This window comes from Pholis gunnellus (assembly GCF_910591455.1).
Source record: "Pholis gunnellus genome assembly, chromosome: 9".
In the NCBI taxonomy this organism is placed as follows: Eukaryota; Metazoa; Chordata; class Actinopteri; order Perciformes; family Pholidae; genus Pholis; species Pholis gunnellus.
In genome coordinates, this window is record NC_136535.1 from 11510541 (window position 1) to 11654285 (window position 143745).

At 42.0% G+C, this 143745-nt stretch overlaps 7 protein-coding genes and 1 long non-coding RNA gene across 12 annotated transcripts; 5 read left to right on the forward strand and 3 right to left on the reverse strand.

Annotated features, from left to right (window-relative positions):
- Positions 1 to 18165: 18165 nt before the first annotated feature.
- Positions 18166 to 25602, reverse strand: hic1 (hypermethylated in cancer 1). Its single transcript, XM_079166800.1, has 2 exons — positions 25536 to 25602; positions 18166 to 20967 (listed from the first exon to the last, which is right to left on the reverse strand). Exons 1-2 carry the CDS (start codon positions 25585 to 25587, stop codon positions 18755 to 18757), a joined length of 2265 nt encoding a protein of 754 aa, XP_079022926.1. The 5' UTR covers positions 25588 to 25602; the 3' UTR covers positions 18166 to 18754.
- A 10954-nt stretch (positions 25603 to 36556) lies between these two features.
- On the reverse strand, positions 36557 to 45267 carry tsr1 (TSR1 ribosome maturation factor). Its single transcript, XM_079166004.1, has 15 exons — positions 45134 to 45267; positions 43901 to 44004; positions 43587 to 43815; positions 43166 to 43300; positions 42568 to 43022; positions 42012 to 42156; positions 41261 to 41448; positions 38910 to 39136; positions 38623 to 38782; positions 38418 to 38528; positions 38147 to 38279; positions 37578 to 37694; positions 37283 to 37423; positions 37097 to 37171; positions 36557 to 37001 (listed from the first exon to the last, which is right to left on the reverse strand). Exons 1-15 carry the CDS (start codon positions 45258 to 45260, stop codon positions 36823 to 36825), a joined length of 2526 nt encoding a protein of 841 aa, XP_079022130.1. The 5' UTR covers positions 45261 to 45267; the 3' UTR covers positions 36557 to 36822.
- Positions 45268 to 47382: 2115 nt separating this feature from the next.
- taok1a (TAO kinase 1a) lies at positions 47383 to 60494 on the forward strand. Of its 2 annotated transcripts, none has more exons than XM_079166856.1 (20): positions 47383 to 47494; positions 50196 to 50457; positions 51159 to 51230; positions 51328 to 51429; positions 51532 to 51577; positions 51698 to 51794; positions 51890 to 52003; positions 52097 to 52188; positions 52417 to 52510; positions 52612 to 52693; positions 52784 to 52951; positions 53081 to 53281; positions 53438 to 53566; positions 53892 to 54128; positions 54223 to 54351; positions 54472 to 54675; positions 54801 to 55040; positions 55376 to 55588; positions 55726 to 55908; positions 56572 to 60494. In XM_079166856.1, exons 2-20 carry the CDS (start codon positions 50326 to 50328, stop codon positions 57085 to 57087), a joined length of 3051 nt encoding a protein of 1016 aa, XP_079022982.1. In that variant the 5' UTR covers positions 47383 to 47494; positions 50196 to 50325; the 3' UTR covers positions 57088 to 60494. The 2 variants fall into 2 exon arrangements, with proteins under 2 accessions (XP_079022982.1, XP_079022983.1); XM_079166857.1 differs by having other exon boundaries at positions 47477 to 47668.
- Positions 60495 to 60844: 350 nt separating this feature from the next.
- LOC306700787 lies at positions 60845 to 63943 on the forward strand. The gene is made up of 4 exons (XR_013767214.1): positions 60845 to 60972; positions 62040 to 62176; positions 62593 to 62637; positions 62719 to 63943. It is a non-coding gene; the product is annotated as an uncharacterized lncRNA (long non-coding RNA).
- A 153-nt stretch (positions 63944 to 64096) lies between these two features.
- On the forward strand, positions 64097 to 68942 carry paf1 (PAF1 homolog, Paf1/RNA polymerase II complex component). The gene is made up of 14 exons (XM_079166126.1): positions 64097 to 64311; positions 65010 to 65042; positions 65165 to 65257; positions 65353 to 65474; positions 65563 to 65629; positions 65714 to 65815; positions 65902 to 66007; positions 66152 to 66220; positions 66452 to 66555; positions 66645 to 66761; positions 66867 to 66995; positions 67213 to 67318; positions 67832 to 67910; positions 68061 to 68942. Exons 1-14 carry the CDS (start codon positions 64265 to 64267, stop codon positions 68531 to 68533), a joined length of 1647 nt encoding a protein of 548 aa, XP_079022252.1. The 5' UTR covers positions 64097 to 64264; the 3' UTR covers positions 68534 to 68942.
- Positions 68943 to 69074: 132 nt separating this feature from the next.
- gmfg (glia maturation factor, gamma) lies at positions 69075 to 71180 on the reverse strand. Of its 2 annotated transcripts, XM_079166127.1 has the most exons (8): positions 71080 to 71180; positions 70852 to 70986; positions 70339 to 70435; positions 70166 to 70215; positions 70037 to 70086; positions 69844 to 69926; positions 69574 to 69647; positions 69075 to 69287 (listed from the first exon to the last, which is right to left on the reverse strand). In XM_079166127.1, exons 2-8 carry the CDS (start codon positions 70852 to 70854, stop codon positions 69216 to 69218), a joined length of 429 nt encoding a protein of 142 aa, XP_079022253.1. In that variant the 5' UTR covers positions 70855 to 70986; positions 71080 to 71180; the 3' UTR covers positions 69075 to 69215. The 2 variants fall into 2 exon arrangements, with proteins under 2 accessions (XP_079022253.1, XP_079022254.1); XM_079166128.1 differs by lacking the exon at positions 71080 to 71180 and having other exon boundaries at positions 70852 to 70988.
- A 1175-nt stretch (positions 71181 to 72355) lies between these two features.
- On the forward strand, positions 72356 to 85432 carry samd4b (sterile alpha motif domain containing 4B). Of its 3 annotated transcripts, none has more exons than XM_079166156.1 (13): positions 72356 to 72645; positions 74088 to 74622; positions 74782 to 75243; positions 75372 to 75611; positions 75717 to 75847; positions 76164 to 76250; positions 76533 to 76806; positions 77068 to 77153; positions 77409 to 77524; positions 77748 to 77946; positions 78452 to 78578; positions 81444 to 81527; positions 82516 to 85432. In XM_079166156.1, exons 2-13 carry the CDS (start codon positions 74427 to 74429, stop codon positions 82542 to 82544), a joined length of 2031 nt encoding a protein of 676 aa, XP_079022282.1. In that variant the 5' UTR covers positions 72356 to 72645; positions 74088 to 74426; the 3' UTR covers positions 82545 to 85432. The 3 variants fall into 3 exon arrangements, with proteins under 3 accessions (XP_079022282.1, XP_079022283.1, XP_079022284.1); XM_079166157.1 differs by having other exon boundaries at positions 75717 to 75826; XM_079166158.1 differs by lacking the exon at positions 72356 to 72645 and having other exon boundaries at positions 74581 to 74622; positions 74792 to 75243.
- A 178-nt stretch (positions 85433 to 85610) lies between these two features.
- socs9 (suppressor of cytokine signaling 9) lies at positions 85611 to 89014 on the forward strand. Its single transcript, XM_079165798.1, has 2 exons — positions 85611 to 85736; positions 86984 to 89014. The coding sequence occupies exon 2, from the start codon at positions 87148 to 87150 to the stop codon at positions 88804 to 88806; it is 1659 nt and encodes a 552-aa protein (XP_079021924.1). The 5' UTR covers positions 85611 to 85736; positions 86984 to 87147; the 3' UTR covers positions 88807 to 89014.
- Positions 89015 to 143745: the final 54731 nt, after the last annotated feature.

The following is a 143745-nucleotide window of genomic DNA, read 5'->3' on the forward strand; positions in this document are numbered from 1 at the left end:
GAAACATCCAGCCTATCCAAAGGTCACAAAATCGACTTACCAGCACGTCATAATACATCATGTTTGTTTAGTCCGTACAAAAAACAAAGTGCAACTAGGGATCATCTTGCGATGGGATCACACTAGTCGCGATGCTCTTTGGACTCAACGTTCAACTTTTAATATCAACTACACACCTGCAAAGTTTCTTGTCCTACAACCCGATTACTTGGCCCCTGGAAGTGCTGCTGATTGCTCATTGACTCCAGGGAAATTAAAAAGAGTTTGGTTGTGGTGCTAGAATATCCAGCATTAAGCAGCAACGGTGAACTGCAGGCAATGAGCCGCTGCCTGTAGAGGTCCGCTGCGGGCAACATGCTAAACTTCAAAGTTTCTCAATACTGAACGTGTGACGTGTGCCGTGTTAAAATTGCACCGACTTCGACATTGCACGGTCTTGGCTCCCCAGCAATACACGCTTCAAGTACGAAGTAGATCGGGTGAACGGTTCTCAAGATATGCGAAGGACACACACACATACAGAGATTCCTTGCTCTATATGGCCAGATTCTTTCAAAATCTCGCCTGATATATTTTGGGAACTTTAGGCTCTCTAAATGTTTACACAGCATGAGTTTGTAATGACAAAACCACCACAGCAAGCTACTGCTTGTTACGGTTGTTGTTTTGAGAAAAAAAAAAAAGGATGCCCTCCTCTGTAACCATAACCATCCTTGTTACTCTCTCATTCCCTCTCACTTCCTCTTCCTCCATGTTCTGCACTGTACAAATGTGTGCATGTGTGTATGTGTGTCTCAAGCATGTGTGTCTGTGTCCATCTCTCCGTGGCAGCATTCCAGTAAAACTGAGCCAGTGAGGGGTCTCTGTCTCACATCCCTCTTCAATCAAACACAAACACACACGTCCGGCCAGCCTGGCCCACGCTATCTTTCCCTGCCTCCTAGTGCCAGATGCACACACCCTGTGCTCTCCCTCTTCTCCTCCTCTTCCAACATTCCTCCTCTGCCTCCTCTCTCTCTCTCCTCTGCTTGCTTTTCCTCCCCCCGTCCTCCCCTCCGGTTCAGAACCCCTGTGCATCACATTGTCTCCCGGCTCTTCATCTTTCTCCACTTCCTGTGTCCTGCTCCGTGTGCCCCCTACACCCCCTCCTCCTTCCTACACTATTTATCTGGGCTTCTCTCTCTCTCTTCGCGACGTGACTTCTAGCACAGACAGTGGGGCCGCTGCCAGCAAACTGGGGCAGAACTGGCTGAAGATGTGCACTCGCTCGCCGTGGTGTCCATGTACAAGGCCGACTGTGACATACGCAAGCAGCCACAGAGACAGATGTAGTTCACAAAGATTCAGAGTTGGTGTCTTTGCTTCCACCATCCCATGTACAGATGGCACGGGCGACAAATTAAAGGAATAGGTCAACATTATTCACTTTCTCACTGCAGATTCTTGTGTCTTTTCAATGTAAAGCTGGATAGTTACTTAAGCTTAGCATAAAGACTGTAAACAAGGGTGCACAGCGAGCCTGGCTCTGTCTGAAGGTGATAAAATCTGCATACCAGCACCTCTAAAGCTCACTAATTAACAAGCTATTTCTTGTTTGTTGAGGTAGTATACAAGTGGAAATTTTCCACACAAACAATAGTCAATTAACCTCTTATAAAAGGTGAGCTGTTTCCCTGTGTTTTCCAGTCCTACCCAATCTTATGTTAAAGTAAACAGCTGCTGGCTGTAGTTTCATATTCAACTTAAACTTTATTTCATTGTCACATACATACGGGTGTATACATGAAATTTGACCTCTGCATTCAACCCGTCCTAAGAACAGTGGACTACTGTAGATCCAGACAGAAACTTGGGGTTCAGTGTCTCGCTCAACAACACTTCGACATGCAGATTGTAGGAACTGGGGATCAAACTACTAACTTTATGGTTTACGGGACGACCTGCGTGAGCCACAGCCCCTCCAGTGCATACATGGGGCACTGATCTTCTTATACTCTCAGAAAGGAAAACAAAAGTAGTGCATTTCCCAAATTGTCAAATTATGTCTTTGAAAGGAAAAACCTGAATAAATGAGTGGAGAGACAGAATGAATGCAGATGACTCCAGGCAGGCAGGCAGGAGGGAGTTACTGTCGGTGTCACCAGGTCAGTTTGTCGAGGCTTAATCCTGAACGTTTTGAGTGTTGCCCCGAATATAATTTAAAATGTAAGCCACTGTGAAGCTCAACAAAAAACATAAAACGTTTGAACGTGAGTCTGGTGTGTGGGTCTGGAAGGCCAGCAATGAGTGACACAGTTTACAAGGAGAAATGGAAGAACGTACATCACAATTCATAATTAATCTGCAACGTTTTTTTTGCAACTGCCAGAGTGCACACAAAAAAGCATCAAATAGAGCTTGGTGATAAAAAAAAATTCCCAAGCACTTTCATAATGCTAGATATGTCAGCCATCCATCATCTTCTGCTTATCAGGGGCCGGGTCCCGGGGGCAGCGGGCTCAGGAGGGTATTCCCGATTTTTCTCTCTGCAGCAATGCTTTCCAGCTCTTCCTGGGGAACCCTGAGGTTAGTAAAATAAAATATGAATAAATTATATAACCCAAGCTTTCATCTTTTATAACACTTCCAAACATGTAATGACCACGCCCACTTGGGAGACAGGTAGTGTGTACCATTTCAAACCTTTGTCCGAGCTTGCAATGCGTCATCTTTGTTACAGAGCATCCTTTCCCAAACCATACTTAATCACTTAATGTTGTTTTTTTTCTTTCATTTGTCACTCATCCTGATTTGCTGTTATGTCCATTAGGCCACCGAGCTTCACTGGACAACAACATGCTTTTTGTTAATTCATTATATACCTGTATCCACTTTGTCTGACACAGCGTGCAGTTGCTTTTAGCTTTACTTACTGAATTAATTTTCTCCACGTAATACCACTAACAATATTCATAGCTGATAGCATTCTGCTCGTAAAACACTTTTTTGTAATCTGATCGTGGGAATGAGAGAATAATATGATTTGCCTGAAGAGAGCAATAGAGAGACAGAAAGACATACAGAGGAGGGGAGACAAGCTGCAGCTGGTACAGGAAGTGAGGATGATGCCAGTGGAGGGCATGAGAGCAATCCACAGAGCGTTCTCAGTACACACACACACACACACGGCATGGTGAAGCCTCCCTGTCCTGACATGTTTTTGTGTCTGCATGTGTGTAAGTGTGTGTTTTTGCAAGTGTTATCAGGAGGTTGAAGATGGAGACAGAAGACGTCGGACCATCCCATCGCTCTGTGTTTACACTCAGTCTAAACAGCAGACCAGCCACTGAGGCTAATGGGGCTCTAATCTAGAGCTGGATGACACACACATGTCGTCTTCTGAGCTTCCCAAAACAGACCACGTAACCTCTCCGTGCCACATGTGCATTTATAACATACTCTCACTGTACTTTCTACACAGTTTGCTGTATGCGATGCAGTTGGCGTAGGTGGGAAATATATATAATTTTTTCCCAAGCTTACTTTTTTACACCCACATGGGGAGCAATTTAGGCCTTGGTGCCTTGCTCAAGGATACTTGTGGGCAGGAAGAGCCAGGGATTGAACCACCAACTTGACAATTAATAGACAACCTTCTCTACCACCTGAGCAACCGCTTCCGGCTATTTGTTGCTTGTTTTGTAAGTATTTATATTTGTGTATCAAAAAAATAAAACATTTGGAAGATTAAATGTTTACACATAAATGAACAGATTCTCACAGGTAGACGCTCATTGACAGGGACAAAGATGCACAAACATACAGAAACCGTACTCTTGTTTTTTTTCTCACCTTCAAAGTGGTGGTATCCACACCCATCCCCCTGTGCTCAAACACACACATATACACACACAAAGTGAAAGTGATGAAGCACTTGGTAATTTATTACCCCTGTCAAACTGAACAGAATGCTAATGGTCTGCTTTTAAGTGTGTAACTCCACGCTAAGAAGGTAATGGACACCCTGATTTTAACAGTTCAGTGACTTTCTCTGTTCTGTGACACACACACACACACACACACACACACACACACACACACACACACACACAAACACACACTGTGCCCAGGCTCAGTCTTTGCCTGAGAGTGCGTCACCAAACACAAAAGAGTCGAAGTTCCAGCAACAGATCCGGCAGTCTCACCTTCACACTTTGTGTCATACACAGAGCACATTCACTGCCAACGCTTTCACATGAAGTCACTCTCAATAAATGAAAGGTCACACAACTTCCATAGACCTAACACACAGAGCCTATATGTGTATCTGACAAGCAACACACATTCTCACCTTCTGAACTGCAATTGTTAGCATGCCAGCTCATTAGTTTGTTCAACTTTTTTCCCTCCAGGCCTGCAGTATAAAGGCTCTCACTACCTTCCCCCTGAATGATAAAGATCTCATTATTACTTCTAATGTTTGGGCTGCCTGTATTTATATATGTGTGTGTGTGTCACCCAGCCAGGCTGGCCGTCAGCCTCTCTCCCCCAAGGCCACGCAACTTTGTCCAGGCTTGCCTGGCCGCTGCACTCCTCTGTGCTGGATGTGCAAACTTTATGGTGTGGAGTCCCTGTTTGGTTTACTGTGTGTGCTTCTCCTTGTTGCTTCCAGCAGCTGTGAATGGCAAATTCATGAACCTCTTGAACCACCAGTTTCTATTATCACCATATGGGCTGGTATGAAACACCAATTTCTGGAAAGTTTAGCTCATACTGATGGTCAGTTTATTGGTGTTTTGGTGTCCTGGTGAGCAAAAGGCTGGGCTGTTTTTACACTCTTATGTTTGTTTCCTCGATATTTTATTTGCATGTGTCTTGCCTGATAAAGTCTGCAGTGGTAGAGAGAGTATATGCATTGTGTGAGCCGAGAGAAACAGGATGGGTGGATTTGTCAGGGCAGGTGCCCGCATGTTAGTCAATCTGAAGGCAGGAAATTGCACTGGCATACAAACACACGCATTGCCCGCAATATACACCCAATTTGTCACTCGAGGCCCCTTCAGAAACTGAAGCAATACTTCCTTCTCGTATACTTCTCTTGACCCGGCTCTGCGTCTTACACTGTCAGTTCTCATGAAATCGTGAAATCTTTGTGACGCAGCCAAACCCAGCACCGTCCTAATCCTCCTAATGACTCACAACAATAACAACAAGGCGCTTTGCAGTTGACTCCACTTCGACTACATTACAAACTGTACAATCCAATAACATATGTGATGTAACTATTCCTCTAAAGTTTTACCTGCCAGTAAAGGTGAAACGACACTCCCTCCAGTTAAAAGCCCTCACATATTATATTCACGTGACCTTTGCTCTTTGATCAAGCATGATAAAGTGAGACTATGTACACTTTGAAGTGTGGCCACGATGACCACAATAGCAATGATCAGATGATGATACATTGAATTCCCTCTAATTTCCCAAAAGAGATGCGTGTCATAAAGTCAGTAATCAGACAGTTACACAGCAGCATCTTTCTTATGTTAGCTAACATTAGCATCCATTAGCCAACATTAGCTACCGGTCATACTAGATCAAGGAAAGCTGTAGCAGCGAAACTAAACAGAATAGTGAATAGAGCAAGGGTGCACTGCATTGATCATTACTTTAAACTGGTTTAATTAACTTCACCACAGTGCGACATACCGTTTTAGCATCTATCAGCTAATTATTTTTAACAAAAAAACAAAACTCTCACTTCAAAACACAGATTAACCCCCTGGCATATATTTTTCCAGCACCAAACAGACAGGTTGGTGGCCAAAGACACAGCTCCAAATGAATGCTAACTCTCCAAATCTGCGGGATGTGTAAATGCTTGCCAACATATTCCCTATATAACTGCATAAAGAGAAAATATGTCACTGTTTCCGTCTTGTTACTGTTCCTTATTGGGCAAAACATTCTTTCTTTTAAATATACGGAAGATGTTGTTTTTGCTCATTTTAAAAGCTGCACTTTAACATGTTGTGGGTGGATACAAGCAGTATGGATGTATTGCACCTAAACATATCTCCAGAAAAAAAACCCTGTAAAAACACTTAAATCTACAGTTCTACAGTTTAACTTGAAGAAATCCAAGCATATTCTTTATGGCTGCTTTTGTCTTCACATCTAGCCCAGCAGGTGAACCAGGTTGGATATGAGGGCAAAGTAATAACTCTGACACATTACTTAACTATATGCATACTTGGCCGTACAGCTCAGCTGCATTATATCTCCACGTTTTTCAACTTGTCAAAAGCAGAACTAGCCATAACACCAGAGTATCACCAGGGAGTAAGGTTGGGAAACAAATTCACAGAAAGTGGGAGAGGGAGAGAGTACCATATGTGGGTGAGAAACATGTTCTCATACAGGCTGTTTTTCTTTTGTTTCAGCTGCGCGGCCCCACCTTAAATGAGGACAGGGAGCAAGGGAGCACACTGGACAAGGGAGGAGAGGGGAGAGATAGATGGGAATTCATTGAAGAATTGGGCATAATGTGCTCTGGCAGTCCCTGGCCCAGCTGTTTTCCATTCAGTGGGAATCCAAGCGGTGAAATGTAGCTGGGGTGGGATAGACAGGCAGAGGACGAAGAGGAGGAGGGAGACTGCAAAACATGGCGTGAGACACAACGTGTAAAGGTCGCGAAGATGGCCATTTAAGTTTGACTGGTGTGTCCTATTCTTTCTGTCTATGTTTACCTCTTTCTCTCACAAACTGAAATGAACTTTGTGCTCGTTCATTGCACCAAAACACACTCCCATTAAAGGAATGAGTTGTTTCTAGATGCTTGTATTTAGTGAATGCTTTTATTAATAACCTTCATGTTTTTACACCTATTTCATTATTAACATTGTGTAAGATACTCACCACTTCGTCTGTGCCGTTTCACTTGATCCTCTGTGGCACCCTCTCATCCCAGCCTAGATAAAAGTATACAAAGAACACGTTGCCTATCAAAATATGCAGTAATTTGTAGTAGCTACATGGCAACATTCATCCAAGAACTCAAAATAAAAAACTTTGGACACATTGAATAGGTCAAGTAATGGTCAATAGTAACTATTAGTACCCACAAATTACATCTGCCAAAATAACCAGCAGCAGATCAAGCTGTGCTCGGGAAAGCATCCATCAAAAAGCCTTTAACACCAATTCAATTCACACCATACAACACATAGGGTAAGTTCTAATAAATGTTCATAAATGTACATTTTTTGTTTAACTCATATTGATTTCCCCTGTTTTCCGAAAAAACATGGATCATTCAGCCAGGAGACTGTTCGTTCCTCGTGTGAAACTAAAAGTAAACGTTGATTTATTTGTCACGTAACTTGTGTAATTCAACGGTACTTCAGTGGTTGTTACAACCCAAACAACGATCTATTCCTCAGTGTAACCAAGTAGTTGTTTCGCCTAAACCTGACTGAGTTGTTTCCTGTGAAGTTTATTTTGAAAAGACCGTACGCATGTAACAAAATTAACAAATGCTGGCTTTCGTAGGGAAACCCAAGAAAATAAGGAGTAACTTTTTCTTAAGATATCATAAAAACTGTTGTATGATGATACGTTGCTGTAATGCTTTATTTTCAAAGGCAGAATCATTTCCTGGAGCAATGCAGTAAAGTTTAAAAAAAATCAGAGGATGCCAATTTAAAGCTATAATTTTGCAAAATCCAGTTGTTAAAGTCACAAAATAGATGCAAAGCTAAATTATGCAGGAATTGTTTCTTTAATATAATGATCCACTTGTTTTTTTTGAGTCACACAAACATATAAATGTACAAAAAAAATCCTGAATCTCTTTCCTGCTGACAGCAGTCACTGCAGGGTGTCTGTGTGTGCAGACATCAGAGTCCCTCAGAGTTTTAATGACTATGCAGTCAACACCTTTGCCCTTCTCATGTCCCATGTACTGTGCAAATTCACTGATTGTCTATGCATGTTTTATTTATACCATTCAGGGTGTAAAAGCTCTCACCCAGCATACATGGCATCCTGAAAAGTGAATTGCTCCATCCCTGAGCAAACACAGAGAGATACTTCACCGGTGGACAGTTTTATTAGACTTTTTACTAGCAGAACATGTGTACTCCACACAGAAAAGTCTAAATGTATTGCTTGCACCCGCCCTGCCCCCCCCCCCCCCTTGTCATTACCAGTCTGAATCATTGCACCCAATGCCCGACACCAGACACCTCAGACCTTTACCATTTAATATGTGAGGACTCCGTGTGGCAGAGAGGCGAGAGAGAGCACGGTGTAGACAGGCCTGCTGCCAGAAGGTCTACTGCTCTCTCAGTATGAGCAGTGGGCACTAACATTTCTGACAACTGCCCCTGAATTGAAAATATTAACAGAAAATGTACGTTTATGACACCTTGGGTCTTTTAGCCATCAATTTTGTCTGTTATGATAAAATTGTACTTGGAGAACAGCAGCATCGCTACAAGGTCGTAAAGCAGCTCTAATATTCATTATAGGGTGAGCAAAGTTACAGTTTTGCCACTCCACTGTCCTTTAGGAAATGAAGCTCAAGTGCAAGTTCAGTCAGGAAGACACTCACTTGTAATCTCTGTCTCTCCTCTCCTTGGAATTACTCTATCAGCTGATTGGGGGCGTGCACTATTAAGTAACCAACCAAATTCGCACTCGGGTTCCTTAAGCCAATCATATCGGTGCTGTCAAACTTTAAAAGTGTTCTCCTCTCTGCTGCTGTCAGTTGTCATTTCAGCGTTAAGCAGACGCGACCCTCCTCCACCCCAGTCACCTCCAGTCAGTGTCACAGTCATGCTCCTGATTCATCATCAGATTGCAGAAACTCCTTTCACCACCACCACCAGTGTCTGGACTCCAGGGGGGATTAGGCCTATTGGACCTCAGTATCCCTACACTCGGTGATAGCACTTCAGGATGGAGTCCAATCGCCAAAGACTTTGCACTTTTCATATTTGATGCATGTGTAATAAATCATTGTTAAACTATAAAACAAGTCTCTCCTGATTGAAATACATTTATCACCATACCATCCCCACAATCAGGGTATTATATTTAAGCACTTTATCAATTTACTATTTTCAACAACTGACAAAAAACTAAAATCACACATTTTTTGACCACCCTTTGAGTTTGTCCAGTTGATTGCCACATGCTGTGGCAAACGATCAATCTGTCAATCACAGTCTGTCTGCAAAAGAAAGAAACATGCCACTTAGCTTGACTGTGATCATGGACTGAGAATAGAACAGAGGAACAGATGGGCTAACGTAAGTTGAATGAAACTGTTTGGCTCTCTGACTCCAACTAAACTTTGAATCAGCTAAAAGTAGGATTGTACTGTTGCTAAAATGCAGAACTGATTTGCGAGTCAACGTTAGCTAACTTTGCCAGCCATCCGTGAAGTTTATATTTGTAAAATTTTCCTTGAACCGAGAAAGGCTCATTTAAAATCTGTGACATCATCGATATAGCCATGTTTCCATTCACATAGTTGCGAGCAAATGTTGAAGTATCACATCAGAAAAGATGTATGGAGGACACAATTTGATAAAAGTTCCTCACTTGCAAGAAAAGGATTTTATACCCGCTCAAGGTTTTTTTGTCGACAAAGAGTTGACACACAAAATGGGATATGTAAATGCCTTTTCCAAGTAAATTCTGATGCAGTGAACATTTAACTCACATGACTGATCAGCTGTTTCGGATGTTGGCATCTTTTCAAATATTCCCTTAACATGTGAGAGCTTGTCTTTGAATCCGGACAGCATGGAACATGGCCAATACTAGCTTACATGAAAGAACAATTAAAACTTGCCCAATTGCAGAACATTCCTGAAGACCTCTCTCCGTTTTTCTCTCGTAGAGATGCCCAAGCTGACTTGTTTGCGGTTCACAACTTCTTCTACTTTGTTTACTGGCGGATTTCAGCCATTCATTACATTGTAGCTGAATTCATTCACTCCAAATCAGTTGATGGAAATGTGTCTATTTAGGACCTGAGCACCCAACAATGTCGGGCCAGCTTTTTCTGACAAAAGCCAAAATGTGGCCTGTAAAACACTATGTGTGGATTGTTTTTTAGCCAAACTGATTGCCAGAAATAGCTTTTGCTACTGAAGCTTTTGTTGATATCAGAAAATAGTTAAAAACGCTGTTACTCCCTGAAGCCGAAGCTCACATTTCATTATATTAATAAAACTCTATTTCATTTTGGTTTAAACTTAAATTTACTGAAAAGAGTTTAGTTTGTATTCGTGCGACAGATCTCTGCTAAATTCTAAATCTGGAATTTACTCATTTTAAACTGTGATTAAAACTAATCTCAGATTAAATGAATCCTTGCTGGTGCAACCCAGCCTAACAGGAGTGAGGAGTCCCCATAACCACGAGAGGTCTTTGAGCATAAAGTCATAAAATGAGCACACAAGATGTCAGACTGGTGGGTCCAGCAGAATTCAAGAGTAGCTGTGGAGAGACAGATCTCATGAACTGAGACAGTTTTGTGTTTATGTTTGAAATTATAAAAACAAATATGATAAATTACAGGACTAGAATTAAGAGAACAATTCACTGCAGCAGGCGCCAACAAAAAAAATAATGTCTATGAATTGTACTCTGGTTCTGGTTCGGGTGAATACAGAGCACACAGGAAACACAACAGACTTATTAAATGAACAACCATAGTGAGAGAAGTCTGGTGACTAATTGTCTCAAAGCGTGCAGGAAATGGTTAGATACAGAACGATGGCCACAATTATTTAAAGAAAGCACACTTTGTAATTAATTGGAATTTTTCCTTTAAATCAGAGACAACTGTGCCGGCGTTCCAGGTTTTGGAAACAGAAAGAACTGAGCCGTGTGATGAATGTCATGCTGTTCCTTTTGTTTTCACCCACTGTTCAAACAGCATAAAGCGGATGATGTCTTTCATTACACCTGGTGAATTTGATCTCTCAGGAAGCACCTCTCGTTCGTGAATGTTGATGATTTACAGCACCCGAGAGAAAAAAATGCAAATTTGTTTAATGTCAAGGCGTAATTTGGGGCAAGTTTCTTGATTCATATCAAACATCTGGAAGGAACTATGATTTCTTATGTGCTGGTGATAATAAGGTTATTTTCACACAATGGAAAATAATGTGTGTGTATGCGTGTGTGTGTGTGTGTGCATGTGCCTGCCTGGCTGGTTTTGCTCCTGCTGACAGAGTAATGGATCTGTTCATTGTTGCATGTGGACTGTGTGTGATGTATGAGATTCATTTGAAATTCTCTGTCTTAAATGAGGCACTCACATGTCTCCATATTGGAGAATATGGACTTGAATGTGAATGCATTATAGGAAAAAGTAAAGAAGTTGCTCGTTTTTGCGGTCGTCATTGCTGTGAAATGGTCTTGATCGTGTTTTTTTGTCTTTTTTAATGTGAAACCCATATCATGCACAATAAATGTGTCAAAAACACAAATGGTTGCTGTACTGGTCTTATACTTATGGTTTGATGGAATTTTTAATTGGGGTAAATCTAGTGGAATGAAGATTATCAATGTAATCATATCTGAAAAAGTTTAATGGAATGTTTGTCTAACAGAAATGTATATCTATGTATTATTATATACAGTTATTTGATTTTGAATTGGATGTGCAAAGAAACACTAAATGAATGTAATAATGACACATGTCCTTGTAAATCCGTTATGCAATTCACTTTATTGCCAAGTTGATTTTGAGTATACTAACAAACAAAACAAAGATGACATTTTTCACATTGGCTTTTAAAAAAACAAAAGCCTTATCAACATGATTTTATCAAGACACCATAATTAAATGAAATTATAAAAACCCACAATTGAAATTTACACAAAAATTAATTATAAAACATTTTGACATGCAATAAATACATTCATTTCTCTAAGCAAAGTAAGATCAATATTGACAATGAAATGCAGAAAATGCAAAAATACTGTTTGGTTAAATGTATTGCTTTGAATTGTTTTCATGGTATAAACTCTTGTAAAACCACAAAATGAAACACTGAACATTATTGATGTTTCATGGACGTTCGCTTCATGCCTGCTGAAATAAGATCCTGTCTTCCATTGAACAATCTAATTTCCATTTTAAATGAGTCATGTGTGCTCTGTCATGTTTTTTTTCCATTTATCCGCAGCTACTACTTGTCTGCGTGGCAGTCTGTGTTCCTGCTGAACTTTCTTATCCGTGAACCACAACCAGTCGGGTATACAACCACCTCCAAACGTCACACTGATCTCCATTAGATCATAATCCATCATTTCTACACATAGCCATTTCCCAAAACCAGAATAGATGTTTTTTGTGTGTATGTGTGTGCGTGTCTTTGAGCATGTGTGTGTGTGTGTGTGAGGCCCCTGAGGCTCTGGAACATTTTGGCGCAGGTTTTAGTGTGTGTTGGGAGGAAGCTGTCAGTGGAATCACCTTTTCTTTAATAATGACTTTTTCTACAAGAAGCGACAGTCCAAACAGAGTAAGGAAACCTAATTAAATCTGATCTAATCTGGGCTGGAGCAGCAGTCTGCCATCCAGCTGTGTGTGTCCGCGTGTGCGTGTGCGTTTGCGTGCGCGCGTGTGTGTGTGTGTGTGTGAAATATATACAATCAAATCTTCTCCTTGACCAACTTTTGCTCTTTCAAATTCCTACTTGTTTTGTCCTTGCTCTTTGTTTGTCTTTAAACTGAAACTTCTGGAGCAGAAGTTGTACACTGTAAACGAAAAGATTCCAGCCTAAGTCCACTTAGTTTGTCTTGTATGTGTTCAAGGTAGAGACAGAAACAGAGGTCCAAGCTAAACAGATGGAAGACGACACGGGCAGCCAGAACCCCCTTTCCTATTCCAACTACAAAGAGCCTACTGTGGGTCGTGTGCTGATTGGGTGATAATTGTTAGGTCTGGAAAAAGGATGACATCTCTGAGGGCACGCTGACATGAACATTAATATCTAGAAGAAGAAAAAAACCCTTCACAATGACCTGCAGCAGTCAACAAATGAAAAGGCAAAAAAAACTACATTTCCTCACAAGATAACGTCCTAAAAGAGGGAAATGAAAAAGAGTCAGCTCACAGAATGGGGTGGGGGGAAAGAAAGAGGTGAAGAGACTCACAAAGCAGCCAGCTTTTCCTTGTGATTTACTGAAGGTTGTGACTATTAAGCACGGGCTATTTTTCTCTCCGTTTCTGCTTCTTTTTCCTCTCAACTCCTCTCCCTTACTTGTTCTCTCCATCTCAGTGCATGACTTGGCTGGTGCAGCGGAGGCCCGGCTCAATTGTGCAATTTCATACATGTTTACTTTACTGGCATCTTTCTGAGCATATTTTCCCCCGAACATTTCCCCTCACATTATTCTGCATTTCCTCTACAACGATACGCTGCCTTTAATCTCCCTCTTTGAGCCCTTTCTTGGCTTGAGGATCCGAATACAATAACGATGTCAGACCTTTTTTTATTATTTGGCCCGTCATCTCCTGTATTTTAACACATGCCACAAAGTTCGTTTTGGAAATTGATCAGGGCTTAAAGAAAAAGAAAGTAGCTCCTCACATAAACATTTAGACAACTGTCTTCTTCAGCATGAAAAACAGCTGGAAGTAAGTGGATCATGGGAGAGGAGGGAAACAGCGGGCGCTGTGGGTCAACGGCTTGTGTTGAGTGTAAAAAGAGAGAAGGGACAGAGAGAGAGAGAGAGAGAGAGAGAGAGAGAGAGAGAGAGAGAGAGAGGTGAGGAGGGAAGCTGTGCTTCGAGGTAACAAGGGCGGTGAACGAGCGTGGCCAAGCTCTGCACAGGGAGGAAGAGGAGGAAAGCAAAAGAGAGCAAAGAGCCAGAGGAAAGGCAATTGTGGGACTTCTAGGGGATCATAAGAGTAATAAAAAAATCACAGTACAATGATTTTTCCAGAAAAGTGCAGTTTGGGGAAATAAATCTAAAGCAGCTGCTTGTAATAAAGACTCTTGAAAGTGTCAAATCTCTCTCTTGTACTTCACCCTGCTACACTGTGGGAAAGGCGTTCAGACATGTAGATGGGCAGGTGCACTATGTGGACACATCAGAACACCTACACACACACACACAGGCATACATACGAGTTATTGCAGAATCATCAAAGCTTGTTATATTGAAGGCACGTTTGCATCGGTTGACTTAAGAGTCAGTATTTGGTTTCAACACCAAAACAAGGCTTGATTATTGATATCATTTGGCTCCGGCTTACATTTAAAATGAGTCCTCATAAAAAAGAAATATGTACACTGGACAATAGTGGCATGTCTGCGCTGTGCTCTCAAGCCAGATTAGCCACAAAGAGAATGGCTTTCATAATAAGGCAAAGTCAAAGTTGGTGAGAAGCTTAGCTCGACAATGCAACCCGTGGAAACTACAAATATTGTCGCTGAGTTTTGCTTTGAGCATCTGCGATGTCTGCTAAATGCGTCAGTCCTTTTGGCACACATCGTGAAATACAATAAATGTCAAACGGCGCTATGATTGCAGATCAGAATCACACAGGTGACCCCGGCCCGCTGCCGCTGGTAGAAAGCTTAAAGGCATACTTTGAATTGTTCAACATTTAACCTAAACCCTTTTTTGGTCTACGCAGGACCATTGGAACTCATCCAGGTTTTTACTTCTATATTGTTAGTGTTATAAAAGCTACGGCCCTGGGATGCTTGCCATAACAATATTAGAGAGGAATGAAGTGGCCTAAATAATAAAATGTTGGTGGTTTGAATTACTGTTTTCAATTATATTTATTATATAAATTAATGTAGCTAATAAATAGTTTTAAATGCCTGATTTTATTACTTTTCAAAACATCTTCATCTAAACCACTTTGGTGGCAATGAGAGGTTTTCTGGGTTGTTATGTCAAATAAATAACATTAATAAAGGCTTATGGCATAAAGCCCCAGGGGGCGAGTGGCTACACCAGTAAATTGAAACAAGACTTTTGTCATTTCAATAATTGAATCAACCACAGAGCAATAAAAATACTGCCAGTTTTTTTAATTGTGATTTACACTATAGTTTCTAGGCCCTCCATAATGATCAACCCTGCCCCAATAAAAAATAGATATTTATCGACAAAAATATGTAAAAATATTGGAATGAATTGCTGTGACCAAAAGGATGTCAAACCATTTTATCCTCAACGTCCTAAAATTGTAAAAAAAAATATGTGGAAATCGCCGTGCGGCCCTTGAAAGCCCACGATGTCGTATCACCGTGACACTGAGCAGAGGTCTATTCCCAAAGAGCAAAGAGGGGAAGGAAAAGAGAAGATACAGTCTACTTGTTTTCTGAATGGAGGGTTTCAGAAGTACGAACAGGCTTTCATACTGAGACAATGGCTCGCATCCACCCTGCTGCGCCGTCCCTGCTCCTCTCCCTCCCCATTCTCCGTCTCTCTATCTGCCTCTGAGCAGAAACACACGGCACATCCTGCTCAACACAACACACCAGCCAAAAGTTCACTTCCTGCTCCTTAGCTCTTCTCCTTCACACCGACCCTATTCCCAGGACATGCATTAACAGCCCTCCGTGCGCTCAAATGGCATTGGGACATGCAAACAGACAAGCAAACGCTTCCCCTCGCTATAGATACACAACCCTCGCCCTCCGTCTGTCATACACATTAATGCAATTAAGCAAATTTCAAACAGTGCACATCCTACAGAAATGTTCAGCCATTATCTTGCTCTTCCCTACTGCACAGATTTGGAGTGACAGTGGAAACGCTTTGTGTTATTTTAATGGTGTAAGGCATGGAAAAGGAGGAGACCGACTTTCATTTTAAACTAGTGAATGAGAAGGAGTGAGAAGACTGAAATTCCCACGACTGTTACTTCCTTCTCCCCCAACATTTTTAGCACGTATGCACAAGCTTGTGGACCAAGCACTTACTGTTTAATTTATGCTATCCTTTCTTTTTATTTGTTAAAGAGCTAAAGAAAAAAGTCCCAAAACTTGAAGCGTCATCCAAATCAAGCTGACTTCCTGTGTGTTTGTGTGCATGAGCAGCCTCAGTCTGACTCCCGTCATTGAAAGTTCACTAACCTCTGGAGAAAAGGGGTCACACACTATGAGGCTAGTTTTCATACTCGCCCTGCAAAGCCACTGCTTGTCTGTTTAGGGAAGTACTGGGAATACATTATGTCTTGTGGAGACATTTCAAAGCACAACACCTGTCACCTAGACCTTGTATGTGTGGTTGATACCAAAGATTGATGCTCACTAAAGTGAGGTTTAGAAATTCACAAACAGCCAGTTAAGATACTACCAAAATTACTTTGCCTTATGTTGTAACAATGGAATTGGTCAGACCGGCACAAGCCTCTTTGAGGACAACACAATAGAAAATGTATACCGCATAGTAAAAATAAAAACAAAAAATATGTTAATATCACATGTTATCTCTCCATCATAAAACTGTAACAAGAAATGTATAAACACAGAAATAACCACAGGTTTAACACAGGACAACTGCCCTGTTAATATGAAAATTAAAAAAAAACTGTGTGTGAGTGTGTGCATGTGTGTGTGTTGATAATTCAAAGGTTTAGTAAAGCTTAGCGTCCCCATGCTGGGTTCAGTCCTGAGGTAAGCACCAGTTTCACGTGCGCTGCTTTCAGTTCAAATCAAAATAAAGAAAAGTAAGTGACAGAAAACAACATGTTTGATATGATCATATGCTACAGAAAAGAGAAGCCCTTAAATTATTGTTACATTTAAAAAAAAAGAAAAAGAAATCTCAAAAGTCAGGCACATTGTCTCTGTTTTTTTTTTTTTTAGCCTTTAAGATTTACCACGTCTATCACAGTGTATTTATGGCTTTAGTCTTCACATTCACCCACTGAGGTTGGCATTGGCACTATAGTGGTCAGACATTTTTGATCTGAATCAAGGACCAGTACAAGTGGAAAAAAAGGAAAAGAAAAGGCCTGCATGTTCTTTGGAATAAACATTTTAAAGACAAAAATGTGCCGTCAACCCGCAACCTTTAAGTGCTCTTTTGTTTTCAAGCTGGAGAAACTGCTGGTCAGCCAACACAGAAATGTGTCATTCTTTGTTTCCGCGTCTGATACCAGCGGGGAAGGGAGGCCAGGCCCGGCAGACATTTGCTAGGCTCGGATATGTTGTTAATAAGTGGATCAGAGGGGTAAGATGGCAGGCATGAAATGGGACATCATGCCGGCGAGCAGTGGGAATTGTCCTGGAGAAAGTGAAATTTCACAGGGATTACTGAGGCCCAGCAGCTGGGATGTGCTGTTCACCCGCTGGCTTCCAGGGAAGACCCACAAACCCCTTCTTATGTTCATATCACAGACAGATTAGCAGCTCGCTAATGTGTGTGTGTGTGTGTGTGTGTGTGGAGGGAGGTGGGGTGTATATATGTGTGCGGTGAGTGGAGTGGAGCGCGTTTAAAGCAAAGGCTCTCACTTTGGCCTGTCAACAGTAGCAGGGGTCCCAGACAACAGACTACAGGGGAGGGAGGTCAAATGAGAGGTCGGACAGCGGAGCTGCAACGCGGCATCCGACTACTGCCGCCACACGATGAATCATTGTGCTGCTGTAAATAGAGTAATTGCTCCTGATAGTAACTGACACATTTCTGTGCAATTAATTCTGTCCCGAGCCTTTTCTGATCGGCTGCATCGGTAATTGCAAATACTACACAATGTCAGAGGCAACACCCGAGCTTCGTCTGCACCATGAGATGAAGCTGCACTCATCATGAACAGGGATTAGTGTGTCATCAGTTGGGTATGTGTAATCATGTCCCAGTTATGAGATCACAGGGCTGTGCTTACTGCCTCTCAATAACAACTGAAAGCGAAATGCAAAGGAAGTTTTAGCTCAAGAAGGGTTACACGCTAACACGAGTGTAAGGCTGATTAAGCTTCTATAACTGCCACATAGTAGGAGCCTTTATCCGCACAAAATATGTGGGGGAGTGGGTTACTTTTCAAAATGTGGAGGAAACAAAACAGAGGACACTTTACCGAAATGCCGAAGCAATTGCTCTTATCGTTTAGTCATTTCCTTGCGACTTGGGATGCATGAACATGATTTGGAGAAGCTGGAGAGTGAGATACATAAATTGTCCAGTACCCCCACAACAGAAAAAAAAAGAAAAAATATACATCCACCCATTACTTTAAAGTCCAGAACAGTTGGCGTATTCATTTGGTAAAAGTTCCGCTCAGGTCTGGACCGAAACCCTGAATCTTGTCCTTATGTGCTTTTTCATTTTTTGTAAAAAGATGATACTTAATAGTACACAGGTTTAGGGTCAGATTGCAACGTTTCCTTGCAACAGTTTTTCTTTGGAATTCACCATAGTACAAAAATAAATAAAACAATTTCATTTGGGTTTTCAATTTGTCACTTTGGCTCAATGGCTGTAATTTTCAAATGTTTTTTTTGCATACACTGTACATAAATACTGTACTTGTTTGAGTGAGTGTCTCTTGGTCACGAAATAGCACAGAGCTCCTCTATGAAGGAGTACTTTAAGATACATTAGATGCATAGAAAGGCACTTACAGTCTACACATTTTGGTGTGCATGAACAGACCAATTCCTCTTGGCCTGAGTCTGAGGTGCAGTGGAGATATTGAGTTGAGGTGAATGGCTTTAGAATACTGCAAGTTATGTGTGCACACACAGACCTATCGGTGAATGCCATTTATACAGGTCTTGTGGTCTTAGCTGGGTGAGTAGCGGTCAATGGTGCGGGCTTCGGAGAGCGCGTGTTGGGCAGGGTGGAGGGGTTGGCCCAGGACGTCCATCTTGTCGTGGGAGAGGCCCAGGTGCTCTGAGGCCAGTTTGGACAGCGGGTAAAGGCTTTCTATGACCTTTGCATCAGCGACAAGTTGCTGCTGGGCTTGGATGAGAAGCTCATTGGCCTTCTCCTGCTTCAGCCCCAGATGCTCTGCTGCATATTTACTCAGAGGATAGATGCCTTCAGCAAAGTCCAGCTTCAGCTTCCCATCTGTGGTCAGGCTCCCCGCAGTCCCTCCACTGCTGTGCATCTTCATGTGGCTGATGAGGTTGCGCTGCTGAGCGAACTTTCCCCCGCACACCTGACATTCATAGGGCTTCTCCCCGGAGTGGATGCGCATGTGCTCGGTGAGGCGATACTGGCGGGTGAAGCGCATGCCACAGGAGTCGCAGGCAAAAGGTTTAAGGCCCAGGTGGCTGCGCATGTGGCGGGTCATGGTGCCCCGCTGCGTGAACTTCTTGCCACAGATGCTGCAGGGGTAAGGCCGAGTCAGCCAGTGGGTCTTCTCATGCTGCCGCAAAGTGGCTGGGTCTTTGTAGGACTTCTCGCAGGAGGAACAGCGGTAGGGTCGGATCATCTCTCCGATGCCCCCTGAGCTCAGCCCATGGCTGGACTTGGTGTCCAGGTGGGACAGACTATTCAAACTGCTCCCATAACCGTTTGTATTACTGCTTATGTTTTTGGTGCTGCTGTTATTGCTGTTTCCCATCTCGCCACCAGAGTTGCCATACAGCTCTTCTTCCGTGTGTGTCTCCACGTGTGCATTGAGCTGCTCTGAGCTCGGGAAGCCTTTGTCACAGGGGATGCAGACATACAGATTGTCCCCGAAGCTCTCTGGCTCATACGGCATGTGGAACCTCCCCATCGGTCCAGAAGGGGACGGGCGGCCTTCACTACTGCCTGTCTCCTCTGTGCCTGACCCGCTCTTGTCGTCGGCTCCTTCACTCTCCTCCCCAGCCTTGTTGTGGTTATGATGCTGGTTTCCATTTTCACCCCCTTCCTCCTCATCCTCATCCTCATCTTCATCTTCCGCTGTGTATGATAGTGGCTCATGTTTCACCCAGCGGTAGATGTTGCCCATATCTCTGCCCGTCTCTCCAGCTTCCGTTGGGGTGTCAGGGCTGGGGGGACACGGGTAGCGATCTCTGGCCTGGGAGCCTGAGCGGTGCAGGTGGGGGAGGTGTGGGCCAAGAGGCTGGTTGAGATGGGAGAAATGTGGAGGAGTGAGGGAGCTTCCCTGGTCGGTGGACTCCATTTTTTCTGAGGGGAAGGCCCTTCCATTCGTCCCCTGCATGGGACTGCCGCGGCCGCTCAGGGTCCCGTCTCGCTCGTCATCATTGTGAGCGTTTGCCAGATGGGATCGAGAGGGTGTGTGCTGTGACTGGGAGTTGGGGCTTTTCTTGGAGAGATCCAGGCCGTAGTTGGGGGAGCAGTTCCTCTCAGAGTGGGCTGAGCGCCCAAGCTGGGCGGGCAGAGCAGACTGCAGGGACGGGAACACCTGACAGCCCTGGATGGAGGTTGGAGCATACAGCTCCCCAGCATGAATGGCTAGTCGATGGGGAACCAGCTCCTCTAGTGGTGATGCCCGGGTTGCATGGCTGTTCAAAATTCCTCCTGGAGGGCAGGATTGAATGACAGGAGTAGAAATCCTATACCTGCCACCACTCCCTAAACCCATGCTATTGGGCCCCATCTTTGGGTAGGGCAGAAATGCAGGACCTGGGCGGGGAGGGTACTTGCCATTTCTTTTCAGCTTCTTTTTGCACAAAGCCACTAAGTCAAGCAGCTGAAGGTAGCTGGCTGCTGCCAAGACAGCCCCTAGATTGGGTTCAGTGGGAGAAGTGGGGTCTCCCTCACTAAGGCGGCCTGTGTAGATGTAGTCCAGAATGACCCTGAAGACCCCTGGACTCACCATCTCGTGGTCGAGGTTGATGAGATTGTCATGGACCACCAAAGATTTCAAGTAGAGGCTGCTGGCAGCCAGAATGTTCTTGTGAGCTCTGAAGAGGGCGTTCTGCACCACAATGATAACATCACACAGGAAGCCTTTGGTTCGTTGGCTGTTGAGCTGCAGGAGGAGATCCCTAGCATGACTTGGAACTTCCATGGCACCCAGCATCGTCTTCAGTCCGCCACCTGCAACAACAGATATCTGTAAAACATCATGCGGCAGTCAGCTTTTCAATACACAAAAGCACAATAAATGTCATTTTCTTTGCACCACGAAAATGATTATTAATGCATTGTATAAAAATAATCTATGATTTATACATCAGACTATATTAAAATATATCTGAGAGGTTTGTGTGCCAAAACGTTTGATTGCCTTAAAAAGAGTTTTTTAAAAATTGCAAAAATATGCATTCGCATACATCTATGAGGATTAATATAGATTAATGAATTAATGAATTAATAACAGATTTCCTTTAGAAACATGACACATCACTTAATTGAATTGCATTTTTATGCAAATTCATTGTGACAGCTCCAGTTTACATAATCATGATTAATTCATTGATTCCACTCAATGGAACTTGCACCAAAGCAGAACTTGTGTGTGAAAGTGCACATGGATGCTACTCTGTAGAAGTGAACTTTTGCTAAAGGTTAGCAGTTGCAATGGTTTTCTCATTATCAGAAATTCAAGTCAACGCATTCACTTCCTCTGCAGCGAGCGAGAAGAAAGAAAAAACAAAATTCAGAGAACGGCAGATCTATATTTTGTAACCGCTGGCTTCCTGATAAAGTATTCCAGAAGCAGTGTGCAGGGTTTTAAACAAAACAAGGGATGAATGTTTCACAAGTATGATGAACAGCAGGTATAAACCTGTGAGAGAAGCACACACCCAAAAAAAAAGATAGATCTTTTGGCTCCCCTTTCTGCCCAGTCTTATAAGGAACACCGAACGCACCCGATGCAAATCACCATTACATGGTTCAATATTTTATGTCTAATGCTCACACACACACAGATTCACACACACACACTCAAACAGCAACACTAATTGTTCCATCAAGCCTAAAATAAACTATATCAGCTGCATGCATGAAACACCGAGTATTGTTCAACCAGTGGCATCTGAGGATAGTTTACATGTGAGATAAAACGTCTCGAACTGTCCCTAAGGGCTTAGTCTCACTGATGGGAAACAAGCTACTAAATAAATATCATGTCATCCGTCTGATTATAGTCTTCCTGACACCAGCTCATTCACTTCTTGTTTATTTCATTCAGTGTACACGCTCAGCACAAGAACAGGGAAGTATGAATGTGGGTAACATAGACCCAGACGAATGAGTTACTAAGGAATTCTGGAGAATCCTGAACAAAAAGTAATATGACTATTATCTTCAGGTTCAGTCCGAAACCTCAAGGTCACTCGTAAATACAATTGTAGCTGTGTATTTTGTTAAATGCATGTTCAGCATCAGGCGTATAACATCAGAAGGAAACACTGATTTCATTGCTGATGAAACGGAAAGAGAAAAGTCAGAACAATCATGACGTCCAGCTAGTGATCATGCGGAGAACAGTCATCACTTTTGAAGAAAAAATGTCTTTCTATGGAAAGTATTATTAGGTTCTGTCCTAATACCTACACGTATGACTGGTATGCTATTTATTATTTAAAATATATAATATAAAATATAAAATAAAAAAAATGCTATGAATTAGAAGGTGGTTAAGACAGGTTTAGATATTTACTCTCCATCGTGTCCCCAGTTGTCATCTAAAGTGTTTCCACTTCTGGTTTCTGTCTGGCTTTGATTACTCAACGGTCATATTTTACGATAAATTTCATCGTCGGTCAGATCAAACGTGTTTAGAAATGAGAGTGATATGAGGAATAGATCAAGTACTTTCCACAGCATGCTGCACTTTTGCAGTGTTGCATTAAGGGGTGTTTAGCTTACTGTTACTGTGACTGGTTACTGCGCGGAGCATGGTGACACGTTGTGTACTCACACACACACACACACACACACAATCAGTGTACATTCTGGTCTGTATGCAGTCTACAGCGCTGTATTATGCGACACAGTTCAATTGCATCACAGAGCATAAAGGAAAGTTATGTCTTCTTTACATCCTGATTCATGACATCAGTTGTTGTTTTTTTAACAGAGCTTTTAAATCCACATTTGATATTATCCTTGCAAATTTTGTAAAATCTTTTGTGATGCAAGAAAAAAAAATATCTCACGCCCCAAGCAACATTTCTGTGCACCTGCACTGTGCTGTGCGTACAACTAAATATTTTTGGTAAGGCTGTGGGTTTCCCATCAAGACAAGAAGAGTCTCTCTTTTCTCGTTGTGATCAGTATGAGTCTTTGAGAGAAGCTATAACTTGCCTTTTAAAATATCTGAGCTCACTGTTTGATGTAGCCTACTGACAAAAAAAGAAAGATCACAGTAAAACATGTTTTATAAAACTCTTGATCTGGAGGGCATGTGTCAGCTCACAGCATCCTGTTCGGAAGCCATTTATGATCGCGATGATTTTTAATGAGAGAACACATCTTAGAGCAAGCTATACTGTTCTCGTAAGCATACAAAGCTTGCAGTATAGCTTGTTTTGTCAGTCTGTTGTGTTAAACAGGCTGAATTAAATCATTGATCTAGGTTGCTCATAGAGTCCTGGGAGACGGTTACTTATGTCATTCTGATGCATGTCTGTTTCCATCTGATAGCATTCTTTTTAATGACCCATCAGCATGCTGGAAACTTAGATGATGGTGATATAGTTTGCATCGATGACATTCAGTTAGTTCCATTAGGTTATTATTCATTGCCCCTTGGTTTTCTCTGTTTTGTCACTTTTGTGGTTTGGGGTGAAGCGGGAGACTAAACTTCCTACCTCTAAATGCAGCCTCAGTCACATAAACACTCCAGACATCTGCTTAAAACATTGTGTTGACATTTTGTTTTCTTTCATTTCAATTTGCTGCCCATGCTCATGCCTCCTTGTTTATTTTAGAACCCATTTGACCATGTTCATATACAGCCCTTTTTCAATTTATGAGGCAACACTGCAGTACAAAGTCAGAATAAAATAGCAAGCATATATTGTACTGTCGTTTTATACTTTTTTCATCCAACTCGTTAATTTTTTTTGTGACTCATAAGAGGCAAATATGCATTAAATATAAGACTGAGTTTCACATTTTGGTTAGAAAAATAGCATCCCGAAGCGCAGATCGAGCAGCAGCACCCATGATAGGTGAATACGTTGAGTTTCAGTCTGGTCATCAAACATCATGGCGCATAAGAGTCGGTTTCCTGTGTAATCGCGCATCTGAAAAACATCACACATTTATAGAATATTGTCGGAAGTCTGACAGCGTCTTAATCTTGATGGGAACCGAGTTAACCGTTTATTTAGAGAGCAGAAAACGTATTAATGAAATTAATATGATAATGTTATAGTCAACACTAATTTATTATCGTGCAGATTCTACTGCAGACTATTGAATTGTATGAACGTTACTTGCATTGTTTATTTTTCAATAACTTCTTCTAATCCATAGCCTATACATTTATTTGAAAATTACATTAAATTTAAGCTATGAAAGTTTTATCTGCCAGTGTCACGGTTTATCAATCAGCAAGTTTTGAAGTGCATCGCCTAATAACATTTGAGTGCTTCACGTCCCGTTTTGCAAGCAAAGCATCAAGTTCTCTGCTGACTTTGTGCGTCGCGCGCCTCCTCTCTGTGTCTCTAATCTGTTTTACTCTTTACTCCTCACATATTGTGCAGTAAACCGTATCACGAGTGACCGCATCTCTCTGAGCTGCAGCGCCTCGTCCTCCAAAAGTTCACTTTATCTCCGCCAAAATAGCCTTAAATCACCTCCAGAAACGGACCTATTTTCAGCTCATCGTAGGCTTCTTCAGGGACAATCAGACAGCTGTTTCTTCTTCAGTGCTGGAGCTTCTTTTATAGGCTACATGTAGCCTATGTACTGGATTTTATACAGGAAACCAGAAATTCATAAACTTAAATACCCCCCCCCCAAAATATGCCTATAATATTCGTTGGTGTGTCTCTGTTCGTCTAAGCTCAGTAGTGACATTATTACACACAATGCTGGGACAGTTTTACATTGTCTAACAGAGACACGATCATGATTTCACTGTTGCTTCCTTCTTAAAATTATTGCTGAAGAAGTTGAAGTTCCCTTTTAACAGAGGTCGATGTTCTCTTTAACTTTTGCGTTAAATTTTAGTTTAAAAAAAACATTTAAATATAATTAAACTTGAAGGTGATATCTTAAAAAAAAACTGATGTGTTTAAAGTGAAACAGAGTTGTTGTTTTTTTACATTTGCAGATTTTTGAAGCATATTGTAATCTGAATTCGTCATTACATTTGACTGATCCGGAATGATTTTGCTAATTAATTGAGTGTCCTATGTCTAATTATTTATTCGAAAAAGAAAAAAATACATATTTTCCACCGACTCCAATTAAATGCGGAAAGAAGAATAAGCGGAGCCTCCCTTGTCGATATTAAAATCATACTGGAATAAAAACGAGGCAAAACGCGACATGATATAAAATACAAACATTGCAACGATTCATTAAAAAAACGTATTTACGCTCTGGCACCATGCACCGCACAGTGTAACGGATAAACCCCTAAATGTCAAGCTTCCCCTGTTCTGGTTCGGGGGTCTGTGCGTGTAAAGCATATCAGCTCTTACCTGCATGCCCGATGTCTTCTGCCATCCGATCTAAGTCTCCCTTAATGATCATCTCAGCAGTCTAGGAGTCATATCTGACGTTTCAGCTTTGAACTGCCAGCCTCCAAAAAACCATGCCAGTTTTCCGAGCGCGTCTGCCAGCTCTTTTTTTATGATTATTAATTGATATGAATTTCTTGTCGCTCCTTAGGTCCGTCCTCCCACCCACTTTCCTCCCTCTCCCTCTTTCTGTGTGTCTCTCTGCCCCTCCTCCCCCCTCTTTCTCATCCCTTTCTATAAAAAAATACGTGCTTAGACCGGCATCAGTTTCCTCCTATTTTTTTTTTCTAGTAATTTCCTTAGCTATTTTTGAGTCGGAGCAATAACGCGCACCGGGATGATAATGAAGCCTCTATGCGCCTTAAGTGTTTTAGCGCCCCGTGTGATGTCAGTCTATAATAAAACTAAAAGGTAAGATAGAGGGCAGGAACTTCAAGTGACCCCAACTTGAACTTCTCAACACATCGTCTTAAAGAGACAGGCAACCATTGTATACGCACGTATGTTGCATATTTATGATCAGGCAGCCCACTTAAACTTTTGAAAGAACTATAATGATGGATAGAACTGGTAACATCAAGAGTTGTTCGAGCTTTTCATGTCAAGGACCTTCAAGGAATTAGACTCCCCCCCGAGCACCACCATATTTAATATCATTCTGTCCCTGAGGCCAAAATAAAATCCAAATTGATCACAATTCCTTTTACTTTATTGTGTAAAATCCATTCACAATTATTTATTCATTGTACGCTTTTTAATTAAGTTAAATTAATAGAACTGTTAAAAGAAGGTGTGTCTCACCTGCAGACCTCCCCTGGGAAGATTTAACAGCCCCCCCCCCCCCCCCTTCACTTAAAGAGCTCTTTGGTAACGTATCACCCCCACAAGGGTTTGCACTCAAAATATTCTTATAATAAGTAAGAAAAACGCAGCTCCATGGCATAACATAGAGCCCACTGTAGACACTGTTTTATACTATTATTAAAACATTTGTATCTATATTTATTTGTTTTACTTTAAGCCTACATCGTATCCTGAAAATCTTCTCCACAAAAACATACACAATTTAAATATGTCAATTAAAAACTGAGAAATAAAAAAATAAAATAAAGCCGAAGTGACTGTAAATCCGATCAGCGTGAGGCCGGGGCGCGCTCATATGATCCAGATGCTCGAGCTTTGTATGTAACGTCACTGAAGGCTTCATCAGGACCATCGGCTCAAAACGAAAAGACATACAGTACAACAAAACTTGGATAAACTCATCATAGTCTACTAAAAAAAATGCTCAGCGTGTCACTCACACGTCTGCGTGAATGTCATCCCTGCCCCTCTGCCGTATCACAGTCTTACCTCGGACTCATGTCTGGTGCTCTGGCCGTATGTCTGCTCTCCTTTTCGGCATTCCCTCATTTAGGACCTCCGCAGTTTCCGCCGAGTCCGACTCTCTCTCAAAAACTCTCTTCCGCCTAATTTCGCAGCCCTCTGTCTCCCGGTTTCCCCCGTGTTTTCACCCTCTTCCGTGCACTGGCTATCTCACGTGTTAACAAGACAATCTGACACTTCAGACGATCCGGGGTCCGGTCGGACCAAACCTACCGGAGGAGACCTTACGCGCACAGCGACACCCAATGGGGGAACTTGGCGGTAGCGAGTCCTATTGGTGTTATCAAGGAGGACATGCTGTGGAGAGGGGATTCAAATGTAGGTACGCTTTGACCACTATTTTGGCAGCACCATATAAAAAACATACAGTAAACTATAAGGCGTCAACCCCTACCAATGTTATATAGTTGTATCTTTATTATTAATGCATTTACATGCCAGCTATGTGTTTAAGGTTGCACTTAGGGGCTGATTTTATACACTGCATGGTAGTTGCATCAAATCATTTTGGTTGATTATATGTAAGTGTGTAACATTTTAATTTGAACTAAACTAAACAGTTGAACTAAAGCTGTTGGATAGATATAGTGGAGTACAATATTTCCCTCAGACTTGTTGCAGAGTAGAGCACCATCAAATGTTTTAGTAAATTACAAGTACCTCAAAAAAGTAAACTTCAAAGTTGTAGTCTAATAAAAAGGACTGTCTCTGAATCAATTGCACTCCAACCTTTCATGCAAAAGAAAAGATGTCCTTATATATACCATTTCTGCCAGTTTTTTTTGTGGTTATAGCCATCACTTGAAAAACTGGATTATTTCAATTTATATAATGCTGATTCTGTATATTGCTACTCAGACTTTAGTGTCTCCAAAAAAGTACATTTCCTAGATTTTTTTGTACACTGTGACAGGAGTCCTTAGCTTTCCACTAACATTAATTATAACACGTATTTAATCTGCTGTATTTGGACGGATTATGTCAGACAGGTCTGTCTGTTATTATCCCTTCATGACTTTTCAGAGCCATCCTGAGGTGTTTGAAAGAGCGCAGATTGAAATTGATGAAACTACTTATTTCACCATCGCTTAGGTCATCAACAGACAGCCGATGTGCTCCAGTGAAAACACTGAGGCCTATTTATGTTTGTTTTGATCACAACAGCAGCTGACAATCTCATACAGTTTGAAATTATCCGAGTTCATGGAGCTGGTGTTTCATTGAAGCGATCCGAGCCACCCCAAGATCCCATTAGAGTGGAGGAAGGTATTGTCTCTCACTTCCATGTTCCCATGATGAACTGTTGATAACCTCCCAGACAGAGGTAAGCAGAGCTGTGCGGGAGAATGGAGACGTTCTATCAAGGATGTGACAGCGTGTTTCGATTCATGGTCCGAAATAGTTTTTTCCACTTAAGGGAACACATGCTATCATTATGCTGCGTGTCAGGTCATGTCTTAACAAAGGTTGATTTCTTTTTTGTTGTAATGTACATTTTTATGCCCCTTGTATTTATCAGATTATTATATTTTCATGTGAATAATTGCCATCAAGATATATGATGGATTACACCTATTCAGATTTAAGGTTTGTCTTGAAAGTTTGCATTTTAATCTGGGAAATCTGTGAGGATTTTGGTGTAATTGGCACTCCATGTGCCCGCAATAGCCTCATAATAACAGGGGGGGAATTGATTAAGTGTGACAACATGCATTTACTCAGGTTTTACTCAATTCAAACAATGTCACATGGCATTCTGACTTCATAGGGTTCAAGGGTCAAAGCCTAGACTGTGAGTAGTTTGCAAAAGCATCATGACCAATAAATAACAAACTTTCAGGCCACACGTTGCTTGGACCTCCATAACAACACGAAAGGAGGAGTTACAGCCAAGAATGATAGCTCCCAAGGACCAGACACATAGACGTGGTGTTTGATAGCAAAACCAGCACACAGCTAGGATACATATGTATGGGTTGAAAGCAGATAAAATGTTTTTGATATGTTAAAATTGGCATGTAAAGTATATTTTATATAGTTTACGTTTATGAGGGTTTTTTTTAAGTATGATACCATAAAAACTTAATATCAGTTTCTTTGTGTTTCTCTGGGTACAGCTGTTGTCTTCCCAGAGAAACTTTATCTCACTAATCAATCAGCCTCCAGAGGCCTGCGCTGGACATTAAACTCCAGCCTGTCAAAACACAATTTCACATACCGTAATCTGGAGCGCAGCAAACCTGAAATGCTGAACTTTTAATGAACTGAAAAAAAGCCTTCAAATTTCTAGTTGTAAGCAATGATTCAATTAAAGCTGCGAGAGCCGAGCTCCAAACACAGCCCAAGGAGCCCATCCCAGAGACGGGTCTACTTCCCCAAAGACCAACACTCAGTGAGGAACCAGAGCTGGAGATAAGGCAGGCTGGACCGCTAAATCCCCTAACAGTCTGCTGTCACCCTCTAAATCACACACCTTTCCCACCATCTCTCCGAGTGTGAGTATTGCAGGTTGTACATGTGATATATGTCTTGCCGAGGCTTTGTGGGTCGGATATGGAAACACAATGAGGCGCTGAATATTTTTGAATGACCGCAGCCAACTTTATCAAACATCTGTGAACAGATATGCTGCAGGGTCACCATGTCTCCAAGGCCACAACCACCTCGTTTCAATTTAGGTTTCGAGTGACGAGTATTGCAATCACCTTCGTATATTGCTCCGTTTCTGTCTGCCATCAGAGAGACAGAGCGAGACTGGACGATAGACAGGACAGTCGAAAAGTAATCTTAGCACCTCGCAACAGACCCTCTGGGTGTAATGTCCTACTACTCACACAAGGCCTTTTGGCTCTCCCCTCTTTCTTTCATCCTCATCAATCATCCCTCTCTCCTTTTTTTTGTGTCTTCCCTTCCAGTGGACATGGCCACACAAATCTCCAGATGCTTGCCGTGACCGCCCCACCATACCAGACACACACCCTTCCAGCTTCGGATTCCCTTCACCACCAAAAATTGAACCGTAGGCTCAACATTTACACACAGGCCTCTCTTAATTCATCGTAATGAGCAGTTTTGCGACAGCTTTAGAGCACAGGCGTGCAAGGCATGTCATTTGAATGTGCAGAGCTGTTGTGCGTGTTCTGACGCTATTCTTGTTCGCCCATCTGCTGGTGAAGGACAATTATCGTGCCATGATTAGAGCCAGATCAGAAATACTTGACGGCCAATTTGTATAAATGCAAAATAGTTTCTGGTTTTTGAGAACACTCACATCATGCTGAAGTTGTGCAACTTAACTTTTCACAGCAGAGGGATACGGAATACAGAAAATACTGTTATCAGCTGACAAAACAATCTTACAAGGTCCAACGAGTAGCTCTTCTGGAGCTTTTGATCGTATCACAGAATCTTCCTCAGCTGATGAAGTTTGCCCAGGTGTGTTGAGATTGTTGTGTCAACTGTTGTGTTTCCAAGGTCACGAATGAACTTTGACTATAACAAACTCCTGACTCTAAGAAGCTGTAAACACAACACCGAGTGATATCATCACCTTGTGAGTTCATATGGCGAACTGGAGTCGTGTTTCTGGCCACCTGGTGAATGTAAGTCCAATGTTCACTCTCCTTCTAACTGTGGTTTGATCTCCATCACCTCCTGAGGGAAATATCTGGCTCATCAGCAGCTAAATGCTCCACTATGTTCACAAGCTAGTTGTCAGCTTTGTCTGTGTACTGTTTGGAGCAGAGCAGGTATAGCCTATAGTTGGTTTGTAGAGCTTTTTTTTGCTGAAAACAGCTTCTTGCTGTGTCCAAAAACGATGCTGGTGAGAGCAGCAAGACTGAACCAAAAGCTGCGGCCAGAGAAGCAAAACAATGAGTTGAAAGATGCGAAAACGCTTCGTAAAGCTGCAGTGAGTCAGGCGATAGCTCTCTAGCGATCCCTTTCATGTATATGGGATCCATTGTTGATATGGAAATATTGCTTATGGCCGCTTTAAGTTTTTGGCAACTGATCGCAGCTCAAATATCTGCAATAACATGAAATGAGACAACAACATGACCCTTTAGCAAGTACAACATCGTATAGATGTTTAATGAGATAAAGGTCAAGCAATGCACACGTCAACCGTGTTTACCAGCATGGCCTTGTGAGCTTAGTCCTCCCTTCTCTTGCTCCACAGTGTGGTTATGTGACTCTGTATAAATGTGTATAGGCCAGTCCAGCGGGCGTCTGTGCAGCACATGGCTGTCCGATGCACGGTCTCTGCTCCCTGGTCTCTCCTCATTAGCCTCACACAGTGCAGCCATTCCCCTCTCGCCCCCCCTCGCCTCCTCCCCCCCCCCGCCTCCCTCTCTACCTTCCACTCACAGTATACACAAGGGGAAGAGCGAAAGCTTTTGTTTTCTGTGTCCGACCTGCGCCCCGTTCCAGCCCTCCTCCTTTTCTCTCCTTCTCCTCTCCGCTGACTAAATCTCTTTTCCGGCTTGATACTGCTGAAAACCATATGGTGTGTGACATCATCAGGGCAGGAAGCAGGGAGAGGGGAATGGTAGAGCAGGGGAGAGATTGGCTTGCCAGGTCTCTGTGCAGTGATGTCAGCAGAAAAGCACTCTGTGAGGCCCGTTGGGGGGTGAGAGCAAAGCAGGTTGAAAATTTCTATCTTATTTTTTATTCCCATTTTCTAATTCCCACCTGGATAATGAGGGGCTAAAGGTGGGCGAGTGGAGAGGCAGCATACACCTCGAAGCAAACCTTGATGTAATTTGTTAACATGTGAAGTCATGAACTTTCCCTATTGTGCTTCGTTGATACTTTGTGTGCATGCAGGTGCCGTTGCAACACTTTTCTCCAAAAATGTCAGATTAGATGGATTTCAGTAAGTTGCAAATAAGGTTTGGATGTCTTGGTCTCATCCCGGGATGCTTTAAAATGTCTTCAGCTCATCTGTCTACTTCTTCCTTTTTAGTCACTGGCAGTCCCAATCTGCTCACCAGGCTTTATGTCTGTCAACCTCCCTCCCTCCCTCCCTCCCTCCCTCCCTCCTGCTTTTGTTCTCTGGGTGAACTCAACAGCTTTGTGTGAGATCCTGGTCTCCATACCATCACTACGGACCCATCCAGCTCTCTATCAGCACAAGCAGAGATACACATACACACAGTCAGCAACTCTCTCCTTCACACACAAACGCACATGCACCAGAATACCCATCTCCCCTGATTAATGGCAGAGCTGGGGAGGGTGCCAGGCAAAAGAGGGAAGGCATTAGAGGAGAGGAAAGTAGGAGAGAGGAGAGAGGAGAGGCTGCTGCAGCTGTGGTTTTGGAGCCGGTCTCTGCACCCCCTTGCTGCCCCCTCTCTCTCCATCTCCTCTCTGGCTCCTCCAGGGACACACGCCTTGGCCAGGCCCCAGGAACCAGGGAGTCAGGACCAGGCTAAGGGGGAGAGAAGGGGGAACAAGAGAGGGAAGGAAGGATATCACAAAAGAAAGAGAAAAACAGAGCTGACCTAATACGAAAGTACTGTCAGGCAGCACCTACATAAACAGGAGAGTGCATGGGATGTTCCTCAAAGGTTTTTACGGGCAAAACAGTACAAAGCATCATATTTCCAGAAACACTTGAGCCTGTTAAAGTTTGTTTTACAATATGATACTGATGCTGTCATTCGGTTTTATGTTGTAACAAAACCAATAGTTTTCTGAAAAAGGGTTGAAAAGAAACTACATAGACTCAAGTACCATACTTAACTGCATTTGGTACTTTTTATATGCAAAGCCCTGCATGGAACTAATTTGAAACAAGCACTATCTCTATGAGTGCATGCAAATATGTGCCACGTATATAAGAGGAACGTCAGTAGAAGTTGAGATCTGCAGATGTAGACATGTCAATGTTGCCCCCCTACAGACTCGTAAAGTAGAAGCTGATACAGTTTAAACAGTCACACCTGCCACCTGCAAGCATTGGGTTTTACAACTGCATTGTTTGTGCAGGGAATTCTATTATTTTTCAAGTTCTACTTTTTAACAAACAAACAAAGAGATTATCATTTCCATTGCGTGCTTGATGCCAGATTGTGGATCTTAATGTACAGTAAGCCATCAAACGATGCTGGGGAGAGACATCGGTACTTTAAATGTAAGAAATCTGATTCGAAGCAGAAGTTTGGCTCTTCAAATCCCTTTGTGTGCAGACATTGTGAACAACGCTCTTAACTCTGTCAACAATCAAACACTCTCTGGCCTCTGAGCAGTTGACTGCAAATTGCTGCAGTGAATTGTTCATCCTCCGGCATCAGAACACTGTCGTTGTACTGGCTATTAAATGGGAAAGAAAGAGATTTCCTCAGAGGATGTAGAGAATCTGTGCGTTTGACCAAGAGCATTTCTGGTAACTTTATTCCACAATTCACTGTTACTTCCCAAGGAAGACGTGGAATGATGACAATGGAAAGAGTAGAGACACTAGATTACATTTTTTGCTTTACGCGTGGCCGGCTTTCTTCTCTTTTGTAATCTTGTCAAAGGCACTGGTAGTAAATTGAGGATTTATGCAAACAGAGGTGGAAAAAGTCCTTTGAACAGTGAAGATGGTGTGATTTTTCAAGGTTGGGGGAGGTGTCCAAAGAGGGTTCCTCCTTATTAAATATGAGATAATGCATTAGCCTATGGCTGTATCGGTAGCCTGACTCAACCTATATAGGGTGTTTGGGTATGCCTGTGCATGCTCACCCTTGCTGCCCTGCAGTCCTGGGTTAGTGTGTGTTTGAGGCCTACTCTCTCTCTCCTCTCCCCCACTACTCTCAGTATTTTATGGGCTGTGTGCTGCGGTGCAGTGACCTCCCTCTCACCCCGGTGCCACCCAGCCGGTGCAGGATTCAGGCGCGCATGGCCCCTGCCAAAACCCCATAGCGCCACATCTGCAATCCATAAACGCCAGCCACTCTCGCTCTCCTATTCCCTCGCCCACACCGCCTTCGACTCTCACACTCCTCCATTTCACTCTGTCTCTCTCTCTCTCTCTCTCTCTCTCACCCACTAACTTTTTCTTTTAATTTCCAAATTCTATGCATCCCCCTTTTTGCATTCCTTTGACTGACTTCCTCCCACCACTTCTGGGATTATTCATGCTGAACATCAACTGGCTCTTCCCTTATCTCTCTCTCCCTCACTGCCCCCTTTTCGCTCCTTCCGTTTCTTCATCCACATCCAACGGAAAAATCTCTCACCCATTATATCTTCAGTGGGAGCCAACTCAGTGTGGTGGCAGTGAACTGGGAACCACAAGACATTCCTGATCCAAACGGCGCTAAGTCACCAGCATTCATGTCTTCTGACGGTGGCCTGTGCCAAACACACACTTCACTTATGGGCTGGATTCAGCCTTACCACGTCGCAGTTGGTCCCCAAACAGCTAACTGTTTATCTGTTTCAAATTGATAGTGTCAGGGAAAAAATTTTGTGTGCGCATCGAAACTCTTTTGTACATGTTTTACTTTAAGAGCATTCTCTATCAAGGGGGTATTGAATTCCCCCTCCCCTTGCCATGAACTGCCGGCCAGCAGAACAACCCCTCCCCTCGGCCTTAACAAGATGTGTTCAACACATCACTATCACTGTTACTGTGCCCTTGCCATAATACATGTACAAAAAAAAATAGGAAAATAGGAAATAAATTGAGTGTTACCACAAAACTGTCCAGAGCTCTCAGCTTGCCCCCCCCCCCCCATGGGCAATAGAGACATTAGTCTTTCTCGATTGTATTATCTTTTCTCTTCGACTTTTGCACACGGTGAACTTTTGCTCCCCTCCGTTTCTTGGATCACGTTCTCCTCTCCATCCCAAAGTCTTCACCTTCAGGTTTCCCAGACATATTGGCATGCCTCTGTGGTGCAGTCCCAACACAGCCCAAGGATGAATCATGTTGCTGCAAGCATGCAAGAGCTCAGTTTTATGATAAATACTGCAATTCATAAATCAGTGTTTTCCTACGCAAGGAAGCATGGGGCAGGGAGGGACACAAAGCATTTCAGCTTCAGTTTGAAAGCAACAGAGAGGTTATGGTCTGTGTGTGTGTGTGCGTGTGTTTTGACGAGAGCTGAAAAGGAGGCTTCAGGTCAGGGCCAGTGAGAGAGAGCAGGGTGTGTGTGTGTGTGTGTGTGTGTGTGTGGAAAGGGGTGTTTACTGCTGTTAGTAAGCAAAGTACAATACATTTAAAATGTTCCTACGAATTTGGCACACCATTTGTAAATTCTATCAATGAATCACAGTATACAGGAAAGTGTATCATGAGTGTGTTTGTACAATAATTGTTGTTAAAGAACCTGTCTTGCCGTCAAACCGATGTAGTTCTGGTATGGCTCTATCAGCACTTTTCCACAAATGCTAGCGGTTATCGTCATCGCCATTTGTGTGTGTGTTGAGTCGTCACACATAGGACGCGGTTTCCAGCTCAGGATGTATATAAATGTGCTTATGTGTGCATTTGGATGTGTGTAATAGCTGTTTTTCATTCATGGGTCCTGGCGATTTGTATGGTTTGCTCCAATGCGAGATAAAAAATGTCTGTCATTCAAAGCGTCATAAATGCTAAATTATAGCTATTTTCTTCATTTCCATTAGAGAACAGGTTTTTCACCTTACATCAATTATAAGGATATGACATTCTCATTCTTCTTGTGTTTCATATTGTGCAGGACGGCCAGAATCCATCCGCCTAAAAAGGGGTTAAGATGTCAAGTATTTTGTGCTGAATATTTGTTTCATACTGTATTACATTCATGCACACTGGTGATTAATTAGTTTTTTTTTCTTTCATTAAGTCCACTGAGGCATGTTTGTGATAAAATATTATATAAATAAATGAACGAGCCAGCTGCTATTTGTCAAAATCTTAAAAGGCCATAAGTCATGCATTGAAGTATTATGAAGGATTTTTCGCTTGAAAGTCCAACTTGGGAGTTCTTTTTCCACGATGAAAGGGGAAAACCACCTAAATTAATAATTCCAATGTTATTTCCATGGCATAGGAGAGTTCAATCAATATCAGTGAACATGAACTACTCTCTCTGAAAGCCAGAGAAGTGTCTCAAGCGTGGGATGTCATTGACTATAAAGTCTTTAAGTTGTGAAGAAAACTCCCCATGGTGCTCGGTGTCATTTTTTTAACATCTTTCACAATTCATTGTCTTTGGAGCAGTTCCACACTTCACACCTGATGATGTCACAAATTAGAGTTTTAGCACTGAGATTTAGAGTCGTTTGTTTTTTACAAATATTTTTGGACGGTCTTAGAACACAGAAATAACATGTATTAATAATTTGTATTAAAAAGTAGTACCCCTCAGATAACATTGTCTTTATGTTTTTCGTCACCGTAAGTGCATTTTAGTGCGACTGTAAGCTTAAGCCACATCTGCACGACTTCAAAGAGTTTCCATTACAATGAGCGTGGTACATGACTAATGTCAAAACTATTATTGACCCAGTTGCTCAAGCAATTTATTTAATCATAAAGTACTCAACACATACACAGCTATCTGTTCAGTGTCTGTCAATCATATTTGACCCGTTTTAAACAAAGATGAGAGTTGCTCAACCAAGTAGTGAAGTAGCTCTATGGATACTTATTCATCACTGCCATCTAGTGGCTGAAACACACTCAGCAGCAAGCTAGAGGCTTCACAGCAAAGTGCAACAAGATGGCTCAAGATAAACAACAATTATCAAGGAGATATTTTGGATCAAAATAGTTACGTTTAATACACATTACACTTTTTGAAAAGGTCATGTGATCACAATGATGTTCAGTATTTATGTTAATACATGTCCTGTGTCTTTCTCGCGTCGTCATGCAGTCCCTCCACTACTCCATGTCCAAGTCGTCCATCTCCACAGTGACCTCTCTCTTGACCCAGGGTAAAGATAAGGGCACATAGGGGTCATATGTCCAGCGAGGATACACTCTCTTGTACAAATTCATGAGGATGGAGTCCTGTGAGCGCATCTGATTGTCAAATACACACTTCATGTGGCCATGTGTTCCTGAGGAGATAGAACACGGCAGTCAGAATTATACAGATAACAGACATTGCTTAAAGACGCTGCTGACACAGAGTTTTGTATTTAAATTTCCTCACCCAACGCCTCCTTGATGTGGCCTCTTCGACCCCACTTTGTGCGCAGCTCCACAGGCTTGAACCACATGATATCATCTGTCACAGAAAGAAACAAAAGGACAGTAAACCATAGAGAAGTCAAACCGTACGTAATATTCTGTTGTCATAGTTTAAAAAAAAAAAAAAAGTATGTGAACATTCTCTTACCCCGGTTGAAGAACATGTAACGGACAACCGCAGAGCGGCGGTTAATTTTGAACGGGTGTCCGCTCACCACTATCCTCTTCAGCGTAACACGCTGAGGGTCACAACTGAGCAGGCTGCCTGTAGCCACCAAGTCCTGGATGCCTAGAGAGACACAGTAACAAGAACACAATACCGGTACAGAGTTAGCTCAAGTCAATCAAATAAAAACAAGACAACAGAACGGATGGGCAAAAGTTTAAAATGAAGGCGGATGACATCTACTTATTTTCATTACACACAGAGCGTTTCATCTCACCGTCGTTCTTTTGTTTGAAGAGCAGGACTCCTGAAGGGGGGAAGGTAATGGGAGCGTACACCGACACCACGGTGGGGGCATCTGGCCTGAGGAAGCGCTCCATCTTATGCTTGTCAGCTAGAGAAGAGCAATAATTCATTTACTACTCTATAAATCTGTTTCAGACCACCTGCCTCGACAATCATTTTGCTGATATATATATTTTACTAGAAGTGACGGCAAATCTAGAATGCTACCAAACATCAAATAATTGGCTTTACATTGGGACAATGTCCTACAACCAGAAGATCAAGTAAGCCACTGCCTTTTATGTGACTGTACGCTGGGCGTCACTACATTTCTATTACACCAAAATCATGTTCACCATCCCATAGCTTCTTGGGGGTTTGGTGTCCTATCAAAATGAAAATCATTACAATCAAATGTTGAAACCCAGTCAGTTTACTTTGTGTAAATAGAGTCATTTATTGCTCTCAGTTTTTCTAATGCATGTCTTGCGGCGATTTAAAAAAAGCTATTGTTCCATGAAGAAGAGAATACGGTTGAAATAGGATTAACAGGTGTTCTACCTGAAGTGTGCTGAGAGAAGATAGGCGATGCCCTGAACCTCCGAAATCCACAGTGGAACACCAGCTCCTCTTTAGATTTGATCGGCTCTGTATTGCTGGGGTGTCTCCTCACCAAGAGGTGCATCACTGACATCTGTGCACATAAGGGGAAAATGATGAGGTCAGAAAAATCAATAACAATAATACTGTACTGCTAGTGTGACTTTGTTTTAAATGGACAATTATAAATTCAGACAGAGAGGCTTTCGGATGTCAAAACTGGGGATCAGACCTTCTGTTCATGGGGCATGAGAGACACCATCATCAGAGGCCTGCCGGACTGGACACTCTCCATCACAGAAAAAGGCACATCGTTGATGTGCAGCGTAACATACCAGCCAACCTGAAACAGAAGGGACAGCAGAGTGAGTGAAGCCACGAATCCAAGATCAACTAAAAAGCATTTACAAATGAAGACAGCCCCAGTATTTTTTTACCATGGCTCCCTCTTCCTCAGCTGCGGCCTCGGCCAGTATGCGGCGGCGAGTGCGGTCAAAGCTCTGGAACTGGAAGATGCGCGAGTAGTTGAGCGGCAAGTTCTCCATGGGGTCCCAGGGCGAGGAGCGGAAACTTTTTAGGCCTCTATAGCGCTGGAACCTAGACAGAGGACGGAATGAAGAGCGGCAATGATCAAACTGCAGAAAGAAAACTCTCGCAGAATTAGTTTCCCTTCGAACCTGAACTCACAATCACAACACTTAAATATCTATCGGTCAGAACGGACCTGATTCTAGCCGCCACGTCGAGGGGTGTGTCCACCTCGTCTGGAAACAAGTCATTGGCCCGAGCCTCGCGGTAGCGTTTCAGGCCTTCTTCTTCTGCAGCCACATCAATGTGTTCATCGTAGCGTTGGTCTGCTCCAGTTCGCTCTGTGGCGCACAACTCTTCCTCTTCTTCTTCTTCCTCCTCGTCTTCTTCTTCTTCTTCTGAGGCACAGCCTGAACCTGGCTCCTGAGCAGAGAGCATACAGTACAAATTGCTTTAATATATGAAATAGCTTCCCTGTTCCCCGATATGTGGCGACTACTAAAATTGAAAAAGCTGCTGGTTTGAAAGGGATGACACTAGACTGAAACAATACATTTCCTGTCTGCCTCTTGACTAAATGTTGTTGTTTTTTAGAAAAGAGAGCATGGTCATAACCTCATGTTTTGGGGTGGAGGCAGACATCTCAGAGATGACCTAGAGACTTCCCCTGTTAAAACTATGAGCCATTACCTCAAAGATTTTAATGTTCAATCCTTTTGAACATCCATGGATGAACAGGTTTCTCTACTATTCTCTTTATGTTCTGTGTCAGTAACATTATTGTTGTTGCACTCCTCTATTACAAACCTATTTTCACACACAACTTCGTTCTAACTCAGCTTTTTGCCTCCCCATTTCCTAAACTGCAGCCGTAATACTTTACAAACAATGACCAGACGAACATGTTGGGAACAAGTGCAGTCAAAGAGATTCTAAGTATAGAAATTGTATTGCAGCCAAACATAAACACGGCTCACCCAGCTACAATAAGAACAGTGTTTTTAGTCGGTATGTGTGAATGTGATAAGGAGTTGCCAGAATTCAAACTATGGGAACCCCTGGTTTGCATATATTTAAATTGTGTGCCTTCCCAGTGTGTCTACAGTGTTTCCAGACATTGACTCTTAAAATATCTAGAAATTCAACTTCCGTTGGCAATATATGTGTATGAGGAAATGAATCATCAAAGAGGACATGCTTTAAAGTGCTCCCTCAACTGGCAAATTACAGGCAAAGCCAGACACATGAGGGGAAAGCACTCAGCATGGGGCGGATTCACAACCTCTTCAACATCCCTGCTGCAATAATAATAATCATTATCATTTGAAGTACCCATTCCCCTATTGTTACCCTCTCCTAAATACGTATCCATGTGCGTTAACTGTGACATCAAACGCATGCTAATAACAATCACAGACCGTAATGAAACCTTTGGATAAGGAGAGTTTTCCCGATTTCTTTTCAAGCAGAGCTGGAAATAAATAAATGGTCGACCCCTCCTTTCGTCCAGACAGGACGTTCTGTTCACAGGACAGGAAGACAGGAGGCTTCTCTCGGGACCCCTGCTCCAAACACTATTGTTGTGGTGAGCAGCCTGGCACTACAGGCCAGAGACAGACACTGAGAAAACAAACAGTGCCTCTCAGTTACGTGGTGCACTGACCGTGGGTCACGTATGCACCGCTTCAGCCCCGGAACCACCGACACTCAGACTACATCGCTACGACACACAGATTACTGTCCTAATCATCCTCCAGAAGATCTACACCAGGGGTCACTAATAGACGGACCCAGACGCCGTTGTATCTGGACCCTGGACTTCTAACCGATAATTGAGAATAATTAAATTTTCACGTAGCGCTTCTATTTTAACTGCCGCAACTTTTCTAACCTTTACGGCACTCGTTCAGCGGGCCAGGAAACACACCGACCAATTATATGCGTTGTAAACCATCTCACATGATGCTACTCGGCCAATCAAATATGTGTATTCTGATAAGCGTCGCCCTCGACTCGAGTGTGATATTCACACTCACGGGAGAGAGACCCAACAGTTATTTCATATGACGTGCTCGATAAAGAGAAATGTGGACAGCTTAACCAGAGTCTTTAACCAACAATGGACAGACTCTTATACGTTTATTATTCCCACCACCAGTTCAAAAGGAGTACGGTATGTTTAATCTCCAGAAACCGTGTGATTAACTGATGCATTTGAAGGTAGTTGACGCACCAGACTGAACACTAAGTTTTAACTTGTCAACTTTGTTCAAATGTATTTGAGCACTGACACTGCACAATCATACTGCCTCTGAAATATTCAAACTATAGATATAGAGTATGCCAAAGAAATGGCCGAAAATGGGGCATAAGCTTCTTGTTATGCGTGTACCTATAGGCGACTCATGTCTCAGAGGTTAAGACACCGACCGGAAACCTCACATCCCCAATTCAAGTCCGACCTTTGGAGCCCTTTGTTGCCAGTCAACTCTCCCCTGTGTGTGATAAAGGCTTCAAATGCACAATAATTAAAGAGTAAATAAGTACCTGAGAGTTATTGTCCTCATCCTCTCCGTCCATGGCCTCGTCCAACATGTCATCATCATCATCATCCTCTTCACTGCTTTCGTCGTCTATCTCTCCAGTCTCCTCCTCGTCTTCATCAACAATCCACGAGGCCTGATAGTCTGATGTCCCTTTAGGGACCTTCAGCACACGTTTGGTCTTCCTGGCCTCTACACAGCAGAGAGAAACATCAAAGAAGCCTTCAGAGACCTGTCTTACTGTGGCAGGTGGGATTGTATATGAAAACTAACCACATTTAATACAAAAAAGCAGTTTAGCACACAAATCATTTCTGGTTGTCAGAAATGATCTTAAGTTGTGTACGGTACTAGTAGGCAGCCAAAATATTGCAGTGTACAGTTTCACTTTGCTTTCAGCTAACTGAAGGTAACATGACAGCCATGTAAGTTTTCTTCTGTAACTCCCTGTTCGTGTTTATCTTTCAAATCTGTTTTGATTTATTAAACTGACTCCAAGATGTCGGATCATTTTAAACAATAAAACTGTAATCAATGGATATGTGGCAAACAAGTATCAGTTGTACAAAATGTTTTCACGATTATTTCTGGTCCCTTGAAGGCTGCCAGGGTGACGTCTCTCACAATTATGATTTGATGTTGATCCCAGTGCAACAGGATTGCTCCAACTCGATACACTGAACAACATCTAATCCTCATCTTAGAGATTGTTTATCATCTCAAAATGCTATCATGTGTACATTCTCCTTCTGCACCTTCAGCTTCCAAAAGCTCGCTTTCCGTCGGCCACGTCTGCTCTCCGTCCATGGGGTCCACCTCGGCTTCGGCCTGCAGACTCTCCCTGCAGGATGGGTTGGCTTTCATGAGGACCCTCACTGGAGCCTCATCTTCACCTCCATCCTGTGGGAAACACAGAGGACCGAGGTAAATGTGAAAGTTAAGATTAAACTAAATGCACAAAACAATCTAAACAAACTGTTAAAAGTCCATTCAAGGACCATACCAGTGTTTTTTTGCATGTTCCATCACTTTAATTGTGTGATATTTACATTACTTATTATTTTTAAGGACAGCAGAGCGTTTTGCATTCTTGAGTTGTTCCAGTCTGCCACTATTTTCATTCATGAAACTATTTGAAAATCTGATACTGGTATATCCTCAAGTAATCAATATCATGACTGATTTAAATGTTGTCAGTGCTGCATAGTAAGTATGTGTGCACTCCATTATTATGCAACAGAAATATGACATTGAAAAAAAATAGTTTTCTGACTTCCTATTCACTGGGTTGTTTCAAGTCTCTTCACCTACCAGCATGTCAACATCTCCTGCCTTGCCGGACTTTGCTGGTCTGGCTGCTGTTAAGATGAGGGGAAGAGGGTCTGCTGGAGCATCAATCTGACTGAGCTGAAAGTCTCCGTGTCCGCTGATGTGCACCAGTCTGTCAACTTGTAGAGGGCGGCCACGGACGTACCCTGAGACGCAGAGGGTGCCCAGGCCGGTGGGTCCACCACCCGTCCCCTCAGCGGGGCTGTTGGGCGTGAAAGCGACATGCTGAGCCAAAAGATGGGATCGTCTGGAGCGGAAGCCGAGCTTTCTCCGTCTCTGAGTGCCGAGGTGTCTGAGAAGCAGAGTGGAATCCTGCTCCGAATCCAGAGGGAAGAGACGGGCATCAGGGAAACGGATCTCTGTGATCTTTGACAGAGCTCTCCTGGACTCAACCCTCTTCTTCACGGGAAGATCGGACACACCCTGACACACCAGTGCTACAAGGGGGAAATTAGCAACAGAGAGACAAAGGCTTAGAAAATGTACACCATAACAATCTGAAATTAGGCATAAATCTGATGCAACAACAATCTTTCCCAATGTGAATGGAGGAGTCTAAAAGCTCAAGGTTTCTACCCACCATGGCTGGGGAGGCCCTGGGCAAAGAGGCAGGAGAGACAGTAGTCTCCATAGCTGTCCCAAGCTTCAGCAGAGTCCAGCACAAAGACAAGGCTATCTGCAATCTTTGCCACATCCAGCAGGGAGTGTATGTCAGCTGTCCAAAGGAACCATGAGAGAAGCTTAAGAATGGGACAACATGATGCCCAAAGCAAGGACAAAATAGTACAGCAATGGCCTATAACATGGAACAAGCTATAAATACTTGTTTTAAATTGGTGTGAGTGCATTTTTTGTTTTATATTCTATAAAAGACTAATGAACACATAGAAAAACGGTTCACAATAATATTCATATAAGAATCAACTGCATTTTAACTCTATTCCACTTCAGTTGAGTCTTTTCGAAGCTGTTCGAACTGTTCGGCATCACTCAATGCTTACCCGTGCTGTGGCTGAGAAAGGTGAACCGTTGCTTGAAACGAGGCAGAAGCAGCCCAAAACTGTCAGTGACGCCACTGACGCAGCGCTCCTGCTGCACGACACCCCCAGCGCCCTCCCCACGTAGCAGTTTGGTAACCGCACCAGCATCCACTCCGGCATGGAGTGACAACACAGCGACCAAATGCGGAGGACCGTCCCTGGTGCCTAGACGTCGCTTCTCTGTCAGGACCTAAAAAAAGACAAGAGAAAGGGAAACTCTGCAGCACCAATCAGGAATCCAAAGACTATTCTTTATGTGAAGAAAAAAAAATTACCATGTCTTTCTTATTCCTGCGTATCTGGTTGGCTTTGTGCCTTCTGTCCATCCTCTTGTGCTCCTTCCTCTGCTTCTTGGTAAGGGCCGTCACTGGCACTCTCCCTGAGAGACAGGTCAACACAAGGATTTATCATTATGTTGTGGGACACTCAAAGTCAAGTCGTAAATAGACATGTAGGTGCACACTTTTCAAAAGCTGATTTGGATATTGAGCAAACCTCATAGTAATTGCACTGTATGAAAAAAATGTGCAAACAAACCAAAACCTTGCTGCTTTGAAAAGACTTTCTCTGACATTATATTGCCATCCAGCTCCTGTCGTCGGGCATTAAGCGCCACCTTGCTGCAACACGTTAATGCACGCAAGTAAACACAGGGGTTGGTTTGCATACATTCCGTTTGTGTCAATCACTGCAAACTCATTATGTTGAACATTTAGAGTTTCGTAGTTTTAGGATTCAATATTTGAACTGCTGAACTCTGTAGACTATTAAAGTTATGATTGATGTCGATTATATCTTTGCAGCTAGATGGACAACATATCAAAAACACCCGTTTGGTTCTGTTTAGTCCAATGCAACAGCTCTGCAACATAGAGTGTCTTGAATTTGTGAGGCTTTCTTATAACGTTGTTTTATAAAAGTATTAACTTGATGGATTTTTTTAATTTGTTATTACATTACTTTCTTAACTAGTAACTATAACAATTGTACACGAGAAGGGATATTTCATATTTGCAGTGTGTTACACAAACAAAACTATTCCTTTGAGCTATACATTTGAAATAGATTCTGAATTGTGTATGGTGTCATATGATACAACCACTTAAATTGTATTTTTTTTAGCAGTGCTAATGTAGTGGGTTGCATTGTATTCATAGTACAACGTTACAATGTTGCAATTTTAATTAATTATAAAATTAGGTATAACACCTCGTTGATTAAAAGAATAGGACAACTGCCGTCCTGCGATATCTGGTGGCCCTGATTGGTCACATGTGCTTTTAAAAAAGGTCATGGGTCACCTGGAGTTGGATGTACACCAGCAGCTCGTTACCAACGGCATGCAGCAATTTCTTACACAGACATGTATAGAGTCGATTTACATTTACACATGTTCTACTGAACTGATGCCATTCAAAATCCAGTGGAAAACACGTGTGTCTGCGGAGCCGTGGCCACAGCAACAAGCTAGCCGTAGCGGTTACACTGTATAACGGAGCATGTCTTACCTTTGTTTTCTCTCTCAACTTCCCCTTTTGTCCGGTGCTTGCCATGTTTGTGGCCTTTATTTTTCTGTTTATAAATGCCGGCTCGGTGGCCCTGTTGTTTTTCCTCATTCGCAGCCATTTTCACCATGTGTGAAAGTCAGGCGATTCACTTCCGCACTCGTGCTGGCGTCATGTCAGAGGCGTGTCCTCAGGCTCTCCGGAGAGGTTTTCTTTTCAAAACAAAAGCCTGGGTCACGATGACGTGAACATCAGGTTTGTGGGATGCATTTCCGACAGAAATTAGCATTAATTAACACTGCAATTATATTAATGTATTTACTGGATAAAATCTAAACAAAGTAAAACGATACCTTAACATGTTCTATATATGAGCTACATTAAATTACAATATATTACAGAAAGTATATGTATGCTAAAGATTACATTCACAGAAAAGTTACGATGTCGAGAAGAATCAAATCAAAAAGTTTCTCTTCTCAATACAATCTATAAAAATGTAAATAAACATGATCACAAATACAATAGGCCTACTACTACTACTACTACTACTGTATAGATGTATGAGGTCAAACCTACCACTGAAAAGATGTATCCCCCTTTGTATGTATTCAATCCTCTTTCCGGTCACTCTACAGTGATTTAACTTCTTTCCAGGCTCTCTTTAAACAAAACACACTCACTTTTGAGCTGGAAGTAGAACAGTGATGGAAGAAAACAATTAAGGAACCTCTGATACAATGACCTCAGTCAAAACTGGGCTTGCAGCTCTTTTGCCTTTTCATTCAGAGGTTCCTGCCATGGCAGCATTCTTAAGTTACTGGGTCCCTTTGGTTGCCTTCATGCCGTACACCACTTCTTAACCGCTTTTTTTTTGTAAGGAAGCCTGCTACATCTGTCAACTAGCACCTTGTCTAACCAACCACCATCATTACTTCATAACTTTCACCAGTTTAGTGAAACAAATAAGTCTAATTCGCTCATCAGCACTGCTCACATCTGCTTTACGTTCACTTATTTCAACTGTCACCGTCAACACCATGATGATCATGATTGTTTATCCTAACTTTCAATCGGCATCCTCTTGAAGAGGAAGCATGTCAAAGTAATGCAGCATCCTCCACTCGCATTTAAGCAGATCAAAAAGACGCCTAAGAGCCAACTTGAGTAGAACTTTGCCATTTGTTGGCTTTAGAACAGGCAGGTTATTGTACAGGCTGAGTTACCATGCAGATAGTGGTGGTTAGAGAAAGAGAGAGGGGGGGGGGGGGGGGGGGGGGGACTTGAAGGAGAGGCTAGAGGGGTTTCTTCTGTACACTGTTACATCATGCAGAAACCAACCAAATGAAGAGAAAAAAATAAACAATAGCCGACTATCATGCACTGCCCGAAGACAAAACTTGCATACTCTCTGTCTGCTGATCAAGGATTCCTTAAGTATGATAAGTTCCACCCACCTAAAGAGTTTTGAAATGCCCTGGAATCTGGATCTTCTTGAACAATATGTCTATGAACCAATTGCTTATTATGTTATTATGTTGACCCTTTCTCTGGTGACACAATCAAGCCTAAAATGTCCACTTGTACATAGGAGATATAGCCAACAAATACAGAAAATATAAAAGAATGTGAATGGCAGACCATGAAATACTAGCCTACTGACCGCGTCCATATCTCTTGAAGCCAGAAGAGAAAACAATATTTTGGTCTCGCCATGAACTTTAATCACCTTCAACAGACTCACTTCAGCAGGCTAGGTCTCTAACTATGATTACCTTTCAATATGTGATAAAGTAGTTAACCCTAACAATCAAAATCATTTATATTTTTCTAGAAATCAGCATTTTCTATTACAAGATAATTCATTTTTTACACGACCTATGGTGTGTGGTAATTTGTCAGAAACAAATATGAGGAAATGCTATGTCACAAATGAATAACAAGTTTTGTAAGACTTTATGTTCTCCAGTTTATAAGATATTGTTTTTACTTATGTCTCCGCCTCTGGAAGTTTTTGGGTCAGAGAGAGTTTACTGCAGTTACAACAGGGCGGAACTGCAGTTTGCAGTAAGTCGAAGGAAGACGGACAGTCCGGCAGAGTAACAGTTTAACCAAACAGACTAGTAAATCGTTAACATGCCAGCGTGCTAGGTTAAATCCACAGTTTCTTTATCTAACGACATCGCGGATACCAACACGGATTGTTTCTGGGTGTTTGGGAGGTGTTTGAACTTCCCTCACATTCTCCTCAACGTATTTTCGCGAAGGGAGGCGGCGGTGGAGCGCTCGGCAGCCATCTTTGGACCTGAGTGGGATTCTACTCTGGCACCACAGTTACTTCGAGGGTGGGGATCTTAACCTACGGTAATTTAACTAATCTGACATTTATAATCGACTGACAGCGGTAAGAACCACAAGGATTTAACGTACGAAATAACCGTGTCGGTGATGAAACGGGAGGAACACTTTTATAATCCCAAACTGTTGTGAATAACACGACATTCTCTACAGTGCTGAGACCTGGCCTGTCAGGAGAGGGTGAGTTTCAGCTAACTGGCTAAGCTAAGTTAGCAAACATCACATTGGCAAGCTTGCTAATTTAGCAATATCTGGTAAATAACTCCTTAAAGTCGGTGTAATTCCACATCATTCGAGTAGTTACTTCACTGTTCACGTTGTAAATACGCAGCGGATATTGTTTGGATTGTTTGATCATATGACACGTAACTTAGCTTAGCTAACGTTAAGTTTGGTGTGTAGCTAACGTTACAGTCAACGTCGGCTGGTTTGGGAGCTCCTGAAACCCTCTGAATTTTGTGAGATCGAGAGTGTTGTTTTAGGGTCTTTACATTCCAGACTCTGTTAGTTTGATTTACTGATGTGACAAGTGAAACGGCGGTTGGAAAGTGACAACTTTCAGAAAATCCCACTAAGTGCTCTCGCTAATTCCACTTGTGTTGAAACTCCAGTGAGGTGTTACCCAGCCACACAGGTAACTGTGGATAGAGCGCAGCAGGTAAGGCTAGTTTTGGGTAAACCTTGGTCATCTGATTGTGGTGTATTACATTTGTTCAGAGCAATAACACTACTGTACAAGTGTCTACTTATCCCCACAGTCAAACTCTGATCAGACCCAATTGCCATCTTGCTCGATTCATGTACTGTACTGTAAGCCTGTACATAAGACACACACTTAGTTTTTTGTTCCTTGACATATGTGTTGAAGATGAAGGAAACACTGGTGGTTGACACTGTGTGATTGTGTGATGTTGTGCTATGGTTTGGAGTGCCATAAGGAAATGACTGAACTGACCAACATTACTCATAAGTTAAGTGCTGATTTCTAAAAAAAAAAGTGATGGTAAAGATACATTAACTGCGTGGTACGACAGCTTTCGCAGTGTTTGCAATTGCAATCCACGTCTGTGCGCATGCCATTGCTGTTGAGTCAAGAGAGACAGATAATCACCAGTCAAAATGCTCACCAGGGCCCCTTCCTACCTCCCTATAGCTGTGCGAACAGGAAATGCAGCGCAGTGAGGGCATACATTGGGAATTCCAGCCCTCTAGCTTTGTTGTCCTGTCCTGCTGCATTCTTGTGCGTATGTGTGTGCGCTGTGCTTGTTGGAACGCACGGGTGTTTTATGAAGGTATCAGTTATCATCACTCACTTTTGTGCTCACGTTTCCACATTGGGGGGGAAAATGCCATCGGGAGATATGACAACAAAGCTCATTCATGAGCAACACTGTAGTAAAGAACAATGGCAATAAAGTCCCTGCATAGTAATGAGGCTTTATTTCAGGGCCCGTGGCTTGCGTCTGTGTGGAATAGTGAGTTGTTCAGTGTTGTTGTGAGACAAAAGATGTCTACTTGAACTGGGGGCTGTTTCTCCCGGACTGGGAAAGAAGTCTTGTGACTCCAGCGTCAGCTCTGCATCTGATCATCTGAGCCACATGGGCTCAGTAAAGCTTCCTCAGTTATCTTTTACAAGTCTACATCTGTATTACAGCAGTGAAGTTGTACAGCAAACTATTTACTAGACAAGTTTCAGCCAGACAGTGGAGTTGGGGACGTTATGCTATATACTGTAAAGGGTGTCCTTGACTTTATCTAAAATAAAAACATACAATCTGGTTAATCCACACACCCCACTGTAAATATTTTCGATATTTTTCAGGAATCACGGGTATTTCTCTCTACCCAGCTCAGTTTTTGGAACGGCACACTGTTTTTTGCCCCAGTTTTTTAACGCAGTGATCACCACACACAATCAATCGGTATTTTGCACCTGTATGCCTTTTTTTTTTTTTTTAAACTAGGGCAAATAAAACCAGAACCAAATGCACGGCTAGAAACCACTATAGGTAATAGAGAATAGGTGTTGCGCAATCAACTGCACGGAGGTTACATGGAGAATGTTTGGTATGTTTAAGAACGTGTGTTTACCGCGTACCTACAGGTTTAACAAGTAGTCCGATCACTGGAATGCTTTGTTCCAGTGCAGGCGTCTTGTCTCGCAGCGTGTCGGTACCTCGGTGTCTTTGTTCGAGCTTGAAATGGTGATCTGCGAGACGGTTCCTCGTATCCTCCTCACATCTGTCTGTCTCCATACCAGTCACTGAAGGTGTGAGAGGAGTTTGTTAGGACACAGCCCACTGATTTCCGTACTGTGGTTGCTGTTACTATGGAAACAGAAGACCTATCTCTTCGCTCCCTCCAGGGTTTTTTTTCCGACCGGCCGTTCTCCACATTTGCACCCGACATCGTGGTTCAGCTCATGTTTTGCGTAGCCCTCTCTCGCTCAGGTTAATAGGCTCTGCTGTAGCACACATGCACAGCCAGAGAGCTGTGTGATCTGTTACCTGTTGTTTCACACGACCTCCCACTGTAACTTACAACATTAACAATGTAGAGGAATCTAGTAGTGACGTAAATAACGTGTATTTCATCCAAATTAACTTAGATTTTGTACGTTCCTGCTGTCAATTTGATATTTATGATAAAACCCGGTCATTTATTGTCTTTTCTTCAACGTGTTCTTGCCTTTTTCTTGTACTTTCAGCTCTGAACACATATGAGACCACTGTCCTGCAGATGAGCCATCGGTGGGGGCTTTCAAGGCGCTGTCGCAGACCCAGATAGTTCCTGGCGACAGCGGCTCTGCCCCCCCCCCGCCCCCACAACTCCCCATTATGCCCAACAGCAGTCGGGCGGGGAGCCTGAAGGACCCCGATGTCGCCGAGCTCTTCTTCAAGGAGGACCCAGAAAAGCTCTACTCGGATCTGCGAGAGATCGGCCATGGCAGCTTTGGTGCTGTATATTTTGTGAGTATTTCACAATACACGGGTACGGACCCAGCCGGAAGCCATGTTCAGTCTGACATCAGAACTGCTCATCATTAAGTACAGTGAGGCCACTGTGTTGGCACATTCGGACACAGAGGGGTCTGACCCAAAGACAAAGGGTTGTCCAAGCAAATCAGTTCATCAAATATGTTCAAGTGCAGATTTCTGGTATTGCACTGTGTAACAAGGTTGGCGTAATTCAATTGTTTTACCTAAACATCATTGTTATGGATGATAAAATGAATGCTGATTGTGATAAGTTACCTGAAAATTAGGAAAGTCCTGTGTCATAGTGCTATAACCTGCTTACAAAGAAGTCCAGCATGAATATTTTTTCACTATACAGAGCATGCTTGAAGATTGGGGCTTTGGGATGACATTGATACATTGTTTTGTTTCAGTATTCATCAATAGGAAAGCATTGTTCCATCACCCTTTAGACCTTTAGATCCTTTTAAATGTTTCAGAATGACTTTAATGTCTTAGTGTGTCAGCCTTGACCTCCAGCTAATTACTGAGCAGACTTTACAGAAAGAATACATTTTTTTTTTTTATGATGTATTCTTAGCTCAATATCTTTATCCCTGTCGCCTCCATCACTGAACTACAACCTGAATCATTGGTTATGTTATGAAGTGACAATATCATGTCGTGCAAAATGTAACGTGCTTTTCATTCAGGCACGGGATGTGCGGACAAATGAGGTGGTGGCCATCAAGAAGATGTCCTACAGTGGAAAGCAGTCCACTGAGGTATAACAGCTTTCACTGATCGATACCACATTTTAGTGTTTTTTAAAAAAAAATCTTGTTTGTTGTCATAGTCTTCTAATTTTTACGATTTTCATAGAAATGGCAAGACATAATCAAGGAGGTGAAATTCCTGCAGAGAATACAGCACCCGAACAGCATCGAGTACAAAGGATGTTACCTGCGAGAGCACACTGCCTGGGTGAGACCCTACATGAGAGTTCGACGATCAGGACTGAAATGTATGACCCCACTGATCGGTAAAGTCACACATTTACACAACATACTCTTTATTTCATTGCAGCTGGTAATGGAGTATTGTCTAGGCTCTGCTTCAGATCTGTTGGAAGGTGAGTTGAAAACCTTTTGTATGCCCGATGATCGCATGAGGCAGCACGACTACAAACGGAGACGGTAGTCTCGCTTTTTTTCTTGATTTACATCGCTGTTGGTGAATTTATCCTTTCCAGTTCACAAGAAACCTCTGCAAGAAGTGGAAATAGCTGCAATTACCCATGGTGCTCTTCAAGGGTTGGCTTATCTTCACTCCCACAACATGATTCACCGGTGAGTGTTTGGAAGCATGCCGGACACTGCTTATGCCCTCGGGCGTTCTGTCGTCCGCGTGGCGCTGTAATCATTTCCTCGTATTTGTTCGACAGAGATATCAAGGCGGGAAATGTCTTGCTGACGGAGCCAGGGCAGGTAAAACTAGCAGATTTTGGTTCTGCCTCCATTGCCTGTCCTGCCAACTCCTTTGTTGGGACTCCATATTGGTATGCTACAAAACATTTTATTAAAGGTTTCCCAAATGTTCCATTAAAATGGTTATTAACACGTTTGTATGGCGCTGAATGTGTTTTTCTCAGGATGGCCCCAGAAGTCATTTTAGCTATGGATGAAGGCCAGTATGATGGAAAGGTGGACATCTGGTCCTTGGGAATAACCTGCATTGAATTAGGTATGGTCACTGTTGTATATGGCCTAATTCACATCTCGGACTTAGATTACAGTTACATTGCTTGCATCGATCTCTTTTTCTCAATTTTACAAACATCTCATTGCCAGCATTCATTTTGCTCACTTAGTCAGTCAATAACTGAATAATGTTGCTCTTTCTTCCTCTCATAATTTCATTTCCCTTTTGCAACATCTGAATCATTGGTGTAACCTGCTACTTGACCTGTAGCTGAGAGGAAGCCTCCACTGTTCAACATGAATGCAATGAGTGCCTTATACCACATAGCACAGAATGAGAGTCCCATGCTGCAGTCCAGTGAATGGTGAGTTTAGAGTTATATTAATATTAGCTCGTCTGTTGTTTCTTAAATAAACTGAGGCCATAAAATAATTACAAATCTATAATTTCATCTCTCACTTTTAGGACGGACTATTTCCGAAATTTTGTAGATTCTTGCCTTCAGAAATTTCCCCAGGACAGGCCCAACTCTGAGGAGCTCTTAAAGGTAATAATCTCACAATGCCTATGGCAGATTATGTTCCGTGTTTAATCCCTGTAACCTTATCAAGACGTCTTTTCTGTGTTCGTCCTCCAGCATGCATTTGTCCAGCGTGAGCGTCCAGAATCCGTGCTAATAGACCTGATAAGTCGGACTAAGGACGCGGTGCGAGAGCTTGACAATCTGCAGTATCGCAAGATGAAGAAGATCTTGTTTCAGGAAGCCCACAATGGCCCCACAACGGAGGCACAAGATGACGACGAGGTCTGTCACGTGACCGTTTCAGCTTCTATTCGCCTGCACTTCTTTCTGTCTCTGTGTGATGTCATCCTATAAGTTATAAGAGAGCGTTGTTTTAACCTTCTTACTATGTGCTGCGTGTGTTATTTCCAGGATCCCGAGCACAGCGTGGGCAGGACGGGTACAGTGAACAGCGTGGGGAGCAACCAATCCATACCCAGTATGTCAATCAGTGCCAGTTCCCAGAGCAGCTCTGTCAACAGTCTCACGGACGCAGGCGATGACAAGAGCGAGGTGGACATGGAGGGAGGTCACACGGTCATGTCCAACAGCTCCGTGATCCTCCTCAAACCGGTAAGAGGTCCAGGTTCCAGTCTGACCTGCAGCCATGTCGTGTTACATGGTGTTCACTGTTTCAAATTGATAAGAGTAATGCATTCATTAATCACGGTGCAGTATTTTGTTCTGCTGTTTACATGCTCCGTGTGTGTATTTCTGCTTGCTTTTCAGGATGAGGAGACGTACAATGAAGAGTCGGAGCCGAACAACCGGCCGACTGAGCCTCAGTCCCCGCCTGCACACACTCCACGGCCAAAACGCAACCGCGAACACTTCGCTACTATACGCACAGCCTCAGTGGTAATCACTCATTTATTGAATAAGAAGACGGCGATGATAACTTCTTGTATAGCTGCTGGACATTTTCCACATCCATGTGTTCTTCAAAGGCAGACCTCTTTTGACACGTTGCCCTCGTGGTCATTTCACTTTAAGGCTAAAAATAAATACTTTTCCTCCTCAAAAGCAGTGTCATGATCCAGCTTGAAAACACAAAAACAGTTGTCCATGTCACCCATATTCTCTTTAATACCTCACTTTTGCATGATACATATGTTCGCCTCGCATACATATTGCGTATGCATCTCCAACAATATAAAGGGAATCCGTGTCTTGTGTTTTTCAGCTCACTCGCCAGATTAAGGAGCACGAGCAGGATTCAGAGCTCAGGGAGCAGATCTTGGGCTACAAGCGCATGAGGCGGCAGCACCAGAAACAGCTGATGGCTCTGGAGAACAAGCTGAAAGCGGAGATGGACGAGCACAGGCTTCGCCTGGACAAGGAGCTGGAGAACCAGAGGAATAGCTTCGCCCAGGAGATGGAGAAACTGATCAAGAAGCACCAGGCGTCCATGGAGAAAGATGTAGGCTTCAAGCTCATCTGTGTTCACTGAAGATTTACTAAACACTGTGTTTTACATAGAGACGACTGACTATGGTGTGCGTTTCTTCCATTAGGTAAAAACCTTTAACAACGATGAGAAGAAGTTCCAACAACATATCCAGAGTCAGCAGAAGAAAGAGCTCAACAGCTTCCTGGAATCTCAGAAGCGGGAGTACAAACTTCGCAAGGAACAACTTAAAGAGGTAGGGGGATAGTTACAATAGAATCCTAAACTTTCAGTTTACTCACTATCAGCAAATGGACACCAATCAGCACTATGTAGTCCTCTTCTACCAGTGACCTGCATTCTTTCTTCTGTTCAGGAGTTGAATGAAAACCAGTCAACGCCCAAGAAGGAAAAGCAGGACTGGTTGTCCAAGCAGAAGGAGAACTTCCAACACTTCCAAGCGGAGGAAGAGGCCAACTTGGCGCGCAGACAGAGGCAGTATCTGGACCTGGAGTGCCGCCGGTTCAAACGGAGGATCTTGATCGCGCGCCACACCATTGAGCGGGACTTAGTGCGCGAGGTCAGCACTCCGTCTCCCACATTGTACTTCTGGGTCTGAAATGTGTTGATTAACATGCTAAAATCTAAGTTATCTTTGGGCGCATCATCACTTTGCTGTTTGTTTCTCCATGTGCACATGATTAGGAGCTAAACAAGCGTCAGACCCAGAAGGACTTGGAACACGCCATGCTTCTCCGGCACCACGAGTCCATGCAAGAGCTGGAGTTCCGCCAGCTCAACAACATCCAAAAGACGAGGGCTGAGCTCATCCGCCTGCAGCACCAGACGGAGCTCACCAATCAGCAGGAGTACAACAAGAGGAGGGAGAGGGAGCTTCGGCGCAAACACGTCATGGAGGTTCGCCAGCAGCCCAAGAGCCTCAGGGTGAGAACGCAGCTCGTGTTGAATATTCAGTAGATGCTCTAATTTCAGCGATAATGAAACGCTGCTCTGGGTACTTCTGGATCTGTTTTAACATTCAGTTCACTATTTGTCAGGCTAACCTATATTTGATCTTGAATAAGCCAAGATGTGGTGAAACATGGATCCACTGCATTAAAGTATGCGTGTGGAGCTTCTACCCTCCTCTTTGGTTAGATAAACTGTTTTAAATGAAATTGAGGATGGCAAAAATATTGATCAGGTTCTGTTCCTGCGTTGTCTTAATGTTTGCTATTAAAGAAGGAAATACATCATTTTCTTTTCTCCCTGTAACGCAGTCCAAAGAGCTACAGATTAAGAAGCAGTTCCAGGACACGTGTAAGATCCAGACCAGGCAGTACAAAGCGCTGAGGAACCATCTGTTGGAGACCACGCCAAAGTCGGAGCACAAGGCTGTCCTCAAACGTCTGAAGCACGAGCAGCACCGCAAACTTGCCATCTTGGCAGAGCAGTATGACCACTCCATCAATGAGATGCTTTCCACTCAGGCGGTGAGTCTGGGAATGCCAGAATTATCTAGAATCTTAAAGCTGTAAAATATGACCATGAAGGTGCCACCCGATTTTACTTTTTGCTGGTTTACGGTTGTATTTTACTCATTGGATCCTGATCTATTCTCTGTCACCAGCTGCGTCTGGATGAGACTCAGGAGGCTCAGTGCCAGGGCCTACGAATGCAGCTACAGCAGGAGCTGGAGCTGCTCAACGCCTACCAGAGCAAGATCAAGATGCAGACGGACGCCCAACATGAGCGCGAGAGAAAGGACCTGGAGCAGAGGGTGTCCCTCCGGAGGGCCCTGCTGGAACAGAAGGTGATCCTCCTCTCTCGAGTTATCTCATGGAGAGATTGTCATTGGTCTACCTCCCATGATTATTGGGAAGGTTTGAGTTTTAGAAGGCCAGCACACTCACTCACACAGGTTGTTCTGGTTTTATTAGACTGCTGCTCTGGTTGAAGGAGGGAAAAGGCCCGCTAGGATTTATATGTGAATGTACCAATAAAAATGAGAACGGTGTAATATGTCCAGCCCTAACTGGTGCGACAACATTAACAGGAGAGTAAGGGCAATGTGACACATGCACGCAGTGAACATGAATTCAAATCCCCATTCACTTCCGTTCTCAAACACAGTCTGTAGAATTCCACTAAGTCCTGGAGAAGTTTAATGTGGTACAATAAGAAGGAAAAGCACAGGTGTAACCAAATACAAATGAATGATGGCTGTGTTCTAGTGTCTCAGTATGTCATGACAGCGGGACACAATACCAGGACCCTGAATGTGAAGCAGCTAAATGGGATTCAGCCATGCTTCCTTTTTATTGTTTACACCTTTTGTGTTTCTTTGAACAGATTTCCAGTCGGTGTGAAAGCTAAATATGCACGGTTGACGGATGCTTGTAGAACACAGTGGTGTTAAGTCACACTGCCGACTGTGAAGCAGATATATTGCATGTGAACATTGTCTTTTCTGTAGATTGAGGAGGAGATGATGTCCTTGGAGAACGAACGCTTGGAGCGAATCCGGAGCCTGCTGGAACGCCAAGCCCGAGAAGTTGAGGCTTTTGACTCGGAGAGCATGCGCCTGGGCTTCAGCAACATGGTGCTGTCCAACGTCTCCCCGGAGGGGCTCAGCAACAGCTTTCCTGGGGCGCACGCAAGTTGGAATCAGCCACAGCAACCGTCCGGAAGCTCCCCGGCGTCGCAGTGGGGCAGTGGCGGCTCGGGCGGAGGGTCAAGCCACCACGGCAGCCATCACCACTATCACTCCAGTCCGGGAGGGGCACCTATGCAGCAGGGCTGGGGGCAGGGCATGCAGGGAGGCGGGGTTCCGTCGCCGTGGGGCCACCCATCCCGCAGCAGTGGAGGTGTACAGAACAGCCCCCAGGCAATGGGGAGGACACCCTCAGGAGGGCGCAGCGAGCAGAACATGAGCAGGAGTACCAGCGTCACCTCTCAAATATCTAACGGGTCGCACCTCTCCTACACATAGATCCCCTGTCGGTCCCCGGCGTCAGAGTTTGAGCGTGGAGACGTAGAGTCCAACAAACGAAGCAGGACAGAATAATGGCAGAGCTCTGCTGCTCTGTCTCTCTCTCTCTCTCTCTCTTGCTCTCTCTCTCTCTCTGCGTTTCTCCCGTGTACAGATGTGGATGTGCGATGAAATAAATGTTGCTCAGGTCAAAAGGGCTGGAGGAGACGCAGCCCGTCCTCACGGCAGTTTATCGGCACACACAGATCCTTAAATTTATGTTACATAAGAAATTTGAGCGTCAACACATAATGTTTTTATTTACAGCTCTCTCCTTCTGAATTTTTTTTTTTTTTTTTTTAAATGTACATTATGTGCTTTTCACAGCCATTGCTCTCATTTTGCACATGACACACTGTTAAAAAGCTTTTGACATGTGTGAACGATGTCCTTTAGAAATGTGGTATCAAACAATCACAGAGAACTCATTTTTATTTAGGACTCCCTCACTCTCCCGATTCTTATTCTGTTATACACTGGTCCATTTTCTGACGGTGGTTTAAAAAAATGCGGCAAACCTGACTAAAGTTGCGTTGCTGTTGTGATACCAGCCTGCTGTAATGGTCATTGTGATAACTTTTACTTTTCATTCACTGCTTTTTATTTCACCCGACTTCCTGGTCAGCAGCCAAAATGAGACTTAACAAATCCAGAGCCAAATAAACAAACCGTAACCGTTTCAGGCTTATGTTACAACACTACTACAGTGCCTTTTAATCCTTGATTCTAAAAATCCATCTCAGATGTTTATAGTTTTGATAATTTCATCATCCGTTTAGAATCAGTGCCGGTGTATGTTTAGTTTATTTTATTTTTTTATTTTAATTCCAGAGGGTGTGAAAATACTTTCCTCAGATTATACTTACTGTGTATGCAGTTAAAGTCTTATAAATGGTGAGAAATAGAAAGATACTTGTATCGGTGTATATCAGTAACTATATGGTTTTGGTCTTTAGAGTGGTGGTACTCTCGGGGCAATTGTACACATTCACAGGAGGAGATTACAACAAAAAAAAAAAGGAGACTACTTTGCCTTCAAAAACAATCCTAGTATTGATCTGTTTATTTTTTATTAGTGCCTTTTTAAACTGCTGCCTTTTTCTAAGCACTTTAAACAGCGGAATGTGTGTAAAGTTTGACTACTTCTCGCTGAGCACCTGGTGGATTGAGTGTGTCGTCGGTACGCATGTTGTGAAGTTGACAAGTGGAGCTGACCCGTGCTGTGATTTGTAGGAGCAATCTCCCCAAGTACAGACAAGACCTAGTGTGTGTGTGTGTGTGACGATATATATACAGTATATGAATGAGAGCCCCCCCCCCCCCTCCTTTCTGCAGCTTTAACTGTGTTTAGAAACTGTAGCTGTTGGTTATCTCCTCCGTGTGTTTATGCTGAGTTGTGATTGAATAGAGGACGCGAGGATGCTGCGGGCTTTTTCAAATATCTCTTGGCTACAGTTTCACGAAGCAAAACGTTCACTGACGAGAGTCCATCACGTGCAGGCGGAGCGCTTCAGATAATTGTCAACGACCATGACAGCAGGCTCGGCACTACTAGGAAAACTACAACACTGTTAAACATGTTGGGGCCCAGTTAAGTAACACTAACGATGTAAAAGGTGCTAAGTTATAAATGTCACACCGTCCCCTCAGAACCCAAGAACGAGAGGGGGACTGAAACAAGCACATGCTCGCATGATGACGTTGTATCGCATACGTGTAAATTGAGTCAATGCGCACTCTGTGGAAAAATAGCCAAATACGAAATAAATGTGGCAAAAAAAAAGCATTTAGGTATTCCTTTTGATAGCTCTAGCAGTTCCTCTGATAATATCCGTCTCTGCTCACTCGCTTCTCTCTGAAGTGACGCTTTTTTTTATTTCCATGCAGAGTTTAAAACATTTTTTGTTTAAAAGGCCATTTAAAGATAATGATCCAGAGATGAGAAGGATAATATGTTCCCTTGAATCACAAAGCTGGTGTTAAATGTTCATATGTGTATATTTTATTAAAAGAAAACATTTAAAGACTAAACTCACATTTTAAGAAAATAATTTCTAAAAACTAACTTTATTTAACTGACAGACCACACTGATATTGGCAAACCTGTTTTGCTCTCTAAGTGGTTTTGAGTTGTCCGGACGTCGCTCATTGGAAGATATTCTTAGTTTTGTGTCCACAGACGGAATGCCTCCTCGTATGCATGTATTTGCTGTCATCGCCTTTTTTTTTTTCTTTTTTCAAATGCCACTTCTTCAGTCGGGCGTCTCTGAGCGTCATCACTGAAGAGTTCGTTCTCCCGCACACGTTTGATCATTCTCCAGGTTCAGAGCCACCTGTTCAAATTCTTTCTGAATGTCACATTGTGATAGATTGGGATCACGTTTGAGGACACAACAATGCTGGGCACTTCTTTTTTTTTTTTTTTAAATAAATGTGTATATATTCTATCCTTGAAAGTATGCATTATATCAAGCTGCTTATGGTTTGGTCCCAAAACACACACTTTTTTTTTTTTTTTTTTAATGCTGAGTGACTAGTTCCAGCTACTGTAACACAGCAGGTTATATTCATCATATCCTTTCTGATTTATTGATTTATCGTGATCTGAATCTTACCGTTAGTCAAAAGCCAAGAGTTTGAATGTCAGGCCGATCAATACACACATACTCACATACATGCCAACCTTAAGTTTGTATGCACAACTTCTGTTCAATTTTATGTCAATGTTGTGTGTGAGGGAGTCTGGATATTGTTGTCAATCATTGTCTCCACAAACCTGGATTTTATTCTTTCTTTTTTTTTCTTTTTTTTTTAACTTTAACTTTGATGTCAAATTGTGTCCTACTGACTGAAAGCTTTTGGGAAACAGAATGAGAATCGGCAATCCTTTTTTATGGTCAAACACTGTGCCATACCTGAGTTGCCAAGCCCAGATACCACTGCATTGTCTCATCGCCATGTTTTTACCTATCAGCGGGCGGACGGCATGAAACGTATGAAGCATAGAAACAACTTGGTTCTGGTCTAGTGGCCAAAGTTAAAAGGCTTGAAAAGATCAAGTGGATGACAGGCAAATTATGAAAAGAGATTGCATTTCTTTGAAGATGTCAGTATTCTTCTTTGGCACATTACCACTACAACTCATAACCTGTATTAAAATGTATAGACGGTGGAACTTGTTATTGAATGTCAGAGAGATTATAAAGATACTACATAAGAGATGGTAAAGTACTAAAAGTGGATTTAAATTGTGTAAAAAGATTCATAAAACAGAATAAGAATAGGATCAAATTTACTATTTGTTTGTATTATATTTAGCATTGTGTTGGCAGAGGGATATTGAACAGAAATCAGCTGTAATAAAGTAATTTTAGTATATCTGGCCTTTTGTTTTTATTTTATTTGTTTGTGTTGCTGTGTTATGGCATTCGTGTGGCATGCAGGGGGACCACAGTCAATCAACCAATGATATCCAAGGAGCGTTAAAAAGAGGTGGTGTCTTGTGTGATATCGTTGAGGTTCAACACATGCGCAGTTGAATCTGGTCTGAAAGGCTCCCTTGCCGGCTCACGAGCTTACCCCAAGAGTTAAGGCTGTTGAGCGCAACCAAATAGCACGTGAGCGGACTCGATCCCTGTTTCCTAGAGCCGTGTGCAGTAACACTCTCAACGGCAATGCTGCGGTTGAACTGCGCATGTGCAAGCTCAAAATCTCCCAGCCTTCATTCAATAGCCTTGTCCTACAAGCGGAAATACCTGCAACGTGATATGTGACGAGTATTGTAAACAAATGTGAATGTTTTGCTGGCCTGTTAAAGGAATGCCGGTACAAGAGTCGTTTATTTGAGTGAGTAAATAGTGTAATCAACTAAACGATCTTCTGCCCGGTTAACAATCATGGATGCGTGACTAATATAACTTCACGGTAGCTGTTAGCTGCAGTTTGTTCCTCTGTAACTTCGTCTTGTTCAACGTCACATTTGTGTCACGACTTTAGCTGCCAAGCTAACGGTAGACGTCTCTAACGCTATAGAAGCATTATTATATTATAATATAATACATTATTATATTCCCTGCATCGAGGACATGGACCCTACAACTCCGAATGCTTTATAGTAACGGTTCATAACGTTTAGCAACGTTGACTTTTGCAGCTAACGAGAACTTCTGTGTTGTAGAATGCATACGTTAGGCCTAATAGACATTTAAAGTAACTGAAATAGGTGGACACTGATTCACTATCTTTACTTTAAACAGCTAAATGAAATCAGAAGAAGTGTGAGGTTAGCCATTGAATTGGCAACATTCGTTTTTATAGTGTTTTTATCCTGGTACACTTTATTTTACATTTTATGTTATAAACGTGTGATACTTAATTGTTATTGCTCACATTATTGTGCCCAACTCAATAGTCTTACATTATTTAATAAAATAGTTTACATTATGTTTTGTGTAATTCTAGTAAACCTACAGTAGTACTTTATGACATACTATAAGTATGATTTACAAAACATATTTGGGATGGAAAAGCCTTAATCTATTATACTATAACAATGATGATTAATGAAATATGTTGTACAAGTGAACAATGTATAGAAAAAACGTATTGTATGCTGACTTGACATATTCACATTGCATACAAACCTTGATGTTATTTATAGTATGTGTATATATATATATATATATATATATATATATATATATATATATATATATATATATATTAATGTATGCACTGTTATGTCATAAAGTTATGACATAAACTGTATGTTCCCTGACGGTAGACACATATTAGAAGAATCACTCTTGAAAATTCAGGACAGGTGAATACTTTTTATATTTACGGTATAGATACTAGGATCATAATACCAGAAGGCATCACTTATTTGTACTGTACGTGTGGTGTCCTCACAGAGCTCCAGGATGTTGTGTGAAGTCGTGCTGTCATCACTATGGTTCCTGTTTGTCATATTCTGGGTCGAGACAATAAGTGTTTGGCTGTTTCTGTCCATGTTCTACCAGGACCGGGCTTTTTACTACTGGGGAGACGGGTAAGAGATGTTTTTATGTGCATTACATATGCAACACATTCACACTCTATGCTAAAGAAAGTCCTACACTTATTTATACCCCATGTAACCAAAGAGAGCCAGATTGTTGTGTGGTACGGGTCCCAGATCTATGACTTTGGTTTCCCCGCAAACACTTATTTGTCAACTTACTTGGAAGTCGAGGGAGAGAAGAAAAGTTAGAATGACATGCGTTGAAATTTTAAAACGTCACCTCCAATTTCTTGATAGGACCCAAACTTAAACCGTAAGAGTCCTCAAGCCCTTCCTTAAGTGATAGATGGCAAAACACTTAAGCCCTAATGGACAAAGTCCATTATAGAATCAGTGTTGTGTGTACTGGGTTCATGGGTAAATGAACACTATGTTTTAATAAAACTATTTGGTTTATGTTACAGGGTGTTTGCAGATGATCCTGGACAGATAATATACATGTTGAGCAGGTAAGAACTGTATTTTTATCCTGAATAATTAAGTTTATAACAATTTGTGTGCAAGGTATAATCTCTCGTCTCTCTCCACAGAGTTGATATTCAGACAGAGATGCAGACCTGAGATGGAAAAAAGATCAAGAACTCCACTGAAAGGACTCAATAGAGGCTGTTGCAGTTCTTTGACCGAACAACGAATGATGGAAAGCAGTAGCTGTTTTTTCTTTGCATTGACTTGCGCACAGTCCTTGTTAACGTCGTTAAACGTAGGCCCCCTTTTAATAATAGGTGGTGGAGAGTAGCAGCACGAGTGAAGGCGCAACTAAGATGTAGAGGGAGGTCCTCAATGGTTGATGTGTGTCATACCCACCAATGTAACATTTATATTTTCACTTTAAGATGTTGGGGAAGCAGAATGAATGGAGCATAAAATGCTTGGTTTGTTCTTTTTTTAACTCCATTTTGAGAAGATGGTGTTTTGATAATAGTGCCGTTCTATGCAACTACAGTTGTTGCTGTCTGCAGCTATAAGTGTTTTATATTTAGATTTACTGCAATATCAGATTACAGTATATCTGTTATAAGTTATGGCCTTTATCTGCGGAGGGATTCTGCTCAGTTGTCATGTGTCTCTATGCCGATATAAGAACGTGTATTACAAGACGGAAATTTCATACTGAGGATACATGATAACTGAGCCATTTTCAGAGCAACTGCTAAAGCTCCATCTGCTGTTGAAGATCACAAGATAGGATTGAAAGCCCTAAAAGTGGACCCTGTGTTCCCAATTGTATTTTTCCCAAAAGGAGCAATGTATTCTGTACACATAGTATGTCAAATGCAGTATGCCAAAAATATCCAGATGTTCTGCTTCTCTGGCAATTTTGCCTTCAATACTCTATGCAGCGGATACAAGCAAGAGGGTCAAAGTTCAGGGTGCAATTGAATGCATACTGCATGCAACGGTACTTTGTAAGGGCAGCTGCTGTATGTACTAAAAGTAAAAAGAATGAGTGTGTGATTTGGAACACAGCCCTGATTTGTGTGTCTAAAGACGAAGATAATAGTGGGGAGAGTATGCTCCATGTTAGGACTCCTCCATTAGAGCAATATGTAAGTATTATATCTAGTTAATGAAATAAAATGTGAAATTATACATTTCAAATAAGCAACTCTTTGCAAACCTGTGAGATTATTGGTCTGCCAAAAATATTTGTGCATTCCTTCTCTGTCAATTAAAGGGTTTGCTTTTGAACAGAACCAGCAGATAGTTTTGGTAACATTTTGAGACAAACAATGTCAATATTGTTTTGTAAACATATGCTAAATAAAAGTATTTTTAAGTGCACATTTTTTTTCTTCTGAGTGCTACATTGTGCAGCCTAACACCTCACATGCCAGGTCAGTAGGGGTCGCTCACGATCCTCCTCAGACCTGTGAAAGTCAGTCCACCACCGGGGTCATCGGCCTATGCTGCCGGGTCGAAATAATAATGCAGTATACATTGTGATTAAAGTCAGATGTAATAGTTTTGGTAGATTTACGTGCATCGAGGACTTTGTTAGTCATCTGGCGTATTATTGTTGATTATTTGTGCAAAAAAACAACTGTTTCCAGTTGTGAGCATTTTGTCATAAACATGGCTCCAACGATTCAGACACAATCTCAACGAGAAGACGGCCACAGGCAAGTAAAAACAAACATGTTTACACGGGTGTTAAACTACCTGGTCGTCTTCATTGGATCATTCATCTTATTGAGTTAATGTTAAAGCAGCTACAAGTCGTCGACATTTGCTTATCAGTGGGTCAGTTGTGTCCAACATTAGCTAACGATGCTAGTTAGCAGCTAAACTAAGAAGGAAGCGTAGCGTCAAGTAGCTTGCTAGGGTAATCAAGCGCGCTAACCTGACTATTTAGCGTTAATTAAATAATTTAGATAGCGTTAAGTTCATTGTATCTATCCAGTCAGTCGTTATAACGTAACACAGAGGCACATCAACTGGCCAATTAATGAAAACTGAACGTGTTTTTTTTAAGAAAGCTAGCTAAAGTGAGCCAGTCCTCATGCTAACAGTAACGTGAAGCTAGTAACGCCAGGCAGAGCATCATGCATTAACCTAACTATCCGAGACTATCATGTGAAGACAGTAACTTAGTGGAGAGCATTCGCACACAGGCTGTTCTTTAGTGGTCTAGCTACAACCTTTTAGAAATGAAGTTAAGTGGTTCCCACAGTGATTCTCTGCATAAACAAATGTAAACACGCATCTATCCACCAAAGCATAATTTAAGAAACGGTTAACGAGAACAGTGAATAACGCTGTCACACTCTAGCATTAGTTTATAAGAGATGGTCTGACACGTTTCTGTTTTCTCTTCCAGTAGGCCATCCTCTCACAGAACTGTTCCAGAGAGGTAAGCGCATTTAGCACTGAATAGTATTTATTATCGTGTACAGTCATTCCGAGTGCCTCCTTTTTAAACGTATGCAAAAAATGTCTCGAGTAACCCAAACTGTACTTGTGTGCCCATGACAGGTCGGGGGTGGTCTGTCGAGTGAAGTACTGCAACAGCCTTCCTGACATCCCCTTTGACCCCAAATTCATCACATATCCGTTTGATCAGCACAGGTAAACATCCAGCCTCTCCGTCCACAGGGGTGGAGCACACACACTGATGAACATGGGCACAGCTTGACATTTGTTTTTTTCCCCTCTTGTGGCAGGTTTGTACAGTATAAAGCCACTTCTCTAGAGAAGCAACACAAACATGAGCTCCTGACCGAGCCAGACCTTGGGGTCACAATTGATCTCATCAACCCAGACACCTACCGCATAGACCCAAGTAGTAAGTCTCTCGTTGTCGTTGCATGTGACATAGTGTACGTGCTTCGTCAAATGTCAGGGTAGACTGAACCCTTCTTTCAAATTCTCAGTACTGCTGGATCCTGCTGATGAAAAACTGTTGGAAGAGGACATCCAGGCTCCATCCAGCTCGAAGAGGTGAGGCTGCTGAATAGGCAGCTTTTATGGTCTTGTATATTCACGTGGAGGTATGTTGTTTAACAGTTTCATCTTCCCTATAAGGTCACAGCAGCATGCCAAGGTGGTCCCGTGGATGAGAAAGACAGAATATATTTCCACGGAGTTCAACAGATATGGCGTTTCCAACGAGAAAGTGGAAGTCAAGTAAGTTGGCGAAATGTGTTCACGTTGAAATGACCGAATAGTAGATGGTTTTGTGTGTGTGTAATCTAAATATGTTTTGCTTTTAGGATTGGTGTATCTGTCAAACAGCAGTTTACAGAAGAAGAAATCTACAAGGACAGAGACAGCCAGATTTCTGCCATTGAGAAAACATTCGAGGATGCACAGAAATCGGTGAGTGAGCTCTGCAGAAGTGGAGGACTGTTTGTAATGCCCAGCTGTCGGATGCAAATCAGCACATTAACCCAAAATGCAGAAGTATTTTGGGCTTAAAAAGAATGTGCTATGGTTCGTAAACATGTTGTGGTTTCTCTCCAGATTGCACAGCACTACAGTAAACCCAGAGTTACTCCTGTGGAGGTCCTACCTGTGTTCCCCGACTTCAAGGTGAGCTGTAATTTCACTCTGTTTATTTACTTTGAGTCTCTGTGGATGACTTCAAATGAAATGCCACAGGCACTGTAGCAGGAGAAGTGCAGGGAGGGAAAAATATGTAACACTTCACAATAAAAGACAGGAAATGTACATGCAACTTTAACAAACAATCTGTTGTTGCTCGAGGTGCTTGTTTACAGATTTAAATAACTACGTTTTGTACACTTTGGTCTCTTTCTGCAGATGTGGATCAACCCATGTGCTCAGGTCATCTTTGACTCTGATCCTGCACCTAAAGACCATACAGGTCCACAAGGAGTGGAAATGATGTCTCAGGCCATGATCAGGTATTTACAAAATATCTGTTGCCTGGATGTCTGTTTAAAGACTAAAATTTTTGCATAAACGCTAATCATGTTTCGTGTCTTCATTGCAGAGGTATGATGGATGAGGAAGGAAATCAGTTCGTGGCTTACTTCCTGCCCCATGAAGAGACAATCCGCAAGCGGAAGAGAGACTCCGATGAGGGGCTGGATTATATGCCTGAGGACCTGTACGTGAAGATACTATATGAAGAAAATCATACATTTGAAAATCACTTTGCTTTGCTTGTACACCAGGAAGTAATAATAATGCTTTTTATTTTCTGTTTTTGCAGGTATGATTACAAGATAGCCAGGGAGTACAACTGGAATGTCAAGAACAAAGCCAGCAAGGGTTATGAGGAGAACTACTTCTTCATCTTCAGAGATGGAGATGGTGTTTACTACAATGAGCTGGAGACACGGTGAGGCATTGATCAGACTTGTTTGTTGGTGCACATCAACATGAAGACAGGGAGATATGCAGCTGGTGTGTTATCGACTGCAAATGTAGATGTTTTAGAGAGTTTGTTTGTAAACTGATAAATGCACAAAACGAACAGCGCCACGACCCTGGTTAATGGGGGTTTGATGAGAAACCGCTGGGCCTTGTCCTCTTACAGCTTTTCTTCTGTCCTACAGGGTACGTCTGAGCAAGAGGAGAGCCAAGGCTGGAGCCCAGTCTACCACTAACGCAGTGCTGGTGTGTAAGCACAGAGACATGAACGAGAAGGAACTCGAAGCCCAGGTAAGAGTACTTCCTACTTTACTGATTTTCTTGATGTTAGACTGAACACTTTGTTTTTTTTTGTTTTTTTCCCTTAAAAGGTATTTCTGGCACTTATTGTGACAGTGCTTATTTATTGGAAGGAAACCTTTTGAATTATAATTAGTGACTGAATTATCATTATTTGTCTTATTTAATTAAAGCCTACTTTTTCGTTCAATACCTCCACATTTATTTAAAAACCACAAAAGTAAGGAAATAAACGTAACCTAATATTAATTACATTCATTTGGTTTTTCAACATGATCTAAACAAAGTAGTTGCAATTAGGAAAGGTGATTTGTTAACGCCACAGTAATATTTAGATGAATTGCCATGGAGACTGTATTTGTCTGTGTTTTTTGTATTTAACAATCCTTTCCAACCTGACTCGACTAATCTAAACTGATGACTGAAACTGTTCTAGCATCACCTCTAAGCTGAGGTTATTCAACACTGTACTGATGGCTGATTCTCTGTCATTGTGATTCTTAGGATGCACGTAAAGCTCAGCTGGAGAACCATGAGCCAGAAGATGAAGAGGAGGACTTGGATAAGGACATGCAGGACTCTGGTCAGTTTTCTTCTATTCCCTACACGTGCATTCCTCATCACTGTGTTTGTACTTATTCGGCCACCTGCTGCACTGTAGTAAGAGTAGGTCTGTGAAATAACGAATTTTTTCTTCTATTTCTGTCTGTGATATTTGAATTGTCTTCTCAAGGTGATGATAAAGAGAAGGGCAGCGGCAGCGAGGCAGAGAACTCCGGCAGTGAATCCGAGAGGGAAGACGAAGAGCGCGAACAGAAGCCAGTGGAGGACGAAGAGGAGGCGGCAGCGGCGCCGCCCCCAGAGAAGCGGAAGAGGAAGACGAGCGGCAGCGGCAGTGAGAGCGGCGAGGATAGGACCAGAGAGATGCGAGACGAGGAGGAGATCTTCGGCAGCGACGACGACGACAACAACGACAGCGACAATGACAACGACAACGACAACAACGAGAACAACAAGAACTCCGGAGCCAGCGGGGAGGAGGGCAGCGGAAGTGAGGACGAGAGAGGGAACAGAGGAGGCAGCAGGAGTCGCAGCGCCTCTCCTGCACACAGCGAGCGCAGCAGTGACCACTCGGAGACCCGGGCCCAGAGTGGGAGTGGAAGTGAGAGAGGCTCAGATTCCAGTGATGCCAGTGACAGTGAATAGAATCTGTAGTACGGACACCTTTCTTACCTTTACGTTCAAACACGGCAGTGTTACGCTGTCACTGACCTCACTGAGCTCAGTCTGGGGATGTAGTTTCTTATGATTGCAAATATCAAATTCCATTTGTGTGGGAGATGCTTATTGTTTTTGGACTGGGCACATCTCTCTTCAATCGCGTTTTTAACTGTAGATTAAACTTTCGCACCTGTAGCTATTTGTCCACCATTCATATTGTTTTTTTTCTGTCAGATAATTCCGCACAGGATCATGTAAAAATGTCTCTCGGCTTTTGACTTGTCTTTGTGTTGCGGCTTTAAAAGTGATAATAAAATGCAGGTGACGTTTTGTAAGAAACGGTGTTCACAGGTTGTTGTTTTTCTCTCTTTGATGGATTTAGGGAACCTGTAAGTAATCCCGTAACTGTAACTTTATTTTATAATCCGCCCAAAGAAGTAAAGGACTGTCGTCCGTGCTCCATTTAAAAATGTATATTTGAATTGTGTAGTCGGTTTCTTGTACAAAATAGGGGATTATTCATGTCTACAATTGTTATTTTTAATGTAAAACTGACAAATCAAAACTTCCTTTCATACAGTAAGGCATAACAATAACATGCACAGCAATTGAAAATGACGGTCGACGGCCATGTTTCACAAAGAAACCGACTGATAGTATTGCACATTCAGCCAAAAAATCCCAACTGGTTCTTCAGCCACTCTTCTGTCAAGTCATCAGCATTTCTTGTTTCAAAGACCTCAAAATAAAGGAGAGAATTCAAGACGTCAATGCTACAACACCATAGAGACTGAAAGAAGTTCAGAGATATTAACTCAACAATACTCAAGCTGCTCATGAATAAGGTAGAAGAATGAAAACAAACAAATGCATCTAAAAGTACAAATAACCTGCTAAACATGTTGCCAATCTACTTCCAAGTAATTAATAATTTGGTTTTATAATCAATAATTGTCCCATTTGAATGTGGCCAGCATACCAGTGGAGTCATAACGGACTACAGGTCATCATTTTGAGTCCATTACCTTAGTGAGCTCTGCAGCTTGCACCAGTTGAGTCTTGCTGCCTGCATACATCATCTGTTGCGCTGGCTTACATCCTGTTCAAACGAAATTTACATTATTCCAAGAGAATCTGTAATTTGACCAGTCAAACATTCCTCTATTATAATTTTTAATAAAGTGGATTTCAGACAAAAGGAGAAACTGTTCATTTAACAGTTAAGTTGTTCTACGGAACAGAACAATATTAATCAGAGGAGAAAGATTCAAATGTAAGGTACTGGTATTACTTACCCATTGGACTGGAGAATATGAAACACAGAGGGTAAGACACCCTTCCATCGTCATGGACATATTTGTAGCTGTAGACCATGAACGTGCAAGACTGTCAAGGAATTTAAGACTTTTTTTCAGCTTCAAAACACTGATGTACTTTGTGTGAATTTAAGAACTTTGCTATATTCTTAAAACGGGATGAGAAGGATATCTGGGTTGCCGCTCTGGGAGTTCATCTCTCAATTCATCCAGGGAGATGTCCTAAAAGACAAAGTTGATTTGAGTTTAATTGCAGAATAAACCCGCTCCCCACCTCCCCAAAAGCACTGATTTGACTTGCCTCATATTCTTCTTCAAGGATAACAAGCTGTTTCTCCATGTCTATTTTCACTAAGAAATAAAAAATGATTAATGAGGCTTTTGTTTCATATTTGTTGATGCACTGATATTCGTAAGGGATTTGAATTTGTGTCGATGAAATGTGTAAACATTCATCAATAGTGTGATACTTACTTAGTATGGCAGCATTGTTGGTCTCTTTTCGAAATCTAAACTTTTTCAGTTTAGCTTTCAGACTTTCATCCACTTCACACACAACCAGAGAGCTTGACTGCAAAATGGTGTCAAAATATATCAGTCAAAATGTGTCAGTCTCAGAAATATCAAAATCTGTCCCGATGCTCCTGATAAAGTTATGTGGATTGGCCTACAGGCCAGAAATAGAAACAAAGAAAAGGGGGTAAGAGACATTGTCTCCATCTGTTTACGATGTCTCTATCCAGCTCGCATGTACGCATTAAACATTCATACAACTATTCTGACATATTGAGGGCAGGAAATGCTTTTGCTGCGACATGCAAGAATGTAGTTTCCTGTTTGAAAGTGTGCGGCGGAGGGTCGACTTGTGTCGTGATGGTTCAAGTTAAAAAAAAACCACACAAACATGTATGAATGACAGTTCATCAAATCCAGTACATTTCAAAAGAAAAGCAAAATCTTTCAAGCAATTGCATCGGATTCACCTACCATTCTGTTCTGCCTTCCTGTCTTTAAGATGAGAGGGCCTTGTTGAAACAGGCAGACTTGCGACAAACTGACAGCTACTCTCAGACTGTCAACCTCCTCCTGATGTCGGGGGAGTGCAGGCAGCAGTTTGGCTTCCTGTTTTCACAACACAGCTCAGCCGAGTGTTGCACAAAACAATCTTTTTTTAATGCATGTAACGCATTATGGAAAAGAATATGCACAACAAACCTCTGAATCTTAGTATGACGGATGAGATTGTGTTGATTGGATCCACACAGTTGGAAGTTGAAGAAGCACAATTTTACTCTATGTTGTCTATCACAGTCATGTGATATCATTAGTGTGATTAGGGTTACTCTCACTTCCCATTACCATACAGGGATGGGCATCAAATAGAAACTTGCAGAGCTCGAAAGCTTCCTCAGATCCTTTAAACTAACAATAGAATGATTGTACAATTTATTATGTAAGTAAAAGTATAGAAACATATGCAGTAAAACGTAAGCTACGCAAAAGTAAAACATCTTCATAAAAAAAAAAAGGTTCCTGTCACAGTATCATGTTACTGTTACTGCTCTCTACTGGTAGAAACTTTCGGCATGTTGCAGCTGCGGCCCCACCCAACTCAGTGATGTGTAAGCAGGTCTCTGTACCTCTGTGTTCTGTGGTGTGTCTTTTGCCTCTGACAGCTGAAAGAAAACACCTGCTGCAACATCCGATTGTAACTAACAGACATTGTGCTTTCAGCACATTCAGACTAATGCAACAGCAGTTATTTGGTGTTGATTAACCCTTAAACAGAACCCACTTTATGGAGATCTTTGTCTTTATCCTAAATCCTAAAATGATCTATCCATTTACAATTTCAAAAGGTGGTTATGTCTGAAATGCCTCCCTCTTTCACAGGAACTATTCCCTATGTAATTACCACTTGTTTTCTCTGGTGCTGCGACAATCAAAAAACGAATTACTAGATCATAGGAAAATGAACTGGCACAAACGTTAATCCATTAAGCCTTTATCAAGAGAACAGGGTGTAGTTCAAGTGGTTGGCCATTAGTTGTGGAGTTGGTGGTTCAAATTCCTTGGCCAGACTAACTCTTCCAGCTTCTCCAAAGTGAGGTTTCACTGCTTTAAATCATTGTAAATTAGGTATATTTAGGTTTAGGTTTTATTTAGGGTTTTTGTCAGACAAAATGGGCAATTTGAGGGCATCCCCCTGGGCCTTGGGAAAATGCAATGTCAGCATTTTGTGACGTCTTCTGGTTATCATGTTTCTTTGCCCATAGTGCCGACTTTTACTTCAACAAAAAGACATTGTGTGTTTACCAGCTAGTTCATGAACACGGTATAAAGCTCAGGGTCTATGCCACATGTGTTTACATATCAGGGTGGAAGCGATACTTTATTTACTCGACAGTGGGAGGAACAAAACATTGCGTACCGTCCAGACGTGTGACGTCGTACTCACGTCTTGCGTCAACTCAAAATCGAAGTAGATTTCTCCAGGCGTACACTCTTTATTTTCTGCATTGCAATAAACATTTTGTACATAACTCCTTTAACATGGCCTGTTTGAAACCACGGGAGCTTGCCGCTGTAACGGAATACCCTTAGGAGCACCTCGCATGGGATCGAGATCTACGCTTCTTTCAGCTAAGCTAGCGTTATTGCATCTGTTAGCAAAACTTGCTAGCTAAGAAGCTAGCGCTAGCACTTTAGCGATCCCTACCGTCGAGCTAGCTATGCAGTAGCACGTTAGCCTAGCTCGCTAACCAGTGACAACTGACACAGGTAAACAACAAACCTTTTGAGTCTGTTTATTGTTAATCACAACTAACATAACTCCACACAGTTAACTAGCTAGCTACAACCGGCTGTCGATTAAACGTGCCTGTTTGCACCGCTAAGATTGAAGTAACGTTACGAAACGTTAGAGAAGGGGTAACAGTTAGCAACAGCGTTAACGGAACAAAACAAATCCCGAATCCCTCACCACTTACTCTGCTGGTCGAGCTGTTGATGGGGGAAACGAAGCTTACTAAAGCACTGAATCACTACGAAGCAATTGTGTGTTTAAAATGTTTTACTGTTTCGAAGCATTTGATACAGTCAAGAATGTCGACACCTGCTGGTTAAACCCTTTGTACTGCATTTGTATGGGTGGATTAAGTCGGAGAACCATGGTGAAACACTTAGTTAGTTAGTTAGTCATTTGACGCTTTCATTTGAGCTATTTTCTCAGTAACGCTTCATTTGTAATCAAAAGGTCTACAGCGAAATACTAAGGCAGTGTGGGCAAAAACATCCCGTATTCAAAACGAGCGCGACACCTCACTTTACGAGGCCTCGTTTGGGGTGGTCACGTGATTTGCTATGAAAAGTCTATTCTCAATAACTTAACTGGACCAATCTAACTCTGGCTATTTGCTATCTATTGCCAGGCTCCCGGGTTTAATGTTAACCTGTCTCGCAGGGATAATCATGACAACTGCTTGTTAGTGATCGTGTTAGTGTTCTACTTGTCTTCAGTAGCGGATAAACAGTGACTTATAATTAGCCAACCTGTTGTAAATGCAGTGCACTGAAGACGGTCCTTAGCAGCCGGTTCAGTGGTTTGTGTTAAGCATTGCTCTTAGCGGTAATGACCTGGACTCTTATCTTTTGGATTAAGTGTTTGGCACTCCTTTTGTGATCGACTTGCGCCCTTTTCATAATGATAGGAGTCTCTATGAAGTGCTAATGTTTATTAGTAAAGCTTACCTCAAATAACACTTTATGGTCACAGTTACTGATCCCTGCCATTCTTTGCATATCATAAAATGTTAAATACCTTTGGTGTGTGCTATAATCTCTTATTTATGTATGATTCTACAAACGTGTTGCTGTAAATTCAGTTTGTCATCTCCATCATTATGCAAATTGTGACTCTTGTTTGAGGCCTTCAGGCAAAAAAAAACATATGTGCCCAAACAAGACTGTCTAAGATCATATTCCAGCACTAAGTCTGTGGGATGAATAGATCCACTTAATCCGTCAAAGCACTGGTGTTCATTGTTTATATATAAACATGTGGTTGTTGTCATGCTGAATGCAGTAAAATTAGAAAAGATAGACCAATCTGGAATGTATATACTAAGTAAATATTGGGTTGGTTTATATTTTATGCTTGAAGTAGACATTGGGTGAATTGTCATTTAAGATTTTTCTCTTTATCTGCTTATTGATTTTGTTAGGGTACAGATGATGTGATCCTGAACATGCCACAGTGAAAAACCAAGCGTTTCCTGTTTGTGTCGCTGCCACCTGCGATTGACACACTTAAAGCCTGACTTCAGAAGACACCTTCCCCAATAATCTACACGGCATCCCTGTCTGCAGCTCCTTCTGCACCTGAATCATGTGAGGGCCCCTCGGTCCAGTCTGAGGGGATCCCAGGACTGTTGCAAATACGCCCCCGCTGTGCGGGGTGAGACTGAGCCTGTCTGTGTCTGAGAGAGAGAGGGAGCAGTCTTTCCAGTACCCCCCCCCTCCCCATCCACACATTCCTGTTCTCCTCACCAAGGAGACACGCCATGATGTTCCGAGACCAGGTGGGTATCCTCACAGATTGGTTCAAGGGCTGGAATGAGTGTGAACAGACGGTGGCACTGTTGTCCCTCCTGAAGAGGGTGTCGCGCACCCAGGCTCGCTTCTTACACATCTGCCTTGAGCACTGGCTGGCAGACTGCACAGAGATCCACATCCTCGAAGCTGAGGCCAACAATGCAGGTAGCTGAGAAGTTTTCTTATTATAGGAGTATTGTATTAGATATTATTGATTATTTCTGATTATAAAACACTGTTCGTTCCATCTTTTCCTAAAACTGAACAAACTAGTAATTAAAAATGAATTGCCGGTGAAATTCTCTGTTTGCCCTTTGTCGTCAGCAATTGTCAGCCAGTGGCATCAGGAGCCTAAGGAGAAGGTTGTGTCCTTGCTGCTGTCCCACCTGCCTCTGCTGCAGCCGCGCAACAGCGAGGCCAAATGTGAGTACATGAAGCTGCTGCAGAAAGTGTTGAGTCACACTATCGAGAGCAGCCTGTTTGTGGAAGAAAGCAGGCAGCTGCTGTCCTACGCGCTCATCCACCCGGCCACAACACTGGACGACCGCACCTCTCTGGCCATGTGGCTGAACCACCTGGAGGAGCACCTATCCAGTGGCTACGCCCCCCGGGCCCCGTCTAGCCCCTACCACCCGCGCCAGGGCTCAGATGAGTGGCCCAGCTCTGCCGAGGGTCTGGACCCCGGTCACGCCTGGCACGACTCATCCAGCACGTCTCCAGCGGGCCAGAACGGACACATGTCTTTCCCAGGCGGGATGTCCTCTCCCATCAACAGCAATAACACAGGTAATGTTTGCCATCCTCCATCTTTCATATTGGGGGGGAAAGATCTTATTCACATTTCTTAAATTTCTTTCACACAAGTTCCCCAGAATTCCTGTCGTTTCTCATATATTCGTTGTTTCTCTGGCCAGGTCTCGGTGGACACATGCAGCCCAGCCCTCTGAAGAAGTCCATGTCCGTCATTCCTTCCAGTTCCCAGGCTTGCGTCTCCGAGTGGGTCAGCCAGGATGACATAGGGGGCCGGCAGAGCTTCATTATAGACCACGCACCCCTTTCGCCCCAGAGCAGCGTAGCCTCCTCGGGCAGTGAGCAGACAGAAGAACACGGCTCCTCGCGCAACACTTTCCAGGAGGATGGTAGTGGCATGAAAGGTCAGAGTTCAGTACCTAATTGAGCCAAGGCGTGCAGCCGACAGCTGTGAAGCCAAAATGTAACATTACTTTTTGTTGTGTCCCTTGCCTGTATTTTTTTTCTAGATGTTCCCGCATGGTTGAAGAGTCTCCGCCTTCATAAATATGCATCTCTGTTCTCCCAGATGACCTATGAAGAGATGATGATTCTCACAGAGCACCACCTGGAGTCGCAGGTTCTTAAGACTCCTTACAACGTACTGTACACTGGGGCTTTGATTACTCCACCCTCCTTATCAATTGTAAACATTACTGTCCTCGAACCTGATGATACATCAACTCTCAATGAGGCATGAAATTAAGCGACGCACCCTACGGTTATATTGAATCAGCCACACATACAAATAGTGCGATCTTCCCTCTGCCCCTTGGCTTTAATGAAACAAATGCTGATTAGGTTTGTTATTTAGTAACTGTATGAATTGCACAGTGTTTTCACGAGAAATGACTCGTCTGCTTCTCAAGGCATCTTGTTTTTTTTCTCTCTCTCTCTCTCTCTCTCTCCTTTTTTAGAATGTCACTAAAGGAGCGCGGCATAAGATCGCCTTGAGTATCCAGAAACTGCGAGAGAGGCAGAGTGTGCTCAAGTCTTTAGAAAAGGTAATTCAATGGCAGGATGTTCTTCTAATGCTTGAAAAGGGGACAAAAGTGTTTGGCCTTGAGAAAGTTTTCGCTTTTACTGATAAAAATAAGAAGTACCCGAGTATATACTCGTTGAAGATCATGTGACCCTTGATTTAGTTGCATTGAGCAATTCCCTTTCAAAATGTTGAAATGCTGATCTACAGCTTGGATATCTTCCCGTCTGCACAAACACACCACCCTTAAACCCAGAGCGACCTCTGGAATAGCTTATACACTGATGTTGTCATCCCATGGCAGGATATTTTGGAAGGGGGCAACCTGCGCAACGCCCTCCAAGAGCTACAACAGATCATCATCACACCCATTAAGACCGCCAGCCTCCCCAGTGCGGCGCAGATCGCCCTAGACGCAGCCACCTCCCCGTCAGACGCCACAAAAACAGGAGCAGACAAAGAGCCGGCCTCAGAGGGCTTCCAGTCCCACAACCCACCTCCCTGTGATGGAGACTCCTCCGCCACACCCATCTCAGACGGCGACATTGCTGGACAGTTCACCCGTGTCATGGGTAAAGGTGAGAGTACGACATTTTTGAGTACACGACTACAGAGGTAGTTATGCGTTTAGTCCTGATAGGAAGCGCTAACAGTCGGCAGCATAACAAAACACTGCAATAATGCTGTTACGGCATTTTATGCCCATTTCAGCATTCAACATAAAACGCATAGATACTTAGTTATTCATCCATATCTACCCTCATAAGAACATGTATCTCTCAGATCCATATCTACCGAATTGATATTAACGTACAAACCCTGGCTTCTTTTTGTTTCAGTGTGCACACAGTTGCTGGTGTCACGGCCAGATGAGGAGAATATCAGCTGTTACCTTCAGCTCATTGAGAAGTGTCTGACACATGAGGTGAGAACCCGAAGATACATTTTTCATTTGCTTAATATACTGAGGTCTTTTGTGTGCGTACATTTGTGTGTTTTTGAAATAGCATAAAGACAAATGTACATGAATTGTTAGTAATGGAGAATCTTGTAATCATTTATAGTTTTTTTTTCTCTTTAAAATGAAGAATAAAACAGTTTTTTTCCTTTCCAGAAGGATCTGTTCATGCTCGGCGAAATTGAATATTTTGTTGTTGTGCTGTCTCTTTGTCTGTGTCAGGCCTTCACAGAAACTCAGAAGAAAAGGCTGGTGTCCTGGAAGCAGCAGGTCCTCAAACTGCTCCGCCTGTTCCCTCGGAAAGCTATGCTGGACATGCCTGTGTACCGACAGAAAGGGTGAGACTCTCCCTCGTTACCTTTGACCTCCGTCTTCAGCGAGGGAGATGTCGGACCGGCTGAATGTTACACTCTCCCTGCACTCATCCCTACTCTCTCACTTTTACTTTCTCTTTCAAATAATAACTCGCATTTCATGATATGAGGTAGTGTCAACAATTAAACATTCAGTTAGGTAACTCGCATTGAATAATGATGTTTCCTTTTTTGTTTTTTCCTCCAGCTGGACCTATGGGTCCAACTCGCTCCCCACAGCAGGCTCTGTGAGTGGAGTTGTAGGGCGGCGGGGGCAAAGGCAGTTCCAGATGACTCCTCGTGGACTCCCAGCGGGACGCATCGGTCTTCTGAGTCCCGGCGGGATCGGGGGAGCATCTCCACGCCACACACTCACTAATCCTGCGCTGGCAGGCCAGGGTAGACAAGTCAGTACTCCTGTCAAGGGACGAGCATTTTAACACCAGTTTGTGACACGTGTAGCTTGTCTTTAGATTGTGGACAAAACTGATCGAATCTATCGATCATGTTGTGTTTTCTTTCATTTGTTTGGAAACTTTTTTTGTTTGTTTTTTTAAAGTTACTGTTTAGAACTTTTAACAGGTTTTTCTTCAATATGTCCACTCACTAAGTCTGAAGGGTTTGACCTGCGTGATGACATGTCTAAGGAGTCATAAAAGGCCAGAGTAAACATTTATTCTGAAAGGAAAACAAGTGGGAAAAAACGAGAGACTTTGGCAGTTTAATCTGTACACACACACACACACACGACAGTACACGGGGTTACGAATCACATTTTGATATGAATTGATTTATTATCATAGCTTGAGGGGCTTCTGTTTGGAGTCTGAGGTGAAAGATAAGCAAACCATTTCAACGTTCCAGGTTGAGTGGCATTTGCGTAATGAGAATTTGTGTTTTGCCTTTTTATAGAACCTGTGGTTTGCCAACCCTGGGGGCAGTAACAGCATGCCAAGTCAGAGTCGCAGCTCTGTGCAGCGGACCCACTCGCTCCCGGTTCACACTTCCCCGCAAACCATGCTCATGTTCCAGCAGCAAGGTATTGTATGAGGTCAAGCCTCTTTCATTCTTCTTGAACATGGTGTGTGTGTGCACTTACCCACAGTCTACCCCAATCTCACTAGGAGCTCATTCCCATGTTGCGTCTAAAAAAACGCATTGGAAAATGCCAGCCGTGCCACTTTCATGCTCGGGGCATGCTTGTCTGCGTCAATTTAGCTGACCTTTCAACACGATGTTGTGACTTTTCCTCCATATATATATAGAGTAGACTTATATTTCAGTAAGAAAGAAACGGTATCTGACAGCTGTGACGGGTTGTTTCCTGTCACATGGCATGCGATGAGCGCTGTAGCGTTCCAAAAGTTGCACTATTTTTATCTCGGGGCACAGCTGTTGTGCCCTGAAAATTAGGCACCTTGGAGCGCTTGGGCACCTCGGCGGAGTTGCTCTTTCATTTGACCGCGCTTCCGTGCATCTACATCGACAACAATGGATTTGAGGGTGCAAAAAACATTACGACTGCATTCACACCAAATAAGGCGGTGTGGCACCAACGCCCATTCATTAGGATGTGGCTAGTGCCGACAGTGGGGACGCAGGTGCTGCTGAAGAAAAAAAACCTGAGATTAAAAAGTTGAAACCGAAGCTTCGGTGGCCAATCACGTAACCGGCGATCCAGAGCTTCAGGACCACGCCGTGAGGGAGCAAAAGATGTGAATCGTTGTGCTGTCGCTTGGTGTTAATGGGACACAAAATGACACAACCACACTGTGCTTATTGCGGCAACGCTTGGATTGGTGTGAATGCAGCCTAAATCTGATGTTTACATGTTACCAACATGTTGCTTATCTGGAACTCCTTTCATTTTTCAACTAAAATACATTTTTTCCAAGCTAAACAGGAAATGATTAATGGAATAGAAATAATTTGGAATTGGGAGATTTGACTCTGCTGGTGAGTTTTGCAATAATAATAGTAATAATAATAATGCCAAACCAGAGAGCTGCTCTCCCTCTGTGCCAGGGACAAATTGACAAGACAGCTTGGCGGCATGTTGCAGTAAACAATCTGTCACCTCGTACAATATACATCAATTTGGATTGCTGTGTCTGCTGTGCCAGGTGCCACACATGAGCTTTGTAGATTCATCTGACCTGTTATTTTTCAGTCAACAAAGGATGTTTCCACAACGGAGCATCCTGTGTGAAAGCAAAACAAATCACAACTTGTACGAAAACACCAATGTTACACTTTCCATGTCTACAGCTAGGGGCGGTGGATTATTTTGGGGTATAAACAGGGGGGGAGAGGAGGGTATGACATGTGACAGGTCCTCCGCTGGACTTGAAAAGGGGTGTCGTAGCCATATGGATTTGAATAACTCCATCATAGACCCTCACCCTCAGTCAACCGAGGAATGGAACAGACACGCGAGTATAGAGGGAACATGAAAGTAGACAAACTGAAACTAGTTCACTTGGATGATATTCCAGTAACTTCCTTCATCTCTATTCTATTAAAAGACGTGTTCCTCATTAAAGACGCAAAACAAAAGTACATCAAAAGAGTGAACCTGTGTGTTCTTCTGGAAACTCAAAATGATCCAATTCAACCCTGTCTATGCATAACGCATCACTGCACAGTCTTGCCACAGAGTATAATTATCAGTCAAGGGTTAAACTTGTCATCGCTGCCCTGTGTACTGAGGTTTCACCTTAAAGCTTAATTATGCGCTTAATCATGCGCTGTCCCTATATATATATATATATATATATATATATATATATATATATATATATATATAAAATCATGTCTGCATCCACTCTGTACAGTTCACCCCTGACATCATAAAACATCATAAGTGCGTCTTGAGTGACCGCTTGTGATCACGGTTTGGTTTGTAAGCGAGTGAAATGTAAGCTGTGACTCACGCTGAACACAGAATACACTTGACTTTAGCCATGCAGCTAGAGTACCTCACCTCAGACTATATTTACATCAGAAAACGTCACATGTTTGATCCAAGTGATTATCGTGTTGTTCATTGTTTAAAAGCACGTTTCAGCAGTTATGCATCATGCAGTCCTTTCCACAGGAAGCTTATCTGGCAGTTTATTGTAGGGAAATGTGTGAATAATGCATCTAGCACGAAATCAAATTTTTTGATGTGAGGTAAACATCGTGCTTAATCATGTGTGCTGTTAATAGTTCAGTCATTTAACATAAAGGGGGCTTATTTTTCGTAGTTTTGTCTTTGTTTTTTTTCGCGGGGACCAAATGATAAAACTCTTTCAAACTAATTCCACCACCACCCACTTTATTTGATTCAAAATGAGGATAAACTTTTTTAAGGTCTATTATAACGATCAGCTGTGTGGTAAAACTGTGTGCGCACAATTATTGACAGTTTGACAGGTTAAAGTCGAATCCAGAAGTAACTGCGAACTCTAATAGACAGTTTGAATAATAACGTTCAGCAATGTTTTCATTTCCACTTAATCGTTAGAAATAATATGCTTTACCGCTGCATGCAGTTTTCAGTGTGTCAGCACTATTTGCCTCACTTGGTCCTTATTAGCGGCAGATACAGTACGATAAATCTTGTTTTGTTTGTGTGGCTGGCAGCAGAACTACTCGATGCAGTTACAGTCACCTGCTTCTGATTATTATCAGGTCAAAGAATTATGAACATTACATACACACAACACCAGCTATTCATCAGCACACATACACTGGGTGTTTTCATCTTCAACCAGAGATAGCATACATGTGCACTGATGATAGAAAAATGGCAAATAAATCATGGTTGGACATTATTTATTTGGAAAAAAACCCCACATATTGACTTCCTGGCAATCCTGACAGTAATATAAATTCCACTTCTACTTTCTCATTCTCACAGAATGCCAAGTTCCGGGTGCTGACCTGGAGATCAACCCCACGCTGGAGTCACTGTGCCTCAGTATGACAGAGCATGCCTTAGGGGGTAAGTGTCCCCCAGCAGACCGGCACTAAATAGGCCGCCGGCTGGCAAACCTCCCACTAAACCATCAACGAGACGGCGACACCTTTTCATGTGTTATAACTAGGCCGCGAGAGAATGGATCCAACGAACACCAGGGAAAGCAATGCACGCTAATTTGTTCACACGCACGTTCTCAGAGATGGGAGAAGTCTGTTGACTTTTATAATTCATATTTAATTAGTTATAGTTGTGTATTAATTTTTAATAACATCTAAATTATGCAATATCATTAGTCAAGTCACAGTCGGGGTGCTCTCGCAGAGAGAGAGACACAGAGGCTTCCCTTTGTGCATCATATGGTGCTCTTGAATGACAAAATGTGCATCATAGTGTCAAACACATGCTGAGTATTCTGTGACTGATGTAGAAAGGTTTCCCTGTTGCATGATTTATTTATTTTTTTCAGATGTAGATGAAATTCAAGGCATTTAATCTATTTTCCTTCCTTTCTCAGAGACAGATAAAGTTACTGACATAGGTACGTAGCATACGCTTAGTTTAGCCTAGTTTGGCTTACTTTCTGGATGTCCAACATTAAGCAGTAGAGACGCACACACTGCAATTTATCCACAGATTGCTGTTGAAACTATTGATAACTATGAGATTATTAACAAAGACATTACAACAAACACCATTTTGTTAACATACACAGCGCTGGAAGGTGAACAAATGTATATTTTGTCTCCAACATAATTGAGAGGATATTGTATGTACTTTAATTCAGCATAGTGCTGCTATCTCTCTAGAAACATATTGAATAGATATAAAGATATACTTCAATGATTGATGTACCATAACATATCCATGGACACATTAAAAAGGCATCAATAACTTTGTGCTGGCCTTGGGAGAAGAACCACTCCTTTTTTAAGGATGACATGTGAACGTTCCAGTATATTTTATGATTGTAAATGTCTTGAAACATATTTATTCCAATCTTTTTCCTCAGATGGAACCGACCGGACATCAACAATATGAAAAGAAGAAAGGAAAAACACACTTCAGTTGAGGCCTGTTCAGTTCCTCATCACCCAGCACAAAGATATACGTATGCTTAAAGAAAACCAGGCAAAGCAGTCACTACAAAATGACAAAAAAACTGTGTATATGTTCTCTAATATTTTTGTACTTTATTATATACAACTAAGTTTATTAAAAATGGAATACAGATGATTATTATATTGCAGGACAGAAAACAAAAAAAAAAAGAAGCAAAACTGCTCCATGTCACCTGCAGGACTGTGACATGCCGGGCAGAGGCTCAGTTGGCTGTGGTCTGAGAGGAAAGCGGTGGATTGGTGCTGTCTTAAAGGGGTTCTGTTCCCTATGAGTTACTCTTCTTTTCCTCCTGCCTTGGAGCAAGGCTTCTTTCCAGAACACACTGACGCCCACAGCCCCTGCACCACATAACACGTAGATTCAGAAAATGTCCGGCCAGAAGCAAGGCACTTTTATGAATTGATCTCTGATATCAGCCACCAAACTGTAATTGGGCCTAGGACACAGTCGCCAGTACACTTCCCAACCACCCCGATTGTTGTGTAACCAGTGCTAGTGAGGGTTTGTGTTGGGTTGAAAACGTACAGCTTTTCTCTGTTCTTTTTGTCCGCTCTTGAGGACATGTTTTGTGGCAAAAGGAGGAAAGAGAGGACCAAAAGAATTGAGTAAAAGCTTGTAACTCTACCACAGACATGCAACACGTAGTGAAAGCAGAAGTGACTGTCCTCCTCTAAACGTCTACAAAGCCAAAGAGACGGGTTGTGCGATTGTTTATTTGAGAAGGATAGTTGTAGTGAGCTGCAACAGAATGGTATAATTTCTTTTCTTTCTTTTTTTTTTTTTTTTTTAAAAGAACAGCAGACCGAATAATTTATGCCAGCTGCAATTTTGTCTGTTATTTTATGCCCTACTACATGAATGATGATGAATCTCATTTTGTGCCGAGGAATCCCCCGAGGGGTGAATAAGGGCCGGTGAGGTACGTACTGTGCGAGAGCTGATTCGATATTGAATTGATAAAAGCGAGCAGGGTAGAGTGTTTTCAATTTTACTCACTCTAATGCTGGGTGAGGAAACTAAATGAAACCCCATCTCAACCCTCTGGCCTCCTTATGATTGGCTCTGGGAAAACGAAGCTTGATCTAGTAATGAATGCTCCGCAGCGCAGCGCCTCACCCTCTCGGTGCCCTCTTCCTCAAAACAGCCAACGTGGTGATTTGATGAGTCATACTTTTTCAAGGTGCTTTGACAGTGTCCATATTTTTCTGTTTGTGTCTCAATGTGTTTCAGTCTCAGAACCCTAACATTATCATGTGGTATCAGTGTTGAATCCAAAAAAAAAAAACTTGTCTTATACGGCCTCTGTCTTTGAATGTGGCAGAGCGGAGGTGCATGTGTGTGTAATATGGTCTTAACTTTTGGATCACCTTTTGGTTGCATCATAAGGCAGGGATAACCATTCACCTTTTATTTCAGCAGAGCCATAGGAGGTCTGTCAAGTAAAGATGGTTATTTACAGATATCTTTTCCAATTGTATTTTTTACTCTCTCCCTTGATATTGATAACTTATGCTTATTTTCTATAATCGCATGTTTTGCCACACTAATACAGCACTGTTGTAGATAGAGGACATGGTGGTTGATGGTGAGCCGAGTCACCAACAGCTAAGAGAGCAGAAATCTTGCAACTACTGTTGTATATCTATACCGCCTAAATGTCACTGTTTACATCTCTCTGGGGATAATGCCCAATTCATGTTATGTGATGTCATGAATACTCCATTGTCTCACTATGTAACGCATTAAAGAACTGACGCCTTCTCGCACATGAGCTGGCTGGGTAGAGCCTGAAAACAAAAGCCTTCTACCCCTTTACATAGTCTCAGTAGGGTTTTTCAAGTGAGATCCGAGGCATGTAACGCCTGCTTTTCTGGTGATGCGGTGACGAGAGAGAGAATTATCTTTCCTGGCCTTGTTATTGAACTGTTAACTGTCATGTCCTGATAAACTGTTCATGTGGTGCCTGAAATGCACAGCTCCAGCATCCTCAATATGTTGAATTAATGGTCTTGAGTAGTATTCTAGTCATGGATTTCTTCAGAGCAGGCTCTTGGATAGATCTGACTTGCTAAAAGCATCACACTCATGCCCGCAAGGGACTTCAGAGAGTTAATGCCGGCAACTTTATGACTCGGCTATCTTTCTTTTTTTTTCTTTTTTTTTAACTATTCACTATCCTGTATATCACGTCTGTTATGTTACAAATGGCTCAGATGATCCTTTTCATAGCCTCTAGCTTTGGACGGCTTACATGTTGCTGCAAATAGACACAGAGGTACAGTGTAGCACATTTCTGCAAGTGTCTGTGTGCATAATGAAGATGCAGCAGGTGATGACGACGCTTATCTGAGCCACAAATGTGATTGTGAGTAAACGGAACACTAATAACAGGCCAAGGAATATGTTTACTCCATGTTTACATTCCAGCGAGGCATGAAATGAGTAGGGAAATGCACTTCATGAGTTCAGCCTGGTGTTTTTTTCACATACCAAGCATCCACTAGGAGGTACAGAGCCTGTGTCATATGGAGACGTCTACCAAGTGTACCCACGATTGTGTTCATGTCCCTGCCAGGCTTAATTATTGAATAAATGCTGCCAGCTGTAGGCTACATTGCATATATTTGTCTTGTACAATTTATATTTAATTCTAATGACTCCCCAGACATTTTTCTAATATTTTATGAACTTTTTGCATCCCATGCTTACTCTACTTTTTTACTGTCACCCATATGTGTGAATGGTCTGAAGTGCAGCATCCGCCGGATCACTGACAGTCCAAATAAAGAGGTTCAGTTCTTTTGCAACTTCACTTGTGGTTTGTGTTTGTGTCTGTTTACTTTGCTACACAATACACACGCATTTTAGCAGCTGAAAAAAAATCGCTGTCTGCTTTTCACATTACTCTCATTTGTCATGTTACAGACGCCCTTCATGTTCTGACGTTCCCCACAAAAAATACTCGTAATTACTTTTTACTTCCGGGTTGCACGATGTTAGCATTTAATTTATCAAGCTAATATGAGCTAGCCGCATTTTTTGTTAAGGCCATTAGTTTATCCAAGAGGAAACGGGAGCTCCTTCGTCGTGAAACTTCATAACAACTGCTCGGTATGTTCACAGTCTGTGCTATGGTTGAGAAAGCTCGATATAAGTTGCCATGAATACAACATAACCTGCAGCAAAGAGTACCCAAGTTAGCAGATAGCTAGTGTTAGCTATCCTGCTTACGTAGCCTACCAAGCGTAAACAGCTAATGTTAGCTTTGCTTGCTAACGATTTTAGCTTGTTAGCTAATGCTAATGTTATAGCTAGCGGCGAAGTTTCCAGCATAAAGGGGGATTCGAGTCGTCAAATTGCCTCAAACAATTTATTTGACATCTCAAAAGTATTTAACGTTAGCACACGTTAGCTCAAGTTGAGTGGTATAAGTTGGAAATTATTAATCGACTGTTCACTTTCTTTAAATACTAGTTGACGTTCTTTGAGAGAGGAACGAGCTCCATCCCTGGTCATGACCGTTTATTATCCATTTTTAAGACAAAACACCTGGGTTACGATGGAGAACACTTCAGCTGATTAGTAGAAGAGCTGAGCATCATAACTTATAATACTTTCAGGGAAAGCACATTTGATCTATAAACTTAAACCTAGTTACTTGTTAGGGACAGGTTTTCGGTTGTGTGTTTTAGGCAGGATATATACAGCTTCCTTCTAGAGTTAGAGGCCAGAGAAACGATACAGTTGGTTTGATCTGTCAAACTCGAAACTGGGCCAGAAGTTGTTTGCTTCTATGAGTTCTCAATATGTTCCAAAATGCCTTGAATTCAAAGAATGTTCTTGAACTCTTCTCCTCTTATAGACTACTCAAAGTATCTTAAAAACTAGAAACACTTAATGCACAATTCAACTAACATTAAACCACATACAGCCTCCAAAATGACTATACAGTTGAATCAATTAGAGCTGCAAAGATAAGTTAATTAGCACATCAACAGAAAATTAAACTTTGGCTATTTTGAGTAAAGATTGATCAAATGACAAAAAACTTTTGAATTTACTGGTTTTCCTAATCTTCAATGATTTTGTGACGGGTAGTTTTGACGCTTTCTGGATTTACAGATTAATTGATGAAGAACATAATCAACAGATTAAACTATGATGACAATAATCATCAGTTGCAGCTCTAAAACGTACACCTCTTCAACATTTTTAAACATAAACTCAGATTATGACCTTCAAGAAGGAAACATTTTGAGCAGAGCTGTTGTGTTGGGATTGCATCAGTTTCACTATGACTATGTTATCTTAAGAAGTTAATTGCCGGCTTTAAGCGGAACTCTCATTTTGTTTTGCAGGTCGTTCTAACTCTGTGACCAGAATACACAGACAATGATAATGATGTCTCAAACTAGGGATGTGGATGGGAAACTACCTTCCAAAAGCTAACTGCAATTACAACTCATCCATTGGCAACTCCCCGGAGTGGCACAACTGTTGCTTTTTCACCACATAACTCATCATGTCACTACCCAAGGAGTCGGGGAACCGAGGTAAAGAGCGAGAGAGGGGGGCCCGTCCGAAGGTGAGACAAAGCCGGTCAGAGGAGAGACGAGAGCCAGGCAGTCGACGGAAAGGTGTGAAGGGGAAGAAAAAAGGCCTCGCTTCCCATGAACCAGCAGCCGAGAGGCCGGTCAGCGATGGCTTTGAGTACGGGGAGCTGTTGAGCGACCTCGAGTCCAGGGACCAATCTTCCTCCTCACCTTTGAAGGAGAGTTGGCGATGGCAGGGGTTGGAAGCCGCGGCCTCATTTCTCGGACAAGAGCGGGTCACGTCCAGGCCGGGACTGGGAACAGTTGGCTCTGCTACGGAGACACCTGCACCCGGTGAAGGTGAGAGCAGAGGGTCAAGCAGCAGTCGCACTCTCCGGCAAAAAATCCAAGATGCAATGGGGCAGTGTTTCCCAATAAAGACTCACAGCGCGGCGGCACCGGCGCCGTCTCCGCAGGCTCTTCCCTCGACTGCCTGTGCCTCCTCGAGGCGCAAGATCCACCTCAGCGAGTTGATGTTGGACGACTGCCCCTTCCCTGTAGGGTCGGAGCTGGCTCAGAAGTGGAATCTCATTAAGCAACACACGGCCCCCATTACCCAGCCTCCCTTGCTTGATTCCGCCGTGGTGTGCATTGCCCCTACGCCAGCCATGCCTACTGTGGTGGAGGACGTAGATGACAGGTTGCGAGAGCGCAGGCGCATCAGCATCGAACAAGGTGTCGAGCCGCCACCCAATGCAGAGATCCACACATTCGAGGTGACGGCCCAAATCAACCCCCTCTACAAGCACGGCCCCAAGCTGGCTCACGGTATGAACGAGTTGGCCGGGGCCGACAGAGCCTCGGTTCAGCAGCAGCAGCAGCTGCTCCTCCAAAGACAGCAGCAGCACCACCAGCTCCTTCTACAGAGCTGTTTGGACACTCTGGATGAGGTGGTGGCCTCCGCTTCGGCCTCCGCCTCCGCCTCGGCCTCCGCCTCCGTCCCCGCCTGTGATAATACAACCCCCGACCCCGTGGTTGACCCAGAGGTTACAGCGACCAACGTGCCCGCCAGCGCCATACTTCCTCCGACTGAGGATCACAAATCTCACGATGGCTACCGCATTCACACTCAGATCGATTACATTCACTGTTTAGTTCCCGACCTGCTGCAGATCACCAACCTCCCGTGTTACTGGGGGGTGATGGACCGCTACGAGGCAGAGACGCTGTTGGAGGGAAAGCCCGAAGGCACCTTCCTCCTGCGTGACTCTGCCCAGGAAGACTACCTCTTCTCCGTTAGCTTCCGCCGCTACGGCCGCTCGCTACACGCGCGCATCGAACAGTGGAACCACAATTTCAGCTTCGACGTGCACGACCCCAGTGTCTTCCACGCTCCCACGGTCACGGGATTGCTGGAGCACTACAAGGACCCCAACTCCTGCATGTTCTTCGAGCCCCTGCTGTCCAACCCCATCCATCGCGCACAGCCCTTCAGCCTGCAGCACGTCTGCCGAGCGGCCATAAGCAGCTGCACCACCTACGACGGCATTAACGTGCTTCCCATTCCAAATACTTTGAAAAAGCACCTGAAAGAATACCACTATAAACAGAGAGTACGTGTACGGCGAATGGACACCTGGTGGGAATGAAGAACAACAACAAAAACAGATTAAAAGAAACTACTAAACACATTTTTAATGCTCCCCGAACTGAACTGACTCTTGTTCCTCACTCTATCTGGCTGTGTTAACCTACACTGCACTATAGTTATTTATTTTATGTCTTAACAATTGTACTAACCTACACTGATGAGACAATATGTAATCTCACTGATCTTGCACACTTTAAAGTTCTTTATGCTCAAATTAAACAAAGTTATTTAGATCTGTGACCCTCACACATCCTTTTGTCTTTCCAAGTGTGACTAAATCAGCTTAATTGTCTCACGATGGGGGGAAAGTGTCCTAGTGTCAATCGAGATGATTATAATCGAGTCACGTGCTGAGAAGGTGGAATACATCCTGACACGGTTTGCTTCTAGTTATCTAGCATTGGAGTGCAGCACGTTTGAAGAATGAATCCTTGTTTCCCGATTTGAGCTCAGGGCTGATTATAATGCAGTTGAGAGGTAGGTGCACGTGCAACCTGTTAAAAAGGGGAAGGATCGCTCTCGATATTTATCACACATTGAAGGTATGAAAATGCTCGCATTAGTTGGCAGTGTTGGGGGGTTTTAAATGCAGGGAAAGATGCAACGTGCGACGTTGCACAACTAGCATGTTAATGAACATCTTCTGCTCCGATTCAACGTCATTCAGCTGCTTTGTTTTCAGGTTACATTGTGTAACCATCTGTGGTTTCATGCAGCTAGTGCCAGCGGTCTTCATTAGTTTTGAAGTAAAGGATCAATGTGGCCTTCATGAACTTGTCAGCAGCAGGTGAAGCAGCTGTATTATCAGAATACAAATGAAGCTGACACATTCATGGACCTTATGTTGAGGTTTCCAATTCTACGTCTTCCTCAGTCCAGAGGGTTAATGTGTCTTTTTAAAAAAAAAAAAAAGTGTGATGGAAGACTCAAATCTGTACAGGCGATGCCTCCTGCTGTGCATCTTTTAAAGAGATGGGGTGTCGACGCACTAATCCATTCACGCAGTTCAATGACATAATTACCATAATGATTTAGCACTGATGAATCCTAATTAGTAAAAAGAATGAGGGGATAAATTATGTGTTTTTAGCTTTTTTCTGGAGATTGACATTAAGTCAGTTCCACAGACATAAGCCTACAAGCTCTGAAAAGCTCTGCCAAGAATACCTGAAGGCACTGAGGGGAAGTAAAGCTCAAAATACAGATTATGAACCGAAGTCAAGGGTTCAGTGACTTGAAGTACAGGATAAAGTCAAAGCTAAAAGAACTAATACATTAACTAAGAGTATACAATAAGACTCCCCTTTACACTGTTTCACCAATGGTCTGCAAAGTCCTATCCGTTTTGTTGAACAAAAACTGATAAAATTATCATTTTATTATAGTTGAAATACCAAACTGTACACCTTTTATAGAATAAAACTATCGTTGGGACAGTGTCAATGGGGCAGGACAAGAAACATTTGCATGTTTGAATGTACAAATACAACACCGAATCCCCACAGCAACAGAAAGTAAAATGCATTTCATGCTAGACAGACTTTCATTTGCCCATTATCTTGGACTTATTCAAAGATTAATTGCAAAATGTACCTCTGCGGTGGAGTCGTCTACTGCTGTATGTGAACTGCGTTTTGTATTAATTAAAACACAGGAGAGAGAGCACACCGCTAATTGTTGTGTGCACTAAGTAATAATCACAAAAGACAACCGTCCCAGTATTAATGGGGCGCCATGGAGAATGGATCCCCGATTGTCTTCTGAACCACCGTGATGCCGTTCTCTCCTTGAGATTTGATATGCAGAAGGCAAATCATCCATGACAAGCACTCATCCACTAATGAAGCGGCTATAATTTAAACATCACTGCCAAGGCAGCATTCAAGTCTGCATTCAAAATGCAAAGTCAGGACCTCTGACCTTTTGTATACCTAATTAAGTCACTATAAAAAAACTAAACTATACAATCAGATTTACTGTGTTGGAAGACATTTGACCTGCCATGCATACATAAGTGCGGGCCACGCTGTGAACCGTCTTCACAAGCAATTGTAGAGCTCTGACGGCTCGAGGCTTTTGTCTTGTTTTTTCCCAGCACAATACAACGCTCTGCAGTGTGGTCAGCCTGGCAGATACGACTGTTAACTCTTTGTTCTACAGGTCCCATCGCTAGATAGCTGAGCCCAGGTATGTATCTGTAATTCCCTGTGTGTATTATTTGGCACTAGTTATTGGTTCAACTGGTACTCTTCCAATAAACAGTTTACAATGAATTGCTCGTATGAGCTACAGAGTCTTGGCAGGCAAGTGTTCCAATTCGACAGATATGTCAAATTATGAATTAATAACGAATGCAAATTTAGATGTGTTCTCAATTTCTTATAAACTCAAAACCAACGTGACAGTCTGATTTTTGTATCTATTTGCCCCGTGCCTCGTACTAAATGAAGTAGTTCTTTTCGGGACATTTATAGGACATTATTAGGAAATAACAGACGTGTAAAATAACGTGTTACTAATTCAATAAACAATTACACAGCTCAATAATTCTGCACGTTATCTTCACAAAGCAGCCCATGCAGATTAATAGTATATATTTATGTTACACAGCGTTTCAATCAATGTGAAGAAATGCTGTATTACATCAAGCACAGCAGGTGGCTGCAAAGAGCTTCAGTGTGTTCTATACACGGGCTGCTCTCAGACTCAGACTGTGTTCACTCTGTGTGTGTGTGTGTGTGTGTGTGTGTGTGTGTGTGTGTGTGTGTGTGTGTGTGTGTGTGTGTGTGTGTGTGTGTGTGTGTGTGCGTGTGTGTGTGCGTGTGTGTGTGTGGTGCATAGAGATGGCGGGATGGAGTGCGGCTGCTGCAGCGGGCAGCGCCGTGGCACTCATCACCCAGGTATTACAGGCCACGGGGGAAAATAGAGGACTTTTCTTTGCCTGGATCAAGGTGCCCAGAGGGACAGCATGCTCAAGCAAAGCCCGAAAGCTGATTGGCTACACATACTTAGTGTGTTTGTGCCTGTTTGGTCTTCTCCCCCGCCCCCCCCTCTTCCTTCCATTGAGGGAAGAGCTTTCACTCTGAGCCTAATCTCTACAGTTGAGCATCGTGGGGGTGGAGAATAAGCTTGGAATGTTCAGAACACCTGGGGACAATTACTTCTTCAAATAATCTGCCGCTCATAATCGAACAAATGCCATAAAAGGGCTCGACATGGCACAGACTTGGCTTATTTGAGACTGAAATTGTGCGCAGGGACAGTGAGTCTTTTTGTAGGTCTATGCTTTTGGCTGCTGTATGTAGACCCATATATATTGTGAACTCAACTACCATGACATGCAGTGTTGTATCTAGGCCATTAATTCAGAGGAGGGTGCATCAAACTGATTTCAAATTCTTGCAAGATGCATACGGCTGGATATGATTCTCCTTATCCGCCCAGAGAGCAGGAATACATTTCTGTGACAGAGGAAACACTGCAGCTGAGGAAGAGAGAGGGAGAGTTATTTTTGGTCAGTAGATGAATCCAGCTGAATTTCAACCTTGAGCATGATTAGGAAACACTCTTGTCTATTTTGAGTCACACCTTTTGAAACAGGGCACTTTCTTGTCGAAACCAAGTAAGTAATTCCTGAGTTTTTAAACTCTCAGTTCATAAAAGCCCCACAATTCCCCCCCCCCTAGGAGGTACATTGTCACACAGTCACACGCTTACGTTTGATGTTTGTTTCCCTGGAAGCTAGTCTTTGACGACACAATATCCCCCCCCCCACCCCCCACCCCCCCCCCCCCCCCCCCATATTTAAAATCCAAATGCACTCCCGTTCTCTGAGGCATGTAGGAACTCATATGAGGGCTTTGCTAAAGAAAAAAACATCAGTATTTTCATTTTGGAGCTGCTTGTGTTTTTCTTTCACAATCTCTCGCCGCCTCTGTTTTTTCCCTCTCCTCTGCACTGACAGGTTATTGATGGAATAATGGGGGTGTAGGGCGTGCTACAGCTAATTCGCCATCGGATACCAGATTGATGGGATTGCGGTGTAAATTACTCGCAACAGTCCATAGACTTTGATGAAAAATAATAAAGGGATATGCCGTGGACAGATGATGATGTTTGGTCGCGTACGAAGCTGTGCAAATTAACGTATCTTGTAATTTAACGTCAAAGTGTCGTCGTATGTCATAATGTGTTTGTACAAACGGACTGTAATGGAGCTACAGATAACAGATATAATTATAGATAAGCACTGTTTGTTTTGAGCAGTATGCTTAATTGACTGCTAAAAAGGCCCATGCATCATTGATAAAAGGTATTGGGGGGGGGGGGAATGTATAATTGCATAAATGATAAATCGAATTGCATATAACTCCTGCTCGCTGTGACTAATTATGCTGTTGCACAACAGTCGCATTGACCAGTGTTACAATGAAAACGTACAAATGAGAAAGGAATGTGTCGACCTCGCCAGCAAGTTATTGCAAGAGTCATTCCTCACAATGGGCAGCTTTTAAACCCGGGGATATTCTCAGGTAATCATTTTAAATTCTTTTAACATTTTGCCACAGAATGGAAAGATGTTGGTGGAGCTCAGGCACAATAATTATCTGGACTCGAAGCAAATCACGCAAACCATAACTTGTACCAGCTCTGTTCCCATCATGCACACAATTATTGTTGCTAAATAATTGCCCTTAATTAGACTAACATGGTATGCTATAAAATAGTTGTTTTGTGAGTCTCATTATTTTGACATCACAAAATGTCAATGTCACAGTAGGAAAAAATATTTTTCATCCACAAGTAAATCAAGTGAGTATGCTATTCTAGTTGTTGTTCTTTTCATATGTTCATCTACAATTTAGCATTTTTGACTGTATGAATGTAAATTATGACACTATCTAAAATGATATTCCCGTCATTTGTCGAGTCGCTGGAAATGTTTTAGCATCTGTCATTTCACACGCTGCTTGAAAACATGAAGATTATTTAATTATGTATTATATGAATAATCAGAAATGAAAAAAAAAAACCCAATACAATTATGAATAATAATACATTACCTGCTTCAATGACTTCATAATTAAGAAAGTCTGCTCAGGTGGTGCAGCGACGGTAACGTTAAATTACAAGATGAGCAAGGATCTCATCTCGGTGATACTTTGCACTTCCATCTTTGTTTAGCAAAACAGGTGAAAGGCCATTATCCCAGGGAATATTCTAGTAACGTTACAAACTCGACGGTTTCAGGTGTCATTATGCATACTTAAAAAATTGGTAGGTGTTCTAAAATGTTTTGTAAATTTTGGGTTAGCTCTGTGTCTTGAACTAATGTCATGTATGCTTATTATGAATGAAAAAAAGTGATAATTAACGTTAGTAACGTGACAGAAAGAGGCACAAACTGCAGCCACCAACTTAATAATACTATTTTTTATATTTTAAAGGACACTGGAAGCAGCAAGTAAACACGTCTAGGCTGCTAGCCTGAAGCAGGATGTGGATGTTAGTAATGGACAGCTAACGTTAACGTCCCAGCCAATGGAGCCAGCACTAGCTACATAGTAGCTTCACTGCAGCCGCAGAACTTTGCACCAGCACGAAAGAGACTTTTGACAGTTGTAAATTGTTTGTTCATCCGAGATATTAATGGACTGGATTTTCAGATAAACGCCACTGTGTAGAAGCCTCACAGAAAAATAATAGTAATAAAACAATAGAGGTGCTCGCAAAGCAGCACAGCCCATTACTGACTATATATACAATATATATAATGGGACACTGAAGAGGATGCTACTGCAATAGAAGCCCACTTAGATCCTCCAGACCCCCTTTTGGCAATATGGAGAAATCAGAGGACAAAAGTAAGTAATTATTTTAGACATATACCTTGCTGTTTTTATCCCCCTGTCATTTCTTAAGGACACTGTGCATGTGTGTGTGTGTGCGGGTGCGTGTGTGTGGCATTTTCAACTGCTTGGTGTGGTTTGTTCTCCAGCATCATAGATGTGGTTATTGATTGAAGAGCAACGCAACACTTTGGATTGAGTTCAGTTTGTCTGTGTTATGGATTGCTGTTTGGAGTTAGTTTTAGTTGTTGATAATCTTGCCTCATACTATAGCTGTGTGTGTGTGTGTGTGTGTGTGTGTGTGTGTGTGTGTGTGTGTGTGTGTGTGTGTCTGCCAGCAAGCTGTTTTACCGACAGCTTTTGTGTGACTAGCTTTTGTTTACTAGGCTGGGATAAGATTTGTGTAAAATCAAGCTCTCTTACTGAATTGAAAAGCTGCACTGCCATCCAAATATCTATACAAATCCACCGGTGATGTGATATAAGCGCACAGTGCTTTCAGATCACTCCACAATGTTTATGGGCCGCTACTGTGACGTGCAGCACACATGACAGGTAAATGTCAGCAGTGCTTTCGAATGTGGATTGCCTGTATCAACTGTCTGCTTCTCTCGGTGCCTGTGGTAGCTTTGGGCAAAGTTATTATCTCAAAGTGGGCCCCATTTTGTTTGGCATGAGACATGAGTGACACATGTTGGGGGAATGAGCTTGCAGGGGGAGAAGGGAGGGGTGGCGTCTCACCATGCAGTTGTGCCTCAAAGCAAACCCTTGCACAGTTGTTTTAATCATGTTGCAGCTGACATTTCTAGCGTGCCACGTTGTTTCAGTGATTGATGTATTTCTGCATCGCGCACGTCACTCAGTGGCACGGACAGAGATGGCGACAGACAGGCACAGAGAGGGGATGATGTGCAGCAACAAGGGTCCAGTGCCAGACTGGAACCCGGGACTCGACCTCCATGGTACTCACCGCGTTCCACTTTATGTACAACTGAAGCTCATTCAATCGAACCGAGAATCCTGCATGCTGAGTAAACTGATTTAAGAGACACATTTTGCGGATTCAACCACTTTCAATGTCACTTCAGTGAACTTTGTAGATGAACAGTATGGCCCCTTCATAATCCTGCCATGGGATTTATTATTCTTGACTGAAACAGCCCAACTATGTTTGCAAATGACAGCAACACAGCAACACCGGGTCTTCTCTAAATGTGACAGCATGGATGTGTGCTGTAGATCAGAGTTCTTCCAATTAATTACGTTCACTGGGCGTAGCATGTGTGAAATGGTCTCTAATTGTGCCCACAGTGAAAACCAGCAGGAATCTGGCATTGTCCCTGAACTCACTCAGAACTCACTGCCCCCTAACATACCAAACAACACACAGTCGTTCATATTTAGCAGCAATTCATTCACGAATCATCATCATTCTGCGTCATCGCTGACAGTGTTGCATGACTGATTTCACGTCTATCATCACGTCTGTAGATGTCTCGGTTGGCTTAATATAAAATCAAAAAGAGTGTGTGTGGGGAAACTGTGGCCACAGATGTTGGAGAATACAATAAAAAAAAGGTCTAAAGGCCGTTGAAAAAGGCCACATGGTGAGCTGTGAAGACAGACTGTTTCACAAAAAGCATTATTTTTTTTCTCTTAATCTTGAAATGGCAACTAGATCAATAATATGGGACCTTAGAGTACATACGGGCTTGTGGAGATCTAGGGGTGCATATGAGTTACTGTATATACGCCTAGGCTGTGCTGTGCTTTATAAGTAAGGAGTATTTGCATTCTGTGCAATATTTAATTGGAAGCTGGTGCAGACTCTTCAGGATTGGGTTCATTTAATGAGTTTGATCGTTTCTAGTCAGAGTCTGTCAAGCATGTTTCAACCAAATTGCACACTTTTGATGATTCTCTGACACCAGCAAATATCGCACTAAAATCTTAACGAAGTTTAGAGTTGTTGAATTTTGGAATAGTTCCAGAGGTTGCTCGAGAAGTCATTTTTTCCCAATTACATTTAACATTAATTACAGTCATTTAATTGTTATGTGTGGTGAAGGGGCGGGTCGGCATCCAGGATAACGATCGGACAGAGTGAGGACAGGAATGCAGCTATGTAGTTTCAGTGCAAACAATAATAACAAAAGCCAGAATGTTATTCTCACCGGCTTTACAGAATACCAAAAAAGGTGATATAAATCATTATGTCTGGAGCACAGAATTGAGGGCAGGAGAGTTATGACAGCCGGGCATCTTTCCCTCACATCTTTTCTTCTCATTCATAGAGTGGCCTCACTAAAAATGGACAGCTCGTGTTAAGTTCCAGAGCAGGGTTTAAATGTGTTTTAGGATAACTAAATAGGCTGCTTGCTTGTTATTTTGCTGCCTCTCCTGCTAGGGCTTCGTTGGTATCCTTTTGCCTCCAATTCAAAGCAATATGGTTCAGCCCAGACGAAGCCAACGCTGCATTATGGCATAATTAAATTCTGTTAGAATAGTACTGACCTTTTAGTGATTGAAGTAATTACAGTGAACACTGAGCATATGGGGAAGAACACAATTATTAAAAGAATTAATTAGAAAAAAAGAAGCAGCTGAACTGGACTAGTGCCGGTTTTTGTTGAGGAAACTATTGTGGTACGAATAAAATACTCCCAAAATTAATAAATTGAAAAAAGTGTAGATTACAAGGAAATGGCAGTGTCTTTGTTATTTAATACCAATCTTGCATGACAGAATGTGCCCCACCCTGCACACAATTGGAAAATAGCTGATGACTTGTTTGTGCTTCTTTGGCATACATCACTTTGGGAACTGCATTAATGGGCGGAGGACACGCATACATTGTACTGTGGCTCTGCAGAGGAGGCGTGGCAGAGCAAATAAAGGCACATTTGACCACATTATGGCTGGGCATGATGGGCTGTCTCTAGCACACACACACACACACACACACACACACACAAACACACACACACACACACACACACACACACACACACACACAAGTCCAATCCAGCTGCCAATATCTTGCTCCTGTGGTCAAACAGGACCAGTGGCAGCAAATGTTCTTGGCACAAAGGACGTGTTGTGTATTCGGTAAACTAAAAAGAGAATCATGCAATGATGTAGTAGGCTATTATGAGGTTTGTCACAGCTCTGCTTTTCATCTCCACCGGTTCAGAAAATACATCCTGCAACAGGAGTTATGGGTACTTCTTTGTAAGGGCCAAGTTAAAAAAAACCCAGCCTATTTGTCATTATTATTATTAACATGAACATTTCTTATAGATGATGTCTCTTGCACCAGGACACGCCACAGTGTGCTTTATGTTTTGGCGTGCTGTTGATATGTTGTGCTGTAAGACTGGAAAGAGGCTATTCTCTTCAAACATGTAGAACATATCTGGCTCATTTGTAAGCTACCTGAACATACATTTTCAGCAATCCAGATTTGACCCAGTACTGTACGTCGTAAGTAGTTTTGTTGCATTTTGAGTTCATAAATGTATTTTGTGTTGTGTAGCCTGCTGTTAGCCATGTTGTGTCTGTTGAACCAAAGGGAATACTACCATGAAGTGTTTGTGTTAATATCTCATTCCTTGTCAACACAGTAAGAGGCTTCACTGTTGAAAGAACACTGCGCGTTTGTTTTAAGAACTGCACGTTGTCCCGAGACCATTCTTACAGCAACAGTATCCAAGTCGGAGTAATTCACTCCTTATGTTCAGTAAACACAGTATTTAACCACAGCATTGCTAAATATAAGACTTCAGTCAGCCAGACATCCTGTTCAGTTGTAGCTCACATTGACCTGACACAATGTAGCTGAAGGGTAGCCAGTGACTGACTGCCTCTCGTCGTATCAATGGAGGAGCAGTGACAGTACATGTCCTTATAGTGTCTTAATATGTCCCTGTGAGATGTACGAGCAAAATAGAGGGCCAGCTCATTGTATCAACTACATATTGCTTTGTTATGTTCAATGTTATATGCAGCCAATTGGAGTGAAATACTTAATGAATTCCCATCATTGTATCAGTGATCAGTAAGAGGTGAGAAATATAATACAAATCCACACAAATGTAATGAATACTTATAAACTTGAGTTTTCTTTTTAGCCCTGTTCTGATGGGGGGGGGGGGGGGGGGGATCATCAAAGTGTCATCCTGAATGTGCCCAGTGTCTACTTATGAAAATCCACATAGAAAGATATAATTTCAAAGACAAGCCTGTCTGAGAAATCCCTTCCCTGCTAAGAGAACTGGAAAGTCAGTTGCATGTTCTAGCCATCCGTGGCCAGACTCCATCCTGAAAGAGCTGAATCACACACCGTTGCACACAGTCGGGCATCCGGCCCCCCGAGCTGGGAACCAAAGCAAAGTCAGCACATTGTGTGTCTCACTACGCGACTGCCAAGAAATGAGGAGCTGGACCTGTTTTCCTCGTGTTTGACAAGGACGCTAGAAGATCTACATCCTAGTGAGACTGAATGCTTTGTGAGCGAGCTCATCACCGGGGATCTTTGATTGAAGGGCAGCACACAGATTCACCGATGCGTGAAAACCAACAGGAAGTGGTCAAGGAGCAGTGTTGAGACTGAGCACCGGTAATGAAGCAGGAAACCACATCACATGATCATACCTTCATGATTTTGATGATGAATCACATGACCACATTGTGTCATTGTTTGAAATAAAAAAATCATTGTCCAAACAAGGTCATTTCAGGGAAACTGAATATCCTTTACTGTTTATTACTTATTTATGATACTTGTTTTGATACATTGTTTATTTACTATGTCTCTTGTTTGCACTATCCACTATGTGTGTGTGGCGTGAGTGTTGATGGAGACCGTGTGAGGTGTCGACATCTCTGAAAAGAAAATAGGAAATGGAGAGTAATGAGGGCGAAGGGTTCTATAATGGTATGCATTACAGTGGAGCACGGTTCATTGCTTTGAAAGTATTCATATTAATAACGCAATATTGATTTTAGATGCATGACCCAGTCCCAGACTCAACTTATTCAACAGCACCAACAGGAAAAAAAAGGCAATTCAGCTGATGGACCCCTTCTTCAGGCGTTTTGGACTTTTGTGTGTGTGGGCGAGAGAGAGCGATTTTTGTTCACTTTGGTATGTCAAAGCTGAAAATCAGTTGTTGACTGGATTAAACAAGTCATGTGGAATCATGTTGAATAGTGGAGACCGAGTTCATTCTTTGAATTTAATTCACATGACACAGCGACACATAATTGGTTGTGTACCGTGATAAGAGTAGCAGACCTTCCTGCACGCTTCGACTAACTTGGACGGAGTGACGAGTGTGTTGAATGCATCCTTGTATCCTCTTGAGCAGTGATCCACTGCTGATATGCGCCAGAATGGGATTGAATCTTTATGTGTTTTGCTTCTTCAAAATGGTATCACATTTTAAACTAGAGTGTGTGTGTGTGTGTGTGTGTGTCTGTGTGCTTGTGCTAAACTTAGGCTACATGTGTGGTGACTGCCCTTTTCCCCCCTCCTTGCTGAATCTTGGCCTTTCTGTGGCTGTCTGGCATTCTGCGCTGCAGCGATAGCATGAGATTAACTTGTCTGAGCTCATGTTCAACCAAAGTTTGGTCTTGTCTGCCCAGAAACCAAAACAATGTGATTAAAGAGGCTGAAAGCGGCAATGAGCTACAAAACAGGGGGCACACTCAGTGGCCACTTTATAAGGTACACCTGTACGATCTAACGCAGTCCAATACATCAGCCGTGCCATAACACCTGTCCTCACGGAGCTCATGATGTGTCTTTTGGCGTACTTGTCTGAAATGTGTAAATTCAATTGTATTTATTCTTGAGATTGAGTTTTGTTTGCCAACACTGCATGCTAAGCTGTTTTTGTTTGTGCTCCAAACTGCAGATAATTAGAAGGGCAGGATGTTTGCAGATAAAAGGTAACATTTATTGGGATAGTGGCAGTGTGACTCAATGTTTAGCTGCCTCGGGGCAGGTTTGGTACTTATCTCTGACCTCTTTTGTGTGGAATTTGCATGTTGTTGTTCCCCAACAATACTGTTATCTGGTGGATTTGATTAGAAATGCTCCATAGATGTAAGTGTTTGAATGATTATCTGTTGCATCTCAGCTACACCATGGACTTGCTGTGTCTTGCAAGTTGTGCCTGCTATGTTTTATTGAAGAGAAAATAAATAAACCTGAAGGGTAAAATGAATGCTGATTGGAGTTTATGCTCATTTATGGAAATCCCTTATGTTTCAGTCTAGATCCGTTTAATTTGATTCAAATTCTAATATTTTCCACTCTATCGCGACAATGAAATCTAAAAGGGACATTCCGCCTTGTATACAGATGCCCACTGCTTCTGACTAAACTAAAACTAGATGTCGTATTTTTAAGAAAAGGAATTGTGTGTGTGTGTGTGTGTGTGTGTGTGTGTGTGTGTGTGTGTGTGTGTGTGGTGTGACAATAATCTCAAGAGTTACAAACTGATTACATCTACTGAAAAACTTTGTGATGCGTGACCCAAACCGACACTCAGTTTATCTGATACGATTACATTTCACCGCAACAGTTTAATTTCTGTTTTTGCAAGCTTTTGATTTGCATCTGCCTTTGAAATCCATCTTTTAATAACAATTTTGTGTCATTCAGGGCAAGAAAATACATAGAGCGGATGTGTTAGGTAACTTTGCCGTGATGCTTTGAAGATGCATTGTGTTATAGGTGAAATCCACTCCATGCAATTGCCGCTGAGCAGCTGCTGTTGTGTGACAATGTATAAACTTAACTTAACGAAATGAAAGTAACCAGCAATCAACACCAGGAACATTGCATTTCTTTGGCCAACACTTTCCAGTGATAATGGTATTTAACTATTATGCAGCACATCATTGTGTACACTGTTCGCCAGGAGGCAATGACAGTCTCATTAAAAATTGGCTTTAATTAACGATCTTGTCTGTTTATTACAAGTGTCATGATGTGCGTGGGTGCAACCCCGGCACATTTACACATCGTCAACATGACGATACACCCTGATGGCTATATCTTTGGTCATGATCGAGAAATCCAGGCTGTGTTTAATTCATGGGGAAGGGTAGGTTCAACTTAGAAGCAGTCACGGAGCCCAACTCTCCCCACAGAAATACTGACAGAGTGCTTGAGGGTCTGGTCACTTTCATTATAATAGACAGCAGAGCATATTTGGTTTCTGCTGCAGTCACCAGGCAGCTGCAATCAGAAGCGTGGCTCTCGCCCAGTAATTAGAAACAGGGAGGATGGAGGGAAGAGCTTGCGTTTAACCTTCACATCCCCTTGTTCTAATAGAAGTGAATGTCCACATCCTATTTGTGTAATCCCTCTCCACAACTTATGTCTTGCTTTGTGCAATTTTCCCGTACGTGGTCAAGGTCCTCCTTAAAATGTATTTGGATTTGGGCACTTTCTCGTATGCTTATCAAAAATACCTTGCAATTGGAGTTCAGAGTAATGAGTTGTGAGGTGTTTGCCTCTTATCCACGCCACAACTCATTGTGTATGCCAACTGGGCTGCTTGGGCTTGCTGCCCTTCACTGCGTGCACCGAGGGAATCCCAAACGTCCCGTCGTAAAAGCACAGGAAGCTGTGACCTCTTTTGAAAGACTATGAATCATCCTGTTATCTCCATCTCTTCTGTGGGAGGCACTCTCATTCCAACGTACCACTGTCGAGTCAGGGCTTGGTAAATGAAGTGGGAAGGCAGCAGTAATGGCTTTGCAATCGCATTCTAAGAATGGCATGGGGGGGGGGGGGGGGAATAAATTTGCATGGCCCCCGACATGCGAACAATATTGTGCATTAAACTCAAGAGAAAGTCGACGTGGGACGGAGCTTAATTCTTACAAAAGGCAGCACGATGAGAGATCTGTTAAGTAATCCTCTTTTTGTACTCCCAGGCTAGGGTAATGAAGCGCAGACCGTCATTAGCATGCCCTATGTGTGTCGAGTCAAATTACCTCTTTGCCTTGCTGCTGCGACTCAAAACAACCAGCCCTTCAAGTCAGCTGATTAGATGCAGCGAATCTCTGCATGGCGGATTTCCCCCTTAATTGGTGGTGAAACCTGAAGCCCAGTTCACGTTTAAAATATCATTCCTGTGATTTCCGTTTCACATTCACCATATTTCCCCTCACCGGGGATCTTATTAACCTGGAAACTCTTGTAGTTAAATGGTAAATTTGAGAGACGGTCGCACATAAAGAAGGTAAACTGTTTTTGGGGGTAGAGGATACAGCTCACTCAAATTCGTTTGAGTTAGCATATCCACACTGCAGCTTCATGCAGGGATTTGACTGTTTCACTTTGATTGGTTTTATTCTGTCTGGCATGCACACAAGGTCTGTATCTGTCCCCCACATTCCTCTGGATGGAATATGATTTAGACCACTGCATGTCTGTGAATGAGCAAACAGTCTCTGGTGAAATGAGTTATTTGAAGCATGTGAGAATGGCTTGTGGCTGCAAAGTTCGCTAAAAGATTTGCTTCTATTTTATTTTTTTGCATTTCAGTGTAACATTAATCCTGTTTTCCAATTATTCAGGTGAGTGAAACCTCACAAACACGGAGGACATTTGATTGATAAATGGAGGAATTTGTACTTCCCTGTTCTAATCTGTGAGCAGCAACAGAATGAATTTCAAAGGTCACCTCTCTACCTCCGACAGACATAATGGATATGTCACCTCTGTCGATGTTAGCCGTGGCCAGGACCGGTCCCACTACGCATTAGTCCTGAGTCCTGTAGCGTGGAAGGCACTGTAACAATTTATAGCACGATAGTTTTAGTGTGAAATAGTTGTCTTGCAGGATAACGGGATTAAACTACTGCAGCGCAGCTCACATTCATGGTCAGAAATGTGTCTCACCACCAAGCCATCTGCAGGTATAAATGAATGTGTTCATACATGCGCCCAAGGGAAGGACACCGTAAATCACGGGCATTGTTCACATGTGGCATAATGCCAAATTGAATTCTTCAGCAAAAAGGAAAAAAAAAGGTTTAAGCTGGCCATCTGCCAAAACACTTAGTAAATCTTGCTTCTGCCAAATTCCAATGTTATCCAAGCTGTGTTCGATATGGTTTATCATGTATGAAGATGACTAATAAAGGATGTTGGAGATAAATTAGAATATTCTGGATTAAAGAGGGTGTTGAGTGGTGTATTGTAAAATCTACCACACACACACACACACACACACACACACACACACACACACACACACACACACACACACACACACACACACACACACACACACACACACACACCATTAAAAGGGGTTGGGTTGGATTTTCGACTGTTAATGACTGTGACATTTCTAAATGTCTTGTAAAATGGGGCACACTGCCTGTCTTAGAAAGAGATGGGACACCTGGTGGTCCAGAGCTGGCTGAGGGCCTGAGAGATGGAGAAAAGGCCAACCTTTTAAAATAAAATGAGATCAGGTCGTTCATCCTTGTCTCAGCATTTCCATTGTACTGTTTGGTGCAGAGAAAGATGAAATCACAGCAATCTGAATGCCTCTCGCACAAACTCCTAAAAATCAAGTTTCTTCGCGCTGCCCATCTACAGCACAGGCTACATACTGTATAGTGTATCAGAATATGGGAAGGACTTGCATCACGGTTTCCCATGGTGTGGTGCTCGTTCCTCGGGTGAATTCCGTCCAGTCATCTCCTACGGTGCAAAGTCAATCCTTATCTGGGTTAGCGTATTGCTTCTGTGAAGTCACCGTGTGGAGAAAATGAGCTTGAATGCATTTCAGACTTTCCTTTATGTCCTGTCAGTATCGGAGTTGTATACAGTATGTTGCATTGCATATGCAGCAGTTAACATCATCCTTCTAGTGGGTTGTCCGAGAATCACTGCGTTAATTAACGTAGTTCAGATTCCTGAGAATAGCTGCAGGATTTCTTGAAGTGATACTTTGTTTCCAGTCAGACTCCACCCCGTCTTAGTGTAGAACCATGTTGTGCTCCGTTTGACTTGATACTCTTGTTTGTTTTTTACTTTGATCAGCTTGCTGTCAGTGGGAAATAACTCATGATGGGTTGCTGCTAATCGCTCAGAATCAGTGTTTGCAGTGATTATTCTCTAGAAGTGAATATTCATACTGTTTAAATTCATAAGCACACTTTGCTCAAATATAGCACCTGACACCAGAACTACAGAAGTAGACTTCAAATGTATGATATTTTAATTTGTCAGTCCTGACTTGAATTTAATATCTGCACGTGTCACTCGGTGGCTGCTGGAATATTTTTTTTCCAGACTAAATTTCCCACAGGCAGTGAAGTTAATGACCTGAAATATCACAATGTGTTTTTTGGTGGTGACGGTATTACATCATGTTAATAAAAAGATGAATGAAATGAAATGAGCTATACATGTGTTTTTGAGATGAGTAGCCTGCCCCATAATGTTAATGTAAAGTGATTCATTCAGAGTTGGTAGCCTAGAAACAGCCATGCTGTTGATTTGAGTTGAGAGTGAATTGTATTGATGAGCAACGTGGATTTCAGCGATATAGATATATATATATATATTCTTTTATGTAAAAGGCAACATTATGCTTGACTTAAACATTGTTTTACCAACTTTGTAAAACAATAAATACATACATAAATGTACTGAATTATAATTTATTTATAATACTATCCATAGTCCATTGTCAGGATGCCCGCTCTAGCTATTTGAGTCAGTATCGGACCGATATCCAATATCCGTATCTATCTGTATCTTTGCATCTCTGAAAACTATAAACTTGCAATGAAGCCTTTATTTTCTGAGTTGCCACTGAACTAGTCCAAACTACCGTTTTTTTTTTTTATGTTTTCAAGATTCAAATGAAAACCTAAACAGGAAAACAGTGTTTGCTTCCCAAACTTTGTACTTTAAGAGAACCAAAACAGCTGCAGGGGGTCAGAGCCCTGTTCTACATCGGTGAGTCAGAGGCAACCAGGCCTCCAGTTCTAGACCTCATGTCGTTCCCATTTAATATTTTCATTAAAGTGATCACACCCGGAACCCTTTTATAAAACTCATGCCATTGCTGTAACACATTTTAACTCTCTGCCCCGAGGAAACGAACTGAGTGATGTTAACCTTTGGTGTGATCACGATGAATCCCCGACTCGGGAGCTACTTCTTTTCACGAGGACACCACCATCCTGAAATAGAATAAAGTGTTGTATCATGCTTCACTGGTGCTTAAATAGTACAACACTATTGCAGTTAGGGCTCTGTGGTGCACCTCCATTACCTCTTTCTCTGTTCTATACACTTTCACATCACAACCTACTGCTAATGCCCACGGCGTGTCCCCAGCTGGAATATCAAATGCTGTGTTTTGATTTGAGACCAGTCGAGTCAGAAAGGAAAGCTCTGAGACACTTTGAAACCCCGCAATGTGATCTTTATTATCACCACTTTGCTCAGTTTAAGGGGGCTATAATCACAGGAGTTTTGGCCTCAATCTCCTCCTCGCCTTGTGTGATGCCGCGAGTGTTTGATTTTAGCAGAGGAATTTAAACTCTTTGACTTAATGTTTGTGCGTTTCTACCCTGAAAATAGAAGTCTACATTATTCATAAATGTTTAGAACATCAAGAAATTGGGCTCCTTATGCAAAAGAGGTTTTTAATCAACAGGATCACTTTAATCAACAGCTTTTCACAGACTGGCATCATAGCAACCACATGTTTTACCCCCAAATAGTTAAACCTGGTCATTAATGAGCAACAACCATGCACAATCAAAAGATAAAATAAAGATGTTGTCACGAATTCCCCTTCATATTAGTTTGTTTTCATCCTGTCTGCTTGTTTTATTAACTCTCCTGTCATTTCAGATCCTACCATTCACCTCTGATTCCCCTCACCTGGTCCTCCACACCCATCTCACCTGCAGCCCATTCCCTCGTTAGCGCTCTCTATTTAGGCCCCCTCACTTGCACTTGTTCCCTGCCAGATTGTCTTGTGTGTTAGTGCCAAGTTCTCCAGCGTATCTTTATATTGTTCTTGTTCTGCCTGTTCCGACCCTGTCTGCCTGCTTTTGACCTTAATTCAGTGTTTTGTGATCCTGATTCCTGATTAAAGTTTTAAAGAAATGATTACAGTCTTTACTGAGGAGACGACGTGGGCAAAGAACAACTAATCGGTCTGACTGGACACTTAATGGCCTGCAAGTGAATTAATGGTAAAGAATGGCCTTTTGCTGTTGGAATACCAAAGGAGATTTAAAGAGGCAGGTTTCTTTTTTTAATTATTTTGCACCATAATCATTCAAAATGTCTTTATACCTTTGCCTTTGAACATTTTGCGATCTAGCAATTCTTCTATATAAATGCAGGAGGTTCATTACTGTGGATGTCAACGGCACATGAATCCGTTTTAGTGCAACTGCTGTTGAGTTATTAGCAGTGTAGAGTAACCATTAACTCTCCACAGTCTAAATCCAAGTGGGAAGCTATCTTACAGGATAATTTAGATAAATGCATACACGCATTAGGAATTTAGCTTTTAATTGTGCATTTAAGGATGCAGCTGCGTCAGACAGAGCTAATTGAACAATAACCTCTATTATACATTGCATGGATGTTACCATATTTTAAAGTGTGACATCTTGTATCTATAATAATAATAATAATTGTTTGTTCCTTTACCGCACTGCACACAATGTATTGTTTAAAATCCAGTCATGCGCCTGCCATGTTGGAATCATGGAGGGTGGACAGGCTATTTACCTTTTTCTGATAAAAACAACAACTGGACTGTAAAATACACCTTTCCTTTCAGGTTTCTCGTTACATCCCCCTTCAGAACCTGCTGAGGATACAGAACCAAAGGAAGAATGATAGCTTTTAGTAGCAGCATCTGCAGAGCCTGATAAGCTTAGCCTAGGTGGAGTTATTGAATCAAGACCCTTGACAATCTCCATAAGCCCTGTTGCAGTGGTCGGTTCCGAGATGCGGGTCTAGATAAGCTCTGGCCCCCACGTCATTTACAGCTCTCGGGAAAGGATAACCTAAAGGATAAAGAAAGAAAATCAGCTATGATACATGTTCTACGGGTCACCACACCTTTGACAGTGAGACCACAGCCCCCCCCCCCACCGCCCTTCATTGAGCTGCTTTGTATCCTGCTTTAAAATGTGGCACGCAGTTGGAGTCTCTCGGCTCTGCAACTGCAAAATGCCCTCCAGCAGGTGTGATGATAGGACAGGGTAAGGCAGGGTTTTCACAGACCTCAAATGCAAGTTGAACGGACTGACGTGTGGACGTGATACGAAAAACTTTCTTTGATCTTGAAGCCGATAGTTACTGTACAATTCTCCGGTTTATCACCAGTGACGTGTATGAACTGCATATGAATGGATTCGGTGACAAACACAGTGACTCATATGAACGGGTCCAGCGTGGGTTGGATGTACATCTGGTGTATATAATATAAATGTCTATTGTCATGTATTGTTATGACAATCTGGTCATATATAACAGAACATAACGCAGTGTAGAGGATTGTGATTTTTTTTTTAATGATGAGCCCACAGAGCGGTGACTCAAGACAGAGAGAGAAGCGACTGCAACAGAGCCAAAGTAGTATATTTTTTTATGAACTAATTGGATAAAGAATTAAAAAAATAAACGATTCCAATAATCGTAAAAATGCCGAATATCGCAGCCAAAAAATCGTCCAGGCCAAGAGACATTTAGTGGCAATTCTAAGCCCCAAACGGTGTTGGTTATAGGAGGGACGGCCAGGTTATAGTTTGGTTAAATGTAGAAACAAAGTGAACACATCCTGTTTGAATTCAGCCCATGAAATATGTACCGTTGTTAAAGGGCTTTTAAAAATCTGGAATAACATAATTTAAGAAAACCAATTAAAACTCTCTATTGATCGGCCCTTACCCTTTTCAATAGATCTGTTGAATATGTCCCTGCCATGTATTTATGTATGTTTTTACTATTTCTGCAGTTTCTTGCTCAGGGACGGCTGGTGCAAATAATAAAGATAATGTTGATCAGTGTGCGATGTCCTCGCAAAAAAATTATCTTATCGAATCTAAAATTTTTACTTTGTATGCAACTTTAATCACAAGAACCGCTCATTTATTTATGAACCAGAGGCAAATACTCATTGTGTGTGAGAAAAACAGAGCTGCTATTGAATTCTAATTTGACAGTGGCCTGCAGCATACACCTGACATTTGAAAAGGTTGAGTGGTGTATGACACCGCAGAACAAGTTAAGAGAAAGACCTGAAAGTCAAATGCAGGCTTATCTTCACCCTTCAAAAAATGAAAAAACGAATAAATCTTTCTTCCGTATTGTTTGTTGTTTCCATCATGCCACACAGATTAAAGTAAGTTTTAACGTCTATCTTCATCGAGGTGTTGTTTGAAGTAGGTGCGAGATGGAAAAGTTTGTATCTAGAAGAATAGTATTTTGTTGTCTGAGGCATCGTTTGAAATTGGAAAACAACAGAGTAGCTCTGCTCCATATTGCAACTATATCATCCATAGCCACAGGTAAGGTTATCAGATAACTGGTTATATTGCTGTTTGGAATTTGGTTTCCTCTTATAGAGGCACATTGTTTTCTTTAGAAATCAAGGCATTTTTTTGATAGTTACTCCATTTAGTGTCGGCAAAGAGTTGAATAACAATGCTATTACCTGCCATAAACGGCCGCATTTACAGGGATCAGAAAGTGCACGCGTTGTAGGCTACCGGGGGTAAGGTGCGATTTCTCCAATGCTGAACAATGGCTGCACGTGTGCAGAGGCGTGGGTGTGTGCATGTGTGTGCTAATGGGAAGCTAAATCATGGTGCCTTGTCTTCATCACTGCACTGTGAATTACCTCAGCAGATGGTAGTTTTGGAGCAGCCTTTCTGCTGTCCAATGAGACTCTTTGGCTGCACTTTGTCTGGTGCACTCTCTGCTGCTTTCTATATGCTCTCCTATTGAATACCAGATAAACATTTGGCACCAATATTTTTTTCTGAGGTGTGCTTTGTTGACAAAACTGCTTGGGCATCTGCTCTAAAGATGAACGGAGCCCGACTGTAATATACTTAACAGCTGTTATAAGTGTTTCATCACAAAGGCATTAATGAATATTCATCTGCATATTTTGACAGTCATTAATAATTTACAGCAGCAGTCACCATAAGCATTGCTTTCAGTAATTAGCCTAATGTTGAACATCCTCTTTCTGCAACTTTGGCCTTGTGTTGTTTGTGCAAGTGTGGATTTAATGGAACCTCGATGAATGCTGTTATCGACCATTTGTTTTATTCCTTTATTACATAATATAATCGTATTAAAAGCGCAATAACGTCACTGTTTTACTTTCAGTGTCACCGTCATACAAACGGAAAAGAAGAATATACTTTCTTAATTCTTTAATTGCAATGTTTTTTGACCTTCTAAAGGGTTAATTTGGCAACTAATATGTGGATGTCAAATCAGTGTTGTAATACATGCCTCAGTGGATGCTATAATGACAGAGGAAGCTGAAGCCAAAATCGTTTGACTGTCGAGTATGAAATTCCCTGGATCTTCCGCATCCATGGGCCTATAGAGTCAGCACACTACTGTTTCCTGTGACCCCGAGGAAAACAACACTGGGTTTGGCTATTAGTGAATTCTACAACCTTTAGGAGCTAATTATTTAGATAAGGGCTGTTTAAGTTTGTCGTAGTGGGAGGTGGATTTACCTAAAATATAATTACCCACTGATTTATACAAACGTCTCTCTCCAAGGAGAAAATTGGAAAAGTCTTTTTGGGCCCAAAGACATCACCTGACGGACCTGGAAGTTGTAATTCCACCGTTTGGCCAGTACGAAAATGGGCCTCAAAGCCCAGCGCTCTTCCTGGGGGCTTGACAACAACCAGTCAGTGTTTGTTTGTTCTTCCTTTCTTCATGGAATCGGGTTCGTCATGGTGAAGCTGCAATGAGCTCTTGAGCTACGAGCTAATGAGCTAAAATGACACGGCAAGGCTGCTAAACTCAGAGCAGCGTTTCACTTCTCTCACTGGGAAAATAGGTTAAAAATGATACTAACTTTTGTGTTATGTATAAATAAAGCTGACGCTACTACAGTTGCATATAGATGATATAGAACATATATCATATGTTGGATATAGAACAGTGGTGGTCGGGACCAGCAGGTCACAAGATAAAACTGAGGGGGTCGTGAGCTGGGAAAAATGTTTCTTGTGAAGTACCGTTTGATCTCGTCTGGCCTCAAAGAATATTGAACTCAACCTTCTTCGAATGCTAAGCTGCTCCAAGCTCATAAACATGCAACCTGTGACCACAAGTTGCCTTCATGTTAATGGTTCACAAGCCAAAGGTGGTTTAACCACTGATTTCACACGTTGTACAGCGTGCTACAGTACATAGTTTATCTGACATTTCAAACCTATTTAAAATATGATCTGTTCTGAGTCTTGTATTGTGACTTAAGACTAACATTAACAAAGGGAAGGCATCACATTATTGGTCTAAAAGGAATATTAGTTTGCAGTTAAAAAGAAGTAAATAAGAGTCGTACTGACTCTGTTAAATATGCTTCACTTCAATTGTTTGCGTGGACGTGCTCTTCACTACCTAGTAAAAGCTGTTTGTAGTAATATTCTAAATTCCTTATTGGGCAGCTGGGTAGGTAAAACATAACAACAATATTGAATGGACTGTCAGGGATACCGCAAAACAACTTAGATATTTTATAAAGTATACCACAATCCAATAAACATACGTGTTACTCATAACTGAAATGTGAAAACAGAAACTGAATAGAAAATGTGTTCTTTCCCCCTTAGGATTTGTTATGCATTAGGTGTTGACCTAAACTGATATTAAAGGCTCGATAACCTTTTCCATAGTTGCACTGTGGATGAATGTTTGTCAGTATAAAGTGATGCAATCATTCATACAGCTCAGCAACACCTGGAAATGGGGCTCGGTCTGCCTTTTCTTGCTTTGGAGAGGAAAATAACAAGCAACACGCTGCATTTTTTCATTGTTTTGGTCAATCCAATCGGGTCCGATAGGGAAAGATTGGAAGAGCTAATTTTGCCGTGCCTGATAAACATGTAAATGCATGCAAATTTCTCAAACGCCTCTGTTAAATTTAAGATTATCAGTACGCACTCTGCGGAGATGGATTTTGACTCTCGAGACTCATCGGGTGAATGAGGAGCCCTCAGTAAAGAGTCCTGTTGTAGATCTGATGAAACCAGAGATGGGGGAGAGGGGAGGACGAGGACGAGGTTCTTTGATCTCCATCTACTTGAATGAGCACTGGCATAAATTGCCGCATCCACTATCAGCAGTGAAAATCAAATGAGATCTACAAAGCGTGGGCCTAGTTCGGCTGATGTGCTCTAACCACTGGCAGGGTCCAGTGAGGTATGCTTAACACCGTTGTGGTGTGATGGAACAGATAAGACAGAGAGATGAAATGAGATTGCTGATTGTTTATGTCCGTCTTGTACTTTGTCCTTGTTAACTCCCTCACTCTTTGCATGGTGACAATGCGAGGTGTGTCTGTGTGCATTTACATGACAATAATGACAAATAGCATTAACACGCAGGCTTTGTGGAACAGCAAATTGAACTGCATCACTGTTGAGCCATCACCATGAAACAACACCATACGCTTTAAAGATTGTTGGATAACACACTAGCCTGGAGCAAATGTACACAACCACAGATGTATCATTTTCAGAGCAAACAGTGATTTTCCTATGAGAAATCCACAATGTGGGCTGCCAATTTTTTTTTTTATAAAAGATGCAGCACAATCAATCTCAACCATCGCCTTTCTCCGGTGATGAGATCACAATCTGTCTCTCTGAAATTTGGTTTGGGATTTTCCACCTACCCATGTATATTCTGCACATCAATAAGACAACGTGTGCTTCAAATATTTATTCAGTGTAAACTTTTCGATTGTGAGGCAATAATGCTCTTTTCCAACAAAACAATGTCTCTCAAGATATCGTGAGCATTTGAGAAAATCTCTGGAAGATGAAAATAGAGACGCATGTTTGTTGTGATTTGAGTTCTTTGAGGCATGAATGCTAGAATCACAAAAATACAGCAACAGTTTCACTTGATTTTCAAAGAAATCAGTCTCCTTATTTAGAAAATACCTTTTTTTCTCCTGTTGGGTTTAAGCTAATATTGATTTTTAATTGCAGTGTTACTAATGCTGACCTGTTTTATTACATTTTGTTTTCAAGATTCAGCATCACAACAGCCCTGCTGGGATTTTGTCAATGTGAACGGGTCCCTAAACAGCATTTCAGCAACAAATGAACGACGTCTGTCTTCTGCCGGTTGTGGAAACAGGTTCACAGTGTCTGGTCCTGAATTGAAATTCCAGTCCTGTAAAAGACACAAACGTGGAGTGGAAAGATAACAAGCTCACTCCTAATCTCGGCAAATGTGTTTGAGGCAGGTGTTTCCTGTAAAATGAGGGCGACACAACAAGATCAAAGCGCATTGCTTCATAAATTCTGTCATCTCATTCTGCATTCAGAGCGAAATGACCTAAAAGCTATTTTCTGTGTGGAATTGTTGAAAAAAAATACAAATACAGATGTGTTTGCATTTCAGTAATGGAGCCGTCATGACAGTGACGAGGCCATTGGTTTTTATTTTAGGTTCGGGGCTGATGGGATTACAGCACTGAGCATTTACTACTGGGAGCAGTTAATGGGTAATGCCGTGTAGCATCTGGAAACATTTAGAGTTGGAAGAGCAAAAGTTACTCTCAAGAAGTTATCCTTTCTACAAGAAAGGTCAACAGATAAATGAATGTGATGTTAACAGAAGTGGCTCTAAATCGCTTCTATCTGAGGATACGGGGGCCCCCATGGAAACAGAATTGAGTGCATTGTTTTCAGTGGGTGACACCTTAATCTGCTGCAACCACAAATCTTCTATTTCGGGAGGAATGGAGGGCTCGTTTTCCACAGGTTTCCTTCCTAACGGTTCAGCATGAGGCATTTGAGAGTCTCCTCTGTAGACTGAATAAGACACGATTCCAATATTCCTCTGACCCATTTAAATCCTGAACAAATCTCACAAAGACTCAAGACCAATCGAAAGAATTTCTGAGATCTTCAGACTGATATTACTGAAATTATGGTGGTAATGTCTTTCTATTTTTGCATTCGAGGATTTAACTGCAGTTAAAATGGAAGAATCCAAACCCTTAAACTCGTGTCTTTGGTCACATCATTTAAGCCAAGAAATATATGTTTATTACACAGAGGCTGTACGGCTTGGTATTTAAAAAGTCTTTCTTTTTTTTTTGTTTTATATCATCTTGGAAAGCAAATATCAGACAATTGCTTTTATTCAAGACAGTCCAACATTATCCCTTGGATATGTAACATTGTGCGTTTCAAACACTGCAGCTGTAATGAGAAATAGATTTGATTTCACTTGGCAAAAAGGACTCTGGTGTCGAGAGCAAATGCAGGCACAACATGCTGCTTTTTCCCCAACAAACCAAATTAAATCAGTTCCACTTTGCTTTACATAATTGGTATCCCGAAAACAAAAAGTTGTTTTGTTTTGTTTTGGGGAGGAAGTGCATTTATGGCGATAGTTTTAGAATTCAGGTCATATCCCAGCAGACGACATCTGGAATGGGTGACCATATGATCCTGCCTCCACTGATTACCTGCAGCATTGTTAATTGATAACTAATATGTTGTGTCACATCTGCAGAGTCCTCTCCTCTATTCCCACCTCATTCAGTCACATCAATCACATTAGGCTTGACTTAAAGATTGCTTTCCTAACTTTACACACATTGAAACAAATAAATACATAGATGCAAATGAACTGAATTGTTATTTATGATTAAAATGATCATTTTTAATTATTATTACCAACAACTTCAGGAAAACCGGAATAACAAAACCCTTTTTAATGCAGCAACAAATTGGTCAAAACCTAAAATGGAAATTGAATTTCAGTATATAAATATTCAATTGAATTGAAAAGATAAATGTCCCTGTTATCGGATCCAGCTATATGCGTCAGTATGTGCATCCCAAGTGCAGGAGTAGAAATTCCTCAGTATTTATGGGGATACACAGAATTTGCTGAAGTCAGTATGCAGCATCACGGTCAGGCCATCGTGTGGACACCAAGGTACATGAAGCTGTCCATCCTCGTTGATATTAAATGGGGCGTAGTTCCTTCCCTGCTTTTCCCCAAAGTCAGCTCCTTATTCTTGTTGACGTTTACGTGTAGGTTTGTGTCCTGCGGGTCGGATCCTCTACTTCCTTCATTTTCCTCCTTTTCATTGTTATTTCTGAGCAGTTGCTCGTGGCTACACAGTTGTATGTGTGCAGGTAGTACTGCAGGGGACTCTAAACGGAGCCCTGCGGTGCTCCGCTGTTCGGGATGAGGGTAGAGGAAGTGTTTCCGCCAGCCCCAACCACCTGGGGTCTGCCTGTCAGTAAGTCAAGGATCCACATGCACAGGGAGGTCTCTGAGCTTTGTGACAAGCCTGGAGGGAACTATGGTGTTAAACGCTGAACTGCATGAACAGCAATCTCACACAGCTCCCCTTTCTTGTCCAGGTGAGATAGGGTGGTGTGAAGGATGTGTGCGGTGTCGTCTTTCGTTGATCAGATGGGACGGTAGGCAACCTCTTGTGGGTCCAGGTTGCTGGCAAGTGAGGAGCATCAACACAGATGTGACGTCTTGTTGCTGGTATCACTGCTTATTTGTGCCTTGTTTATGAAGCTGTAATCTGCTTTGACAAGAGGCAAGATATGTGTGTATCTACCTTTTGTGTGTGTGTTTGTGCAAGCAGTGCGCAAAATGATGTACGAGTCCTACAGTGACTGGTCACGTGATCACAGGATTAACTATCTATTGTTGATCCCAGATTTCACACTTGTTGTTTGTCCAATTAGGGATTTAGTTTATGGAGTGTCTGCAGTATCTGTTGAGTGATTTATATTTGGAAAGCATGCAGGCGGCAACAAGCATCGAGCAAGTGAATCAAACAGAGAATTTCTTAATTGAAAGACAAGTTGACTGTGAAGAATAACATGGTGAGAGAATAAAATCTCTAAAAATAATAATCCAGTTAGGTGCAGGAGTTTAGGATCGTTGGGTGTGCACCAGCTGTGTTGCATGCAGTGCATCAGTAGGAAACATGTTTTCAATATTGGCCAGCATGCATTTATAATTCACAGGTTATTTTTTGACAAATGACTCATACAATTATAGAGACAAATTGCTGGTTGAAGTTGCATAAATAGTCAGATCACATCTGACTCCCATCTCAGCTGGCAATCTGTTCAGGTGTTGAATAACTTTCAATTTCATAATCATCTATTAAAATGGGAACAAAAGGGAAGATGGTGCAGAGAACATGTGGCTCGACTAAATCTAGTTGTAATAAACCTTTTGACTTGTGGTGTTTGTGATTGTGTCTGTGTGTTATTGTGTGTGAGCTATTTCGCTGGCATAATATTTCTAACATTTTCTATTAAATTCGAAGATGTGTTCCTGTAGTAGTACATTGTATAATGACGAGAGGTTATTTCTGTTGTTTTTTATTGGACAGTTAAAAAAAGATACCCTGAAACCTAAAAGTATTTTTCTTATGTAGGCAACAATATATAGGGTTATAGGGTTATTACAAAGTTGTGTGTGTGTGTGCGCGCACGCAGTGTGCAGATATATATATATGAGTCCTACAGTGACTGGGCATGTGATCACAGGATTAAATACCCATTGTTTATCACAGACTTCACAACAGTTTTTTATCCAATTACAGATTTAGTTAATGGAGTGTCTGCAGTATCTGTTGAGTGATTTATATTTGCAAAGCATGCAGGCAGCAACACGCATCCAGCTTAGAATGACACTTTTTTTTATCTACAATTTCTTAAATGAAAGACATGTTGATTATCAAGTCTAAAAATATTACTGTGATTGCCAGGAGTTTGTGATTGCTCTGTATGCAAATTCAACCAGCTGTGCTCTATGCAAAGCATTAGTAGGATGGATTTTTTAATTATGGCTAACAAACATTTATAATTCAGGTTATTTTTGGAAAGATTTGTCATACAATTATAGAGACAAATTGCCGGTTGAAGTTGCACAAATAGTCCGATCACAGCTACCTCAGCTGGAAATCTGTTCAGGTGTTGAATAACATTAATTTCATAATCATCTATTAAAAAGGGAACAAAAGGCTGAGAAAATGTGGCCACATAAATTAGTCTAAATTGTAATAAACCTTTTGACTTATATTTGTGGTTGTGTGTGTCTGTATTCTTGTGTGTGTGAGCTACTTTGCTGGCATAATTTTTAATGTTTTTTGTGTTCCTGTAGTAGTACATTGTATAATGAGAAGATGTTTTCTATTATTTAACTGGGCAGTTAAAAACATAAGTACATTTCATATGCAACACTATATAGGGACTTGAGGTTATTAAGGAGCAAAAGTGTTCTTTTTGGGAGAAATGAGGGGCTCCTTAATTGACTTTTGAGATATATTTGCAGCATTTTTGGCCGTAGTAGTAAATCTTTCGGGCATGAAATTAATCCATCGGGCTAAGTCGAGAGTTGTTTGAGGATTTTAAACAACTGAACGAATATGATGCTAGCAAACATTAAACCTCCCACCAAATATAACTTATACATGGTAGAAAGAAAGGAAAGCCATTCCAAACCTTTCAAGATGAAGCAAACAAGCAACACATAAAAGTCTGAGTGTTTTGTATTGTCTTTGGAATTTCATGTCTGTTAAAGATGAAAGATGAGAGATTCCTATCTTCATTCGAGTGAAATGAATAGTGTCTGCCCCCTCCATGGCACTCCGTTCCAATATAAGACATGCCATATATAAACGCAGCGGTTGCTTTTAGATTAGATTAACGTAAACACTTCATTTGATAAATGCTTGTGTGAAGCATAAAGCATCTGAATCTCCTCATCTATGGGAAATATTCAAAGTGGGTGGACTAAGGTGACAGCTTAGCCAGCTTGTTTACCAGACAGATGGAAATACTGTTTTCTATTTATGCCGGGCATGACACACCAACCCCCTGCAGCAACGTCGAGAGAGTGGGAGCGGGAGGGGGCAGAGGAAATGCAGTTTAACAGTGATTATTCATCTTATGTGGAGGGGGTGTTTGCATTAGAACAGTTTCACTGCAGCTGTTTGGGCCCCTCTCTTTCACTACTCGACTGTCCTTCGTTACGACGGGAGTCCTGACACACACAGAATGTCTTTTGACAAATTGAAGCCACTGGGAAATAAAAATCGCAATGGTGAGCACAGAGCTTATGACACACACTGCAGAGAACCAAGTGCCTGGACTGTTAACCATTTTTTGGTGACTTCACACTGGAGTCCACTCTAGCACCCATTCAGCGTGTCCCCACTTCATCCCTGACCGGCCTCCCTCCAGGCCCCGGGTTTGGATCGTTGTGAGTCAAGGAGCTTGTACAGACCTGCCAGTTTTTTTTCCCCAAATTGAAATCAAGATCCTGCAAGGGAGCGTGGGGTCTGTGCGGCCAACTTTTAATGTACCCGGCACTGCTTTAATCGGCCCTGACAGCTCATTGTGAATCAGGGAAAAGCTTGCATTTGAAATCCAGCCAGTGTACAGTAATTACAGCCAGTGCAGCCAGTGTGTGACACATGCGCCTCATGGGCAGCGGGGTAATACAGCGAGAAGACTGTCCTTCAATTTTGGAAAGCTGTTTAAGGCCCTGGTGGTGCGGGTGAGCATCTGCCTTGCTGAAGTCTCCTTGAGCAAGAAAATGAAGCTCCGACCCTGCAGCCATAACCTGACTGTGGAACCTAAAGAGAAATTTGCAAATAATGTAGCCACGAGTACGTTTTGCTCTCTTTGCCTAAATGAAATTCCTTTTGGTGAATATAGCTGCGACATTAATATAGCAGCTGCGGCTGACCCTGGATGATACAGCAGAAAAATCGACAGGCTTATCATGCCTCAACGTGAGGTGAATACAAATGTTTATTAGTAAGCTCAGCTTCATTTAACTTTCGCTTTTTTTTTTTTTTTTTGCTAGCCACGCAATTACACAGCGTCAACATTTGACAAGTGCACGGCGTACAGTGTGCGTGGGAGCTGCTTGCATGTCGCTCCCGTGTGTGAGCTGTAGTGGGAGGGCTGGCCCTTCAGTTTTAAGTGGAGGGCTACAGTGAGGATACTGGTGTGCAAATGCTGTACACATTCACAGTGATAGCCTGTGGGGCCTGACAGTCTGGTGTTGCCTCTACTGGGGTGAGAAGCTGTGATGGTTCTGGGGCCCGACAGCTGGGAATAAAAATTATAGAAAGGAAAAAAAAAGAGAGGGCTGTTGTTGATGATGAAAAGAGCAGGGATGGTGGAGCACTCTTGCTGGGGGGCAGAAGAGCCTTCCTTCAGGGTATTTGACACCGTGCACCCGTCTGGCTATATAGTCATTCACCCCCACTATTCGTGAGAAAAATACCATCTAACTCAATAATAAAACCCTTTTATTGTTTCCCCTTACTGACCGCGCTATCAACCACCGAGAAGAAAAGCCAGACTGAGGCCTAATTCATGAAACATCAGGGGGGATGAGAGGCTATATCGCTGTCGAGTAAAAACTCATCCGTGGACTGTCAGTGTGAACACTTGACAAACCACTGTGAAATCCTCCTTTTCCTAAATGGACATCAACATTTTTTCGTTTCAATTCTCAAGGGAAATGGTAAATAGCTGTGTTTTGTTTCAGTCGCGTTTTATTGGTAGAAATGGTGGCGCTGGCGAACGCACTGCTGCTGTAGGCCAAGATGACTTTATGGTGTTATGTTCTTGTGTCAAATTGCATCTTTAGGCCCGTGATATTGATTTTGTGTGAAGCTTGAGATTCCTGGCAGATGGCCATGCTCTCGTCATTCTCTCTGATACATGAAAAAGACGCGAGTGTGCAAGTGTCCATTATTTGTAATTTTAGACACGGAGAGAGGTTGTTGACGCGATCATAGCGCAGACAATCCAAGGCCAAACTTCTCCCAATTACAGGAGGTGACATCATATGAAGACACAGTCTCATATTATGTGCACGACTATTGAAATTGTTGCTGCCCAGAAGACTTATCCATGTTGCAGGCTGAGGTAAACAAGCTGCCACTGCTGCAGTGCCAACTCGCTTGTAAATCCGCACAATCACACTGTAATGTATGGAGGGTTTTACAAGTAAGCTGCTTTTGACCGGCTTTTGCCAACAAAATATGTCCAGGAGATCCAGTAGAACCTGTTACGTAGTTATCAAAATGCAATTGAAATAGAATTCTAGTCCATTTTTAACAGACTGCTGTTACGCAGATCAGATATGTTTCTAGCTGGGTGTCCTAAAAAACATCAGTTCATGAATGCTTATAATTAAAGTTCTAACTATAATGTTTTTGGATTTCGTTCCTTTACAACTCTTTGTCCCTAACAATCAAATAAATCTGAACTACCAATTCTCTCTCTCACAAACACACACACCAGCTGTTCTGGGATCTACCATGGAGCCACACGCTTTGTAAGATATTGGGTTGTCTAGCCAAAAAAGCAAACAAAAAAAGCCGGCATTATTATAGTATTTAGCATCATTATAGGTATGTATCTCCTCAGCAGCGGAGAAGTCACCTCGTCTCTGTAAATTACAGGCCGCTGTGAGCAGCATTAGACACCCGTTGATGTTCTTTCTATTCTTTTGTCATGAACAACACCATCCGTCCACAGTGAAGCACAAACCTGTCTCTTAAACAGCAGCAATAGATACTCTATCCAGAGAGTCTGTCGAAAAAGCTGCCTGCCTTTCTCATCCTGGTAAACGTGACGATGCTATGTGCAGTTCGTTTCTGGACTGCTAGTGTATGAATTTGCAACGAGCCTATTTTCTGACAAAAACAATGTGTAGTGCATTTCTCAGAATCCTACTTTGCGTGGGCGTTGAACTGAACACTTTGCTGTCATAAGACTCCACAGAGGTTTACCCTCTTCACCACAGTGCATGTGCATGTGCCTTTGCTGTTATTAGCCTTGAAAGATCTTGACGTGCAGACAGTGATGTGGATTACTCACAGTAAGATGAGTGTTGGCAAACGCTGCTCAAATGTATCGAAAAACACAAGTCGTGGTTAAAGATGTTGTATGGAGAAAATTAGAAGCTGCTTTATCTCAGTCACTTTGAATAGTTGATGGAACATTTAGTCCAGTGATTCTCAAGTTTGCTTTTACACCAGTTGTGACCAGTTCTAAAAAGTGACTTCTTCTTTATTTTCTTTATTGATTATTTAATTTCTGTCAGCCTGAAGAGGTCACACTATCCACAAGCCTAATTCAAAATAAAATGGCAAACATCAGGGAACTGTCTGGAATAAATAAACATGATCTGGTGCAGCAGGGATGTGTATTCTTTCCTGGTTCCTTTGTTGATTTTATTCTTGCAACTCCTCTGACTTATCTTGTGACCCCTTGCGGGTATCACAACCCCTAGGTTTGGAACAGATTATGTATTAGTCTATCCAATATCAAAAAGTAGTGGAAAACGCCCCTCACAATTTGGTGGAGCCCAATGTGACATCTTCAAATTACTTGTTTTATTCAACAGTCCAAAACCCAAATATCTTCAATTTACATTGATATAAAACAGAGAAATGCAGTAAATCCTCACTTGTGGCTATAGTAGACTGACAGGGGAAGTTCAGACAACCCCTTTTTCCCAGTATATTCAAGCCGACATTTAAATATGTGACATTAAAATGGCAGCGAGTGAAGCAGGACTCAGAGTATGCAGGATTCTCTCAGGACATCCTTATCATCCATTCTTCCATTTGTCCGAGGCGAGGTTTGAGACCCTGAAATTCAGGGGATTAATGTCTGCAGTGATAACAGACGGGATGTGCTGTCGGACTTGGAGCTGCAATCCAGAGGACTGCTGAACCATGACGCCCCTGCAAAGTATTTCATTTAGATTTTAAGGAATGAAATAAAAGGAAATAACTAAATGAAACGAATGATAAATGAAAGTACAAGGATAATGGCTTAAGGGTAGAGGCGGCAATAAGATCTCCGTCCAGTGTCGATAGCAGGGTTTCCTGCAGTGTTTTATAACGGAGGTGGGCCTTAGACAAATCTAATAACATCATAACAATGAATACCCTTTTATGAAATAAGACATTCACCTCCAGGGGAAAAAAATGCAATCCCATATATTTAATGAGTGTGAGTATTGTTTCGGATGACATCGACTAATTAAGCTAATCACCAAATGTGACGCTACAAGATCTGGGTGGCTTACCACCTCAGCTCAATAATTTCCTGAGAGAAAGCCTGGATAGTGTAGTGGATTATATAATGGTATCATTACAACGATTACCTTTGACATTTATTTTAATTAAACATCTTAAAATGATGTACAAGTCCATTCTTCTAAACTTACATTTTTTTTGTGTGGATGCAATGGTGGTGGATCCTAGCATGAACAGTAACTTGGTATTTTTCAGACATAAGAAAAAGCAGGGAAGGCTGCACATAAAAAGAAAATCATACAGTTCGCTTTGAAAATACTGATTTTGTGGCTCAGAGACGCTGCTAATGGAAATTTTATGCTGCCATTGGACCCGTAAAAAAGACGAGGAATAAATTCACGGCCATGGTGCTGTGCAAGAAATGAATGGTGAACTGATGATTGGAACAATTAGTGCCATTTAATTCAATTGTCCACATATTCCTATTTAATTGCCCCGCTCATGCATATCAATCTATTTGGTCTAAGAAAAGGAATATGAATACAAACTGTGAATGTCATTTGAGCCTTGTATGAATTTATGGCTGTGACGTTGCAGTGCATTTTCCAGAATCAGAAATGACTCTCCAACTGAGAAAGATTATTTGAATATACGTATACTTAACTTGTATACATCACGGACTTAAGTATGCGACATCTATTATCTGTATAGAAAAGAAGGTGTTTGTAATGAAACACTTGCCTCCCATAAATTGATAGTATGGTGCGTTCACCAAACTTTTAGCAAGCTTTTCGTATTTGCATCCAATAAACACAAATGATCCCGCGCTCAAACTCGTGATATAAATATGAGGGAAAAATGTAGCTTTGCGTTTGGTGTGAACATAGCATTAGACTGTGTCCCATACATTTAACACTTTTTACACTATGTTCACATGTAAATCTATTATTTTGTGTGGCTCCTGTGGACGAGAGCATTGTCTCTCTTGATCCATGCCAGGAAAATACCATATTACCCCCTCATTTGCATGGTGCAAAGTGCAGTCATTAAAAACTAACCTGTCATATGCAGAGTTTTCATACCCTGCCTCACAATGCTCCTAACTACGCGAGAAATACAGCATGGTTCACGAGGAAGCATTTGGAAAGGGGCACTGGCTTATTTCTCGGATCCGCAGGGTCCATGACTGTGATAATACCACAGTGACATCGTTTGATAAACTAAACTGCATCATTATAACAGCTCTGTGCACAGACCGGTTTTGTTTATGGGATGTCCTCCACGGTACTCTGAAACAATGAAGACAGCGTTGCAACAAAGCATTGAGGTTTGTCTGTACTAATTACGCTGCCAAGACTGCTGATTACATCCACAATAATCAATGTGACATCCCTAATAGAAAAAAAAGAAGAGAAAATTAAAAATGAAAATTCCCATCGTCTATATGAGGGATTTTAACCCGGAGCACACACCAAATGATCATATGAGATATTTTATTTGTGAAGACCGATAATTACATTTTTAAGCAGCAGTAAATCAGGTGTGTCCGTGTTTGTGGTTGCGACTATTGGAAAGAGATCAGGATGATGTATTGCTATTGCTGCTCTGGGCTGAGAAGATGCTTGTTTCAGCATGTTGGGCATGTCACCCTTCCTACCACAACCCCAATCAGTGCTGCCTTGACAAATGTCCCCTGGAGTGGGAATCATATTTTCACGCGCTTGAAGGGCATTTGCTCACCATGGCCCTCGCAGTGACCCAACCCTGGCTCACATTTACAACCTTTTCATACGGCGTGAAGCGCAATCCACTCTGTATTCACAGACTGACTGGAGGATGTCATACATCCCCACGCTGCATTCTATATTACACACCTTTTACAAATCTAAAGCATATATACAGTGAGCAAAAGCATATATATATATATATATATATAGTTTTGACAGTGAACAATGCACTAATTCTTGAAAAAATAGAGCCATTTACAATGAATGATTTTCAACTACAGTTGCAAAGGGTCTGTTTTTTTGATGAGGACAGCACACTCTTCCATCACATGCACAAATACTTCCCCAGCATCCCCGTTACATATTCAGTAAAATGACAACCCTCTGCATGCCCACACTACTGCACTGTCCGAGCCAAAGGACTGCACGCTTTAATGTCATTTTTGTACATTGCTGGAGTGAATGAATTAAAAAAATGTCATGATCTTTTAGTTAATCTCAGATATTGGCGTAAAGCACAGTACTGTACACCCTCTGCAAGTGTTTGCTAGCTAGCACTATTTCCTTTCATTCTTTATTGTCAAATTTCTTTGTTCAAAATTAGTAATTTTGCACACAGCCCGCATTGTCGGTTAGAATTTGAATTGTATTTCACATTGTATGTATTTGAAAAATGATTTGACAATTGAATGGATGAACATGCAAATATATGAAGTGTGTTGACAGGCAAGGATACAATTCAACATATATGAAGTATACAAGTATACCCTCCATGAAGTTTCCAATAAATTAAGAAGGATTGAGGTTTACTTGGGTTTAAATGGAACCATGCTTTCTAAAAACTGCTTAACTTCAACACTAACTTAATTCTCCCTGGAATAACTAAAAACACCTACGGAGATGTGTTTAGTTCATTATGTCCTTCACCTATTATATATTAACATAACACCTTGTATTATACAATGTCACAAACAAGTAGGCAGTGGTGAGTCAACTAATAATAATTAATAAGATAATAATTAGATAAATGTGTATTAGACGGTTCAATCAGCAACAATCCATTCATTATTAAATGTGTATCAGTGTCTTAAATCTGCGTGTAGATGAACATTTACCTGACATCAGTAGTAGACTAACACCGATCAGAAAATCAAAGTAGTACAAATTGTTCTTGTAGCAGAATAAAATGAATTTGCTGTATAAAACGTTTGTGATGAGGATGCAGTTGTATTTATGGAGGAGGTATTTGTACATCATTGGACGAAGAACAAATATGTTCCTCTACCCTCTTGGCTTTGGATTTTCTTACAAATGGACACATACATCCTGCTTTAGCCTGAGTCATTTTCAAAAGCCTATAACATGGCTTCATGTCTCTTCCTTTTTACTATAATTGACAGTTACTACAGACTTTTCAGTGCTCTCTCTGCACATGAGTGCAGCTGAAGTGCGGGTGTATAAGTGCATTTTATAAAGCCTTTCACACATGATGATTGCCCAGCTATGTGAGCCAGTTTTATGTTTAAATTTGTTTCTACTGTTGGTGAGTTTGACTCCCCCCCCCCCCACACCCACACACAGTATTTGGCATGTGCTAACCTTTGACATGGGAACAACTTTGATGCAGATGAAAGTATACATGAAGGGACTTTGATGTGAGAGGTGTAAAATCATCCCCTTAAACTTCCCTTGTTCTTCAAGCACTGTCAAATGCAGCACAGCAGTATGTTAACCAGCATAAAATATGTTTCCCACAGGATTTTGTCAGACTGTGGTGGGTGAACGTCAGACCTTTGGGGGGTTCCGTGTGCACTTTGAGAGCAAGTGCTCTAATAAACAATGTAATGCTATGAATGGTGATGACACGCAAACAATAAAAATGTCAAGACTGGTTTGGCCAAAACCAAGTCAAAACCGACTTATTCCACAGAAAGGGTGGAAAGGAAATATATATTACTTCAATTTTCCAATTTGGTTCCAGAAGAGGACAGTCTGCCCATTTTTAATTTTGTTAGAAATGACACCTTTCGAAATGATTGACAGAAATGGTACCATAACATCCATTCACACACATTCTTAAAATAGCGAATAATGTCCTCCAGGTTCTTGCTTCAAAAGATTTTTTTAATAAATCTATTAAACCTTACTTCGTATGCTGTGATTAACCGATGAAATCTTCTGCAAAAACATTTTTGATATTTTTTGGAGAAATTCTCATTACGTCGTGACAGTAATCAATGAATCCGATGCTCTGACAAAAAAAGAACAGAAATCCAGTATCTGTGGCTGTTTGTAATAAGCCCTTCCAATCATGTCATTTGAACCCTATGTGATAATCGAACAGGCTGCCTTCCTTTTGCATATTCTGCGCGTGTACTCATTGCTCTTCACCGGAGTCTTCCACATGCTGCTAGCTCTACAGCTGTGAGTACTGACAATAGCAATGTTTGTTGTTTCCGTTCATTATGATGATTTTGGGGAAGTGGTTTTGGAATGAGGCCTGAAAGGACGGGCTTTCAGTGTTGCCAACTTTCTTGCTAGATTTAGCAACTTTTGGAGCTACTGCTGCTAGTTACTTTCATCTGAGAAGAGTTGGCAACACTGCGCTGCCTTTAAGGCAACATGTTTCCTTCCCTTCAACAAACATCCCCCCCCCCACCTCCCATCCATCTCATAGTGGCGAAGTGGGTAGCAGGTCCTTCAATCAGGGGATTGGCAGTTCGATCCCCGGCTCAGGCTCCACTAGTGTCATGTCGACGTGTACTTGAGCAAGACACTTATCTGTAGCTGTGCCTACGGTGTAGAATTGTGATAGAATCTGAATTGTAAGTCGCTTTGGATAAAAGCGACTGCTAAATGACTGCAATGTAATGAAATCTCCTCCCACCGTTGCCTTAGAGATCCATAAAGAAGCAGAGCAGAAGATGGAGAAAGTCCTGTAAATAAACAACGCCGTCTTCACCACTACCTTCTGTTTATAATTTGCAAGAATGGATGTTTGAAACTGTTATTAAACTGTTTGCAAAGTCTCTCCATATGAACTGCATTCCCCAGATCCCTGAGCCACCGCTGGAACAGAGGGCTAGCATCAGATTTCCACTCCTGTACGATAAGGCATTTGGTCAACAGTGTATTTATGAATACCACTGATCCAAAGATAGCAAGTAGAGGATCCGTGGTGTTTTAAAAAGGCCTTGGCTATATAGTAAAATATACAAATCCAAAAGGATTTTAACTTTGGCCAGGACCAGAACTGATGGGAGGGTGTTCTGGACTCTTGTTTACCCTTACCACATAAGGGAGAGGTGTTGGGGTATAAAGCCTGACTGTGAACTACCGTTAACTGTACAGAGTTTGTTATTGGCTACCACTATGAGCCTGAAAAGTATCATTCAAGAAAGAGACCCGTTAGTGCCAAGTACATGGCGAGGAATGCTGTCTATTTATTATGTTTGGGCTTGTGTTCATACAGTGGTACATGGGCTCTAATAAAATCCCTAATCTGGAGGGACCATGTAGAAATGTGCTGATGGTAAACCATGGGTCTGTTGGAATTGTTGGAATGACACAATGTTTCCTTCTTCATACAAGTCCATTATTGTGACTGGATTTCTGTCTTTCAAGATGCGAAGACTGGGTCTACTAAGGCAGGAGGAAAGGCACGGTTGTGGAAAATTGGACTGTATATGTATTCATTCGGCACGATAAGAAAAACCCATTGGATATTTTTTAGGACTGAAGAATGATTGGATTTCTTATATAGGTTGGTATATTTGCCTTGACTGTATTATTGAGTAATGCAGGGAGAGAAGTGTGGCCGCATGTCGATCTGGAGACATATGGGTCTTTTTTTGTGACTGTGGTCTGACAGACCATAAAAATTCAATACTCCGTTATTCGGCATCTTACTTTTCAAAAGTTCCCCATGCTCTCATGTAGCAGTTATGCGTAACGTTTGAATGGGTCCCATGCAATCTTAAAAGTTGTGGTCTGTAGAAAACTCTGGTCCGCTTTGGGCATCAGCTCGCTCCTCTCCCAATTTACCTTGTAACCTTAAAAGCTGCGAAATGATCTTTTAAGTGATCTAGTGCTCGGGTGAATGTTTTGGGGCGTGACAAAAATAATGTTCTATCATCTGCAAATACAGACAGACTATTAACTGTGTTGTAAATTCTAATTGTAATTTAACTGCCTCAATAGCTAAAGTGAAGAGAACAACTCTGGAAAACGCCTCTCAAATACCAAAGAAACTCGTTAATAGTAATCAATGCTTGAGGATGTGCATAAATAACACCAATCCAGTTTATAAACTCCTTACCAAAGCCAAAGTGTTTTAAAGTAGACATCATAAACTTCCATTCGATGTAGTCGAAAGCCATGTCAACATTCAAGGCAATTACCACGGACACTTCTGAATGGTTATGATGCATAATAATCTGGGAATCAGTGCTTTTACTTCTGGGCTGTAACTGTGCAAAACATTTACTGATCTCAACCGGATCTGTTATAGATTTGCCTTCTCTGCCTCTTGTTTTAAGGACGGCACGAGGGGTCTGTGAATGTCGCAGCTGCCTTGTGAGTTTTCTGTAGGACTTGTCCCTCCCAGCTCGTAGAAAGCAGTGAGCCAACTCATTTGTGAAACGTTAGTATTCTATTTATATTTTAACTTGGTGATTGACTCGAGTGGCTTCATTGGGACCATTAGTCCTTAAATGAATTTTCTTCATTTGAAAGGGCACGTTCATTTTCAGTCTGCTGTTCTCCCATTCCATTTTTTTTATTAGTGACGAAGGCTGTGACATGACCTCTGATGAAAGCCTTTGGAGCTACCCATAATCTGGAATCGCTGACGTCGGCGGTGTCATTCTCTGTGATAAAGTAGGAAATTTGTTCTTGCAACTGCTCATCAGATAAATACGTGGGATCAAAGCGCCACTGGCAACTAGCAGCTCCAATGATCAGATATCATGATGGGGTGGTATGTTACAGTTTCGACAGTTGATAATGTAGAATCCCGCAAGAAATAGTCAATGTGTGAATAAGACATGAACTGGAGGGAAGACGGAAGGATCTCTATCAGTAAGATGTGTCTACGTCTCTACCAAATTAAATCTGTCCATCAACATGTTCAGACGGGAGTTGGGTTGTTGGAGAGTTTTCGAAGACCGTTTATCTAAAAGGGGATCAAGTATTTAAAATCAGCTCCGATTAGAATGTTCGTATCTGAAATACTTGGAATCACATTAAAGTCTTTTTTTTTTTTTTAAAAAGAGGCATTTGAGTTCACAAATGTTATTGTTAAAGCATTTGAAACTGCCACTGCCTGCTACTATTTGAAACCTACCATTGGAATCGCTAATTGTAGAGGAGTTTAAGAAAGGAACATCTTCCTGAATACAGTTGTTACCCCCCTTCCCTCACTTTAGCACCAAAACATGCTGATATAGTTCCTCTACCCTGCTGACCTCACGTCTCCCCTTTGCATTGTGCTTACTTCGTGTGTCATTATATTGCCAAAAAGAGTTCAGATGACAGATGCATGTTTTTGTCTTGATTCTGTCTGAATGTTTGTGTTCAACAGAAGTCAAATGTAATCTGCAGTTTTTTGATCTCTGACAGAGTTGAGAGATGATTGTATTAATCTATTGAATACAAAACTACAACAAGCAGACGCAAACGCATACTTAAGACAAAATGATATGAATGCCAGATAATCTATCTTGTAGCTACGAACGGTAAATGGACTTGTACTTGTATAACGCTTTTTGTCATCATTCACCCATTTATACACTGACCGTTCAACCCATCAAGCACTATAGCTAACATTCCTGCCCATTCACACACCGCAGGCTACGGGTTAAGTGTCTTGCCCAAGGACACATCGATACAGACTAGTGGAGCCAGGGATCGAACCGCCAATCCTGTGATTGACGGACGACATTGCTCTACCACTGAGCCACAGTCGCCCCAAATGAAGATGAATTAATTATTTTCTGGCCAGACAATACTGTATGCCTGTGGAGAAGACTCAGTGTTCTCCAGAGAAGTGAAATAAAAGAATGCAGGAAACCAGCGCTATGCCGATGAGGTGCTACCAAAGTGAATATCACATTGTTCCATTTAATGCAGGACTGATGTATGTCAGTGCCAGTCGGGTGGTTAATAGTATAATTTGAATTACATTGTGTGATCCTCTATAACAATTGCCGACAGGTCATAAAAGGGAGAAAAGAAATGTCACTGAAATCTTACACTCAGGCCGCTTGAGAGAGTCTAATCTCAAAGTGGCCTTAGTTCTACATATTATACGATTTAAATACATTTACAGTTGCACTATAACCCATACCTTTTGAGAGTAATTGAGATTGAGACCTTTCCTCTGAAATAGACCAGATATAGCTCGACAGTAAAACCCCTTGTGTGAGCTCTGTAGCGCTGCAGTGACGGATCAGAGGCGGTAAAGAGGAATATATAGAAGACTGAATGTAGGGGAGTGCAGTAAGGGGATACGAATTAAATCTTAAACCTGACTAAACCCTAGTTTCCTCCTGAAAACGATGGCGCAGCTGCATGCAAATGAAAACACAGAGGTTGCCAACCACAGTTTTAAACTTTCAAGGTGATACCTGATTCTTTGTATCAGCAGGAAACTGTTGCCAAGGGAACAGAATTACTTGACTGTTGATAAAGAATGTCAGGCAATCAAGAGGGAGCTGGAGGCGCTGAAGCACACTGTGATAGGGCGGCACCTCCATCTCCTCTCTGAACATGGATGTGGGGAAACCTGACAATCCATCAGCTACTCGATGGATACTGGTCGGACTCACTGCGATCAGCACCGCTGTTGTGTAAATGTCTCTATCCAAGCACGGCCGCTGCAGAAAAAGCAATGTAAAGCAAAAAGGCATTAACAATGACAGTCATTACCTGACAAAAATACACCTCGGAAGGTCACTTGCAAGGCCGAGCCAGTCTCACAGAGAGGCAGCTCACAAATAACAGTGTGTCTTCAGCTGAGTAGCCCTGTTAAAAGCAAAGATCCACGACTTTGTTTCCCTTTCAGCAGCGTGTCGGCTGCATGGTTTAAGGGGAGGGCGTTCAAAATCTCCACACACATACACACTCTCTTGTCGTTATGTAACTTGCCTTATTTAAAACTACTCGTTTGAAGTAGGAACTCTCACATCCACTCAGTGGTCAAGTCACTGTAACCTGGCTGAGAAATATTTTGTTACACGCTTTTTTTTTTTAGAGGCAGTTCTACCTGCCAGGGATACTGCACTCAGGGGTTTGGATGTATAAATGCACATGCTATTTCCCACATACAAGCCGGTATTTAAAAAAAAAAAAAAGCGCGTGTAGTGAGATGGTGCACACGTCATGCTTACATCCAAACCAAATCAGGGCCGACCCAAATATCATTTCAGAGCCCTGTGTCCCTTTCCCGTTTAGTCAGGACGAACACACAAAGTCAAGCAGTTCTCCCTGTGAATTTTATTGTACGTGTTGCCCCCCCCCCCCCCCCCCCCCCTACACCCCACCCTCCTGGGGCCTTTTATTAAGTCATCAAGCCATCGGGCATTAGCCCCGGTAAGCCCGTGGTGGTCAGAGGGTAAAAAGGATGACAACACTAGTAGGGCTGTGGTGATGAGGGAATTTCCCCTGTGGTGATAATGACTGGCTCAACAGCTTAATATGCAATATTATTGCTTTTTTTTCTTGCTAATAACTTAATTAATCCTTATTTCAGTGCTATATAGATAAGCCTTATTGTAAGGCTATTAGTAGAGACCAGTTTTAAAACTCATTAAACACTTGTTTGTTGTTAAATGAACAACATAGAAGGGCGCAGTGTTTTATTTGATGCTTTGCTTTTGTCTGGTTGCTATGATGGACTACTTGCTCTGGAATTAGGTAAGAAGTACCTGCCGGTCTATTCGTATTCATTTCTCCTCAATAGTAGTTGCTCCAGTGCTGTACAGAACATGTAGCCTTCTTGTAAGATGTGACAGCAGTTGGTCTCACCCCTCCTTCATTGTGTTCGGACAGCTGGGTAAAGTTTAATTTACACTAATGCTGTCAGAAAAGAAAGACAAGCCCACTTTCTCAAAGACTATTCTTCAAAACATAAGTCTTCTTTCCCACGATCAACACTATTGTGAACTCATCTCCGACTTTCAGTTCAAACGACCGAGCCTCAGTTCTTAAGTGTCAGGAATTTGCATTCTTTCTTAAGGAAAAAGATTGACACCATTAGATGCAGTTTTAGGAATACAGATTCACAAACTGTTTGGGAACTATCGGTGGATGAGCCTCCGCCTGTGATATCCTTTAGTGAGATAACAGATGATGAAATTTAAGTCAGTACAATTGACAGTTAGATAATAATCAAGACTTTCAGTCTAAACAAAGTAAAGGCTATGATGTCAATCAATATGCAAGTTGATCAAATACTTCCCTGTGATAATCTCAGTGATACATAAATAATTTAATTTGTACTTTAGAGTTTGATCGATCCCACATCTTTTCTTTAATTTCTGATATAGATTTTATGATGGCAGTGAAATCATACTAATATTTTAATGGTATTTAAAGACATCAGGCAAACCATCCCACTGTCGTTGGAATAAGGGGGACGTGACTCTCCGCTTTCAGGTGTTTTAGTAATAATTGGTAACGTCTAAGGTGTAACAGTCATAGAATGTTGGTGATAAGTTCTCAGCCTATGGCAACATGTTGGACCTTTTTCCAATCATCATCAATTATTGTCTAATTCAAAATAAATCAAAGTGATCAGACTAGGTAGGCCAGCTACAGTTTCATAATTAACCGAACATATTTGTTAAGCTTCCCAACGGGTGGGGTCCGGGGGATTCACCTTTAGGGGGCCGTTTGCCAGTGTGGGAGAATCCCCTTGTGGAACCTCTCCCCGGTGCTGTCTGGCCCTAGCGGGGTGCATTTCACTCCGGTGCGCCTCAACTGGCTCTAGGTCAGCTTGGAAAGGCCCAGGGTAAAGAAGGCTCGAAGCTGCTACTAGCACAAAACTGTTGTGTGTGCGTGTGTGTGTGTGTGTGTGTGTGTGTGTGTGTGTGTGTGTGTGTGTGTGTGTGTGTCCAGGGTCTGAGGTCCACCCACCAGAGTCTCACAAAATCCCAAAGGAAACACTCATCTAAAGCAGGATGCTCTATGGGATTTTCGTTGTTTTTTGACAGTTGTATTCATCTTAAAAGTTTAGTCTTTTTGTTCCTTTACCTGAATAAAATGTATTCAGGTAATGAGCTGAAGAGAGATCATCAATGCAGAACAGAAAGAAAAAAAAGATCACAAGAAAATGACAGACTCACAGACCGGCCTTTAAAAAGTGTGTCAGTGTGGCAAATATATCAACCAACATGCATTCATGTTGCATATCATTAATTATTTCATGATAAACGTAATGATTAAATTCATGATGTCTCTTTACACATATTACACAGACCAGAGAGGTTCAAATTATTATGGATGAATAGGATTTACATCATTACTCAATAACTTTGATATCCTGATGAAAGAAACAAAAAAGAATCCCCAATGTTTATCTTCTTTGAGTTTTCTTTTTGAGCTCTGAAAAGTGATAGAAGCTGAGAGCAGAGAGTGGGAGCTCACTGCGCAGGCCTACACCTCCTGAATCATGCTCAGTTCATAAAACTGTAAGCTACAAATTGGAGGTAATTATGCTCCACTTAGCACAGAATCACCTCACTGAAGACTCTTACAAACTAAAATGTTCGAATAACATCCAAAGAAAACATTTTATTTTCACATTTGTTTCTATAATTGAAAATAACTAGCTAAAATAATTACACCCAACAGTATATAAAAAGGGGTTATTCCACAATAAATACTGTGGAATACACCCTGTTATCATTCTATAGTGTTTGGATGGCATGAAAGTCATAGTTAAGGTAATACTGGAGAGTGAAAAGGATTTTTGGTTTGTCGTAGCATGAAATTCATTGACAGTACGGTGTGGAGCCATATTGGCAGGGCTGATGCAGAAATGTGTGTGTAACAAAAAGGCACTGTCAATTTACCACTGAATGAGAATCCAAATTAATAACCGTGACTAAATTACAGTTGCTCAGAGTTTGATTTGCAGGGAGCTTAGTTAAGATCATCCAAATGAGGGTTGATGAACCCTCATTTGGATGACGTTTTAAGCGTAACCGCAGGTCCGACCGCTTTCGGCTCGCCGTTGCCCTGACTCGCTGCGACTTGAACAAACTGTAGGGGTGACAGAGACTTGCTCTCTCTCCTTCTCTCTTAGCTTACTCTCTCTCCCAGATGAGGTTATTTAACGTGAGTAATTTCATCTGTACCCTTAAAAGTACAGAGTTCAGTGCCCCATCCTAAGTTGCTCCTGTGCTGCCACAAGAGCGTCAGTGGGCTCTTACAGGGATGTAGGCGATGAGGCCTGGCCCACCATTGCTGTTCCAGTTCACCCCGAAGAGAAAAGAAGCTAAAGAGAGACGCACATAAATATCTATGAACTGGAGACACATATGTTGCAATACCCGTAAGGGGCCACAAAGTGCCCACACGGTATAGGCAGTTTAATAATTGTGATTAATAACTTAACAGAAACATTGCGTGCCATAGTCCTTCCACTTCCACCTTCTCTTCCCACGCGGCCGCTGAGTGACATGGCTCGTCTCTGTAATTACCTCAGTCCTAAGTCCAAAAGTCCAAATTTAATGATAAAAGATGAATGTAATAATTTCCAAAATTCACAACCTGTTTTAACTCACAAAATGCTGAAATTCTTTAATCCATATTTGTTAGCGTTTAATCACATACAAATGTCTCTCCCACACGCACCGGTATTAACCAGATGCTCTTGCATTGATCTAAAAAAAACAAACATAAATGACTATTATAAAACCACAATAACGCAAAATCAGAACTCTGCTATCAAGTGTTTACTTTGTTGGGATACTCTACAACAATGCGGTGGAGCATAGAGTAAGTAAGAGAAAAAGAGAAAGAGAGCGACAGGCATGTGAGGATCTCAGTCAACCATTACAGTGTTCATAATCTCATCATCTCACCCAAGCCTAATATAGTATCTTGATTTCAGATCATATTTTCCACATTAACAGTTGAACAATCAGATATTTTTACCCACATGTTGGCATTTGTTTCAGTTTTTCTGGCTGTCATTTACTTCCTACAAAGCAGGACTCACGAGGAGGCACACGAAGAATTGATTTTCCATCATCCTTGCCTGCGAGAAGGTTCCCATTGTGTTTAATTGGCCGCGATCACTTACCAACTGCCTTGACTCATTTGTATGACAGCTAAAGTAAATATAGTTTCTCTTGCAAATTTCACCAAATGTATGTAGTTGGCCTCATCGCAAACCAGAATTAAGCAGTGTTTTATGACAGTCAATTGTAATTAATTTTGACTGTTTGGTGTTAACTGCTGGGTTCAAATGTGTCATCTCCTTCTTAAGGAGTAGGGAGGAATATAATAGATAAGTAATCCCACTTTTACATTAATATGTTATGTTAACCATTGCTGATTATTTCCATACTTAATCTCTTTCTTTTTTGCCTCCCTCCAGTGCCCTCATGTGACATTTCCATCTTTCCATCTCACATCTATTTAAAAGAACAAGCTGTCAAAGCACCTGTCTCTCTAGCTGTAAGTTGAAACGGGCTCAGCTGCTCAGCGTCGTCTCTCTGATTCTACTTCAGCAAACCTGTAATTAATTTCAGCTGGGAATTTCACTGGTAAACAGGAAACATCAGTTTTTTAAAAATAAATTAATTGCAGTGAAGGTGAGAAATTTGAATGTTGTGGTGGAGAAGTTTGTACACACATTTCAACCTTCATTACGAACTTGTGTTCTGTCTGAGTATGAGGCTGGTGTGGTGCACAATGGAGGGCTCTGTTATGCTCTCAACAATACCTTAGATGCACATTTATGAAATACGCTCATTTGATAAGAGTTAGGTGAGAAGATCAACGCCACTCTCGTATGTGTAAATATGGAAGCTACATCCAGGATATAGTTAGCTTAGCATAAAGACTTGAAGCACGGGAACACAGCTAGCCTGGCTCTGTCCACATTATCTGCCATGGATGTATAAACAGAACTGGATACAGTGGAGCCCCGTTTCTTCCTGTGAAATTTGCTCTGTGGTGCTTGAAGTAAAAAAATCAGATAAAATTTGTTATTTCGTATTCATGGACCCATGGAGCAAGTTCACTAGTGTTTCCTTTAACCCCGCCTCACAGCCCCCGGTCCAGTCTCGGGCTCACTCATGAATAGAGGAAGGAAAATAACTCTGGATTCAGCTATTAGTGCTTTTTACAACTTTAAGGACCTAATTATTTAAACAAGGGCTGTTCAAGTATTCGTACTGGGAAGTAGATGTCCCTAGAAATGGATCTGCTGTGTTGCAGTGTTTTTACAGTCTCTCTCTCAGTGTAAGTCGATGGGAAAATGTCTAATTGGGCCCAATCACGTGCTGGACCCGGAGGTTGTAATTCCACTTTTTGGCCACTATGTAACATTTGCTACAAAGCAAACCTGGGGGCTTTGTATCTACAACTTTAGTGCTGGTAGGCAGGTTTTTTTTCGTATTAAGACAGAGCCAGGCTAGATGTTTCCCGCTGTTTCCAGTCTTTGTGCAAAGGTAGGCTAACCGTCTCCTCGCTGTAGTTACATATTTCATGGACAAATATAAGGGTGGTTTCATTCTTTTCATCTGACTCTGGCCAAGAAAGCAAATAAGTGTGTTTAATACTAAATACAACCCAGCAAAAAATGTAAAAACTAATTTAAAGTCGATTGAATAGGATGACATTGGCTATCCTATTTCTGGTCATAAATTATCTCAGCTTCTTGTGCTGTCAAATATTTTACAATTTTTGCAGAATAACTGAAAGCGCTATGAGTACAAATTTGCCAGTGACTAAATGAGATAGCAATTCAAATCTTGTATTATATCTGACATTGTTACATTCACACTGCCCATAGCTACTGCATAAATTGAGAAATCACTTAACTCGAGGGGTTGAGAATGATGAGTTGTCTGTATCGAACAAAGACACGTTATACCCTCCCTGCCTTTTCAACGACTCCCGTCCTGGCTGCTGTCCAGCAACTGGTCCTAATCACTCACTAATGCAGAAACACTGGCTTGTTCAGCGCTGAACGCTTCAACTTTCTAAATCTGAACAAATTGGTGAGGGAGAGGATGAGTTTGTAATCCGTGCACAAACAGATAAAAAGTTGCTTGACTCAGAAACCTCAAATAACTGAATTCCTCAAACTGAAAAAAAACAAGTAAGTCACATTTGGTCATTTGTAGTCATGCATTATTGTACTAATTCTTCTTATCTAATGGGTTTGTTCTGGGAAATTTGCTAAAAATATTTACTCACACATGAATTAGCTGCTATCCATTAGCTTCATTAAATGTTATTAATGATTACACAGTGCTATAATGAAGCAGCATCAACACAGCATTTGAATCATTAATGTGACAAAAACTTTGCCAAGATAATTAGATTTAATTTCAACATGTCAAGATGGTGCTGAGTTCTTTTATAGAAGTGTATTCAAGGTCGGGCAGAACTGTTAAAATGTCTTCTCATCCCTGTCTCCCTCTGTCACTCACATGCTGTATCTCATGTTTTCCTCTTCAGATTTTCCCATTTCAGCCTACAAGCTCCCTCTTTTGTTACTTGACGTAAACACATTTTGTGCCAGCAATATCCCCCAATGGTAAGAGTTCAGAAAGAATCCCTTAGTTCCTGGAGATAAGTTGTGGAATCGGTGATTGATTGCATCGTGTGAGACCTTGAGCCAGTATTTTTGCCATAAATGAAGCTCTCCCCTGCAGATCTGTGGTCTCCAGGGGCGTAACATCAATCGGCTCGTGTCACAAAATGAACAAAGTGTGACAGTGTGTAGTTTTACTGAGCTGTCCAAACATAACGCCCCTCTGATGAATATCTCATTAAATAAACCTGTGCTTGATGCTGAGTCAAATTATGGATAAGTGTTGGGTAAAAACATCCAAAGCTCTTTAGCAGATACATACTGTGACAAGATTTTAAATTGCTTATTTAAGTTGCACTACACTGCTGTGGGTTATGTTTAAAACAACACAACTGTAATATCCTTAAAACAGACCTTTTGATCCAACCCTGTACTAATAATTTACAGCAGCATTTGGAAAAAAAAACTAATTCTGTCCGGAATTTACATCAAGGTCATTTTTTAAGAAACATACCAATAAGTCCTCTAAATGAGATAACGGAACACAATGTTTGTCCTCAAGAATGACACATGGAATAGTTCACTGGAATGACCATTGACCGTGAGACTCGCACAAACATTTCGCACACTTGTATTTGAACAGTCATACATTTTCTCCTGTCAGAGGTTTGCTGAAATGTATAATACAACATGTCGAAGTTTGTAATTCTGTTATCTCACTGTAAACCAAATCAAAAAGTTGTCAGCCATGATAAAACATTGTTCAAAATATAATACACTGTTACTTAAATTGTGCTTCATTCATTAAATCTCGTAATAGGCTACGGATTTTGTTAACGCGCAATCAAACTGGCTGGCTGGCTCTCCCCTTCCGGATTCCTCCTACATCCTCCAAGAAAGAGCCGTCAAGACAAGTCACGTGACATGATGTCATCTTTTGGATCGGTATAACATGATGTGCTTGGAAACTTTTGCACTTTGAAAACAAGCAGAAAAATGTTTCTTTTGGGCAGATCCAGTCACTCAACAACAGTATTTTGAGCCCTTGGTTTGAAATAACTACCCAGTTAAGGTAAGGGAAACGTGGTGCGGGTTCAAATAACTATTTTGTTAAGGTTACAAGAATTTTGTTATAATTAGGACACTCAAATATACTGGTAAATATAGTGCACTATATAGTAAATTGGGTGTGATTTCAGATCCAGACCTGCTTCTTCTTTCCCCATCCATCCACTCCGACCTCCGAACTTTAACATTCTCACAGAAGTGTCGAACGTTTGCTTTCCCTTTAATTTCCGCTCAGCAGATTAACACTTTCTGGTGATGTTTAAGCATTTGGGCGTCGTTCGTGCATCCATCACTCACCTATGACCACCCACGACTTCTTTGTAGGACAACAACACATGAAGCAAAAGCATTTGGTGCTGTATGTGGACGTGGGATGTAGGACGGTGGATTGATTGCGGCACGTCGCCTTTCCTCCCTTCAAGAAGTCATTTGAATGGTTCGGGCTATCAAATCACAAATAGCTTCCTTTTTTTCTAATCAGTGCATCCTGGACACATACAACGGTTTCAACTCTGTCATGGTGTGTAAAGGGATTTCACACTGTCTCAACCGTCACTGCCACAGTTAATTGCTCAAAAGAGTCCCTATGCAGTTCAACCAAAAGAGGATTGAACACCAATTGATCTTCCCCCTCATGCTTTACAGCGACATCCTTTACCAGTGAACGTATACTACTGTAAAAGCACTAACAGGTGTGAGTCCTTCTGCTTTTCACACCCTCCTTTAAAGAGCTGCAGAATTTGGCTAGTATTCCCTCTGAGTGCGGCCTGATGTGACATTAATCTTTCAGGAGTAACTGAAACTCGGCATTGAAAAAAGATGTAACACTAGCAACTGTCTTCCTTGGACTATTTTAATGCCTTTTTTTATTTTTTATAACACTTTGTATAAAAATATGGGCGAGGCGTAAGAAGTGATAAACTAATTACGCCTGCCTGTCTTTCCCGTGGCATAAGGAGCGTTCTGAAAGAACATTTAGTTCATCCTTAAGATGTCACATATGCAATCGAGAAAGCCCATTACATGTGTCGGGAGCATGTCTATATTTTACCCAGTAATGCAGTCTATATTAATGTAGAACAAACATCATTTGCATGTAATACCATACCATGCTGCATCCAAACTGACAACTGGAAGAAAAACAAGGATCACAAGATTGTTTTGAGCTCTGATGATATCGGTCAGGAAGAGTTGGCTTGATCCGCAGTTGTTGCCGCATAACAGTAGCTATTGAATATTGAATGATCAGCCCCGAGGGAAATTAATGGGGTATCACAGCAAACCGGCTCTATCTCAAGCCTGGTTAAAATGACGGTGGCAGGAAAGAGAAGAAGAAAAAAAAAAGGGGGCTGTGGGCCAAAACACTGAGCATACTTAGTGTTATCTATTGAAGTTGCAGAGCAGGTGCTCAAGGCTCGACTCCCCCCGCCCCCTCTCTCTCTCTCTTTCTCTCTCTCTCTCTCTCTCTCTCTCTCTCTTCCTGTGTACACACTTGACTCCTGTGTGCAAAGAGCAACAACATCTGTTTAACCCGAAGCACTATTGTCCAACTGAGGGATTTATGGATAAAGGGCTGTCAATGTAGAGCAGAGCGAGAGTCGTCGCAGTCGGCCTGTGAATTCGCCACATTCACTTTTCCAATATAAAATGACGAGTGTGGAGTCTGAGCAGCTGCTCTCAGACTTACATTGTGCATAACTTGCAAGATCCCCAACGAAAGCATGCCCCGTGAGAAAGAAGAGTGAAACCAATAACATTAAACAAGGTTTCCTGGGCTGAGGCCTTTTTTAACGGTGGATACAGTACACAGAGAAGCCCGAACAGGCTGGCTCCCTGTTGGACAGCTGTACTAATGGAATCCTGCATAGGCTCAATTATAGCCAAGTCCCAGATCTACTCTAAGTGCCAGGTGGAAATAAGACATTGTGTATTTACAATGTATTTCTCTACTGAGACCTAACAAGGAAACACACACAAGGAGAAATGAATGTGGTGCCTAAAGGAAAATGCAGTGTGCCATAGGAGGCTATACCATTGGAAAACTATATCAAGAGTCAAGCCAAGTGTTTGTTGATTTTTTTTGGGTTGTGTTAATGACTTTATCCAGAACACAGTCAGCTAACAAATCTGCACAGCAAAGGAAAATGTACCACATGGATTCTCCAGGGTAACACCACCCGTCTCATTGAAACACCAGGACCCGTTGTTTTCTATGCAAGGGTAACGACCCACTAAACTTGGTGCGAAGCCAAGTGCCCCTATTCATTTTCTATGAGACGTGAGTGAATTCCTCCTCAATGCATCATGGGATAGCATGCGACACAAGACTGGCCAGCAATTCAAAAAAGGGTGGGTTAGAGAGTTGATGTTTATAGACGTTACATTTTCGGGTTGTCCGTCCGTCTTCAAGTAGATATGATAAGGTTTTGGTAGTCAAAGGTCAAAGGTCACTGTGCTCTCACAAAACACATTGTTGGCCATAACTCAAGAATTGATAAGCTAACCTAAAAACAATGTCTAACAGGATTAAATGATGACGTATTGACATCTTGGACAGACATGGTCTTGAACTGCAACTGCGAGACGGTTTTCCTTTTCTTTTCTTTTTTTTTACATAATGCAAATTTAAGTGAAACATACCGGAAAGCTCCTTGGTGTGAATAACTGTCTGTGGAGGAGACAATTATTATGGAAGCTACTAGCTAGGCCTGCAAGTGTTCACAGGCCCACCGCACTCAGCGAAAGGCATCGAGATGATTTTCCGCGATTTGTTTGCCTCTAGTGGCTCTGTGGCTACTTTACTCCTTGCTGCCTCTTTGGGCTATATGGCGTTTTCAGTGCGTGCGTCGGCTATAAGTGCTCTGCGATGCACTCAAAACCACTAAATGAAACCTCAAGCTCGAAAAACTAGGCCTCCGCCAGGACATCTTCAACTCTATCCACTGTAATCGACGTCAAGGCGTACGGTCACCTGGTGATCTCTGTTGATTACATGTTGCCCATGAGTGAACTGGCTGCCCTGGGTTGTTTCACCCTATACCCCCGAGTGTTTCCCCTGTGATTCAAGCTGCTTTGACATTCACCTGCCCGCCCTCACGGCAAAGTAACACACCAGTAGCTTTAACCTTTACTCAACCAGTGATTTAGCCTGCCTGTCTGCACTGATAACACACTCTATCAGAGTCCGCCTGTGAAGAGGAGATGAGGGTTGCTCTGTGGTGCTTCTGTGCTCAGGTGGGGCCTTTAGTCACTGCCACCCATCCAGTGTGTGTTAGCCGCCATCCTCCTTTTATCTCAGCCTTGGTAGCCTCTATTCCATACACCCACTGAACCCTAACACTCATCTATTCTCCAGCACTAAACCATGGCGTGGGGCCTTGAAACTCACATGAGGTCACACAAAGGTAGCCTCCAGATCCATCTAGTCAGATGTCCTTTCAATTCAATTTGTTTGTGTGTGTGTGTGTGTGTGTGTGTGTGTGTGTGGGGGGGGGGGGGGGGGGGGGGGGGGGGGGGGGGGGGACTCGGGCTTTGCTGTGATTGCTGTCATTTTGACGAGATTACTTTCATGACTTACAGAAAATAAATGCTTTAAGACTTCAGATGTCTAGACTTTTCATTCATAACTATAACTTGAGCAAAACAATGGCACTTTGATGAGCTGCATGACTAATGTCTTCAAAAATTCCTCTCTACAGCACAATAATAACAAAGAAAAATAAGTTATGTATTACAGGTCGTGATGTACTCTGACGAAGATGGAACTGTGGCGGACCACTAGTTAGCAGCAGTGCTTTAGTCGGGTTTGTAATAATATCACATATAACCCTATTAAGATGTCATTCTTTATCAACGTTTCTTGACAAAATGCTTATACAGTCAACATTCATGTGACGTAGAAAGGTCATCCCATATAGGCATCAATGACTCTCTCTTTTCTTGCTTTTGTTCCTGCTTTCCAAATAAACATTGGCCACTCAGGTCTTTCAGTCATAGTTCCTGATGACAGGGATTTCTACAGAGCAATCATCACCTGCTAATGTGCTGCTGAGAGTTGTGTATTCAGCGCAAAAAAGGTGTTTAACTTAGCCGCAGCATTCTTTTCGGCTTTTTAGCCGACGACAGATGCTCCGTGAATCTGTGCTGTGAGTGATTATGTTTGTCAGGACGGTGGTGTGTTTGCTGAGCACTGGAGAGTGAGATTGAGAATTTCGAATAGCCACCCAAGATAGACAGCTGCAGCGTTGTGTTGATTGCCACTTCCTCCGGTGTGATTTGAAATTGAGTTTCTCAGGGTAAAAAACAGAGTCTCCGCCCAGCAGTCTCATCCTGCTGTACTGCCAATCAAAGCTATATCCACTTCACATCACTATGCCAATGCTTTAGCTGATAGACTAGCCTTGTTGCAGCAGCAACCTATAGCCTGAGTCCTTCATCTCCACACTAAGATGCAACAACCGCTCTCACTCATCCTCTTACTGAAGGGCCGTGAAAAGAACAGCGTTCTTGCACACTGGTCCAGATAAATACGATGTGTGTTGTGTGTGTGTGTGTGTGCAATCAGACTCTGTTGCCCTTGCAATTGAAGTAACAAATTGTCTCCCTTGTAATCAGCCTCTCTTTGCCTGCTGTTCAAAATTCTTTTGAATACTCTGTTGCCATGGCACCTTGAAAAATCTGCCGCTGACATTTTTTTTTTCTTTCCTGAGATAGCAATTCTCATTTTTCTGCCTGCTTACCTAACGAACAAAAACGCACATCAATTTCAGACAAAATGAGTGCATAATGTAAAAATAGATTGTTAGGGGGAAAAAAGAGAAACGTGCACTGAGTGAATAAAAGAAGTAATTTAGCTTGAATTAAATCAGTTTGAATGCATTCAACAACATATGGGGTTTGGACGGTAGCGATTCCCATCTGGGGCAGTAGGTTGAGATCATGCACATGTTTACAGTGTAATTTCTATACACAGAACAGACATTCCAGGTTTTAGATCAAAATGCTCAGCCAAGTTTTCTCATCTTAAAATAATTTCCTCAGAAGTGCAGGTAGGGTTAGATATACTCTATACGCCCAACTCAATTTTTTAATACTTCATATTTTTTTTATTTACTCTGTTACTTCATTTGCAGGAGTATATCCTTGCTGCTGTGACATACA

Bases quoted from the DNA above. Each gene is read 5' to 3' on its own strand.
- hic1 (XM_079166800.1), bottom strand. From the start codon at position 25,587: ATGATCATTAAGGGAGACTTAGATCGGATGGCAGAAGACATCGGGCAT. The intron at 20,968-25,535 runs GTAAGAGCTGAT...CTGTTGTTGCAG, and splicing joins AGAAGACATCGGGCATGCAG to GTGGCGGACTGAAGACGATG.
- tsr1 (XM_079166004.1), bottom strand. From the start codon at position 45,260: ATGGTGAAAATGGCTGCGAATGAGGAAAAACAACAGGGCCACCGAGCC. The intron at 43,023-43,165 runs GTGGGTAGAAAC...TCCCCCTTGTAG, and splicing joins CCAGGGCCTCCCCAGCCATG to CACTGGTGTGTCAGGGTGTG. The intron at 37,172-37,282 runs GTAAGAGAATGT...TTTCTGTGACAG, and splicing joins TTACATGTTCTTCAACCGGG to ATGATATCATGTGGTTCAAG.
- taok1a (XM_079166856.1), top strand. From the start codon at position 50,326: ATGCCCAACAGCAGTCGGGCGGGGAGCCTGAAGGACCCCGATGTCGCC. The intron at 51,231-51,327 runs GTATAACAGCTT...CGATTTTCATAG, and splicing joins GTGGAAAGCAGTCCACTGAG to AAATGGCAAGACATAATCAA. The intron at 54,129-54,222 runs GTAGGCTTCAAG...TTCTTCCATTAG, and splicing joins AGGCGTCCATGGAGAAAGAT to GTAAAAACCTTTAACAACGA.
- paf1 (XM_079166126.1), top strand. From the start codon at position 64,265: ATGGCTCCAACGATTCAGACACAATCTCAACGAGAAGACGGCCACAG. The intron at 64,312-65,009 runs GCAAGTAAAAAC...TTTCTCTTCCAG, and splicing joins CAACGAGAAGACGGCCACAG to TAGGCCATCCTCTCACAGAA. The intron at 66,996-67,212 runs GTGAGGCATTGA...TCTGTCCTACAG, and splicing joins TACAATGAGCTGGAGACACG to GGTACGTCTGAGCAAGAGGA.
- gmfg (XM_079166127.1), bottom strand. The intron at 70,087-70,165 runs GCAAGTCAAATC...TTTGTCTTTTAG, and splicing joins TCCTTGAAGAAGAATATGAG to GACATCTCCCTGGATGAATT. The intron at 69,648-69,843 runs GTAAGTAATACC...TCGTTTGAACAG, and splicing joins CATATTCTCCAGTCCAATGG to GATGTAAGCCAGCGCAACAG.
- samd4b (XM_079166156.1), top strand. From the start codon at position 74,427: ATGATGTTCCGAGACCAGGTGGGTATCCTCACAGATTGGTTCAAGGGC. The intron at 75,612-75,716 runs GTCAGAGTTCAG...TTTTTTTTCTAG, and splicing joins GGATGGTAGTGGCATGAAAG to ATGTTCCCGCATGGTTGAAG. The intron at 75,848-76,163 runs GTACTGTACACT...CTCCTTTTTTAG, and splicing joins TTCTTAAGACTCCTTACAAC to AATGTCACTAAAGGAGCGCG.
- socs9 (XM_079165798.1), top strand. From the start codon at position 87,148: ATGTCACTACCCAAGGAGTCGGGGAACCGAGGTAAAGAGCGAGAGAGG.